Here is a 144179-nt window from a genome sequence, read left to right as displayed (position 1 = left end):
CGACCGGACCCAGAAGATTCAAGACCTCCACCCAGTACCCCACCATTTCCCATTAACAAATCAGACAAAACCCCCAAAGACTCACCCGAAATAGCTGCCGGAGCAATGCCTGAAGGTCCAGGTAAAGGGTCAGGAACAGCAACTGCAGAAGGACGCCGACGTGCCCGACCAGCCGCAGACTCTGGGCCCACACGCGGACGTGAGACTGCCCCACGACAACCAGCAGCACCCAGTCCACGTCGCAAACCCCTGGACGCAGCACAAACAGGCTGGGACGCAGCTACCGGACCAACCGCTCGAGTCCTAACCACAGCATGGCCCCTCCGAGCCCCAGAGCCCCTCCCTCTCCTGAAACCACCAGACGTGTTAGCTGGTGCCATTTGTAAACAAACCCAACCAATACCAAAAACGTAAAACCACCCAATAATCCCCACCAGAAGCCCAACCCTCACCCCTTGTGAGCTCACACCCCCAACCAGGCTCCCACACACCCGTTTCCCCCCCCAGCAGAAAAACCAAATTCCTGCCACAGTCACTGAAAACTTAACACAACCGGATCCAGGGACCCCCACAAACCTACCCGCGTACCTGAGCTGCTTCACAAGGCTCCCGCTGACACTGCCCCACAGTCCAGGAGGCAGCAAAATCCCAGCGGCACGCAAAGCGGCTCGTACACGCCGCCGAAAAAAGGCCCCGCCCGACCTGCAGAACAGCGCCGCAGGAGCGCAAAGCAGCCCAGCACGTCGCCGAAGAGAGGCACCGCCCGACACGCTGAACAGCGCTGCAGGAGCGCAAAGCGGCTCTAGCCGCCGCCGAATAAAGGCCCTTCCCGACACGCTGCACAGTGCAGCAGAAGCGCAAAGCGGCTCAGCACGCCGCCAAAGACAGGCCATACCCGACACGCTGAAAAAACAGCGCTGCTGGAGCCAAAGCACCTCTGAGCTCTACCTGACGCCGAAGAAGGCCCCGACCCGAACGCTGCAGCTAAACACAAATAAGGTAAAACCCAGCTCCCACCAACTCTCCCCAAACTACACACCCCCACTCCACCTAAATCACTAATAGTTCCCACTTTAAACTGGTTATTATGGTATCCTTTATTTTTTTTTTTTTTATAAACCTCGTCGTGGACACAAATTTCCCTCACAACTCTAACCTTCCTACACTCCCTCCCACTTTAATTCTCCCTTGCCCGCCAATTCTTCTCACAAAAAACCCTCCAATCCCAGAGCCCCTTCCTCAGCCAATCCACACTTTCTCTCTCTACCCTATCCTTGCATCTCTTACTTCCATACTCCTCCCTTTTTCTAACTTGCCTAACAACCCACTACCTATTCTCCTAACTTCCTGCTAATATTAATTAACCCTTTTCCCCCCCCAACCCAATCTTCGCTAGCTCATCCAGCGTTATAAGCCCGCAGATTAATCTGCAAGCCACTTTCCACTAAGTCCCCTACACTCTGCATTAATTCGTTCAAATTTGTATATAGTACACACATTCACCCACCAGAAAGTATAATTTATTCTATTTTTAGATAAGTATAAAAGTCGTCTATTTATAATTCTTACAGATATAGCCTACTCAAATTTTTCTCATAGGCACAGGAAAGAAGAAACCCTTTTGTGCCCACAGTTCCACTAAACGCATTTACTAAACAGTGCTTGTCTTTCACACAACAATGGGGATTTATGCTTTTGTCATTTTTAAAGAACAAAAAAGGAACCCTAAAGTAAGGGAGGTGAAAAAATCACAAAAATGCCAAAGACCTCCCAAACCCCAAGAATGCAAATGGATAAGGGGGAGAGACAAAGACAAAACAAAGTATCAACTGGCTTAAACAGAAAATTTTTTGTGAAGACGGGAGAGCCCTCAGTCACACAGCCACCTACTGGGAGATCCCAGAGGAAAGGCTGTCACTGGCTTACACCCAGATGGGTGTTAACTGTGAAACATCCTCGGGCTCTCTCCATACAACTGCATAAATAGAGTGCACCCCAAAAGTGCAAAGTGTGAAAAAATATGTGAAAATCAATAAAAAAAACACACTCTCATAACATGATTTGAATTTGTCTCTGCCCCTTATCCAGGGGGCCAAAAGGAAAAACAAGTGTCCAAAGTTGACCAAGCAAATCACAGTCTGGAAGTACTTAGCTTCTCCTTGTGACAAATAGCCAGCAGATGGTAACTTCGTCCAACGGGACTCCATTTCGGGGGTGCACACCCCCTTCCTCAGGAACAACTGGACTGCGCTGAGTCTCACAATTCCTCCGACACAGCTTAGAAGGCAAAGTAGAAAATGGCACTCAACCGAAATGAACGCCTCCAACTTAAACTGCAGATGCAAGCGTCATTGGTTAAGCGAGTCAGCTGACTCGCCTGATCCGAAAGGGAATGTCCATCAAAAAGTGAGAAGGTAAAACAAGCTGAGAAACTAAAGAACTGCCTAGGGAATGGAGATGAAAAATAGACCCCAAAACCAGCAGCTGTTAATAGGTGTATTGCCATTCAATATAATCGTTATGTCCATTAGGGACCAGTGTTTGGAGTTCAAATATCCAATACTGTTCCCTCCGTTGTAGCCAGGATAGTTTGTCCCCCTGATAATCTTCAAATAATTGTTCAATAATGAACCTACGCAGATCCTGAAAAACGTGCCCTCTTTGAATACAGTGAGGGACCAAGGGAGAACTCATAGATTGAGTGTTGATTCGTGAATGATGTTCTATTAAGCGGGTTCTGACAGTTCTTTGAGTCCGACCCACATATATCATACAGCAAGGGCATGTAATGACGTATACTACCCACATGGACTTGCAGGTAGTAACTGATTTGAAGGTGTAGAATTTGTTAGTTCTAGGATGTTGCCACCTATTGCCTTTAATGGTGGTCTTACAGATGTCACAAGTGTCACTACATTTAGAATGATGTCCCTCGCGAGTAGGAGTCCCCCTGGTCGTAGTATATTTGGAGTGAACCACATGATCTGCTATATTTTTAGTACGGGAATATGCTATGCGTGGAAAATCTTGGAAAATTGAATGCAACTGGAGAATGTGCCAGTGTTTCCTGATACTATAAGCAACGGAAGCAGCATGATCTGAAAAAGTTAAGACACAGATGGTACCGGTATCTTCTTGTGTTGAAACAGTGGAAAGTAACAGATCCCTGTTGGCGTACAGAGATCTATTGTAAGCATTGTGAAGAATTCGGTGGGGGTACCCCCTCTCTTTAAACCTAGCATACAGTTTCCTGGCTTGAATGCGAAACTCATTTGTCATTTTTAAGTCATATATATGACTCAAACACCAAAGCAGAAACACTGCACAATAGTGGACAACTGCCGAGTGCTTTAGCAGTTATTAACTTGTGTAATTTTCCAAGTAAGATCACATTGTGCAATGTGATATTCGAGTGGCCAGATTAAACATTTCTTAGACAAAGATGACAAATTACAGAACAAGTTTCAGAAGATTATCTGCTAAATCCCTGAACAATCTGAAGGTGTCTTAACACCAAATGTGCTGTTGATCTACAGAGGAAGTAGAATAGAACAGGATTGTGGTTAACTAATAAACACAATTTTATTGTTCTGGAGTCTTAGGCAAAAAAAAATAGATTCTGCATACTGTTTTGTCTTGGGTAGTGTGTGTATGCTATGTTTATCAGCAGCAGAAAATTGAATTGACACTAATAATGTGCCATACCAGCTGTTGTGCTGGGCATAAGAGCAAACACAAAACCTAGAAGAAAGGACTACTGTTCCATGATAATTTCGATGAATCCAAAGACACAAAAAGTTGTCTCAAAGTTGGGACATTGGATCATCTATTGTACTATTGTCCTTTGATACTTAAATTTTGGAGATCCATCTGGGATCAAGTGAACAAAATATTGGAAAATACAGTGGCATTGATGTATGATACCATCCTATTTGGTACGTTAATGAGGGCTAAAAGCCAAATCTCTGCTCGGAATAACAAACTTCTCTTTATAATGACAGGGGTTGCCATACAACTTATTTTCAGGAACTGGAAAACCTGGGATTGATTAAATTATACTTTTTGGTGGGAATCTCCATGTCATACTTTTTTTTTTTAATTCTTTATTCATTTTCAAATTTATAATAAGTGTATAATATATCCAAACAAATTAACAATAAATATAACACTTAATAATCATCAATGGTACAAATAATATGCTCTTATCTCCCACCCTTCCCACCCTTTCTTATCATATAATCAATACCTTATACAATATGTAACAATAAATCTACCTTCCCCTCCCCCCTCACAATCAAACTTGTAAATTTAAGGGGGAAAAAAAAATAAAATAAAATGTCATCTAATCAGTACAATACTTTGTAAATGGCTCGCACACATCCTGAAATTTCCTGAAAAAAACCGCGCTGTATTGTAATTGTTTATTAGATAACCCAGTAGCATTATCATATGATACAGTGCTATTTGGTATGGCAATGAGAGCAAAAAGTCAGATTTCTATTTCACACTTTTAAAATGGAACATATGGTGGCCATACAATAGGGACATTATAGGAAGTTTATGGATATTTGGGAGCCATTGCTAAAATTCTGTAAGGAATGATTGTTGATTTTCCTCCTTTGATAATACACATCCTGGGTGGGAAGATTTTTTTAAAAAAAATTTTGAGTGCAAATTTTTGGATAAGTAGAAGGGGAGTGATATATGTATTTGTCATAGAATATAATTCTGAGTGAATTTAAGTGCTGTTAAAGTGTAAATGACTGTATAATATGTTGCACTTATTTTTGGCTTTAAAATGAATAAAGATTTACAAAACAAACAACAACACAAAGACACAAAAAGTGGAACAAAAGTTCCTGGATGCTCAGGAAGCTTCTGGTTCAAATGTTTATTCTCAAAATGTCAAGTAAAAACAACAAAAAACCTCTTGGGTACAAAGAATCTGTGTCAGAGATCATACAGTAATTTCACCATATGCTCTGTGGTTTTATCACGGAACCTGGACCCTACACGGGCCGTGTTTCGGCAGAACTCTGCCTTCATCAGGGGTCCTGATAATGATCCGTGACCTAAGATTAAGCAAAATAGTTTCTGTACAAATTTGTTGGTTTTACTTGACATTTTGAGAACAATAAACATTTGCACCAGAATCTTCCTGAGCGTTCCAGAGTGTTTTGTGCTGGGCATAAGCACGTTTGGTAACGAGTACATGATACTACTCGTAGCACTCTTCATTTGGCACAATTGATATGTTAAAGTATTCAAATTCATGAAAAGCAGCTCATTATTGTGCAAAATGATTACCACAGCTTGAGTTTAATTGTCCAAGCCATGTTCCTCTTGGAATGACGTAGAGCTACCTTTTTTCCTAGCAGCATAGGGCAACCAATGTGCAACTTGATGCTCATGAAATGTAGTCCAAGACCAAGAAAATGTGGCAGAAAGATACAGCACTATTTCCCATTATTTTGGGTGCCACAAGCTTGATGGAAAATAATATCCAAATGCACTTGGATAAATTGCCTATATATGTTACATCTTATGAATGCCTTACAGAAGCGCACTTTGGTTCAGTGCAAATACTATGGTGAGCATTGCCTGTAAATTTGAGAGGCTGAGATCACTCTCCACTCTCCACTCTCCACACATGAGTGAGGCTCATTCCTGTCATGGTATATGCAAAATGACCCATTTGGGGAAATTGGCCCTGAGAGGATCCTCTTAAAGAGGATGATACTTAAAACAACATTATTTCCAAATATCCTTTTCATGCATCCCCATGTCTAGACCCCCCCCCCAAAGCCCCAATCCCCAAAGCTCTATGTATCCTGATCCTCTTGACATACACCCACTACACCTTGTACCCCTGATCTACAATGCAATACCCCTCATTCTAACTCTCCTTAATTCACTTTTCATACATCCTTCTTCCTCTTCCACTCTTAATCTCTTCCTTAAATACTCCTCATCCCCAATCCTAAATCCAAAATCTCCCCAAACACAAAAGTAGGAGCTAACGCTCCCAGAATGAAATGTGCCTCTAAACGCCCCCTGGTCATGCCCTTCAATTGCAAATCACCAAACAACGTTCCTACTCCCACTTCATACCAAGCCACTGGAATCAACTTCCCCCAAAGATCAGATTCCATGAAGGACTCCTCAGCTGTAGGAAAGCAATAAAAACATTCCTTGTCACCTAACTCCCCTGCCCACGACCGATGGGTCACAAAGAAATGCATATGGGTGCTGGATCATCAGTATGTGTTGTGTTAGGATAAAAACTTGTATTGAAAAATCTTGGACTGTAACTATGGCAAATCTAACCTATACACTGCATATTATGTATATTGGTATTAGATCTGTAGTATGAGTCGAGTTAGGATAACAACTTGTATTAAAAAAATTGTACTGTAACTATGGCAAATTGTAACCTGTTAACTGTATATTAAATATGTTCAACCTGTAACCCGTTATGAGCTCTTTGGGGAGAACGGGACAGAAAACAAATTTAATAAATCAATAAAAATCAGTGGACCAATTAACCTTGGGGATTAAAACTAGACAGAAGGCGAATTCCATGGCAAAGTTCTTATTTGAATGGTATATTCCAGCTTTTGGACCCCTAGATAAGACTAATTTAATAGATTATTGTAAAGATTAAAAATATTCTTCCCTGTATAAAATTTTAAGACATTAAGGGGGGAGGGGGTATTTTTGATTATAATTGAAACAAATCATTTTCATAAATAAATAAGGGAGGGGGTAATATTTTATATTATAATGATCAATTATAGGATTTCAAGTGTATTTGAATGCTTAATTAATAAATGTCAATATTGTACTTGATTTAAGATTTGAAATGAATAAAGATTTTAAAAATTTTTTTAAAAAAGACTAAGAGTGAAGTGGTGATAGGCTCAGGAGTAATCTAAGGAAATACTTTTTTCAGAAAGAGTGGTGGATGCGTGAAATAGTCTCTCACAAGCAGGGTTACCAGATTTTTCATTTGGAAAATCTGGACCCCTAGACCCGCATCCAGGCCTGCCCAGTTCTACCCATCCCGGCCCCGTTACGCCCCAGCCCTGCCCCCAACCCCACCCTAGCTCTGCCCCAGCCCCACTGCCTGCTCTTGTTGGGCAGGAGAGCATCCGCGTGAGTGTGGATGCAATGCAATGATGTCACGCACATGCATGTGTGCACATGATGTCATTGCGTGGCAACTGCACATGTGCGGATGCCTTCCTGCCTGACAGTGATTTGTTCCAAGCTTTTCAAAACCCGGACAAAGTGCTGGGTTTTGAAAAGCCGTCCAGATCCATGGACGTCTGGTAACCCTGGTTACGTCTGGTAATGCTTTCTCCCGCAGCAGCAGCGGGAGGAAGCGTTGGGATCTGGAAAGCTTCATACGCTGAGCTGATGTTGGGTGAAGATACAGACCTTCATGGAATGGACAAAAATTCACTTCAACCCCGCAACTACAAAGGGATGAGCCTGTCCAAAATCACCAGCACAGTCAGCCTGAACACACTTTTAGAACTCTGATGAGGCTTCCTGTTTGCTTTTGGCTACACCATGCAAGATATAGTACATTAGTAATAAGGCTTCTGAGGCAGGCCATTTTGGCCAAAACACGTGCATGTCGAGCCATTGCACAGATTTCCATGATTGCAGAATAAAGTTGCACACCAACATTACTGAATTTCTCCACTGTGGTTTGTTTCTGCTCGGACTGTGGAGTTTTTTCCCCCTGGTTTTTCTGATCACTAGCTCACCCCCAGACTACTTAAGACACCTCTGTGCAGCTCTACTAGGCATTCCTATGCCAGGTGTTGTTCTGGAGGCAGGTATGTATGTTTTTATTCCGATTTGTATGATGATGGTGGTGGAGGGGGGGGGGGGCAGTGATCGCTGGGGAAGTGTGTATGTGTGTGTGTGTGGGGAGGTCTGTACTTTGTGTCTGCAGTGGTTATCTGGTCACTTTGGATAACTTCTGGGCACTTAGACCTGTTTTTAGATCACCTAAGTCACAATGTTCCGTCCAGGCAGCCTCGTATCCCTGCAGTACGACTAAGTCTAGGTCGGCCCATGTCTCACCCAAATCCTGCCTTCACCTTTCCTCCTATAATGCCCCTTTCAGCTCTGGGGTACAGCAGCATTCAGAGGCCTCAAAAATCTGTGGATACGTCTAAAAAGCTGCTTCGATTATCGGCACTTGTCTTTTAGATCGTCCAAGTGCCGATTTGGGTGGGTTTTTAGAAGCATTTGTACTTCGATTATGAGCCCTTACTTTCTTACTGTGTGCAGTTATGCAAAATGATATTTAAATCTTTTAGATTATTTCTATATATTAGTGCCTAAAGATAGCACCGATTGTATACATAAGTTACAGAATAATAGCACTTACACATATGGTTGCTGCTACTAACTTCAAAAACCCAAACTGGCTAAGTGTATACACTTTTAAACATGAACACTAAAAAATACACAGGGTGTTAGTCACTGTTATCAGGCAGTAGGAGCAGTGCATGGTGGAGAAATTCTGATTACATTAGTGATTTCTATTCCACCATTACCTTGCAGTTCAAGGCAGATTACATAAGGAGTTTCTTGGACATTTAGGAATACATAAGGAGTTGCTATTGGGGATTGAGATGATTCTTGCTGTGTTAGTTTGTCTTTAAGGATTTCTTGAATAGCAGGGTTTTTATTTCTTTTCTGAAGGATTTTTAGTCTGGGGTCATGATCAGTAAATTGGAGAATTGGTAGTCTAGTTTTGCTGCCTGAGTGGCCAGAAGGCCACCATACATTTTTTTTCATTTGACATTTTTGATTGGAGGGTGCGTGAATAGAGTATGGGTTCTCCTATGTCTGGTTGTTGTTGTTTGGATTAGACGGTTGTTCAAGTAGGCTGGGCAGTCTCCATTTATGGTTTTAAATAGTAGGCAGTAGAATTTGAATAGTATTCTTGCTTGTATTGGGAGCCAGTGTGAATCGAGTTAAGCCGCTGTGATGTGGTTGTGTTTCCTCAGTGAGTAGATAAATCTCAGAGTTGTATTTTGTACTGTTAGTAGTTATTTTAGCATGGTTGTGGAGCAGGGGAGATAGAGGATGTTGCAGTAGTCTAGAAGACCCAGGACTAGGGACTGGGCCAAGAGCTGGAACTGTTTTTTGTCGATGAATTTTTGAATCTGTCTTAGGTTTCTCATGACTGCAAATGATTTCTATATTGTTTTGTTGATTTGTAGCTGAATGGTACAGCCTCTGTCTATCAGCATTCCCAGAAGTTTTAGAATGGGTTGAATGGGGTATGTGATTGCGTTTATTACTAGGTTTGTTATGGTTGGGGTTTTATTATTTTCGAGGAGGATGAATTTTTTTTGTCAGGATTCAGTTTCAGTGTGTGCTCTTTAATCCATGTTGCTACTGTTTCTAGTATTCTGTGTAGTGTGTCTGTCATGAAGGGCGCTGGTTGATCAAAAGGAATGAGAATGGTGATGTTGTCTGCATAGCTATATGAGGTAAGGCCTAATTTGTCTAGGCAGGTGCCGAGGGATGCAATGTAGAGGTTGAAGAGTGTGGGAGATAAAAGCGATCCTTGGGGTACGCCTCAGGGGTTGAACCATGGTTCTGATTTTTCTTTGTTTGACTTTACTCTGTAAGTCATGGATTGTAGGAATCCTTGAAACCATGTGTGTACCTTACCTGTGATTCCTATTGAATCTAGTATTTGTAGTAGGATGTCATGGTCTACCAGGTCAAAAGCTGCGGTGAGATGTAGTTGTATAATCAGCATTTTTCTGCCTGTGCTGAGGTATTGTCTAGCTGTGTCCAGGAGGGATCCCAGTAGAGTCTCTGTGCTGTAATTGGTTCTGAAAACAGATTGTGTAGTGTGGAGTAAGTTGTGGTTTTTTAGGTAGTTGGTGAGGAGTTTAGTTACGAGGTCTTCCATTAGCTTGACATAAAGTGGTATTGAGGCTATGGGTCTGTAGTTGGATAGTTGATCTGTTGCTCCTTTGGGGTCTTTCAGGACCGGGGTGATGATGATTTCACTGAGGTCTTGTGGGAAAAGGCCGTCTGTGAACAAGATCTGTATCCATTGTAAGAGGAGGGCATGGAATAAAGTACTGGAGGTTTTTAACAGGTATGGTGGGCAGTAGTTGAGGTCACAGGCTGTGTGGGTATTTTTTATAGAGCTTGTTAATGTCTGTCCATTATATAGTGGAGAAGTGGGACCAGGTTCTGTCTGCTGCAACTGATTCTTTTTCGGGGGGGGGGGGAGGGGGCAATGTGATCTCTTCTAGGTGACTAGGGGTTCCAGTGAAGGTAATCCTGGCAGTTGTGATTTTGTTTTTGAAGTATTCAGTTATTGGCCAGGTAGGGTTTGGTGGCTGTGAGTTCTTTTAGTAATTGGAATAGTTTTTTAGTGTCTTGGGAATCTCTGCCTATTTGGTTAGTGTGTCTTTCTTTTTTCTTTCAGTTTTAGTTTGTGTTGTTGGTTTAGTTTTCTCCATGCTGTTTTTGTGTGCTCTTGATTACTTTTTATCCATTTTCTTTCTAGTCGTCTGCATTGTCTTTTGAGTAGGAGTAGTACGTTGTCGAACCACTTCTATGATCGTCTGCTGATTCTGGTTTTTGTTTGTATTGGGGTTATCTCATCCAGGGTAGATGTACTTAGACTGCACCATTGTGAGATGAAGTCCTTGGGTTACAATCTTGAATTATTGTGTTGAAAAGCCACTGGAAAACTGCCTGTTTACGGCTTTTAATACCTGGCTTCACAGAAACTCAAAATGCTGTTATAATTAATATATATTTATTTTATTAACAATCAATAACAGGTTACAAGAACAAATCTTTACAGCATATGGAGCTGTAAAGATAGTATGCCTCAAGCGCTTGAGTATACCTGGATGTCTGTCCTCCTTTCGTAATCACAAAGGCTGTCTGTTATACAATTCTTGACAGCCTGAGGCCACGTTGGCACATATTATATTGTTAATTTTTATTGGTCACTTACAGACGTCATTACGTTTATCAGTTTATTTATTGGTTCATAATATCTGTGTTATACCATACACGTGTCCTGTTTACCAGAAAGTCTACTTTTTCCCCGCATATGCCATTTTAATCATCATGTCAGCAATTTCAAGCCATCGGCCAGTAAAAGCCTGCCCATCACAGGATATTCTTGCAAAATAATGTATTTTTATGTTCTTGGTCAAGACATATTCTTAGATTCACTTCCCTGGCATTACAGCAGATCTGGCATCAGTTGCCATGTAAAAGAATAAGTTTCGTTTCACTTGCTCATTTTTAGGATAAGTTTCGCTTGGCTTGCTGATTTCAGCAAGCATGGATTGTGCAAAGGCTTGACAGTTTTAGTCAGAGCATTCTCAGCCATCTTAGGCCTTTAGTTGTGTTTATTGGCCTAAGATGTTAGGGAATTTCAGGGGGGGGTCTTCACCTCTGGTTTCATAGAAGACTTAAATTTCTTCACCTGTACACCTGTACAGGACTCTCTCTCTCTCTTCCCTTCTCAGTGTCTGTTTTATTCCAGAATTTGAAGGGGTCGATGTATTTGCATGAGTTTTAGGTTGTTATTTGAGCCCAGTTGATATTAAAGGAGTATGTGTAGTGATCTGACCAGAGGGATCGGGACCATTTTCCATTTGAGATTTGAATTTCTGGTTGAATGGGCTGTTGGGTCATGAAGGCTTCTATGTCAAGTTGGTGACCTTTCTCATGGATTGTGGGTCTAAGATCTTGTATGTTAAGGCTTTGAGGTATGATAGTAAGTTTTCTACTTGTTTGGAGGATTAGTCTTCGAGATGGAGGTTTATGCTTCCTAGGATTAGGTTAAATGTTGCCGTTAGTGAATTTTGGTATATAAAATCTTCAAATTCTGGTCTTGCTGTGTTCCAGTTCCCTGGTGTTATGTAGCAGAGCATGCAGATTATGGATCCTTTGAGTGTGGTGCCTGAGAGTTGGCAGGCTAGTAGATCTATGTATGGGATGGGCGTTTTGTCTAGTATATATAGGTTTAGGTCGTTTCTAAGATGCTAGACCTCCTCCTCTTTTATTTTCTCTGCAGATCACTGTTATCTTGTATCCCTTTGGGCAGACTTCCGTTATCCTGGGATCTGATTCTGATGTTAGCCAGGTTTCTGTGAGGAAGAGGCAGTCTAGATTCTCATTTTCTACCCAGTCTTTTATGTGTTTTGTCTTAGGGCCTATAGCTCTGATGTTTAGGTAGGCACATGTTAGTGTGGTGTAGTCTTTTTGGGTACTGTAAGATGTTTTTGAGTAGATGAGTGATCTTGGGTGAGGGTGTGGTTTGGTCTTGGAGGGGTTTGTCGGTCTTCTTCCCTCTGTTGGTGTGATGGTGTGATGAATGCAGTTTATGTTTTTGTCCACTGTAATTCTTCTGGCTGGGTGCCGAATTCTATTAGTAGTTGAGATAATTGGTATTGTGGAGATGTTGTTTGCTGCCACCTTCCAGTTGGTTAGGAGCAGAGTGATCAGTAGGATAGCTAGTGTTTGTTTTTTGTGGTATTGTTTTCATTATGAAAGTTGGGAGGTAGGAGTATATGGAAGTGCGGTTGTAGGTGATTTTCTGGGAGTTGAGAAGTTGTTTTTTCTCTTGGAGGGTGTTGAGCCGAAGAGGAGTAAAATGGAGGACTTCTTCCTCCTTCCTTTGCTTGTTGAGGTTCGCTGGTCTCCACTAGGGCTGAATAAGAATCATCTGGAGCGTCAGTGAGGGGCGGAGTGCTCTCCCACTCCCAAGGGGATCCTCAGTCACACCGGTAGCAGGTAGAAAAATGGCAGAGCCATAGGAAAGGGGGAGATTTTCAAACAGGCTTCCCGCTGAACCCTCCAACTGGCTCAGCAGCTGGAGCGTCAGTGAGGGGGGAGTGGGTGGGGGTGAGAGTGTTCTCCCAAGCCCGAGGGGATCCTCAGTCACACCGGTAGCAGGTAGAAAAATGGCAGAGCCATAGGAAAGGGGGAGATTTTTCAAACAGGTTTCCTGCTGAACCCTCCAACTGGCTCAGCAGCTGGAGCGTCAGTGAGGGGGGAGTGGGTGGAGATGAGAGTGTTCTCCCAAGCCCGAGGGGATCCTCAGTCATACTGGTATCAGGTAGACAAATGAAAACGGTCCACTTTACTTATCCCTGGGAACAGCTGTGATGGTACGAGCTTTAAACATAAAACCAGCAAATACTAAACCCACACAAAATTCAACTGCAGGCTCAGGGATCTTCCTGCTCTTACTTTTAGAAAGTTCATGGACACAGCGGTTTCTCATTCCTAATCTTTTCTGTCTCTAAATGCATTTAACAAAGAACTAAGCCATAGACCTCTCAAGGGCTTCTTTAGACATTAGACTGTACAGATACTGCTCTCCATCCCATTCATCCTTGATCCAGCAAACCATAAACTGGAGGTCGGGGATGACTGGGCTGCGCGCGGATCCTTGTTTCTCCAACACTCCGTTCCCAATTAGTCAGCTGTGTCGGCCGCATTCACCGCTTCATGCTCTCTTCCAACACCTCGTGAAACAAATACTCGTTTCTTTCACTGCACGCTCCGACCCTCCCAGCGACAGCCCCGAACAGGCGACGGGAGCCGTGAGGAAGATTTCAACCAGGGCCTAACATGGCAGGCCAGAAGGCACTGCCATGAAACCCACTTGTTTACTCCGGTGTAAGAGCAGCTAGACTCTCCGAGGATTCAAAAACAAGCAATTCGGTCCCCGAAGAAGCAACTCCGCTTTCCTTCAAAATTCAGTCTTCAGGCATCCACAAAATTAAAGTACACAAAGCACACTGTATGCTTCTCAATAGTCATTCCTACCAGAACACAGATAACCCCATGCATATAGGGGCCCAAAAATTAAAAGTACTAATATATACAAACAAACCCTAAGATGTAAGACTCTGCAGGCAGTACAACCCCAGAGGAAAAGAAACAAATGCATTTCTTCCTGAACAGACAGCAGATGTAAATCAATCACTAAATTAAAAAATAAAATAATTCCCCCTACCGTTGTTGTCTCCCTCCCTCCATGCTGTGCCTTGCTGCTCCTGAAGAAGTTTTTGTGACAAAGCCAGTGTTGAGCTTTCTAATGTTTATTATTCGAGTCAATAAAATCTGGTAGAAATTTGAAAAGTTCTTAAGGGTGAAGCAAGGAGCCTAAGGATGTTATGTCTAAAGCAGAGGTTCTTAAACCTGTCCTGGGGGACCCCCATCCAGTCAGGTTTTCAATATATCCCTAATGAATATGCATGAGGCTGATTTGCTTATAGTAGAGATAGTGGCAGGCATGCAAATTTGCTTCATACATATTCATTAAGAATATCTTGAAACCTGACTGGTTGAGGCTGTCCCAGGACGGGTTTAAGAACCACTGTTCTAAGGAGAGGTGGCTGAATGAACAGGTTCAGCTCCCGTGTAAGCCACATTAATTGGACCAGCTGATATTGCTGAAGTCCCTGTGCTTCATTTCTTTTATAGGGGGGTTTAATGACTAACACCCTTTGCATAATAGTGTTAGTGCTGTTACTAATTGGTGATTGTGCGTGGAAATGCTAAGTGTTATTCTGTAACATATTTATATAGTATATCGCCTAGAATCTAGGCGGTTTCCAATATCAAGGACATTCCTAAAAAAAAATTCATAAAATCATCGACTAAACAATATTCATTATCTGCTTATCTATTTTTTTTAAAAACATAAACTTAGGCAATATTCATAATTTACATGTATAGGACAGCCACATGTCCAAAAGGGCACAGGAATTGTTTCTACATCAACAAATAGTTGGGTCTTTAATAATTTCTTAAAAGTTGATACAACTTGCACAGATTGAACACAACTGTTTCCCCTGCAGGAGGCAGAACAAATTGGGGAGAAACTCTGTAAGAAGTACAATTCACTGGGTACAGTCACACCATTATCCAGCTTGGAAACATGCAAGGTGATCATGGAGCTCTGATAGACCTAGAGGAGCTTAGTAGCAGAGCGAATTCATGATTTGGTAGCTGAATCCATGATGAAGACAGACAAATTAATCAGTCACTGATCTGAATATATCCAGTTAAATCCCTAGTAACCACATCTGAATGCACCTTTGAGGGTGCATTCCACCAGAGGTCACATGCACTTAATAAATAATGCGCAGTGTAGGAATAGAAAGTATCACAAGGAGGCTGACATATTAAAAACATACCCCCTAATATTCAGCAGGATTTAGCCGTCCAGGAACAACTCCCGGCTGGCTAAATCCTGTTTGGCTGACTATCTGCTGATATTATGAAATCTGGCTCATTGGCTATGTCACACAACTTAGCTGGTCACCGCCGATTTTCATCGGCTGGCCGGCTAAGGCATATGGCCAGATAGAGCTGCATAAAAAGCAAGTCAGTCTTTGACTGTTAGCCTTAGCTGGCCAGCCAATGAAAGTCAGCTTGGCTGGCTAAGTGTGAGCTGCCGAACTTTGACCCGGATAGTCAATGCCAGTGACTAGATATGGTACTGTCACTGAATATCCCATATCGCCGCGGCCCACTGGAGGTAGCCAGGCTGCCTCCTGCAGGCTAACTATTGGGCCTATATTCGAAACCATTAACTGGGTAGGAAAAGCTAGTTAAATGGTGCTCAGCTAGCTGCTTACCTACAATAACACACTAAATGACAACAGAAAAATATCCACATGGGCCATCCAGTCTGCCCAACAGGTGGCCAGAGCTGCACCTACCTCCCTGCATGGGTCCCTGTCACCAGTGCTTAAATGCTGGCTGTCAAGTCTCCAACTATTCCACCTATATAGGCAGCCAAACATAATGGGAATGATACATGTTAATAGCCAAGAATCCAAGTATTGATGACAGTAGTCAACTTATTTATTTAAAATTATTTATAACCCGCCTATCCACAAATCTAGGCGGGGAACAACTTATCAGTCAAAATGTTATCCTCTCCCCCCCTAAGCTGCTCAGCATTCTCACTCACAGTTTTATTTTTATATCTCTACCCTCCAAGTCCATCAGAACCTCTCTCTTTGCTCCAGGTCTCTCTCTCTCTCTTTTCCTTCTCTTCCCTCTCAAGTCTAGCATCTCACCACCCCCTGCTTCCCCCATCAGCCAGTTTGGCATCTCCCCATTCCCCTTCTTGAGTCTGGCATTACTCTAACTTTCCCCTCCCCACTAGACCTTCATATGCTGCTGCAGATCATGTCATAGGGAGCACTGAAGCTGCCACTCTGGCCGGCAGAGCCTTTTGTTTGCCACATCCTGCTCAAAGAAAGTTGTATTAGAGAGGTGGGATGTGGTAAAAGAAAGACTGTGCTGGCTAGAACGGCAGCTTTCAGTGCTCCCTCTGATCTACTACAATGTGTATGTGTATGGGGGGGGGAGAGGAGATGAAGCAATGCTGGACCTGGGTGTGGAGGAATAGGGGGAGCTGGAGAGATGCTGGAAGGGGGAGGGGATAGATGCACCACTAATGACTTTATGCCAATCTGTAGGCTTTCAAGTTTTTGCCTATGCTGATGATATCCAGCTACTGCATCCATTAAACAATAATGATACTACTGAAATCATAGCGATTAATGAAAAACTTGACCAAATTTATCACTGGCTGGATATAAACAGATTGGCTCTTAACATTAAAAAAACTAATGTTATGCTTTTTCCATGGAAAGATAGTTTTCCTCTTGTTACTCCAATTTCTATTCAAAATGTCCCCCTGCAATCAGTTAATAATATTAAAATTTTAGGGGTGATTTTTGATAATAAACTAAATTTTCATGATCATATTAGTAATATTATGAAAACTACCTTTTACAGATTACGTAAAATTCGATCTATTTCTAAATTTCTATGTCCCAAATCACTAAATATTCTCATTCACTCTTTGGTGATTTCTAAAATCGACTATTGCAATTCTCTTTTCAAAGGAATTGCGTTACATGAAATAAAACGTCTTCAAATTATACAAAATGCCTCAATTAAGCTTATAACCAAATCTAGAAAGTTTGACCATGTAACACCTCTTCTTAAAAATGCACACTGGCTTCCAGTTATTCATAGAATTACGTATAAACTTTGTATAATTACCTTCAAAACCCTCTATAATAAGACTCCTGCTTTCTTATTTAAATTATTAATTCCATATTCTGTAAAGAGAATTTTAAGATCTAATGAACAAAACCTATTGACTATTCCTTCGTTGAAAATTATAAATACAAGACGACAATTTATTTTTTCAGTTACTGCACCTCAGACTTGGAATGCCCTTCCTATATTTTTAAGGGAAGAACAGGAATTCGGAAAATTTAAAAGTAACTTAAAAACATTTCTTTTCAAAGATGCCTTTGAAAACTAATTTTAATATCCTACAACCCCATTAAATTTTATCTTATTATATTTTGTTATTTTGTTAACCTACTGTATTTTCCCTTAATGTTCTCTCTTTACTTTAAAGATTTGTATTTCATTCCTCCTTACCTAATGTTATGAGTATGTTAAATTGATTGTAATTCTGTACTTTTTAAAGTATTTTTATTTATTGTATTATCACCCAACAAATGTAATTTTAAACTGTACATCGCTTAGAAGTATGATTAAGCGATTAATCAAAAAACCTATTAAACTTGAAACTTGAAACATGCATGCACTTTCATGTGGCCCCCTACCATTGGGCGGAACAGGGCATTTTCTGGGCACTCAATGGTAGCTATGCCCCTGTGTGGCAGTCAGGGGAAATTCAATGACACTGCCCTGTTAAGTACCATAGAATATCCCCCTTCTATCCCTTTTTGAATATTGGGCCCATTCATTGTTTGTTTCAAGATGTTCTTTAGAGTTCTTCAGCTTGTCATAATAGAGAACATCTGGACATAACCTTATTTTTTTAAAAGGTTATTAAGAGAATCAGTTCTTTGTTATGAAGCACACCCTAACCTGTTGAAGGTGTGACAACAGGACAGATACTTCCTGATAAAATGGAAAAAAAAATCAGCTGGAAATTGGCCAGGTGTTTGCTAAACAGTCATGGACTCTCCTTTTTCCTCCCTGTGCTGAATAGCAGTCAAAATTCAGGTTTTGCAGAGTATTAATTCTGGTAAAATAATTAATTGGGGGGGTGGGCACAGCTGTCAAAAAATATTTTGCATGGCACGAGAAAAAGGTCATGCAGCAGGTGGCACAAAGGGTTAATTGTCTACGGATTTAAGTATATCTTATTTGTCTGCCTGGGTCCTCTGACACAAATATATTTCTTTCAGCTGAGGACAAGGGTAACATGTTGTGGCACATTTCTGATGATGTTCATTGGGAGAAAAAAAATCTAAGTAATGATGTTAATATCCTTCATTTTCTGTGTCAGGTCCCTTAGAATAAATTACATTGCCACTGGATTTGTGGATGATGGAAATTGATTGTACTTTCACAAATCATTTCAAAAGATCCTACCCATCTGGAGTCATTTCTTCAGGATAAACCTGTTCTCCAGACAGTTGCAGTTGATAAAGCATAATGGTTGATGATAATGTGACTTTAATTGTTATTTTTTACTTGTTTGCTGATATACATGAGTGAAATTATTTCTGTATATATCATTTCTTAAATCCCATAAGACAGTTCCAATAATTTGGGCTAGAATTATATGATTTTACTTAAAGTGTATTTTTTCCCTTGATATATGTTTTGCAATTTTCTTATTATGTTATTCGACATATAAATGAAAAAATGGGAAATTAAAAAAGAAAAGAAAAGATGATTCCTTTTGGCCAGGCATTCTCATGATGAGAGTTTTGGTGACTGATACAGGTCTTGGACATTATCAAAGAGGGTAAAGGAGTGGGTAATTGTGATTATATTGTGTGGGAATCATCCCCTTTTATATATTTTTTGTGTTATGTTTTTATATATTTTATTATATATAATCCCAAATTCTTTATATGGCACCATAAGTTGCATGCCCAAATCAATGTACAATCTAAAACAAATTTATGAACTCCATAAAATCATAGGAAAGTCAAAGTCAATCAAAGTCTCAAACAAACCAAAGTGATTTATAGCTGCCTTCTATTAAACATCCTATTCTAAAGGAAGGGAGATGCTTGGTCTCATATGTCTAAGTCCCTAGTCACTTGCTAAATGCAATATTAAATAAATGAGTTTTAAGCATTGCCCTAAATATGAAAGCTCAGACTGAAGTGATAAGGGTATATTGTTCAAAAGGCTAGGTGCTAAATAGAAAACATTATTATTATTATGATTTCCAGAAGCCTGGGAGGGACTAGAAAGTACCAACTTTTGATCATTCAAAGAATGCAGAAATTGTGTAAGACCATAAGGGATAGTAAGAACAGACTAGAGAGTTGCGCGGGGACAGAAATACCACCCGTCCCCACCAAAATCACACTTAAGCCCTCCCTCTGACGTCAGCGCTGACATTGTGGAAGACTTCTGGTCGGCTGTGTGCTGCGGCAGGGCAGGTAGGGAAAAGAAGATGAGCCTCACGGCTCGAGTGCATCGAACCCCGCAGGATCACCGCGACCCTAGGAGGCGTCCCCTTGGGATCCCCGTGACCCTAGGGGGCGTCCCCACGGGATCCCCGTGACCCTAGGGGGCATCCCCACGGGATCCCCGTGACCCTAGGGGGCGTCCCCATGGGATCCCCATGACCAGAAGGGAGAACCCGCGGGTCCCGCGGGATTCCCGTCATCCCCGTTCCCGTGCAGCTCTCTAGAACAGACAGGTAGCTAGTGATGCCATCATGTAATGCTCTGAATGTCAGTGTTAATATTTTAAAATGGATCCTATATTTAAATGGTAGCCAATATAGTTCCAGAAGCAATGGGATAACATGCTAAAAACCATATTTTTAACATATTTTTTTCACTGTCTAATTAGGAATGATAAATTATTGTAATTCCTACGTGGTCAATGTGAATCAACTAAAGCAGGGGTGTCCAATGTCGGTCCTCGAGGGCCGCAATCCAGTAGGGTTTTCAGGATTTCCCCAATGAATATGCATTGAAAGCAGTGCATGCAAATAGATCTCATGCATATTCATTGGGGAAATCCTGAAAACTCGACTGGACTGCGGCCCTCGAGGACCGACATTGGACACCCCTGAACTAAAGGAACACTCTGCATGATCTTCAGTGCTAATTAACCAGTCAGGAAAGACTCCTGACTGGCTTAGCCATTTAACCACCAATTTTCAGTGGGAGATGATTGGCTATCTCCACTGAATATTTGTGATTATTGGCTATATCACCCAATAACTACTAATATCGAACACTGACATACCTAGTTTAGTGGCCAAATCAGGTGGTGTAAATAGCAAGTCTGTCTTTGGTTGCTATAAACTTATCCAGTCAGTGCTCAACATTGACTTAGTTGGTACCAAATAACTGTGCAGTGTGGTCAGGGCCAGTGCTATCCTGATAGCACCAATAGTAGGCCTGCTATCAAGTTAGCTAATTGGATAGTGTTAGGAAAGCAACTTATCTGTCCTTTCTCCATGTAGTTAACTAGGTACTGGCCCAAACATTGCCACTTTCCAGATAAATCTTTTCCATTCACACACCACACTCACATTATATAAATAGTTCCTGGGGTAGTCTGTAAGGATATCTTAGGACAGGTTAGGATATCTCTATTGTGAATTGTAAAGGGGAGTCTGAGGTCTTTCTACCACACCCCAGCCCCCCGATTTATTTATTAAATGTTTGACAAATTTGTCTGCCTTCACATTTTGTGTTTTTGACATTTTTGCAAAAGTTTATTTAAATAGATTACAAAGACTAGGGGACACTCGATGAAGTTATAGGGAAATACTTTTAAAATCAATAGGAGGAAGTTTTTTTTCACTCAGAGAATAGTTAAGCTCTGGAACGCGTTGCCAGAGTTTGTGGTAAGAGCGGATAGCATAGCTGGTTTTAAGAAAGATGTGGGACCCATTAACAAAATTTTGTTTGACTTGATCATTAATATTACCCTTTTGTTTCTCTATGAACACATCCAGGAAGCGAGGGTGGTCGGGGGAGGGAGGGTGGTAATATATATACTTATTATCATATCTGAATGTAATAAGTGGTGCTTATTGAAATATTTGTTCATTACATGTTGCACTTTATGTTGGCTTTAAAATGAATAAAGAATTTAAAAAAAAAAAAAAAAAAAGATTTGGACAAGTTCCTGGAGGTAAAGTCCATAGTCTGTTATTGAGAAATACATGGGGGAAGCCACTGCTTGCCTTGGATCGGTACCATGCAATGTTGCTACTCTTTGGGTTTTGGCCAGGTACTAGTGACCTGGATTGGCCACCGTGAGAACGGGCTACTGGGCTTGATAGACCATTGGTCTGACCCAGTAAGGCTATTCTTATGTTCTTATGATAATTTTGAAATGAATTAATACCCGCTTCACTTTTTGATGATTATCTGTAAGGATATCCACCAGCACTATCTGTATGGTGCAGTGGCTAAGGGAAATATTTCAAGTTTCAAGTTTATTAGGTTTTTATATGCTGCCTATCAAGATTATCTAAGCGGTTTTACAATCAGGTACTCAATATCACCCTAGGGCAGGGGTAGGGAACTCCGGTCCTCGAGAGCCGTATTCCAGTCGGGTTTTAAGGATTTCCCCAATGAATATGCATGAGATCTATTTGCACGCACTGCTTTCAATGCATATTCATTGAGGAAATCCGGAAAACCCGACTGGAATACGGCTCTCGAGGACCGGAGTTCCCTACCCCTGCCCTAGAGGCTTTCAATAGAAACAATGTTATTGGTAATTGTAAGAAGACCAAATGATTTTCTGTCACAGAGTGGAATAATGTGCCAGATAAGATGAGAAATATGGCAACCATTTAGCTTTGAAATTTTATTTATTTCCTAGAGGAAGTGTTAATTGATATTTTTACATATTTTAACCCTCCTCCCTCCTTTATCAAGCCACGCTGCCTGGTAGCATGGCTTGAAAAAGGTGTGTGTATGTGTGTGTGGGGGGGGGGAATAAATTTGTATGTATGAATTTTGTATTCATTTTTATTTGCTTTATATTTGTAAACCATCTTCAATGGCTTTAAAAATATATATATTCTCATTGACTTCCAAATTTTTCTTACCATACAAGGAGCCACTGAAAAGTTCTCAGCCCATCCAAGAAGAGAATTATGTGGAACCATGAAATCTACAAGCCATTCCATACTTTTCTTGACACTTTTTGTTTCAATGATATGATATGAAATGTGTGGAATAACATATAAGTTTCATGGCTCCACACCATTCTCTTCTTGGTTAGGCTGAGAACTTTTCAGCAGTCCCTCATAGATAAGTATTAATTATCTGTGCTTTCAGTTGCTAGGATGACCAACCTGGTAATATTTTCCTACCCCCCCCCCCTCACTGTTATGAATTTTTTACCCTTTGCTCCTTGAATATAAGCAGACAAATTACACTTTTGGGCAGATCATGTAATCAAATAGAATAAACATGCAAATAAATAGAAATAATAATAATAACCAGCAGTTCATAGCGGTTTACACAATAGGTACTCAGCATACAATATAATAATAACATCATACATAATAAAATTCTAAGTAACTAATACAAGCATTAAAACTAATGAATAAGAAAAACACAATATAAACTATAATAAGTACAGTCAAACCTCGGTTTGCGAGTAATCTGGTTTGCGAGTGTTTTGCAAGACGAGCAAAACATTCTCGCAAAACCTGTCTCGCAAACCGAGTGTTGACTCAATTTGCGAGCACCCCCCCTGATAACCGGTATTGCTCCCCCCCACTCGCAAAGCCCCCCCCCCCCGAGAATCTCGGTGAGAGGGAGAATTAGAAGGCCTTGAGCATGCGCAGATGCATGCTCAAGGCCCGGCAAAGGCAGGAAGATCTAATGGCACCGGCACGTCCTGTGGGCTGCGTGCCGATGCCAGACAGCGGGGAGGGGGGTGCGTAAGTTCAAGTTGTTAGGGCAGGGGGTGCCAGTTTGCGTGGAGGGGGGTCTTTGCGAGCGGGGGGAGAGGGAGCAGCACCGCTGGCCTCGAGGGGGGTGGGAACGTATCAAAGCGAGTTTCCATTATTTCCTATGGGGAAACTCGCTTTGATATACGAGTATTTTGGTTTACGAGCATGCTTCTGGAATGAATTATGCTCATAAACCAAGGTTCCACTGTATAGATAAAAAGATTAAAAGTACATTATAACTACATGATAATATGAAAATCAATAATATTATATTTAAATAAGTGGGTTTTAAGATCTTTTCGAAATTGATTGTAAGTACAAAATGGAGAAACAAGAAGATTCAAACATGAATTCATTAATCCTGCTTGGAATGCTAAGGTCCTATCTAAAAGTTTTTTGTAACAACATGCATTTGCTGAAGGAAAATAAAACCAACCGATCCACAAATATTTTTCTTAGAAATAAAAAAACTAAAATGAGAAACAAGGTAAGCTGGCACTAAGCCAAATAAAACTTTAAAACAAATGTATCCAAATTTAAATAACACTCTAGCCTCAAACGGTAGCCAGTGAAGCTTTTGATAATATACACTGATATGATCGTGTATTTTCAGATTAAAAATCAAACAAATAGCTACATTTTGTATGATTTTTAGTCGGCTAGTAGTTATTTTATACAATCCCAGATAAATAACATTACAATAATCCAATATTGAAAGGATTGAAGATTGAACCAGGATTTTAAATGATATAAAATCAATATATTTCCTAATAGTACACAGTTTCCAGAGGACAATAAAACATCTCTTAACCAGAGAATCTGTATGGTCCTTAAAAGATAAGGACTGATCTAAAATAATCCCTGTTCACTGTAATTTGTTTATTTGTTAACCATTTAAAGCTCTATTTTATAGGGAAAATGTGGCATACAAGAACAAAGCTTAGATTAGATCTAACGCAACATAATGAAATTGCTTTCGGGGTTCTGCAGAAAACAGGTGGGAGGAGTAGAAAGATGCTGCACGAGGGGATGGGTGAGAGATGATCGATGTACACACACACAAAAAGACATCCCCCAAGAATAAGCCCTAGTGTATTTTCTTGGACCTCAAATTAATATAAGACAGCGTCTTATTTTCAGGGAAACACGGTAATAGAATTCCCAAGGTTAGGTTGCATAAGCCCTATTAAATTTGATTCCAAAGGTGTCAAAGTTATAATTCAGATGTTATTGCATAACCTTTTATTGAACCTTGTGAAATCTATATCATTATTTTATTGCTGGTTTATGACTAACCTTTTAGTACACTGGGAAACAATTCAATGTCTAAGCCTAGATTTACCAGCCTAAATCAAATCAGTTTTTATGGTTTGCAAGTTTCTTTGCTATTGTTCATGTGCAGATATCCCATCAATTGTCAACACTCAACTTAAGACATAGAATTATAATGGATTTCTGGTTCTATTTGCTCTTCCTTCACACCTCTTAAGAGGGGTGTTCAATAATTTATCCACCTCAGTAGGAAAGAAAAGAGTTCTAAAAATATGTTTGTTTTATTTTTCAATATAATCCCCTGATAGCTCCATACTTCTATGGGATTTGGACATGCATTACAATAGAATAGCACGTGGCAAGATGTATGCACAAATTCAAATGGGCACCAAGAACTCATAGTGCCAAAACAGCACACAATTATTGGCACTAATAATAGCTTTATTTATATCCCGTCATACCTTTTCAGTTCAAGACAATATACAGTAAGATGAAAGTATAGTGTGGATACCGCAGGTATCGATACCAGAGAGGAGAGCAGGGAGAATTACAGCATAGGTTTAAGGGGGAAGGGGGGGAACTATGCAGGTAGGGGAGGAGAGATTGGAGGAATAGCGGAAGGGATAGTAAGTAGGCTGGACTGGCACCCAGTTTTGGTCATCATATATAGAACCTGTATATTGTCTCTCAAATTCTGTATATGGAGCCTTAGGTTGTGTGCAAATCGGTGCACACAGCTGATTTCCATGTACAATTTAATTAATTGGCCTAATCGGTGCCAATAATGGTCAAGTAACACCTCATAATTGACACATGGTTATTTGCAATTGGAAAAATTGGGTTTTACCTTTTGGTGGGCGAATTTATGTTCATGTTATAAGTATGAGAAAATGAATGCTGATAGGTTGGGGCATAATAATTTATTTAGATTAGTTTGGGGTCCATTAACGACTTTTGTTACTTCGGTACAGTTGTCTTTTAGCTTTAATTTCCTTTAGATCTATACACACAACCAGGGAAGGGTGAGAGGGTGGGATGGGGTTATCTCTTTTGTTTTATTACTTGATTGAAGGTACTGGAAGGGAGGGGGGTGTAATTCATTTTGTATTCTTATTGATTGATTGTAGTACTGATTCTGATTATTAATGTACGTATAATTTTATGCACTTTGATGCCTTGAAAATTTAATAAAGATTAAAAAAGTTACACTCACAACTGGGAAAGCACAATTCTATAAAAAGTATATTCCAGTTGCAGTGTGTGAATTTGAGAAGGGGGCATGGTAGATCATGGGCGTTCCTAAAAGTTATGCGCATTGAAATAGAATATGCCTGATCTGCGCACAACTTGGGTGCAGGCATTTAAGCCCAATTTTAGGTGACCTAAATGGGTGCGTCTAAGTTAGGTGTGTCACAGGTGCTAAGCGCGGCGATTCTATAAAAAGTATGTGCACCTTGTAGAATTGTGCTAAGCACCATTCTAGTTGGCACCAATTTTCGGGGTACTAAGTATAGAATTTGGGGGGTGTATGTCATATTCATTCTCACTATCAAAGTTGCATGTCATTAGCAGCACTTTGCTGTGACAGCTATTAGGTTTCGATGAGTTACTTTTTTAATATGGGAATTTGCATAGTAATAAGGTCGTTCCAGGAAATCACCTGGGTCACAGCTCAGATAGTGGAGTTTCTGAAGTTGGTGGGGTAGGTCATCAACCTTTCCAAGGGCCGGTTGTCTCCATATCAGCGTCTGGAGTATCTAGGAGTTCTGTTTGACACCTCCTTTGGGAAGGTCTTTCTTCTGGAGTTCCGAGTAAGCAAATTGCAATCTCAGATTTGCCTGCTTATGGCATCCCGGTGTCCTCGGGTACAACATTTCCTCCAAGTCATGGGGTCTATGGGGGCTTCCCTCAACATGATGAGGTGGGCTCGGGCCCAAATACGTCCTCTTCAGTATGCTCTTCTTCAGAGGTGGTCGCCTCAGAGACACAGTCTGGATCATCCTGTTCCGCTTCAGGGCTTGGCTCGTTGAAGTCTTCCTTGGTGGCTCCAGACCTCCCATCTTGTACAAAGGGTGAGTCTGGACCAGTCGTAGTGGATGGTGTTGCTCAAGGATACCAGTCTTCCCGGTTGGGGAGCTCAGTGTCTAGGTCACTTAGCTCAGGGCACCTGGTCCACAGAGGAGGCTTCCTGGTCGATAAATGTCTTAGAGACCAGAGCCATCCATCTGGTGTTGTTAGCCTTCCAGTCCTTTCTGTTGGGCAAGTCCATCAGGGCTCTTTTGGACAATGCCACGGCAGTGGCCTATGTCAATCATTAGGGGGGCACCAGGAGCACTTTGGTGGCACAGGAGGCTTTATTTTAAATTTTTTAAGATAGCCTTAGATACTGAGAGATGTCAGCCTACATGCTGCCTCCTGAAGTTACACTTTGCTTCCTATATGTGTTGTGTGGGAACTTTTTAGTGTCCCACTTCACTAGGCACCTTGGTTTGATAGCAGTTTGACAAACACTATTCTATATATCACAAGTGGTATTTTACAATCTTAGCAGTAAGCATCCTCATTAATTAATCAATTATATTAGATTTTTTTCCACATACAGTACTCCTAGGAGTGCTGATAGTTAGATGCTGCACAATGCAGGCCCAAATTAACAAGACTACCCAGAAAGCATTTTTAACCATGAGAAATCTACGAAAAATAAGAAAATTCTTCGACATAGAGCAATATAGGCTCTTAGTCCAATCCCTAGTCCTAGGTCTAGTGGACTATTGCAATATCCTCTATCTACCATGCCCTGTATTCATGATAAAACAACTACAGACTGTACAAAACACAGCTCTCAGATTGATCTACTCGCTGAGTAAATATGACCACATCACCGCTGTCTACTTGGACTCACACTGGTTACCAATACAAGCACGGATTCAATTCAAACTATACTGTCTATTATTCAAAGCCTTAAATGGCACTGCCCCCACTTATCTAACCAACCGCCTAAATCAGAATCCTACTACTAGGCAAAGAAGAACTCAGACCCCATTTACTTACCCCCCATTCAAAGGTACTCAGTACAAGAAGATGCTTGACAACCTCCTAGCGACGCAGGCAGCGAAACTTGACCACTCCATCTCCAACTTACTGACAACAACGAGCGACTTCAAATCATTTCGAAAAGGAATCAAAACTCTGCTATTCAAAAAATGTATCCAGACTTCCTAACTCTTCCCCTTGTCCTTCTCCTCCCTTGTAATCCCCCCCAGTCTCACCCTCTTATAATTTTTTCTCTCCAAAGTATCAACCATGTATACCACTACCTATCTTGCAAATCTTCTGGAAATGTACAGTTAACTTCTTTGTAATCCTATTTCCTAAACTATAATATTCCTGAAAATGTCCAGTTAGCTTCTCTGTAATCCGCCTAGAACTGCAAGGTACGAGCGGAATAGAAGTCACTAATGTAATGTAATGTAATGTACTCCCCCGATATTCGTGGGGGTTCTGTTCCAGAAACCCCTGCGAATGCTGAAAAACCACGAATACGGTTTTTAGCGGGGGAGATAGGAGAGGGCAGCCAGAGCGCCGGCGAGTGAAGGAAATCACTCGCGGTATGCTCCGGCCACCTCTTCCTGTACTAAGGAAGACACACAGCTCCTGATTGGTGAGGCCCGACTTTAGTACAGGAAGAGGTGGTCAGAGCATACGAGTGATTTCCTTCACTCGCCGGTGCTCTGGCTGCCCTCTCCTGCCCAGTCATTTGCGGTCGGAAAATACCGCGAATGACCGGGACCGCGAATCCCAGACCATGAATTCACGGGGGAGCACTGTATACAGTGGTGTACCTAGGGTATTTGGCACCCGGGGCCCATCATTTTTTGACACCCCCCATGTAAAAAAATATTTTTTGTAATGACCATGAAACGGAATAAATGGTCAGAATAGAAACAGGCAGTGAAAATTTTCTTATATTCCAAAGATAACATAACATAAATTATGTCTGAATTGTCATGACATCAGAAGTACATATGGAGTAGTTGCAGGTGATGCTTGGGACAGTTCTGATTGTGTTAGTTCGGTTTTATGTGTTTTTTGAATAGAAGGGTTTTTATTTCTTTTTTGAAGGTTTTGTAGTTTGTGGTCGAGGTCAATAGGTTGTAGAGTTGGGGGTCGAGTGTTGCAGCTCGAATGGCTAGGAGGTTGCCGAACAGTTTTTTTCTTTTGACGTTTTTGGTTGGAGGGTGTGTGAATGGTGCGTGAGTTCTCCTATGTCTGGTTGAGGTGGACTGAATTATTTAGCTGAAGAAATTAGTTACCCCCTCATCCCACACACATTAATTCTCGTCCATTTTTGTTCCCATTATAAAAAACACTGATAAGTTCTCAGAAAAAAAATACATTAAAATAAGAAGTGAAAACAAAGGCCCCTACAGATGAGAACATAACATAAGAATAGCCTAACTGGGTCAGACCAATGGTCCATCATGCCCAGTAGTCCATTCTCATGGTAGCCAATCCAGGACACTAATACCTGGTCAAAACCCAAAGAGTAGCAACATTCCATGCTACCGATCCAGGGCAAGCAGACACTTCCCCCATGTCTTAATAACAGATTATGGACTTTTCCTCCAGGAATTTGTCCAAATCTTTCTTAAAACCAGCTACACTATCTGCTTTTACCATAACTTCTGGCCACTTCAAGTTTAGATCTTTCCTTTCAAACAGAGACCTTGCTAGATGTCAAATACAGCACAAGGTAACTTCACATGGACTTAGTTGTGCAGGAAATGTGAATCTCCTCATACACCCACCATATAGTGCAAAAATGTGCAAAGGTCTGTTTTTTTCTTTCGATCACTACATAGCCTAATGCCACACAAGCAGCGTTGTTAAAAACATATTCTGTAGGTCAATGCTAAGGATAACAAAGTTTCCTTCCTTGGACCAGAAGGAGATACTGATAAACCACTGGAAGAGATCCCAAAACAACACCCAAAGACCCACTCAGTGTGTGAACCAGTTGAGTGGAGTGGAGTGGACTAACTGAGGGGTGGAAATGGGCCCGGAGTTTGCTCAGCAGAATTTCCCAGACCACCTCTTCCTCTCAACACATTGACACGCTGCCACCACCACCACTAGGAACACCTCACTGGGTAGGCCAGCTATGATATGAACTTTATAAAACACATTATTATATTTTCTTATAAAGCACATATTTTAACTGAACTCTCTGACATCCTCAGCCTTTCCATTCACAAAAATAGAAGGAAGAAAAGTTCCCATTTCCTGCTATCTCATGTCCCCGGCCTATACAATATTTTTTTTCTGCAGACCCTTCAAAAGTCTGACCAAATCCTCGTTTCACTTGCATTATAAAGTACTGAGGATGCCATCTCTCCCCAATCCCAGGTCCTAAAGCCTAAGACAGTAGCGCAAACTAGTGCTGCCAGATTCAGGAAAAAAAATTTTGATTCGATTCAGCCTATTGAATTGGTTTATCGATTCGATTTTCCTGCCCAATTGGGTGTTTTTTTCAAACATCCTGGTGGGTTTATTTTATAGCTTTTTCACCCCCCTTTGGCTTCTCCTAACCACACTGGCGCTGTGGTGTAAATAAAATAAAGAAACAAAAAGGACTTTTCCTCTCTCTGTTAAATCCTAGCTCACGTTTGCGGTCTAACACCAGCTCTGGCAGGATACACATTTCAAATCTGACATATTGTAATCACAAAACAGAAAATAAAATTAGTTTTTCTACCTTTTTGTTGTCTGGTTATTTTTCAAATCTTGTTGGTCCAAGGCTCTGGTTTTCTTCTGATAACTTGCTTGCCAGGATCTCCTTCTTTCTTCTTTCTGCATGCTAACCATCCATCTGCCAACTCTGTCCTCCCTTTCCATTTCCCTTCCCTCCCCAGGAAGTCTGGTATCTTTCCTTTTTTCATCTCCCTCCACAGATCTACCTTTTCTTAACTACCCTTTCATCCGGCATCTCTCCCTCCTTCCCCACCACCCCAGAGTCCACCAAATCTCCCTTTCTTTTCCCAATTACCATCCTATCCAGTATCTCTATCCCTCCTCCACACCATCCCTTGTGTCCAATTTCTCTCCCTTTCTGTTCCTTCCCTCCCTCCCTAAATCCCATGCTCCATCATCTCTCTCCCTCTCCTCTATTTTCAGACCCATTATTTCTTCCCCCCCCCAAAGTTTGGCATATGCACGTCTCTTTGAACACCCCTTTCCCTCCGTGTACTTCTAAACCAGGGTCCCCCCCAAAGGCCTGTCCCCCCTTAAAGGTCTGCCTGTCCCCCCTTGAAGGCCTGCACCCCCCTTGAAGGCCTGTCCCACCCCCTTGTAGGCCTGTCCCCCCTTGAAGGCCTGCCTGCCTGTCCCCCCCTTGAAGGCCTATCCCCCCCTTGAAGGCCTGCAACCCCTTGAAGGTCTGCCCCCGAAGGCCTGCACCCCCCCGAAGGCCTGTCCCACCCCCTTGTAGGCCTGTCCCCCCCTTGAAGGCCTGCCTGCCCCCCCTTGAAGGCCTGCACCCCTTGAAGGTCTGCACACCCCCCCCGAAGGCCTGTCCCCCCACTTGAAGGCTGCCTCCCCCCCTTGAAGGCCGGCCTGTCCCCCCCTTGAAGGCCTGCCTCCCCCCTTGAAGGCCTGCCTGCCTTCCCACCCGCCCCACCCTGAAGGCCTGATGCCCCGACCCATCCCGAAGGACCGCTAGCCCCCCTGGCCTCCCCGCACCACCTATGAAGCAGCCGCAGCAGGATCGCGACATCAGCGATCCCTGCGCTGCTTCCTGCGCCGCGGTCCCGCCCCTCCTCTGACATCAGAGGAGGGGCGGGACCGCAGCGCAGGAAGCAGTGCCCAAGCAGTTCAGGGATCGCTGAGGTCGCGATCCTATTGCGGGCTGTTTCATAGGTGGTGCAGGAAGGTCAGTGGGGCGAGCGGTCCTTCGGGGATGGGGGGGTACTGAACGGCAAAGCCGGGAGCACCCCCTTAGAGCTGGCACCTGGGGCGGACCTCCCCCCCCGCCCCCCCTTGTTACGCCATACTTTATTTAATGTAGATATTAGTGTTTCTTCCCAGACTTTATGGCAATTTTCTTTCATAATTGTCCAGCCTGTTCAAATGTGTCTTCTGCAAATAATTTGTCAGATACATTGTACCTCTCTTTTTTCTTGGTGCTTTCATTTATTTATTTAATTCGTTTAAAGGTTCTGATTAGAAAATTAAGTTGCCAACTTTTGACTTATCAAATATGCACAATGATGCTAATAACACAAAGCAACAAAAAAATTTTTTTTCGGAATCATGTGACAACACAGCACATTTTTCTAAATCAGTTTTTTCGTGCTGATTTCAGATCTGTTATTAGTTCTTTTGGTTACTATGGACATCACTGCTCTTTATACCAGCATTCCTCAGTCTCAGGCTATGTGTACTCTTTCCCAATTTTTGTCCTCTTCCCAATCTGTGGGTAATTGGTTACCTTTATTGCTATCTATGGCCAATTTTGTGATTAACAAAAATTACTTCAAATATGGGGATGCCTTTTATTTACAGAAAAAGGGGGTGGCTATGGGGGCCACCATAGCCCCCTCTATTGCTTGCCTTTTTATGGCAGTGTTTGAAGATCTGCATGCATATTCTTCTGTTTTTCCCCCAAAGTCATCTATTGCACAGTTCTTCAACTGCCGGTCCGCGGACCGGTGCCGGTCTGCAGAAAATTTCTGCCGGTCCGCACAGGGCCGGCGAGATCAATTCGGCAGTTAAATTTCCTGCCGACTGCGGTTCCTACTCACTAATGTTCCTCCCAGCCTCAGGCGATTAAGACAGGCTGCCGACGTCGGGGCCTTCCCTCTCTGAGTCTCGCCTGTTCGGAAACATGAAGTTGAAATAAAATAGACGGGACTCAGAGAGTGAAGGTCCCGATGTGGCAGCCTGTCTTGATCGCCTCCCCTGCTGAGTTGCTGAAGAGGGCCGTGGAGAGAGCTGCAGCTTCAGGTGCAGGTAGAGGGAGATGGTCAGCGTGTGCGAGCAAGATCCTGGGGAGCCTTCACAGTGACTTCCTCCCCTCCCACCAGCTCTCCTACTTGCCAGGGCAGTGATTTACCGGCAACGTCCTGCAGGCAAGTACTGAGAGCTGCTGGAAGGGGAGACAGCCACTGTAGGAGGCTGGGAAGCTGCTGGATAAAGGGAGAGCTGTTACTGGACTTGGAGAGAGTTAGAAGGAGAGATGCTGCTGGGAGAGGAGGAGGGAAAAGGATGGGAAGAGAAGAGAGTTAATGTTGGATGGAGGGAAGAGAGAAGAAGGAGAGATGCTGCTGGAAGGGGAGGAGGGAAAGGGATGGGAAAAGAGTTAATGTTGGATAGAGGGAGGAGAGAAGGGAGAAGAAGGAGAGATGCTGCTGGGAGAGGAGGAGGGAAAGGGATGGGAAGAGAGTTAATGTTGGAAAGAGGGAGGAGGGAAGGGAGAAGGAAAAAAAGGAAGGAGGGAAGGGAGAAAGAAAAAAGGAAGGAAACAGCTGGCAGGAAGATTACAGGAGGGGAAGGGGGTCAGGGTGGAATGGAGAGATCAGATGAGGGAAAGGGGAGAGAGAGGAATGAGAAAGTAGAGAGACATTGATGCTGGAAAGGGGGTCAGCAGAAAAATGAGAGAGGGATAAAGATGCTAGATCCAGTGTAGGAGAGATAAAAATGAAGAAGGCAGTGAAGCTGGAATGAATGATGTCAAAAAGGAGAGGAGGAACAGGCTGGATGGACAGGGAAGAGGGGCATAGAAAGAAGTCAGATACATATGGAAGGGGGAGAGGGCAGACATTGGATGGAATGGGCAGATGCTGGAAGGAAAAGAGTAAAAAGAAGATGAAAGCAGAAACCAGAGACAACAAAAGGTAGAAAAAAAATAATTTTATTTCTATTTTGTCATTAGAATATATCAGATTTGAAATATATATCCTGCTAGAGACATAACTGGAGACTGCAGTATTCTGTTAGCATGATATTTCTATGTAGCCTTCTATAATAACTTGGCTTGTTCAGTTTTCTTGATAGTAGAGGGGATATATGTGAAGGGGAGGGGAGACAGGGGTTTTGTTGGTCTGTACTCTGTATATTTGTATTTATAAAATCACAATTGTTCAAAATATTGTTTCTTTTTATACTTTAATAAAATACGTTCAATATAAAATCATAATTGCGGCTTGTGCAGATGGGATCAGATGGTTTGTGGGGACCGAGCTCGCGGAGATGGGGCGTAAACGGGGTTTTTAAATTTTAGTCCTAGTAGTTTGCCGGTCCACAAAATAATTATTTTATTTCTGCCGGTCCATGGGTGTAAAAAGGTTGAAGAACACTGATCTATTGGAAGAGATACATTGATTATATTTTTGTTATTTGGAGAGGCACCCAAACTGAGTTAGATGAGTTTCTTATATATCTCAATTCCTGTAACTCTAATATCTAATTTACTGCTATAAGTCACCATACCTCTGTAAATTTTTTAAATATACAGCTAACATATGATGCAGGTAGGTTTGAAACTTCCAGCTACCAATTCTATGCTGCATTATCGTAGTTATCACCCCAGATCTCTTCGGAATAGTATTCTGACAGGACAGATGTTGAGACTTAAATGTCTCTGTTCCTCTGAGAGGGATTTTAGGGCTCAGATTCATAACATGACCAGGAGGTTTGGTGAGTGTGGGTATACTGCTGGCATCACTAAATGTGCTGCCAAGCGGGCCATTTGTCAATAGTGAGCCTGATCACAGTGTGACCTGTGTTCTGCCCTTTTCTCCCTTATCCGCTCCTCTTCAGAATATTATCATTCATTACTGGCACCTTTTGAGATTTCATTCTGTGTTTAAAGAGAAACCTAGATTCGCCTTTAAACGGGGCAGGAATTGGAGAAAGTTTAAAACACTGCATTGAACTTATAGTCACAAACTCTCAGCGTGATCAGCGTGATCATGCTCCTTGTGGGACATGTAGGTATTGTCAATATTCAATGGACACTAATGTTCTGGAGATTCCTAATGTAAACATCAGTTTTGAACTAAGACATAGCACCAACTGTAATTCAGCTCAGGTAGTTTATGGCATAATGTGCCCTTGTCATAAACTTTATATTGGACAGATTAAGGGACCTATAAAAATCAGAATTGCTGAGCACTTGAGCTGCTTTCATACCAACAAAATCGAATCTCCTTTGGTTGAGCAATGGAGTCAGGCTAACCATGCTCTATCTGATTTAAAGTTTTGTGTTTTGAAACAGTTCCATTCCATTAATGGGGGTGATATTTCCCACCTACTCACTTACCAAGAGCAGCGTTTGATCTTTGAATGGGGCACTGTGATCCCGTAGGGTCTTAATAGAGAGATAGAGTGGTTTGTATTCCACTAATATCAGTTTCCCTTCTATATTTTGTGGATTTCTGTGAAGAAGTCTGTTTTGCTCCCCTCTCCTGCCAGGCTCTCTTGATGATTCCAAGTTATGCAACTGTGGAGTAGAGAATGACACAGTGACAAAATTCATCACCGTTCCCATCTCCGCGGATAACCGCGGGAAATAATCCCATTTCATTTCTTAGTGTCTATTTCAGCCTCATTCCTTCTACACCAGCATTCTTCAAAGCAAAGCTTGAGGGTCAGTGGTTGTGGCCATTCATACTCTGATTCTTCCCTCTCTCCTTAAAGAAGGACATGAAGATTGTTTACCGTGGTTATCCGCGGGGACGGGAACAGTGATGAATTTTGTCACCGTGTCATTCTCTACTGTGGAGCTCACATTACTCTTTAGGCTACTTAAAGCTCTGTGCTTCCTGAATCTTTCACGAGAGTCTGTTTGGTGGGTGTGGTTCCTGCTGTGCTTGGTAGCTGGTAGTGTTCCCCCCCCCCTCCTGGTAACACAAGTCAGCAACTGCTTTTAAGAAATCTTTTTTGCCATTGCTTTTCAAGACTGTTTTATTGAAAATTGGTAAATGATATTTGAGCCTTTTGAGCCCCGTTGGAGGATTGTGCTGACGTTTTTTTCTTGTGTTTTTCCCCATGTTCAGCATTGGATTCTTCCTCTTGAAAAAGAACAGTTGAAACACGATCTGTGTCGAGAAAGTTAAGGGGAGCTTTCTGAAGCATTTGGATTTTACTGTTTTGGATGTGGAGAGTGACTATTTTTTGAATGCAGTTTTGTTTTTGATTTTGGCTTCATTTTCACTGAAGATTTGGGGACTGATATTAATCACCATAAATAATGTCTGTAGCATAAAAAAACAAAGACAACTGTCGTTAACCCTCTTTATATGTTTATCCTATAAATGCCTGATATATCGCCCAATTAACGTTTATAATTATATATAATGAGCCTCATCACAAAAATGTGACGTGCTAGTGAAAAACGAAACACAGTTTTGAAATCGGTATGAAAAATACAAAACCTACCCAACATTAACTCTGATGAAAATGATGTGTTGACCTCTGTAATCATTTCAGCACCCATTATACAAAACACAGATCAGCTTTCAACAGCATCTGTGCCTCGCTTCTAGGCTGTCCAATGCACAATTTTCCTTCTGTAGAAAAAGTGGGGAAGGGGCTGTACACATCACCCTGAGATAATATGTTCTTGTATGTGAAAATGTAAATACAAATTTATTAAAACAATAAAAAGTATTAAAGCAAAATTTAAAAGCTGTGAATGGTCTATATTCCTTATTGGGTCGAAAGTCCTAAAAGTGCTGAGACCAATCTGTTTGATGGATACTGTGTCAAAGGCATGTGTTGTGAACCATGTTTCATCACAAAGGCCCACCTCAAGGGCACAATTAATGTCTAAAGAAATAATTACCAAATAATAAACAGTAAACAAATCGTTATGAACTTCTAGTTAAATCAGGGGTAAAATTATTTGAAAACATGAGTTTTGATTATGAGCCCCTTAGTCCAGTAATTTACTTCATTTTTCATTCCGTTGGAAAATTACTAGACTCGCGTGTATGGCCCTCATTGGAGACTGCCCCAACTTTGTTGGTTGGGCTGAAAACTTTTCAGCGGTCTCTTGTATGGTGGATTATGTGAGCCTTCCAAAACCCATTCAAATCCCTCTGTACCTACATAAAAGTGACACATATTGGTCTGGTATACAGTTGGTCCAGTAGGTTTTGGAAGGTTCAACATACACTATAAGGGGGTTATGGTGAGATGTGTAACTGGGACTTTTCATGTGAGGTTCACTGCAGTGCCCCTTAGGGTGCCCCACTGTTTTGCTGGGATGTCTGTGTGGCCATTCTACTATGAATGCTGGCTCCTCCTAACATAAGAACATAAGAGTTGCTGCTGCTGGGTCAGATCAGTGGTCCATCATGCCCAGCAGTCCGCCCACGTGGCGGCCCTCCGGTCAAAGACCAGCACCCTAACTGAGACTAGCCCTACCAGTGTACGCCCTTATTTAGCAGGAACTTGTCTAACTTTGCCTTGAATCCCTGGAGGGTGTTTTCCTCTATGACAGACTCCGGAAGAGTGTTCCAGTCTTCTACCACTCTCTGGGAGAAGAAGAACTTTCTTACGTTTGTACGGAATCTATCCCTTTCAACTTTAGAGAGTGCCCTCTCGTTCTCTTAACCTTGGAGAGGGTTAACAACCTGTCCTTACCTACTAAGTCTATCCCTTTTAGTACCTTGAATGTTTCGATCATGTCCCCTCTCAATCTCCTCTGTTCAAGGGAGAAGAGGCCCAGTATCTCTAATCTTTCGCTCCTACATCCTGATAGATTATTTTCTGGGTTTTTTGGACATGTTTGTTCAAAACTGGTTCAAAACATTAAGAGGCATTGAAGACACGCACATCTGAGAAATGGCCATTTTCATAACAATAAGATACAGGAGATGTTTTTCTGTTTCAAAAATGGTCATGTTTGCTACTGGATTTTTGTGCATCTTCCTCAAAATGAGCCGTCATATCTAAAATGCCCCGCCACTTGCATACATCAGATATTAAAAACGGAAACCTGGATATAGACAAGCACTGAATATCTGGAAATAATGCTTGTGGTGGGCAGAAAAATGCTCACACCCAACAGCTGAATGTTTAACTCTACATGTATATAAGCCTAGCAAATCTACACAGGAAACTAGGTGCCTATTTTCCTTCTTAGAATAGCTTGTTGCCAGCTCTCCAGCCCCATACTTCTGGGTGGCCAGCAATTCACTGTACATGTGTTAATTCCTAAGTACATCCAATCAATTTGCATGCACTTTAAATGATTAGGCACCCAAACTGAATACATAGTCATGAATGCACAACCCAGTTAGCCAGCTCCAGTCCACTTCCCCAATTCTAAGAGCAGCTCTTAATGAACTTTTGCACAGTTTTTTCACAACTGCTGGGAAAGAAGGCTACATTTTGCTTTAATAATCATTTATTAATCACATTTGTACAGCTGACAGTTTGTCCTTTTGTACAATAAGTTCAGCAATATTTTTAACAATTATTATTTTGTTATGCTAGATTCATAAAGATATACAAATGGGTTGTAACTACAGTACTACCGACCTTGTGAATTCTTCTAAACTTTAACTACAAAGCATATTACTTTTCTGAGAACAAGTTCTAAGCTAATGAAGACACACGCTTAGAAGTGGCAGTAGGAATTTTTCTGATCTAGGCTACTAATATTAAAAAGATTGAGTAGTGACTTGCTAATATTAAAGAATGAGTATTTGAGAATCTTCTCCCTAAAAGATAAAGAAAGACATCATTAGCTAAAAAAAATCATCGACCTTATTCATTCTTATTAATAACACTAATATTTTAGAAAAAGAACTTTCTCCTACATCCCTTTCTCTCCTCCCCTACCTCTGCTTCCAGTGTCTCCCCCCCCCACATACACACACAACCTGGTCCCTAGTATAGACCGCTGCATTTGTAAACTTCAACTGTGGGCTTTGTGTATTCAAATGAAACTGAACGCTGCCAAAACCAAATTGCTTTGGATTGGGCCAAGATTAGAACACCTCCCTTCCTCTATTACATTGAAAACAGGTATCTTACTGCATATAGATTTTTCATCTAGAGTCCTGGGTGTCATCTTGGACCCATCACTTACATTTCTTGAACAGATAAATTCCTTGACAAAAAAAAGTGTTTTTTATAGTCTGCGCATGTTGAGGAAGGTCAGATCACTATTCCATCAAGAACATTTCTCTGTGTTGGTACAATCCACTGTGCTTTCTCAGCTAGATTACTGTAACTCAGTTTATCTGGGCATTAAGCAGAGCAGTCTAAAACGACTTCAGTTAATACAGAATACTGCTCATTTTTGAGAAACAAAAGTATGATCATGTTTCTCCTTTTTTGATAAAGCTTCACTGGCTCCCAGTTCGCTTTAGGGTCCAGTTTAAATGTGCATGCATAATCTTCAAGCTCTCTATGGAATATTTGATCCTTTTGTCCCCTTATGTTGGAATACCCTTAGACTTTGCCATTTGAGAAACACACAAAGATATATTAGCCTTCCCTTTCTTTAAGGCATGGGTAGGAAACTCCGGTCCTCGATAGCCTTATTCCAGATGGGTTTTCAGGATTTCCCCAATGAATATGCATTGAAAACAGTGCATGCAAATAGATCTCATGCATATTCATCGGGGAAATCCTGAAAACCCGACTGGAATACGGCTCTCGAGGACCGGAGTTCCCTATCCCTGCTTTAAGGAAATTCAATCTGCTGGGAAGCTCAGTCGATCTTTAGTTTTCAAGTTTGTAGAGATCTGGAATGAACTTCCTGACTACATTAGGCTTTTAGGCCAGCTGCAATTATTTCGTAAATTCCTGAAAACTTTGTTCTTGCAATTTTTTAATGGTTTAACTACAGTCTCAATGAAATGATAATATTATAGTTATTTTTCTTATGCTTTTCTTATGTATTTAGTTTTTAATTAGTTCTTTCTTCTCCTATGTTTTCTGCTATGTACTCTAGTCTTAATTACATGTGAACCGAGTCAAGCGCCACTGGGAGATGACCCGGAATATAAACCAAAGATTAGATTAGATTTTCTTTTTATCTTACTTGTAAACCTCATAGACACCTTCTAGGCATTTTGTACTATAACCAGCCCAATAAAATTAATTTTAAAAATAAATAATGTATGTGTAAACACAAAAAACAAACAAAGAACAAAAATGTCTAAGTGCTGTTCTGTAAGTATGTCAAAGTTCTGGTACTCTATCCAATAGTAGCACTGGGGTTTTTTTTTCGTGGATGAAGTGGTGTATGAAACTGGCGACTTGAATCTGAGGGACTTCACCTTGAAAAAGCTTATCAGCGAAACATGTAGGTGAATTCTATGTCCCCGATTTAGACCACAGAAATGAAGCATATTATATGAAAGAGTGAAAAATTATTCTATTTATTCAACTATTTAATATTTAACTATTTAATACTATAAAGTGTTTAAAATGAAATAAATCTGCTTAAGTAAATATTCCTATGATCCAATGACGATTTAACATTTAAAGCTTAGAGCAGTGGTTCCCAACCCTGTCCTGGAGGAACACCAGGCCAATTGGGTTTTCAGGCTAGCCCTAATGAATATGCATGAAGCAAATTTGCATGCCTATCACTTCCATCATATGCAAATCTCTCTCATGCATATTCATTAGGGCTAGCCTGAAAACCCGATTGGCCTGGTGTTCCTCCAGGACAGGGTTGGGAATCACTGGCTTAGAGTAATGAAATCAATTGAACTCTACGGGCACTTTTTACGAAGCCGCATTAGCGGCTTTATCGCACCACGACGTTTTATCATGCGCTAATCCCCGCGCTAGCCGAAAAACTACCGCCTGCTCAAGAGGAGGCGGTAGCGTGTAGTGCGGCCGGCGGTTTAGCGCGACTTTGTAAAAGGTGCCCTAAGTGTTGTTGCTGAGGATCATCTAAACTTTATAAGGGTGTTATCCTATAGGGATGCATGAAGTTCGTGCTCCCTATTTTTTGTTCTGTATGAGCATATTTTCAAAAGCATGTATTTTGACAGGTGGGTGTTCATATAAGCTGAGTCTGGGTGAAGCATGGGCAGGACTCACACACCTACAACTTATAAAATGCTATGAGATGTGCGTATCTCCCAATTCCTAGGTTCAAACATTTGCATCAGCTTAATAACTGATATCAATGCTCATATCCAAGTTTCCAAGTTTATTTAAAATTTTCTATCCCTCCCTAGGTAAAACCTTCAGGGCAGCCTACAGTCTAATATCTATCCACATACATGTGTATATGCCCAGTTGTTCTAGTATTCTATACAGAAACTTAGGCATTTCCTTTCTTTTATAAAATAGGCTCAAATTAGGCATGCTCTAGGAGCCTGATTTTATAAACGACACCTACCTTGTAGGCACCTGTCAGCATTGTTGTTAATCAACCACTAGGTACCATTTATAGGGGTCCTTTTATCAAGGCACGGTAGGGGTTTAACGTGCAGAATACCGCACGTTAAACCGCCTGCCGCGCTAGTCGCTAACGCCTCCATTGACAAAGTGTTAGTTTTTTTGCTTGCCGCGGGGGTTGACGCGTGATGAAATGTCCGACGCGCTAACCCCGCTAGCGCGGCTTGATAAAAGGACCCCTTAGTGTCGCCTAAGCAGACTTAGGTGTCACTAGGTGTCCTAGAGGTAGGTGCTGATGTATTAGACCAGGTTGTACAAGTGTACCTGGCCTAATTTTCCAGCACCTACCTCCAATGCCTATGTTAACCTTGTCTATTCTCCGCTCCTAACCTTTCCAGGTAAGCTTCAGAGGGTGCCTCAACTTACGCATCATTCGGCGTCACGCGGATATCATCATGCAAATTACATTGAATATTAAAATGGTGTGGTCCATTATTATGCCATTTAACCCATTAAAAAATGATTGAGTGTGAATTATAATTAGGGATCGCTAGGTGTCCTTGATTAAGGCACTGTTTATAGACTCAGGCCCTAGGTCTTCATATAGAATTACTTTATAGAATTACTCTCATTATGGCTTCAGAGTTCATAGCATTTCTAATGGCTTGTTGAGGAGTATTGAGTAGGGTTTTTACAAGAATACTTACTGGGAGATTGATTTACATGCTTTTGTTTAATTTCTTTTATGGTGCTTTATTGAGATTGGTGTTGATCTAATGCAGACATTTAAAAAGAGAAACACAAAATCATTAATCATGAGCATTGATGCCTTCCTTTATTTTACTTTCAGTTGTCATAATCCTTAATATCATAAAACTAAAAGAGAGTGAATTGTCTTATTTTAGTATGATTTTATTGTTCCTGATAAAGGCAGAATATAAAGATAATTTTGAAGGTGGTGTAATACAGGATATAACTTTAGATAATATTGCACTGACCAAATGCACACGGCAGGCTATCAGGTCTGCTGTATTTGAATTTGAGCTACTCCCAGAAACAAACCCAAGATAAAGACAACATACTTATGCAGAGACATAGCTTTAGGGGGAGGGTGGGGGACATGGGATCCTGGGCCTCTCTCCCTTTGGCTTAGAATTAAAGCTGTATGGAATACCAAATTTTACTATTTGGCCAAATATATATAATTGACATTGAGCTTTAACATAAATAATAAAAGAAGCAATTCGTATTTGAATTCAAGATCACTATTCAGCTGAATACAAATAATGTATTTGGAGCACTGAATCAAACTGAATACAAAATTTAGTATAGCCCTATTCTATAATGGAATCTTGGCATCAAGATTCCATTATAGAATACTAACATAATGCCAGCACCTGTTTTGCTCATATGTTGGTGCATGTCAATGGCAGGCATAAGTTGGTGAGCCTAGGTGTGCCATGTCAATGGCAGACGTAAGTTGGTGAGCCTAGGTGTGCCAAGTAATGTGCATAGTTTATAGCAGGGCTACTCAAATGGTGGACCGCAGTCTGCAATCCAGACCGCCAAGGCTTCCAATGTGGACTTCTGGGGTGTCAGTTTTATTTGGCATCACACTAGCTTCCCCCAATTCTGTGTCTAGGAACTGCATCACTCTTTGTCCCACTGCCAGTCCTTCATATACTGAAGCAGGTTGTGGCAGAGAGAGCACTGAAAGCTGTCTCTCTAGTTGGCAGTGCTTTACCTCTGTTTCATCCTGCCTCACTAATGCAATTACCTGTGGGCAGGACGTGGCAAAGGAAAGGTTCCACTTTCAGTGCTCTCTCTGCCACAATTGTTGCAGAGAATAGAGGACTAGTTGTAGTGTTAGAAGCTGGAGTGATACCATGGGGAGATGCACAGAAGGGAGAGGTTTGAATTTGGGGAGATGCAGATGGAAAAGAGAGAGAGAAGCCTGAAGCAAAAGGGAAAGGGAAGAGAGGAGAGGAGAGAGATGCTTTACCAGGACTGGAAGACTGGGGAGCAGCAAGAGGGACAGACACTAGGCCAATAGAGGGAGGGAAAGATGACTGACCACATATGGTGGGGGTCTCAGGGGTGGGGGTACCAGAAGAAGAGAAGAGAAGCTAGACATGTGGAGGGACCAGGACACAGAAGAGATGTTGGCCATGGAGGGAACACAGGGACAGAGACACAGATGGGCAATACTGGACACAAGAGGAGCAATAGGGACCAAGATACTGAACATGGGAGAGCATAGGGTCAAGGGATACACTGGACACAAAGGGAGGGAAGGACAAAGAGAGGGATGCTGAACAGATAAAAGGTATAAGGGAACTCAGAAAAGACTGTTGTCGGACATAGAGAGAGAAGAAATATCTTAAGGACAGGAGATCCTGAAGAGAGTTAAAAAAAACCCCAGAGAAAAGTAGAAAGGAGACACTATAATCAAAGCAATGTTCAGACAACAGAGTAGAAAAACAGTATTGTTTTTTTCAGAATTTATTAATTGTAATATGTCAGCTTTGGGAAATGTGCATCTTCCCACTCCCTCCTCCCCTCCCCAGGTCCCATAGAAACTGCATAGTATATCCTAGTCCGGCTCTGTGTCCTTGTCTGGTCGGGGTGCATACTGAGGGGTGATCCTTTGCTCCACTTCCTCTGTCACGTTTAACGCAGATCCTGAGGACTCTCTGCAGTTCAAATAGGCATTCCATATAAGGCTTTGTACAGGGGGTCTCAAGGACTCTGGCAAGGAACTCCTGCATGGCCTCCTGGGCTCTGCAGCAACCACGTGAATGCTTAGCAAATGTACCTTTGGAGGGCTCTGGAAAGGGTCTCTTCCCTTAGGATTGCACTTCCTGCAGATCCCCAGCCCTGGAGGACTCAGAGGAGGTTGAGCCCAAAGCTCCCACCCTCCCCCAAGTGCTCCGCTGAGCGTGGAACATGAATGCTCCTTGGCTGTCCATCCTGCGCAAACCTGGCATGATATAGGGGCAGAAAGGCCTGATGGGTCCATCCCTATTGATTTTAAGTAAAATTGAGGGGTTTTGAGGCAGATGGAGGTTTTAGAAAAAAAATATTGTTTAAAATCCAAGATTCCCCCGAAGTACAAAAAATGAAGGGAAAGGGGTTTTGGAGGTGGAGGACCTTGATTCTGGCTACAGAACCATCAAATTTAACTTTTGGAGACACCCCCCCCTCCGAATTTCCACATAGGCTATAATAGCCTTACACACTGCACTATGTGCCTGCCTGTTTCAGCTTAGGAGTAAAACTGCGACAAATGGAGAAGAACTCTGTCTCAAAGATTCGAGGGATGAACATGGTCTTAGGGCTGCAGTTGGGTCAATGTTGGACTGAGCCTCAATCCCCAGAAAACATCACACTGCAAAGAAGAGGACTTGTGGGTTCAGCCAGCCCACTATTAATCTTGACCAAGTTGGGAAAGAAATAAACAGCCTTTGCTCAAACTCCTGATAAATCAGGGATGTAAGTAGCTACGCAAGAGATGGCCTCTGAGCTCCAAAAAATACAAAATCAGGCTGGCTAGCTAGGTATCCCCGAGGGCTGATCCTGCTATCAGCAAACTACCGCAGCGTAAGTCTGTGTCTTTTCCCAGGCAAAGGTCCCAACAAGTGGGAACTCTGGGCACTGAGCCTCCAACTGAACACAGAGAAAAATACCCCAAAATAATAGAACTGCAGAGAATAGCAGAAATACTTCTGAGCAACTTCCTTGCAGAAAAAAAACTGAGGGGGCAGGAGCAACTGCCTGAGAAGGAAGCAGAGTTCAAAGATGATTGACAGCATTTTGCAAGCGACTTGTAGGTTCAGATGCATAACTCTAGCATTCAAGATCACTAGACACATTGCACTAGAATGTGCAATTCCAAACACCAGTTATTTTTTCATATAACAATGCATTTAAATTTATAAATCTCCATATAACAATATTGCACATGCTTTCTGTGAATTTGATATACATGTGTGTCTGAAAAAAACAGGACTCCTTACATAGTTTCAAAATACTTTGCAATTGTTTGTTCCTGACACCATATAGATATTTATAAAGAACTAAATTACCTTTTTTTTGTGAAGAAATGTCTATGGCAGGTTCTGTAGAAGTCAATGTATTAGGAGTTGTGGGTGTTTGAAGGGGCAAGAGAAGTAGGGCCCTAGAATTTGGAAAATATGGAATTACATTTGAAGCTGGCTGTGAAGAAAAGCAAAAACAGCACAAAGTTAATCAAAGCTCTTGATTTTCTTACAAATTTAAAGCAATCAACTGAATTGAACTAGAGAAAGTTTTTGATCAAATGAGGATGAGTCAAAGTTACTCACCTGTAGCAAGTGTTCTCCAAGAACAGCAGACATATTTTCACAAAAGGGTGACGTCACTTTAAATCATACTGCGGGCGTATGGGTGCCTTCTTGCGAGACATCGGCTCATGGGACATGCAGTTCAGTAAAAAAACTAAGAAGCCAACTAGGAGAGGTGAGCAGGTTGTGAGAATATATGTCTGCTGTTCTTGGAAAACATCTGCTAACTTTGCTTTCTCCAAGGAAAAGCAGGCATGATATTCACATGAAGGACTTCCAAGCTGCCAGGATCATGCCTCTAGGACAGGGGTAGGGAACTCCGGTCCTCAAGAGCCGTATTTTCAGGATTTCCCCAATGAATATGCATTGAAAGTAGAGAATGACATGGTGACAAAATTCATTACCGTTCCCGTCCCTGCGGATAACTGCGGGAAACCATCTTCATGTCATTCTTTAAAGAGAGAGGGAAGAATCAGAGTATGAATGGCCACAACCACTGACCCGTAAGCTTTGCTTTGAAGAATGCTGGTGTAGAAGGACTGAGGTTGAAATAGACACTAGAAAATGGCATGGGATTATTTCCCGCGGTTATCCGCAGGGACGGGAACGGTGATGAATTTTGTCACCGTGTCATTCTCCAATTGAAAGCAGTGCATGCAAATAGATATCATGCATATTCATTGGGGAAATCCTGAAAACCCGACTGGAATACGGCCCTCAAGGACCAGAGTTTCCTACCCCTGCTCTAGGAAGAGGGTTATTTGTAACTACCATGAGCCATATCTTGAACTTTATGAGAAGTGACCCAGCCTTCAAGCATCAGTCCAGCCCAAGCATATGTGAAGGAGATATAGTCTACTAGCCAGTTGGAGGTTGATAGGGTTGAAGGACACAAAAAAGACTTTCTGTGAGGCTTGGTTCAATCCAAGAAGTAAGCGAGTGAACGTTTGCAGTTCAAGATATGAAGAGCTGGCTCACCAGAGTGAGATTGCAGTCTTGGAAAGAAGACTGGTAGAACTATGAACTGGTTGAGATGATTAAATTTGCAGATGATATGAAGTTATTCAGAGCAGTGAAGACGCAGGGGGATTGCGAAGACCTGAAAAGTGACATAAACATGCTCAAGAAATGGGCCACGACATGGCAAATGAGGTTTAACGTGAATAAGTGTAAGGTGATGCATGTAGGTAACAAAAATCTTATACATGCCTACAGGATGTCTGGTGCGGTACTTGGAGAGACCTCCCATGAAACAGACTTGTCGATGAAGCCATCTGCGAATGTACGGCGGCGGTGAAAAGGGTGAACAGAATGCTAGGAATGATTAAGAAGGGAATCACGAACAGAACGGAGAAGGTTATCATGCTGCTGTACCGGGCCATGGTACACCCTCACCTGGAATACTGCGTCCAGCACTGGTCGCCTTACATGAAGAAGGATATGGTATTATCTAAAAGAGTCCAAAGATGAGTGACTAAAATAGTTAAGGGGCTGAAGGAGTTGCTGTACAATGAGAGGCTAGAGAAACTGGGCCTCTTCTCCCTTGAAAAGAGGAGACTGAAAGGGAACATGATCGAAACATTCAAGATAATGAAGGGAAAAGACTTAGTAGATAAAGACAGGTTGTTCACTCTCTCCAAGGTAGAGAGAACGAGAGGACACTATCTAACGTTAAAAGGGGATAGATTCCGTACAAATGTAAGGAAGTTCTTCTTCACTCAGAGAGTGGTGGAAAGCTGGAATGCTCTTCCTGAGGCTGTTATAGGGGAAAACACCCTCCAGGGATTCAAGACAAAGTTAGACAAGTCCCTGCTAAACCGGAATGTAAGCAGGTAGGGCTAGTCTCAGTTAGGGCACTGGTCTTTGACCTATGAGCCGCCGTGTGAGCGGACTGCTGGGCATGATGGACCACTGGTCTGACCCAGATGCGGCAATTCTTATGTTCTTATGTAAATTTAGAGACAACTTTTGGGAGGAACTTTGGATGTGTTCAAAAAACAACTGAATCATGGTAGAATCTTATATAAGGAGGGTTACAAGTACTTTAAGTTCACTGACCCAGTGTGCAAATGTAATGACTATGAGGGAGATCACTTTTCATGTAAGATGTTTAAATGAGTAAGTCAAGAAAGGCTCAAAAGGAGACTTCATTAATATGGAGAAACATAGAAAAAAGCAGCAGAAAAGGGCTATAGCACACCAAGTCTGCCCATTCCAAGTATCCCCTCCCCTGAATTTACTCCCTTAAAGATCCCACGTGAGTATCCCATTTTCTCTTAAAATCCGTCACGCCGCTGGCCTTTATCACCTGGAGTGGGAATCTGTTCCAATGATCCACTACTCTTTTGGTGAAGAAGTACTTCCTGGAGTCGCCATGAAACTTACCTCCCCTGATTTTCAGCGGATGCCCTCTGGTGGTCGAGGGTCCCATGAGCCAGAAGATATCATCTTCTGACTCGATGCGTCCCGTGATGTACTTATATGTTTCAATCATATCTCCCCGTTCTCTTCTTTCCTCAAGTGAGTACAGCCGCAATTTTTTTAATCTTTCTTCATATGTGAGATCCTTGAGCCCCAAGACCATCCTGGTGGCCGTTCCTGAACCGACTCGATCCTCAGCACGTCCTTTCGGTAGTGTGGTCTCCAAAACTGAACACAGTACTCCAAGTGAGGCCTCACCATGGCTCTGTAAAATGGCATCATAACTTCAGGTCTCCTGCTGACGAAACCTCTGCAGATACACTCCATCATTTGTCTTGCCCTGGAGGAAGCTTTCTCCACTTGATTGGCAACCTTCATGTCCTCACTAGTGATCACCCCTAGGTAGCGTTCCGCCGTGGTCCTAACCAAGGTCTCACCATTTAGTACATAAGTTCTACGCGGGTTTCTCTTACCCAGGTACATTATCTTGCATTTTTTAGCATTGAAGCCTAGCTGCCAAGTAGTTGACTATTGTTCCAGCAACAGTAGGTCGTGTGTCATATTATCAGGTAATAAGCTTTTGCCTACTATGTTGCAAAGTTTGGCGTTGTAGGCGAACAGTGATACCCTTCCTCTAAGTCCTTGCGGCATATCTCTTATGAATAAGTTAAATAGAATCAGGCCCAGGACCGAGCGCTGCGGCACTCCACTGATCACGTCCGATGCTTCGGATGGGGTACCGTTCACCACCACCTTAGAAACATAGAAACATAGAAAGATGACGGCAGATAAGGGCTACAGCCCATCAAGTCTGCCCATATCATTGACCCCCTTTTAAGTCTACTGGACCCTTAATTCTATTGACCTGCTCTATTAAGTCTATATCCTAGCGACCCTATTCATTGGTATGACCCTCGCAGTGATCCCACATACATATCCCATTTATTCTTGAAGTCTGGGATACTGCGGGCCTCGATCACCTGTACTGGAAGCTTGTTCCAATGCTCTATCACTCGTTCCATGAAGAAGTACTTCCTGACGTCTCCACGAAACTTCCCTCCCCTGAGTTTGAGCGGATGTCCTCTTGTGTTCAAGGGTCCTTTGAGAAGAAAGATATCATCTTCCACCTCGACCCGTCCCGTGATGTACTTAAATGTCTCAATCATGTCTCCCCTCTCCCTACGCTCCTCGAGAGTATAGAGCTGCAATTTGTTCAGTCTTTCTTCGTACGAGAGACCCTTTAGCCCCGAGACCATCCTGGTGGCCATCCGCTGAACCGACTCAATTCTGAGCACATCTTTACGGTAATGTGGCCTCCAAAATTGCACACAGTATTCTAGATGAGGTCTCACCATGGCTCTGTATAATGTCATCATGACCTCAGGCTTCCTGTTGACGAAACTTCTCTTGATACAACCCATCATCTGCCGTGCCTTAGATGAAGCCTTCTCCACTTGAGTAGCAGTCTTCATGTCTGCACTGATGATCACTCCCAAGTCTCGTTCTGCCGTGGTCTTGGTCAAGGTTTCTCCATTCAAGGTGTAAGTTCTGCATGGATTTCCATTTCCGAGATGCATGACCTTACATTTCTTGGCGTTGAAGCCCAGCTGCCAGACAGAGGACCAACTTTCTAAAGTACGGAGGTCCTGTTCCATAGTATCCTGCAGATTGTAGCCGTTTACGATATTGCATAGTTTGGCGTCATCAGCGAATAAGGTTACCTCACCTTGAAGCCCTTGAGTCAAATCCCTAATGAATATGTTGAAGAGGAGTGGACCCAGGACTGAGCCCTGTGGCACTCCGCTGATCACTTTCGACGTTTTGGAGAGGGTACCGTTAACCATCACCCTCTGAAGTCTGCCACTTAGCCAATCTTTAACCCATGTAGTTAGTGTTACTCCTAACCCCATTGATTCCATCTTGTTCAGCAGTCTGCGGTGTGGGACGCTGTCAAAAGCCTTGCTGAAGTCAAGGTATACGATGTCTAAGGACTCTCCCGAGTCCAGCCTTCTTGTTACCCAGTCAAAGAAGCTGATAAGATTGGACTGGCAGGACCTACCCTTGGTGAATCCATGTTGACTGGGGTCCCGGAGATTCCCCTCATTCAAGACCGTATCTAATTTATGCTTAATTAGTGTTTCCATGAGTTTACTCACTATTGAAGTGAGACTCACCGGTCTATAGTTCGCAGTCTCAACCTTGCAACCCTTTTTATGCAGAGGAATGACGTTGGCTGTTTTCCAGTCCAACGGAACTTTCCCCGTGCTTAGTGAGAGATTGAAGAGCACGGCCAACGGTTCCACCAGAACATCTCTCAATTCTCTAAGCACTCTTGGGTGTAAATTGTCCGGTCCTATGGTCTTGTTCTCTTTGAACCTTGTCAGCTCGCTGTAGACGTCTTCAGGTGTGAACTAAAAATTCTGAAACGGGTCTTCCGCAATTTGTTTTGCCTTCAACTGTGGTCCGTGTCCCGATGCCTCACAGGTGAAGACTGAGCAGAAATATTCATTTAGTATTTCGGCTTTTTCAGAATCCGCCTCTGCGTAGTTTCCGTCCGGTCTTCTAAGGCGTACTATGCCGTCTGTGTTCTTTTTCCTATCACTAATATACCTGAAGAAAGATTTGTCCCCTTTTTTAATGTTTTTTGCCAAAGTTTCTTCCACTCGAAGTTTGGCCTCCCTAACTGCTGTTTTGACCGCTGCAGACCTGGTCTTATATTCTACTTTAGTTTCCCTTCTCTGCGTATGTTTATAGGAAAGAAATGCTGTTTTCTTCTCCTTAATGAGGTGCGAGATCTCCTCAGTGAACCATTGGGGTTTATTGTTTCTTTGCCGTTTGTCTACCGATTTTATGTAGCGATTAGTAGCTTCGTGTATGGATGATTTCAGGTACGACCACATAGCTTCCACATTACCGGTCTCTGCTTGGTCCTGCAGTGTCTGATGGACGAAATCTCCCATGCGTGTGAAGTCGGTGCCCCGGAAATTAAGTACCTTTGTTTTTGTGATTGATTTAGGGAATCCTTTCCTAAGGTTGAACCATACCATGTTATGGTCGCTGGAGGCTAGCGTATCTCCTACCGAGACCTCTGAGACGCTTTCCCCATTGATGAGTACCAGCTCAAGGATCGCCTGGGCCCTAGTGGGCTCCGTTACCATCTGTTTTAGTTGTGCACCATTTATGGAGGCCAAAAACCTCTTGCTGCTACTTGTGGTTGCTGAAAATGTGTTCCAGTCTGCATCAGGCATGTTGAAGTCCCTAAGCAGTACAGTGTCACCCCGTAGAGTGATGTTCTCTATGTCTTCAATTAATTCCGTGTCCATGTCTTCCATTTGTCTTGGGGGTCTGTATACCACACCAAGATACAGGCATTTATTGCCACCTCTTGCCAGGTTAACCCAAAGGGACTCCCCGGTGTATTTGACATCTGTGATCCTGGTGGTTTTGATGTCTTCTTTTATGTATAGTGCTACCCCACCACCTAACCTGCCCTCTCTATCACGACAAAGTAGATTGTACCCCGGTATAGCCATATCCCACCCATGTGAGTCCGTAAACCATGTTTTGGTTATTGCCACCACGTCTAGGTTGGCATTCCTTATTTCAGTTTCCAGCTCTAGAATTTTATTGCCTAAACTGTGAGCATTAATGTACATGGCCCTCTACACATTGTGTTTGCTAGGTCGCTGTAAGGCGTTTTCCATCTGAGTCTGTGTGGCTCCTAGAGAACTGTTTGCTATGTGTGCCCTTACCTTGGAAGCAGAGTGTCGACTCATCCCATCAGGATAGTTCCTTTCCGCACCAGTACATGAGTAGGTACCCTCCCCCAACTTACCTAGTTTAAAGCCCTACGAAGCAGGCGGGCTAGTCGGTGTCCGAAGATGTTCTTACCTCTGCTGGTCAAGTGGAGTCCGTCTGGTCCCAGAAGTCCTTGTAACGCCTCTCCATGATTCAGGAATCCAAAGTTCATATCCTGACACCATCCTTGTAGCCATTCGTTGGTTCTTAGGATACATTCATCTCTGGCTCTTCCCTTGCCTCTGACTGGAAGGATTGAAGAGAAGACCACCTGCGCACCCGTCTACTTCAGCCTCACACCCAAGGCTCCGAAGTCTATGGCGATGGTCTCCTGGGTGTTCCTTGCAGTGTCGTTCGTACCTATGTGGATAAGAAGCATAGGAAAATGGTCATGAGGTGTGAGTAGTTTACCCAGGTTGTTGGTGACATCCCGTATCCTGGCTCCAGGTAGACAGCAAACCTCTCTTGAGAGTGTATCTGGTCTGCAGATTGGTCCCTCGGTGCCCCTCAGCATGGAGTCCCCAATGACTATTACTCTGCGCTTCTTTCGTTGTGGGTGGGGGGAGTCGGTCATCAGATGGAGCTGCTTGTTGGGTCAGCTCCTGTTCTTCGTGTTGGGTCTGTTCTTGTTCGTCGTCGGCAGCTTCTTCTTGGAGAATCTGGAATCTGTTCCTCAGGACGAGGTGAGGGGTTGACGTAGGGTTGGCCTGTTGGGGAGAAAAAGAAGAGGATGAAGAGATTGAGAAGGGGGGGGGATCTCCTTTGTTTGCCTTTGCCTGTGGAAGAGGTCACCAGCTGCCAGGTGTCATTGTCGCTGGCCATTGCCTGTATCCCAAATGTTGATTTCAAAGCTGATGATTTGGGCGTCTCGAGAATGGACTTGTCGTGGGCATGTTCTGTGACTTGAGACAACTCCTGAACGACTCCGTCGATGTAGTCTTCATCCTCACGGATGTTCCTCAGGCGTTCCACCTCCTCCCTGAGGCTCTACCTTCTGAAGTCTAACGCTCAGCCAATCCCCAACCCATGTAGTTAGAGTGTCTCCTAATCCTATCGATTTCAGCTTGTTCAGTAATCTTCGATGATGGACGCTATCAAATGCTTTACTGAAGTCCAAATATACCACGTCCAGTGACTCTCCGGCATCCAGTTGTCTAGTAACCCAGTCAAAAAAGCTAATCAGATTAGGTTGGCAGGATCTACCCTGGGTGAACCCGTGTTGGTGTGGATCACACAGTTTTCTTCGTCTAGGATTGTGTCAAGATTCTGTTTGATCAGTGTTTCCATGAGTTTACACACTATAGACGTGAGACTCACTGGTCTGTAGTTTGCTGTCTCTGTCCTGCAGCCCTTTTTGTGGAGTGGGATTACATTGGCGGTTTTCCAGTCCAAGGGGACCCTTCCTGTGCTTAGGGAAAGATTGAAAAGAACAGATAATGGTTCTGCCAGGACTTCCCTTAACTCCCTGAGCATTCTGGGGTATAGGTTATCCGGTCCCATGTCTTTGTTGACTTTGAGTCTTGATAGTTCGTCATAGACGCTACTGGGCGTAAATTCGAAATCTTGAAACGGGTCTTTCTGGTTATCTCCCGTCTGCAGCTGTGGACCAGCTCCCGGCGCTTAGCGGGTGAACACTGAACAGAAGTATTTGTTTAGTAGTTCTGCCTTCTCAGAATCTGATTCCGCAAAGTTACCGTCCGATTGCTTCAGGCGTACTATCCCATCTTTGTTTCTTTTCCTGTCACTAATATAGCTGAAGAAAGATTTATCCCCTTTCTTAATTTTCCGTGCTAGCTCTTCCTCCATTCGGAGTTTGGCTTCTCTGACTGCTGTTTTGACAGCTTTAGATCTGTCTAGATAGTCCTCTTTCGCCCCCTCTCTGCCTAAATGTTTATAGGTGATAAATGCGTCTTTTTTCTGTTTAACTAGGTCTGAAATTTCTTTACTGAACCATTGGGGTCTTTTGTTTCTCCTGCGTTTACTTACTGTCTTTATGTATCGGTCTGTTGCTTCATGTAGGATGGACTTCAGAGACGACCACATATCCTCCACATTGTCAGATATTGCTTGTTTATGTAGCTCCTGATGGACAAAATCTCCCATGCGGTTGAAGTCTGTGCCTCTAAAGTTGAGAACCCTTGTTGCTGTGTTTGTCTTAGGGAAACCTTTCTTGAGGTTGAGCCATACCATATTATGGTCGCTGGAGGCCAGTGTGTCTCCTACTGAGACTTCCGTGACGCTATCTCCGTTGGTGAGAACTAGGTCTAGTAACGCCTGGTCCCTGGTGGGCTCCAATACCAATTGCTTGAGATGTGCACCCTTTATGGAGGTTAATATTCTTTTGCTGCTGCCCGTAGTCGTGGAGAGTGTGTTCCAATCTGCATCTGGCATGTTGAAGTCTCCTAGCATTACTGTGTCCCCGCGCAGTGTGATGTTCTCTATGTCCTCGATTAATTCCATGTCTTTGTCCTCCTGTTGCCTGGTTGGTCTATATATCACCCCAAGGTATAGGTATTTTTCATTCCCTCTGGCCAGGTTCACCCAGAGGGATTCCCCGGTGTATCTAACATCTGTGATTCTGGTGGTTTAGATGCTTTCCTTAGTGTATAGCGCTACTCCTCCTCCCAATTTACCCTCTCGGTCGCAACGAAGTAGGTTGTACCCTGGTATAACCATATCCCACCCATGCGATTCCGTGAACCAGGTTTCGGATATCGCTATCACGTCAAGATCGGCGTTTGTTATCTCAGTCTCTAATGCTAGAATTTTATTGCCCAAGCTGTGTGCATTAACATACATAGCCCTCCATATCTGTGAAGAGATTCCTTTACGAGCTAGTGTGGCTCCTAAATTATCCGTGATATTTCTCCCTGAATTATTGTGGATATCATTGGTACTTACCTTAGACTTGGTAGTGTGAGTGCGACTTGCCACCTCAGGGTGGTTTCTTACTGCTCTGGGATATAAGTATGTACCCTCCCCCAACTTACCTAGTTTAAAGCCCTATGGAGTAGGCGGGCCAATCGAGGTCCCAAGTGATGTCCGGAGGCTTGAGAAGAGGTTTTGCATGGTAAAGGCTCTTCATGAATCTAGAAACCAAAGGATGCACAAATAATGGTTTCTTTTCTAATGGTGAATAAAAGGCATTGATAACACTGAGATGAACCTGTCCTGAAGTAGTCTTTAATTCTGAGTTGGAGAGATGAAGACGATAATCCAGTATTGATGGCAGAGGACAAGAGATTGGATCTAGTAAGTGGAGACTGCACCAGACAGAGAAGCGAGTCCATTTAAAGCAATATTTTCACGGTGTGGCAGGTTTCCTGGAAGCTTCAATGATAGCTGACACTATCACAGATAGAGTGCGAGTGTCTACCATATATAATCGAATATAAACTGATCTGAATATAAACCAAAGTAACCTTCCCCCCACAAAAGGTTGACTTGAATATAAACCGAGATTAGAAATTTGGGTATGAGAGTGTCATAAGTAATCACAAAACTTCAAAATCTTAGGAGGAATTGGAATACAAAGTACAAACATATCAACTGCATTGGTAAAGCACAGCAAGTTGGCTGCACAAAGCACAGCTTGAATTTCCTGAACAGAATGCTGCACAGATAAGCATTTTTTCCACTTTTTTGAAGTTTAATGCAACTGGGGGACACATTTGATAAATAATTTGAGGAGACTTTTGCCATCTGGCCAGTGATAGAAGTGTGTATGGGAGCTAGTTTGTTTGACAGCTCTATCTTCACAGCTCTGGCTAAGCATTGTCTCCCGCAGCTTCTAAGGCCATTTTCCTCCTTAATGGAAACATTAGGAATATTACTCAGTCTCTATTGGAGTTTATAAATTTTGAAGTGTCATAAGTAATGCCATCAGTAATCACTAATTTCTCAGTTGGGGCTGTTTTGAGTCCAAAAAAACTGAAGAAGAGCCAACAAATATCTTCCTACTTGAGGCCACAACACCGACCAAAGTTTCTGAACTTCTATCCCAACCAGAATACCTGGCCTCAATTACACATGCAGAAAACAGAAAAACTCTTTACAAATACAAACCCACAAATTAAAAGTACTATTGGGAGAAACCCTAATAAGCCAGACTCTGCACATAGTACGCCACAAAAGAATAGAAAGAAATACATTTCTTCCTAAACGGTTCAAATTATAAAAACATTTTACTTACCTTTGTTATCTGGCGATTTTATTTTTCTGATCATCTTGCTCCCTCTTTGCTGTTTCTTTCCTCTCCTTCTTCACATCCTTATTTATTTATTTAGCCCGTCCTCCCAAAAGACCCCAGAACAGGTTACAGGAGTACATACACAGTATAGTTAAGACAATCATGGACAAGATGTATATGGAAAGCTAATGGTACAATGACCGAGGAATGGTAGAAATAAACAGCCGAGATACACTAATCAACTATAGTACATATAATCTGAGATACTCATACTCATAGAGAATATCTAAGATACACTAAGTAATACGGTAATACACTAGGGAAGAGGAACCTAGCATTATGGTCTAGTCGGTGAGTTTATCTGTGTTCATTTATGCTTGGTATTTTCACGGACCTGGATTTGTGAAGAGGAAGTTTTTCATGGCCTTCCTAAAGTTCCATAGGTCGTCCAGCTCTCTGATAGATGGGGGGGATGAGGATCCATAGTTTGGGTATGAAATGCGAATATGAAGTGCACTACATCCATCTTTGGCACTGTTTTCATATTCAGTTTTCTGCCTCCATCTCAAATCTATCTTTCCAGCTCTTCCCCTCTCCTCCATCCATGTGCACCATCTCTTCCCTCTTCTTCCCCTTCCCTCCATCCATGTGCCACCATCGCCTTCATCTCCTCTGTGCCCCTTCCATTCAGCATTTCTCCTTTTTTTCTTGGCAGTTGCTGACGCTGCCGGCGCTAAAACCCATGCAGCACTGGCAAGGGGTAAGTTTGTATCTGAGGCAATGGAGGGTTAAGTGACTTGACCAAGATCACAAGAAGCCATAAGATTTGAACAGGATTTCTATAGTTCTTAGTCTGATTCTCTAACCATTATGCTATTCCTCCAAAGTTCTCCAAAATATATTCCTTGATATCTTTCAAGATGAGGTGAAACATTTTGAAAATGTTAGTTGACTGAACCCTCCCCCCCTCCAAAATTACCTGCTCCATTACTGGTGATATTCCATATGGGATAATGTATGACATCATCTGTTGAAAGAGTATGAGGCCATTAGAGGGTGTTATATTCTACATTGCTACAGTAAGTAAGTCATGGTAAACCATTTTCATGTGCAAGACTAGTCCCCATTTTTAAAAAAATGAACTTACACTGCACCAGGTATTTCATATTTTAATTTAGAAACAGGGCAATTGTATAAATTTATACCTCAGTTTAGGCACCCCAATGCTTAGGGCTTAGTGTCTAATGGCATCTTGGTGCCAGTATTCCATCTTAGAATACCAGTGTAAGGTTGGCTTTGGCGAGCTCTTGTGTAGGTGCACTTTTTTACACTAAGACCTGCTGAATTGGCCACGTTTCAATGACTTTCTATATTTAGGACAGCTCAGAAAGAATGTGCATAGGAAGAGCATTCCAGAGGTGTGGGCCAAATAAGACAATACTGAGTCTCTGGAAATGTCCAGAGGTGAAGGAAGGGAAAGAAGAGCAGCTTGAGAGGAGCGCAGTGAAGGACACAGAGAGCTCCTTTTACTAAGGCAGGCTAACTTTTTTAGTGCACGAAAGAAATTACCGTGTGCTACACCGCACGCTGCGCTTTTAAAATACCAGCTCAATGCTGGCATTAAGGTCTAGCACGCGGGGCAATGTAACGCGTGCTATTCCGTGCGTTCAAGCCCTAGCGCACCTTAGTAAAAGGAGCCCAGAGTGTGAGTTCAGATAAGGGTAACCTGATGCGTTGGGGCTTGAGTCGTGGGTTCCATGAATACAGGCTGGCATAATTTACCTATAGTTTTCATTATAACTGTACAATATCCAATCTCCTCTGAAATACATATATTAAGGATTTATTGAGAGGTTTGTCTCAGTTTGGAAGATTCTTGCCCTGCACTTGAAACACAAGCACGCACACACACGTTACAATACCTGATTAGGCTGCTGCTGGTTCTGTTGAGAATTTTGAGACTGCATGGAATCCTGCTGGCCATTCAGGGATCCCTGAGGAAATGGACCAATTGGATTTGGAAGTTGAGAAGAAAATGGTATCCGTACTGCAAATGGACTTTGGGGCAGAGCTGGGTACTGTGGCTGCTGAACAAACTCCAAAACAGGAGGGACGAATGGGTTCAAATTACGTATCTAAAACAATGAAAATGCAAAGATGCTATTTGCAGTATTTCATCTAGGCAAAACGACAGGGATTTATTACACCCCCTGTGGCATTTTCTGTCCTTCAATTGGCCACATACAGTAATGCATATTTTATCTAGATATTTTAAACACAAACTACATATGTAATTACACGAAATCAAGAAGAATTCTATATATGTCGCTGAGTGTTAGGTGCTACTTTGGCACAGAAAACTGTTTTAACAGATGCAACCATTGCACCACAAACTCCTCCAGTTCTTGGAGTATTATGAGTTTGAAGATCCACTCATGAGGATCCAGTTTGCGGCTGAGTGAATCCGTTTTGATATTTGACTGACCTGGAATGTACACTGGTTGGAGGTCCACTATTAGAGAGAGTGTAAAGTGCCAAAGGTGATAGGCCTCCCTGCAGAGGAGTAGGGATTCAGAACCCCCATGTTTGTTGACTTAGATCATTGTTACCTTGTTGTCTGTTTGTATGAGTGCTCTGTGCTCTTTGGGATGATAGGCATGTGCTGTGAAGGTATTTATATGAGTGCTTATGAATGTGAGTGCATAAACAAGAATGAGAGATGACCTATCATTGTTGTGATTGTAGGGTGGATGGTAAGCAGCAAGCAATCCCTGAATGAGCCATGAGGAGTCAGACATCAAGGTATGGAAAAACAAAGTGCAGCTGCTTGCGTAGATGATTTCCTACTACTGCTAGTCACTTTGTGAAGACTCATGGTGCTGAAGAGAGACCAAAAGGAAGCACCTTGTACCGATAGTGACGGTTGAGGAATCTGAAGTGGATAAATTGCCGTTGGGTACAATTAATAGGGATGTGAGTGTAGGCATCCTTGAGATCTAGGATGGCCAGCCAGTCAATGGGTCTCAGAAGTGAAAGTAAAAAACATAGAAACATGATGGCAGATAAAAGTCAAATGGCCCATCTAGTCTGAGAGAGCATTCTAAACTTTTCCCATATGAGGTAGGCATTGAGTGAATGGAGATCCAGAATGAGTTGAAGGCCTGAGTTTACTTGGGGATGAAGAAGAAAATGGAGTAGAAGTCCATGGTTTCTTGGTGTATGGCACTTTTTCTACCACTTTGTTCTGAATATGTTGGGTCAGTTCAGCGGCTAGAAGCAGTACATGATGATGAGGAGTATGTGAGGGTTGGGGCAGCTGGGAAATCTGGACTCTTGAAAGGAAATTGAGTCAACAGCCCTGTGAGATGATATTTAGGACCCATTAAGAACATAAGAACATAAGCAGTGCCTCCGCCGGGTCAGACCATAGGTCCATCACGCCCAGCAGTCCGCTCCCGCGGCGGCCCAAACAGGTCATGACCTGTCTAAATCACCAGAAGGGGCCCCCATGCCACCTTGGTTTCCTGATGAGTCCTATCTTCCCATCGAAGTCCTAGCCCTCTGGTCTTGCACATGCACGACCTGGTTGGGTTTCTATACTTTCTCAGTATCCCACGATCCCTTTATCCCCCAGGAATTTGTCCAGTCTCTGTTTGAATCCCTGTACCGTACTCTGCCCGATCATTTCCTCCGGTAGCGCATTCCAAGTGTCCACGACCCTTTGGGTGAAGAAAAACTTCCTTGCATTTGTTTTGAACCTATCTCCCTTCAGTTTCTCCGAATGCCCCCTCAGCCTGAAGAATCTGTCCCTATCCACCCTCTCTATGCCCCTCATGATCTTGAAGGTCTCTATCATATCACCCCTGAGCCTCCTTTTTTCCAGAGAGAAGAGCCCCAGCCTGTCCAACCTCTCGGCATATGGGCAGTGTTCCAGCCCTCTTACCAGTTTCGTTGCTCTCCTTTGGACTCTCTCAAGTACCGCCATGTCTTTCTTGAGGTACGGCGACCAATATTGAACGCAGTATTCCAGATGAGGACGCACCATAGATCGATACAATGGCATGATGACTTCCCGTGTCCTGGTTGTTATGCCCCTCTTTATGATGCCCAGCATCCTGTTGGCTTTTTTCGAGGCCGCTGCGCACTGTGCAGATGGCTTCAGTGATGCATCCACCAGCACACCCAAGTCTCTCTCAAGACTGCTTTCTCCCAACAATGCCCCCCCCCATTTTGTAGTTGAACAACGGGTTCTTTTTCCCTATATGCATGACCTTGCATTTTTTCACGTTAAAGCGCATTTGCCATTTGTTTGCCCAGTCTTCCAGCTTGTCTAGGTCCCTTTGCAGGTCCTCACACTCCTCCCTGGAGCTAACTCTGCCGCACAGTTTGGTATCGTCTGCAAATTTTATAACCTCGCACTTTGCCTCCTTTTCCAGGTCATTGATAAATATGTTGAAGAGTAACGGCCCCAGCACCGATCCCTGTGGCACACCGCTCGTGACTCCCCGCCAGTCAGAAAATTGGCCCTTTACTCCGACCCTCTGCAGTCTACCCGACAACCAGTGCTCGATCCATCTGTGCACATCCCCTCCCACCCCGTGGTTCCACAGCTTCCTAAGCAGCCTTTCATGTGGAACCTTGTCGAAAGCCTTTTGGAAATCGAGGTAAATGATGTCGACGGGTTCCCCATTGTCCACCCGACTGCTTATTCCCTCAAAGAAGTACAGAAGGTTCGTTAAGCACGACCTTCCCTTACAGAATCCGTGCTGGCTTTTTCTCAGTAGGCCATTTCTCTCAATGTGCTCGCAAATGCTGTCCTTGATCATAGCTTCCACCATCTTCCCTATAATTGAAGTCAGGCTCACCGGCCTGTAGTTCCCGGGGTCACCCCTCGATCCCTTTTTGAAGATAGGTGTGACATTCGCCAATCTCCAGTCCTCTGGTACCTCTCCAGTTCTTAAGGATAGGTTGCAAACATGCTGGATTGTGCCCGCTATTTCTTGTCTTAGTTCCTTCAGAACCCTTGGGTGGATCCCGTCCGGACCCGGTGATTTGCCGCATTTTAACCTATCTGTTTGAGGACATCCTCCTTACTTACCTCTATGTGCTCCAATTTTTCAGCCTGTTCCCCACTCATGAGCTCCTCTGAGTCCGGTATATTAGATATATCTTCTCTCGTGAAAACAGACGAGAAGAATGTGTTCAACCTCTCAGCTATCTCTTTATCCTCCTTAATCACTCCCTTCCTATCCCCATCGTCCAACGGCCCCACCTCATCTCTCGCTGGTCGCTTCCCCTTTACGTAACTGAAGAATGCCTTGAAGTTTTTCGCCTCCCTGGCCAGCCCCTCTTCGTATTTTCCTTTTGCTTTTCTAACCTCTCGGTGGCATTCCTTTTGGCAATTCCTGTGCGCCTGGTGATTTTCCTCCGTTGGGTCCTTTTTCCATCTCCGGAAGGATACTTTTTTGTCATTTATTGCCCTCTTTACTTCTGTTGAGATCCAAACTGGGTCCTTTGACCTTTTGTTCTTGCAGCCTTTCCTGAAACTGGGGACGTACCTTCTTTGTGCTTCCTGCAGGGTGTCCCTGAATAGGGTCCAGGCGCTTTCCACAGTCTCCATCCTAAAGATGTTTTTGAGCTTCCTCCCCACCATTTCCTTCATAGCAACATAGTTCCCTTTCTTGAAGTTGAGCGCAGTTGTTGCGGTCCTCCTTACTGTGGGTGTCCCCCTTTCTAATGTGAATCTGATCGCATTGTGGTCACTGTTGCCTAGTGGTCCTCCCACTTCTACCCCACTTGCAGGCCCCCCTAATCCGTTCAGGATGAGGTCAAGAGTAGCACTCCCTTGCGTCGGTTCCCTGACCAGTTGCTCCATGAAGCAGTCCCTCACAGCTTCTACAAATCCTGTTTCCCTAGTGCAGTTGGAGTGACCCGTACTCCAGTCTATCCCCGGGTAGTTGAAGTCCCCCATCACTGTCACACTTCCAGTCCTGCACTCCTGTCTCAGTTCAGCTTCCAAGTCGTGTCCGACTCCTTCCGGTGTACCAGGTGGGCGATAGTACAGCCCCAGTTTTATGCCTGCACCCTTGTTTTCTGGCAATTTGACCCATAGCGATTCCAGCCCCTCTGCCTTCGTTGCCATATCCATCCCGACCGAGTAGATAGAGTCCTTTATATATAGTGCTATGCCTCCCCCCTTCTTGTGGGTCCTGTCCCTTCTGTAGAGTTTGTACCCCGGCAGCGCTACATCCCAATGATTCTCCTCTATCCACCATGTTTCTGTAATTCCAATTATATCCAGGTCTTCCCCCTTGGCCACGACCTCTAATTCACCCATTTTGGCCGTGAGGCTTCTTGCATTTGCGTAAAAGCATCGCAGGTCCCGTCGTTTTTCCTCCACCTCTGCATTTACCTGGGCCACCTCTCCTGTTCCCTGTATTTCTGCTTTGCCCTCAGCTTTTACCCTCGTAGCTTTCAGTTTCCCCACATTCCCATCACCCCACTTCCCCGCTTTTCCTCCGGGTTTTCTTGCCCCCTCTTGGGCCCTGGCCTCTGTTCGATCCCCCTCGCCTTGTGTCACCCCTATATTGCCCTCCGTTTTCGCCCTTGTGACACCCAGTCCCCCTGTGTCCCCATGCCCCTTAGTCTCCTCCCAGCAAGCTCCCTTTACCTGTTGTTTCCCTCGCTGTCTGATCATAAGATCCATCGGTCTCTCTACTTCCTCTATGCAGTCAGCCCGTTCAGCATCTGTTCTGGATACTGTTGTCCGAAGCGTCAACATCAGATCAGCTGTCGGCTTTCCCCCTCTCCTCAGTTTAAAGCCCTCTCGATCTCCTTCCTCACATTGGTGGCCAGTAGTCTAGTTCCCTCTGTGCTCAGGTGCAGGCCGTCCCGCCGATAGAGCCTACTCTTTTCCCAGAACGACGTCCTGTTCCTCACAAAGTGGAAGCCCTCCTCCTGGCACCATCTTCTCAACCATGTATTCACAGCCTGGAGGTCTGCCTGCCTCTTTGCATCTGCTCTCGGTACAGGCAGGATCTCTGAGAATGCTATCCTCCGGGTATTCCGCTTCAGTTTACGTCCCAGGACCCTGAACTGGTCAGTCAGCGTGGCCATGCTGAAGTTCCTCCGGCTCACATCATTCGTTCCGACGTGGATTATCACCGCAGTCTCCTCTGTCTCTGCTCCGTCCAGGATCCTCTCGATCCTATCAGTGACGTCTCGTATCTTGGCCCCTGGGAGACAAGTCACTAGCCGGTCCTCCCTTCCTCCAGCTATGTGACTATCTACCTCTCTCAAGATCGAGTCTCCCACCACAATAGCAGACTTCCCTTTCCTCAGCAACCTCCTCTGTCTCAGGTCCGTGTCCTCTGTGTAGTGCGGTGTCTCTCCCTCGGGGTCTCGGTGAGTCATGGTCTCCTCCTTTTGTGTGGTTCCTCCGCTAGGTCCTTCCCCGGTGTCGCCTTGTGGATCCTGGGTCTCGTCTGCCGACATCCGTCTGTACAGCTGCAGGTCCTGTCCTTCCTCCTTCCTATAGGCCTCCTCGATGAATCTCTCGAGGTCCCTCACCTGGTCCACAATGAGGCCTGCTCCGTCTGTGTCCTTGTTTGACCAGCTCGTCTCCTCTGTGTTGCGTAGTCCCTCCAGTTCCTGGACCTTGACCCTCAAACTGCCGACCTCCATCCTCAGGCTATCCAGCTCCTGACACCGACTGCATATGTATGCCCGCCTCCCGGAGGGGAGGTAGTCATACATATGACACTCGATGCAGTAAACTGGGTAGCTCTGCTGGGTTCCTGTAGCCTCCATTTCTTTCTCCTTGCTCCTACGGTCCCTCTATGGTTGAGAGTGGTTTCCGGCGTGCAGCTAGCTGAAAGAGTAGAGAGAGAGAGAAGAATGAGAAGCTGAAAGGGTAGAGAGAGAGAGAGAAGAATGAGAAGCCGAAAGGGTAGAGAAGAAGAAAGTGGAGAGAAGAAATTATATATATATATATTTTTTTTTTAGGTTAAAGTTAGGATTGCTGCTGGGCTGCCTGGGCTCCTTCTCAAGGCTCCTTCGCAAAGGCGCTCTCGCTAAGGCGAGCGCCTTTGCCGCTCGCCTTTGCCGAGCGCCGAACGGCCATGCGCCGTTGGCCCCCCTTCTTTTAAAGGGGCGGCCCGGGCTCCGACGCGACCTCTGACGCGGTGGGGGTGGGCGGAGCTACCTCTCGCCGCTACCCCGATCCAGCTATCTCCCCTCTGCTCTCCGGTTTGGCTTCCTCCCCTCTCCGACCTTGCCTTTCCTCTGCGCTGCCCCGGATTCCTCCGATTTAGCTCCTGCTTCTCTCTGCAGCTGCCGAGATCGCCTCATGCTTTGGCCCCCCTTCTTTTAAAGAGGCGGCCCGAGCTCCGACGCGACCTCTGACGCGGTGGGGGTGGGCGGAGCTACCTCTCACCGCTACCCCGATCCAGCTATCTCCCCTCTGCTCTCCGGTTTGGCTTCCTCCCCTCTCCGACCTTGCCTTTCCTCTGCGCTGCCCCGGATTCCTCCGATTTAGCTCCTGCTTCTCTCTGCAGCCGCCAAGATCGCCTCGTGCTCTGGCCCCCCTTCTTTTAAAGGGGCGGCCCGGGCTCCGACGCGACCTCTGACGCGGTGGGGGTGGGCGGAGCTACCTCTCGCCGCTACCCCGATCCAGATATCTCCCCTCTGCTCTCCGGTTTGGCTTCCTCCCCTCTCCGACCTTGCCTTTCCTCTGCGCTGCCCCGGATTCCTCCGATTTAGCTCCTGCTTCTCTCTGCAGCCGCCGAGATCGCCTCGTGCTCTGGCCCCCCTTCTTTTAAAGGGGCGGCCCGGGCTCCGACGCGACCTCTGACGCGGTGGGGGTGGGCGGAGCTACCTCTCGCCACTACCCCGATCCAGCTATCCCCCTCTGCTCTCCGGTTTGGCTTCCTCCCCTCTCCAACCTTGCCTTTCCTCAGCGCTGCCCCGGATTTCTCCATTGTGATAGCCTGCCAGGTAGGAAGGAAAGGATTGAGCTGGCTTCCACATGTAGGTAGTCAAAAAACTAGAGGTGGATTTGAGGGCAGATAGCTGGTTGCTAGAGGGCTGCTTGCAATTGCTTGGATGTTGCCTTTGAGAATAGGAAAAGGGTTGAGAATGCAAAAGGTTGGTCTATTGTAAAGGACAAACCTTCATCTGGGATAATACTGCTCAAAGAAAAACTGGTGAAGATAGATCTGAAATACCATTGAGAGTGTTCTGGAGGATGGGCAGAGCGTTCACGGATTACCATGGAATCCTCTTTGTGCTACAATACTATCTTTTTACCTTCTCACCAACCACACTGTCTTCTAAGGGAGTATCAGCGAGAGGTTCATGGAGGTCATTCCTGAAATCAGAGGCTCTAAGTTATGCTATGCAACAAGCTGCGATGACAGCAGGTGCTGTTCTCAATATCATACCATAAGCATCTTGATAGGAAATGGGTATATTTTCAGAATTAGTAGTGAAAGCATATCAGCAAGTTGAAAACCAAGGAAGCCTGGACCCCGCTCAGAAGAGAACACTGAGATAGCAGGGTTTGTGAAGGGTCAATCTTTAGTTCTCAAAGGGACTCGGTAATGATTTTGAGCAACGCAGTAGACTTAGAGTCAACAAATGGAGAGATCCTCTCCCTGATCAATGGCTGATATAATAATAATAATAATAATAATAACAGCTTATATACCGCAATACCGTGAAGTTCTATGCGGTTTACAAAAGATTAAGCAAAGGTACAAATTGACTGACTTCAAGAAGGGAAGAAGAAAGAGAAGTAATTAGACAGGAAATTCATTGTTGAGGAGAAAAGTGATCAAAAGGACAGTAGTTCGCTATTGAGAAGAAAGAGATAAGTGGATCAGTTGTCAAGATGTTTTAGGAACAGGTGTGTTTTTAGACATTTCCTAAATTCCTCATAAGTAGAGGGTGAAAGTAATTGTTCTAGGTCTTTACCCCATGATGCTGCTTGGTGTGAGAAAAGGAATTCATGGTGCTTTTTCAGTTTGCAACCTCTCACTGGGGGGGAAACGAAGTTGGAATGTGAACTTCTCTTGTGTCTGTTGGTTGAGAAGGAGAAAAGGTCAGTAATGTATTTGGGGGCAAGTCCGTGTAATGCTTTAAAGCAGAAACAGGCAAATTTGAACTTTACGCGTGCCTTTATCGGCAGCTAATGTAGCTGCCGGTAGTAGGGTGTCACGTGGTCAAATTTTTTTAGTCCAAAGATTAGTCTGACTGCCGCATTCGGACATGTAGACGTTGAAGAGCAATGGGGATAGTGGAGAGCCTTGGGGCACACCGGATGGATTGCTCCAGGTGTCAGAAAGCTCATAATTAAAACGAACTTGATAGGTGCGGGATATAAGGAAGCCAAGGAATCAGTTCAGCACCTTATCCCGGATACCAATGGCATCTAGGCATTGCAGCAGTTTCATATGGTCCACTAGATCAAAGGCAGAACTCATATCGAATTGCATTATCAGGGCATTAAGGCCTTTACTAAACTCCTAGTCCTCTATATAAGAGGCCACTTCTCCCTCCAGGGAAGCCTCACTTTGGGACAGTAAAGACATTAAATCTGACCATAATCCCCCAAGTCCCTGTCCGATGGACCATCAGAGTCCAGAATAGCCTCCGTTCTTAGAGAAGAAATGCTCTAAGAATGCAGTGGAGCCTGTGTGCTGGGCTGCTTGCCAGATAACCTCATGGACAGAGTTTGGCCTTGTGCATAAGCCTGCCAGAGGAGATTAATGAACTTTGAGGTAAAGGCTTGGGTGAACAACTTTTTCTCCCCCTTAGTATGGGCTAATCACCTTTTCTTGGGCTGCGAAGCCTCTATACTCTTACGGTGCACAGGACCTCTGTTCCAGGACTCCAGGAGGTGTTTCTTTCCCCCTATTGGGACCGTTTGCTTTTCTCCAGGTTTGGAAGACTGTGGAGGGGAAAAGCCTGAAGCTCCCACCTCTGCATTCAGTGCTGCTTGGCATGTGTTGCAAGGATGTTCTTCAGCTGTTCATCCAGTGCAAATAAGGCATAATATAAGGGTATTAGAGTTTAAGGATTCCATCCCTATCAGTTTTGAGGCAAAACAAAATATTTTGAAGAAGTTGGAGAACTTAGAAAAAAAAATTGGGAAATCCAAGATGGGCACCACAGCAGCATTTTGGCATCAAGAAACAGCTTCAAAACGCTTCAGGGCTGACCAAAAAATACAAAAACTTGAATTTTAGAGAAGAGGGACCAAAGACTTAACTTCAGGAATGGTCATAACACAGTTTAAGACCTCCCTCCTCCCCACGATTTTCCCCATATGTTGTCATCGCCTGTACTCATAGACTATGTGCTGAGGAAATGGTGCTGCAGCCTGCTTCAGCTCCTTTAAAGTGTAGCTGGATCTGGAGGGACTCTCTGCCTGAAGCCGGTTAGCTGCCACCCCGAGATCTTTGGGCTGCCCCTCGGGCTGCGATACATGACGCAGACAGAAAAAGGATAGGGAGGCAGCTGGCACCATGAGTGCCCTGAAGGAACACTATTGATGCTTAACAGCTTGCGCTCAAGCTGTTGACCAAGTCAAGGAAGCGAGCAAGTGCTGATGGCCTGGAACCTGAGCTCTACAAATCTTCAACAGGCTGGCTGTAAAGGTTCCCGAGGGATACACCTGCCAGCTGCATATTTTAAACGTCTGCTCCTCATCAAGCAGTCAAAGCAGTCCTTTTAAGCCGCACAAAAAAATCCATGAATGAACCAAAAAAATCCCCCACCGCAAAACAGTAATAAAACAATGAAGCAGATCAGAGAGACACCTTCATGCTCGTCTGCAAAAGGAAGAACTGGAGAGGGCAGCAGAAACTGGGGAGAAAGAGAAGGAGTCGAAAAGCTGTAATTGACATCTTCTGCAGTATGCTCGTGAACACAGATGGATAACCCTATGGTTCAGCAAACCATCCCTATTGCATTGGAGCACATACATAGTAACATAGTAGATGATGGCAGATAAAGACCCAAATGGTCCATCCAGTCTGCCCAACCTGATTTCATCTAAAAATTTGTTTGTTTGTTTTTCTTAGCTATTTCTGGGCAAGAATCCAAAGCTCTCCCTGGTACTGTTCTTAGGTTCTGAAGTCTCTACTACTGAAGTCTCTGTCAAAACTCACTCCAGCCCATTTACACCATCCTAGCCATTGAAGCCCTCATCAGCCCATCCTCACCCAAACGGCTATATACAAACACAGACCATGCAAGTCTGCCCAGTACTGGCCATAGTTCTTCAATATTTACTATTCATTTCTGATTCTAGATCCTCTGTGTTCAACCCACGCTTTTTTTAACTCCGTCACCATTTTCATCTCTACCACCTCTCTCGGGAGCGCATTCCAGGCATCCACCACCCTCTCCATAAGAAGAATTTCCTTACATTGCTCTTGAGTCTACCACCCCTCAAACTGAAATTGTGTCCTCTGGTTTTACCATTTTCCTTTCTCTGGAAAAGATTTTGTTCTACTTTAATACCTTTCAAATATTTGAACATATGAATCAAATCTCCCCTGTCCCTCCTTTCCTCTAAGGTATACATATTTAGGGCTTCCTGAGTCTAATGCAGAGCATTGAAATAGGACTTCTCGGCTCCGCAGAAAACTGAGGAGACACGTGCCCTGCATCGGCTGGGAAGACACTCGCGCATGCACGGTGTGGCAGTCTCGAATTTTCTAAAGTTCTTCAAGCAAATCTGCTTGCGAAGCTGTCCGCATCTGGGCTCCATGAATGACGTCACCCACATGTTGTCCTGGGATAATCTAAGTAAAATGCTTATGTCTGGTCACCCAATCAAAAAATTCAATCAGGTTAGTTTGGCATGATTTACCTTTTGTAAAGCCATGTTTCCTTGGATCCTTTAACCCATTAGATTCTAGGAAGTTCACTATCCTTTCTTTCAGCAACACTTCCATTATTTTTCCAACAACCAAAGTGAGCCTTACCAGCCTGTAGTTCCCCCATTCATCTCTGTGGCCACTTTTGTGAATAGGGACCATATGCGCTTTTCTCCAATCCCCAGGAACCACTCCCGTCTCCAGAGATTTGTTGAACAAGTCTTTAATAGGACCCGCCAGAACCACTCTGAGCTCCCTCAGTATCCTGGGATTGGTCCCGTCTGGTCCCATCTTTTTGTCTATCTTCAGTTTTTCAAGTTGCTCATAAACACTCTCCTCCGTGAATGGCGCAGAATCTACTCCATTTTCTCGTGTAACTTTGCCAGACAACCTCGTTCCTTCTCCAGGATTTTCTTCCGTGAACACAGAGCAGAAGTATTTGTTTAGCACGTTTGCTTTTTCCTCATCAATCTCCACATATCAGTTCCTAGCATCTTTAAATTTAGCAATTCCATTTTTCATCTTCCTCCTTTCACTGATATATCTGAAAAAATTTGTCTCCCTTTTTTTTTTTAAACATTTTTTGCCATTTGTTCTTCCGCCTGTGCTTTCGCTAGACGTATCTCTTTCTTGGCTTCTTTCAGTTTCACCCGATAATCTTTTCTGTACTCTTCTTGGGTTTTTTATATTTCAGGAACACCAACTCTTTTGCCTTTATTTTCTCCGCCACTAGTTTGGAGAACCATGTTGGTTTCCTTTTTCTCTTGTTTTTATTTATTTTCTTCACATAAAGTTCCGTAGCCATTTTTATTGCTCCTTTCAGCCTAGACCACTGTTTTTCCACATCTTAATGGTAGCCCAGGTTGATAACTTCCTTCCTTAATCTGATATATTTTATTAGTATGGAATGTACTGTTTTAAAACTTAAGTATGTTATTTGCAACTGACTTAGACTTTTAAATAAAGCAAGATGTCAATTTGTAAAATAAAGAAATCGACAAATGACATTACTGAATGAAAACAAGCAGAAAAAAACACAATAATTCATGCTTTTTCATTTGCCAAAACCTGTGCACTCTTTTGAAACAGTACAACAATATGGGATTGATTCAAGAAAGGGCATCTAAAGTTAGGTGCTGGGTGCTCTCAGTGTGGATTCTATAATGGAAATTGTATCTGCAATTGCCATTGTAGACTAAGGAGTAAATTCTATACATGGCACCAAAAAAAATCAGCGCTTAGCGCTATTTTATAAATTACTACTAGAGATAGGTACATTTTATATAATCATGCATAGTGCTCATCCCCCATTCAGGCCTAAATGCCTGTGCCTAAATTGTGTGCGGATTAGGTGCATTTTATAATACTGAGCCTAACTTTTAGGAACTCCCAGAACCAGCCCATGCTTTTCCCCTGGCCATGAACTTTTTTGAGATTTGCGCACTAGAATTTACATGCACCATTTTATAGAATATGCTTAGAAGGTTGTGTGCGCAAATTTTAATTACTGTAAACAATCACTTGTTAATTGGCAATTATCAGCAATTATATACTGCAACCAAAGATGCTGATTTAAGTGTTAATGCCTTAAAATATGCACTTAGTCATGTAAATGCTAATTTTAAGTTAGTGAGCTATCTTAATACTAGTGTATGATAGGTAAATGCAAATTGGGCTAGGTATAGAACTGCATATGCTAAGACCAGATGCTAGATTCTTCCAGAAAACAGAAGTTCTAGATTCTTGGAGTTATGGATAATAGAAGTGAATAGAAGTACACTTCTCCCTCCGTATTTGTGGGGGATACGTTCCAGCTATAGCCGCGAATATGGAAAAACCACGAATATGAATTGTATTTGTTAATCGCGTTTTTTTTGTAAAAAATAGCAGTTTTGTTAATAAAACCGCGAATAACATAAAATTCATATTCGCGGTTTATGGAAGGGACTACAGTACAACTAAATACTATGTTAGTGGAATAACGATACAGTACAGTACTGTATATATTAACTGTATTTATTGAATACTGTAACAATATTTATTGAATACAAGGCCAGCAGCGATTGAGAATTCTTTTGGCAGGCAAGCAGCGATTCAGATTCAGAATTTTTTTGGCAGGCAAGCAGCAATACAGAAAGCTTTAAGCAAGCAAGCGATTTTCTCTATGCATGCTGGGAAGCAGCATTTCACTCTATGGATGCTGGGAAGCAGCATTTTTCCCTATGCACGATGTAAACCAGCGATTTTCAGGGTTAAAGTTTTTGAACTTCGATTTTATAGGAGAAATCATGGAAGCTAAGTGAATATTGTTAAAAGTTTAACTTTTTTTTACATTACAGCAAAAGGAAAGGAGCATTAATCATGACGTAATTTGAGGGCGGAGTCACCGATGAAAAATCGCGATTATGTGAAACCGCGAGTGCAGAAACCGCGAATACGGAGGGAGAAGTGTAAATTTTTTTGGACAATGGAGCTGAATATTAGCACTTAGCAGCAAGCCTGATCACCAACTATGTCATGCAATATAGCCAGTATTGAATTTTGGGGAGGGGGGTTGGCCATTAGAAACAGCCGGTTAAGCCAATATTCATTAGCTGACTGGCCAAGTTTAGCAACCAGAGAGACTCGCATAAATAGCAGATCTATCTTTGGCCTCTATAACTTATCTGACCAGCCAATGAATTCAGTTTAACCAGCTATGTTTCTAATGCCCCCCCTCAAGAAATTCAATGCCAGTCTCCGGATACGGCCCAGCACTGAATTTGTGGGTTTGCTGCCAAGAGAATGCTGGCCTGTATCCTGCAATCTGAATATCAGGACTGAGAGTATATGGATAAAATAACTATATATAAAATTCTTGACAATATAGACAAAAGATTTGGTAATTAGTATAACTGTACCTGTTGCAGTAGTGGCACCAGACCACCAGCAGCACCATTCAATCCTAAGCTTAGGCCTACCTGCAACTGAAAGAGAAATAAAGAAGATTTGAAACAAAGAATAAAATATTTGTTTAAAGGATATGAACTTGTTACAAATTTGTACAGATCCAGTAGCATACCTCCTGTACACAGTTGTGGCACAGTTACACAGTTGTGGCAATACGAGGGCAAATCAAATATTAAAGACAATTTTTAAATTATGTGATAACTAACGTGATCATTAATTTTTTTCTTCAAAACAGGACATCTATTGTCAGTCCTGTCCCTAATTCCGCCCTAGTCCCGCCCCAATTTCTTCCATTCATTTTTCATGTACACATCTTATTAATTCATAATGGTAACCATAAAATTTTTAAAAAACCCACAAAGCACACTATACACAGAGAAAATGTTAATTATCATTTATATTGGGGGGGGTTTCAAAGATGTCAAGGCAGATGACTTTAAAATATGCAATGTCACCTCAGTAACTATAGAAAAATAGACAAATATAGTGAAAAATATAGACAGCAGATATTAATTCTCAAAACTGACACATTTTGATCACTAAATTGAAAATAAAATCATTTTTCCTACCTTTGCTGTCTGGTGAGTTCATGAGTCTCTGGTTGAGTTTCCTTCTGACTGTGCATCCTTTCTTTCATTTCTGTCTTTCTACACTCAGGCCCAACAATTGTGCCTTTCTATTCCCTCCCTCCTTCCTTCCTATGTCCTTAGTGCCCCCAGTGCCTCCTTCCCTTGTCCTTAGTGCCCCCAGTGCCTCCTTCCTATGTCCTTAGTGCCCCTTCCTGTGGCCTTAGTGCCCCTTCCTGTGGCCTTAGTGCCCTCAGTGCCTCCTTCCTATGTCCTTAGTGCCCCTTCCTATGTCCTTAGTGTATTTGATATACTTTAGAATGTAAACCGCTGAGGTTTGTATGTAATATGGTGATGCGGTATAACAAATAATAAACATAAACATAAATGTATTTTGCCTTTACTTTTTGATTTACCCTTGACATATAACCGATGGCACTAAATACGAGGGGAATGGCCTGCTAACCATTAGGCCTAAACTAAGCACTCTCTCCATACAGTACATGAATATGCCTCTATGAAGTAGATATTCAATGCCAGGCCATGTATGAGGAGAGTTCAATAATTTATCTACCTCAGTACAAAAGAAAATAGTGTGTTGAAACAAGTCTGCACATTGTGACGACTCAGAGTTACACATGCACACTTGTGGCTCAGTGCAAGTCTAACATTCCAAGAGACAGGATGTCAGGAGAGTCCTTGTATGAATCAAGTATGAAATTGCTAGATTTGGAGCACCATTCAGTGATAAAAATTCTCACAAAAGAAGAGCAAAAGCCAAAGGAGTGCAATTTATGGTGAGTCTGCCCCATCATCCTACACAGTAAAATTTTGGAGCAAGCAGTTTAAGTGGGGTAGAGAGTCCATTGAAGATGACCCTCACACTGGATGGCCTGTGGAAGCAACTTCCACAGAAATCTGCAAGAAAGTCAAAGATTTAATTTTGTCAGACAGGTTTCCCGAATAGCTGACGAAATAGGCATCTTGGCAGGTACAGTTCAGAAAATAATTTATGAAAAGTTGGACATGTCCAAGGTTAGTGAAAGATAGATTCCAAGAATATGACACTATGTCAGAAGGCCACGAGGTTCCAATGCTGTCAGGAGAACTTGGAGATGCGCCATGAAGACCAAGTGAATTTTTTTCATTTAGTGACTGGAGATGAGACTTCAGTCTATCACAGAGATCCTGAGCCCGAAATGGAGTCAATGCAGTGTAAGCATAAGTCATCTCCACGGTAAAAAAGTTCAAGACAGAAAAATCCGCAGGTAAAGTCATGGCAACTGTCTTCTGGGATGATGAAAGACTTTTGCTTCTGCAGTTCAAGCCACACAAAACAACCATAACTGGGGAGAATAACACCAACACAATGATTGCTTTGTGGGAGTCAATCAAGGAGAAAAGATGAGGAAAACTCACAGCAGGTGTGCTACTTCTTCACAACAATGCGCTGGTGCACATGTCACGACAATCACAGGCTGACATCAAAGAATGTGGGTTTCAGCAACTGAACCATCCAACCTACAGTCCTGACCTGGCTCCCTTAGGTTATTTGCTGTTCTGAGTTTTGAAGAAATCGCTCCATGGACAGCAGTTTTCAAATGATGACGATGCCAAGGAGGCTGTGATGTCCTGGTTTGAAGATCAAAAAGAATTATTTTCAAAGGGGTTAAAGTTATTGCAGGAAAAGTGGATGAAGTGTATGGAGCTATCAGTTGAAAAATAAAACAAATTTTTTTTTAAAAACTCTTCTTTCCTACTGAGGTAGATAAATTATTGAACTCCCCTTGTTTAGGCACCAGTATTGAAAATCTAAGTTTAGGTGGCCAAGTATCTCTTATGCAGTTAAGTGTGATATTCAGTTAACCAGCTAAGCAACACCATATACAGATGGGACTATTTTTTATGTGGCTTAGTTTGGCCATTTAACTGAGGTGGTTAAATGCTGAATATTGACACTTAATGTGTTGACCCCAGTCCTAGACCCCACAGAATAGCTGGTTTTTATTTTAGTGGTTTGTGCTGATAATCAGCAATACTAACTGATTAAATGACACTGAATATCAGTTTATGCTCCAGACAAGCAATTTAAGTGACCAGGTGCTTCTCCTGGATTTTTAAAATTGCTTAAAATATGGAAAGATTAGGTTCTTACCTCAATAATCTTATTTATAGCAGACATACACTCCATTCCTGGACCTTCAGGGTAGTCAATCCCTTCTCGCAAGAACTCTTGTAGGGAGCTTCATTTGCATACTTTTTTGCTCCTCCTCTCTTACCTCCGGGCTGTCCTTCAACTCCTCCATGTATATCAAAGCAGACTGTCAATCCTGGAGAGGAAACACAAGAGGAAGGGGTAGAGGGACACTCCTTGAACAACATATCTGTTCTGCTCATATTATGAAACATAGCAGCAATATACAAACATTTAACATAGAAACATGATGGCAGATAAAGGCCAAATGGCCCATCTAATCTGTCCATCCACAATAACCATTATCCCTTTCTCTCTCCGAGAGATCCCACGTGCCTATCCCAGGCCCTCTTGAATTCAGACACAGTCTCTGTTTCCACCACGTCTTCTGGTGGAAACAGTAAAAAAGTATTTCCTCAGATTACTCCGGAGCCTATCACCTTTTAACTTTATCCTATGCCCTCTCATTGCAGAGTTTCCTTTCAAATGAAAGAGACTCGACTCATGCACATTTATATTACTTAGGTATTTAAATGTCTCTATCATATCTCCCCTCTCTCGCCTTTCGTCCAAAGTATACAGATTGAGATCTTTAAGTCTGAACCCATACGCCTTATCATGAAGACCACAACCCATTTTAGTAGCCTTCCTCTGAACCGACTCCATCCTTTTTATATCTTTTTGAAGATACGGCCTCCAGAATTGTACACAATATTCTAAATGAGGTCTCACCAGAGTCTTATAAAGAGGCATCAATACCTCCTTTTTCCTACTGTCCATACCTCTCCCTATGCAACCTAGCATCCTTCTAGCTTTTGCCATCACCTTTTCAACCTGTGTGGCCACCTTAAGATCATCACATACAATCATTCCCAAGTCCCGCTCTTCCGTTGTGCACATAAGTTCTTTACCTCCTAAACTGTACCAAATGCATGACCTTGCGTTTCTTAGCATTAAATTTTAGCTGCCATTCAGACCATTTTTCAAGCTTTGCCAGGTCTTTCTTCATATTATTCACACCATCCGGGGTGTCTACTTTATTGAAGATTTTGGTATCATCCTCAAAGAAGCAAATCTTACCCAACAACCCTTCAGCAATATCATTTATAAAAATTTTGAAAAGAACAGGCCCAAGAACAGAACCTTGAGGCACACTCCTTTCCTTTCCTCAGAGTGATCTCCATTGATCACTACTCTTCCACAAAACCAGTTCTTGTCACCTTCCACAAAACCAGTTCCTGACTCAGCACATCACTTTGGGACCCATCCCAAGGGTACTCAATTTATTTATCAGACGTCTGTGTAAAACACTGTCAAAGGCTTTGCTAAAATCTAAATACACCACATCAAGTGCACATCCTCTATCCAATTCTCTGGTCACCCAGTCAAAGAAATTGATCAGATTTGTCTGATAAGACCTATCTCTAATGAATCCATGTTGCCTCCAGTCCTGTAATCCATAGGATTCCAGAAACTTGACCATTCTCTGTTTTAAAAGTGTTTCCATTAATTTGCTTACCATAGAAGTCAGACTTACCTGCCTGAAATTCCCTACTTCTTCTTTACTTCCACTTTTGCAACATAACAAATCACCAACTTAAGTGCAACTGCACTAATTGCAACTGCACTAAGAGTGTGAGAGCTATTTACAGAAACCCCCTGGGTACTGTAGACAATGTCTAAGTCCTTGTAGAAGCTAGATCAAAGAACCAAGCTATCCAAATTACCAAGACTCATATAGGTTGACGCTTTCCACTGCTGACATAGGCAGATGAAATGGCCATACAGATCCACATGGAAATAGTGGTTTCAATACTGGCTGACCTTTACAGGCTGCTCCCGCCAGCAAAAACAGATGATCTGACAATCAAAATTTGTTTGTGACTTCTAGATACCATAGTAAGAGCCTGTGCACATCCAAAGATTAACACCCAATCCTGTTTTCTTGAACCAAAAGGTGAGAAGGCAGACAGCCACACTTCCTGGCTGATGTGAAAACTTGAAAGCTTCAGCAGGAATGATGGAAATCACCTTCAGCAGGAATGATGGAACTGTGTGAAAGATCACTCCTGAATCCATAATCCTAAGAAAAGGATCTCTGCAGGACAAAGCCTGAAGTTCTGACACTCGCCAAGTGGAGGTGATCACCATTAAAAGCACTTATCAAGGCCCATCAAGGAAGCTTGGTCCTGAGGCTCATAGGGCAGACTTACTTGTGCCCGGAGAACCAGATTAAAGTTCCACGTTGGAAATTACCAACTTGCTGGGAAGCGGAGCTCTAATACATCCTTAAAAAATTTGGCAATATAAGAATGTGAAGCAAGGATGCACTTTTGACCCTGGGCCTAAAACAGTAGTGCCCATCTATCTGAATTTTCAGGAAGCCATCCGTCAGGCTCTTCTCTATACCTTCCTGGAGAAAGACGAGTATCAATGCGATCGCAGCCAAACTTGAGTCTTCTATGCCTTCACATACACTGTGATAGTTGACTTTCTTACAGCCTAGAATAGTAGAGACCACTATTTCCAAGTAGCCTTTGCGCATTAGTGCTGTGTGCTCAAGAGCCATGCCATAAGACCAAAGCAGTCTACTCGACAAACCTTCAACCAAAGTTCATGTACTCTGATTTAAAAACTTCATGGACCACATCATATCCTCTTGTAAATCACAACGATACACATTGAATCCTAGTTGAAAATCGCGGTATAGAAGAAAATGTATGATATTGATCCTGAGGCGACTGGGCCTTGTGTCAGAAGCTGGGGATAATAGGGAAGCCGGAGACATTGGTCTTGCTACAGACGTACTAGGTCTGTATACCATAGGTATCTTGGCCAATCCGGCTACCAGAATTACCCTTCCCTGGTGCCTCATGATCATGTGCAGAAGTTGGCCTATCATGGGCCATGACGTGAAGGCATAGAGAAGACCTGCCTTTGGCCAGGGCTGAATTAGGACTTCCCACTTCCAGGCTCTCGTCTTCGACTGAAGAATTGACCCCCTTCCTGTTGGCAGCCTTTGCCATCAGGTCAAATGTTGGATGCCCACACCAATGACAATGCATGAGAAGGCTTCCTGGGATAGTGACCATTCTCCAGGATCCAGAGTCCTATGGCTGAGAATGCACATTGTCTGCTACTGTAACTTGCTACTCCTACTATGCACATTGTCTACTCTTGCAAAGTGCGCTGTCGAGAGCACCTGCAGATGGGCCTCCGCCCATCGAAACAGCATTTGAGCTTCCAGGCATAGAGGGGCGCTCTTAGTGTCCCCTTGATGACTGACATAGGCCACTACCATAGCACTGCCTGAGAAAACTTGAACTGCTTTGCCCTGATGCTCTTCAATGTCAGGAGTACTAGGCAGATAGCCCAGAGTTATAAACAGTTGATCGACTACTTCCTCTGGGAAGGGGACAAACAGCCCTGGACTGGATGTCCCTCGCAATGTGCCCTCTAGTCATAAAGGTTGGCGTCCATCATCAGAATCACTCAGGATGAAATGCAGAGGGGAACTCCCCTGTATAGAAACCACCAGACCAGGCTGCGATGGGCCTCCACTGCCCAAGGAAACTACTGGTGCAAGGGATCCTTCTGTGGGCACCATCAGGAAAAAAGTGACTTCTGGAGTGGGTATAAGTACACCCTTGCCCAAGGGATTAAGTTCATGGTTGTTCTGAAACTCCCGTATCTGATGAAGGAGCATTTTCCTGTGGGCTTCTGGGAGGAATGCTTTGTTCTCCCTCATTTCGAACTGGACTCCCAGATATTCCAGACTCTGTGTCAGCTCTAGGTGGCTCTTTTGGAAGTGGATAACCCAGCTGAGCTGCTTCAGCAATTGGGTCGCCTGGCTGACCACTATTTTGCCTTCAGATTTGGACTGGGCTCGGATCAGCCAATCGTCCAGGTATGGATGGACCTGTATATCTATCCTGTGTGTGTGAGCTGAAACCTCTACCATCACCTTGGTGAAAGTCTGTGGTGCCGTGGCTAGCCCAAAGGGCAAAGCAGCAAACTGGAAGTGTTACTCCAGCATATGGAACCTCAAATACTTCCTGTGGTCCAGAAAGATGGAAATGTGCAGATAGGCCTCCTTCAAATCTAAGAAGACCAGGAATTCCCCTGGAGCCACTGCTGTGATCACCGACCTCACCATCTCCATGTGGAAGCACGGTATTGAAAGCCAAATTCACTGCTTTGAGGTCTAGGATTGGCCTCCAGTCTTTGGAGCCTCTCTTTGGCATAATGAAGTATATCAAGAATCTGCCGAAGCATGAGTTTTCCTATAGAATGGGCTTTATGGCTCCCAGAGCTGGTAGTCTTTGCACTTTCACTCTGACCTTGTCTGAACTCACTTCCAGAGATTCTATAAAGAGGTCCAAGTGGGGACAAAAGAACTTGCGTTTGTACCCCTACTGCACAATCTCCAGCACCCTGTGATCTGTGGTAATTCCTGCCCACACCCCCAAATAGGCCGATAACCTCACCTTGATGTGTGGAGGTTTAGCTGATGGCTGATGGCATCATAACTGCATCTTTGGAGTGATGGTGGAGCAAGATCTGGAAAATTAGGGGAGCCAGGCCCAAATCTTTGTCTGGAGGTCTGATACAATTTCTGATCCTCCTGAGAAATGTCAGAATCACCTGAAGTAATGAAAAGTACTTAGATCGAACACCCTAGGAGTCCAAGGCCTGCTATCCAGCAAGGATTTAGGCTTACGGTCTTATGGTCCTGCACACTAGCCATAAGATTACCCAAGCTTTTCCCAAAAAGAGTCCTTGAAATGGCAATTTATACAGGGTTGTCTTAGAGGAGGAATCACCCTCCCATTGTCTGATCCAGAGCATCCTGCAGGCAGAAATGAAATAAACTGACATCTTGCTCACTACCCTGAAAAGGTCATACAGAGCATCAGCTACATAATTCACTCCAGTTATTAAAAACTGGAGATCTTTATCCACGATAATGTCTGGATCATAGAAACATGATGGCAGATAAAGGCCATATGGCTCATCTAGTCTGCCCATCCACAGTAACCATTATCTCTTTCTCTCTCCGAGAGATCCCACTTGGCACAACTTAGAGTGGGAAGCTTGGACGACAAAAGACACCGCTGCAATTGCTTTCAATCCTGAGGCCACGGTCTCAAAGAACCTTTTGTGCACAAAATCCAATCTGTGATCTTGCGTTTCTTTCAGTACCATACCACCTTCACTGGGGAGGGAGGTGCACTTGTTAACCTGCGTTACCAGTAAATCCACCTTGAGTAGGGCCACTATACCCGAAAACTCCATGCAGCCTTTATTTATCATAAAAGCCTCAAATATCATATTAATGAATTCAGAAGGAAAATCCGGCCTCTGATTTTCAGACAGTCCCTGTGGATGCTGTTAAGCCCCTTTTTGGGCTTTCCCCGTCTTAAAGTGGCTATGTTTCACAGAGGACACACGTTTGCTGCCCCTCCCCCCCTCACGCTCAAATCTGGACTTTTTGCCTGTTCCTCGGACTGACTGGGCACCAATACCCCCCCAAGAGACCAGAGGGGGGGCTAAACCAGGGACTCTCGCCACCTCTTTATGTGCTATGTAGCATGTGGAACATGGATGCTCCTCGGACTGCCATCCATCACAAATGGGGCATGAATCCAAAGTATCCTGACCTGAGGAGTCAATCCCACCTGTTTTTAAACAAAAACAAGGTGTTTTGAGGAGATAAAAGGCTTTTAAATTCAAACTGGGAAATCCAAGATGGACACAGTGGCAGCAATTTTAGTTTCAAGTTTATTAGGTTTTTATATACTGCCTATCAAGGCTATCTAAGTGGTTTTACAATCAGGTACTCCCCAAAATTTGCGGGGGTTCCGTTTCAGGAGCACCCGTGAATTTCAAAAAATCGCGAATGCGGTTTAGGAGCAGATCGGAGGCAGGAGAGGGCTGCAGGGGTGGCAGCTGGTGCTGAAAATCGGGTGGGGGGTCATTCTTAATATTTTCTGACCACCTCTTCTGGGAACTAAAGTCAAGCTATACCAATCAGGAGCTGCTTTGACACACTATCTGGCGCGTCAAAGCAGCTCCTGATTGGTGTAGCCTGAATTTAGTTCCCAGAAGAGGCGGTCAGAAAATATCGCAAAAGACTGAGTCCGTGATTTGCGAACCGCGAATTCACAGGTGTTTACTGTACTCACTTTGCCATGCTGTGTTCTGGGAGTTGCAATGGCAGAAGCTGCAAACAGCAACAATGGAAGAAGCTGCAAACAGGAAGAATCTCTGCCTGAACAAGCCTAGAATCCGAACTACTTCTGTGTTTTGATTGCCTCTCAGGCCCAACTCACTGGCCGGGGAGCTCAACCACCAATGCAGCCCATGCAAACCAAAAAACGGGGCAAGGAAACAGTTGGCACCGATCCTGGAAAACAGCCACGAAGCCACGCATTCTATGCTCAAGCCTACTATGGATGAACCTCGGGTGAGGGAACGGTCCTGAGCTCTCAAATTGTTAGTGCAGGCTGTCCAAGTGGGTGCCCATCAAAGCAACATAAGAACATAAGAATAGCCTTACTGGGCCAGACCAATGGTCCATCAAGCTCAGTAGCCCATTCTCACTGTGGCCAATCCAGGTCACTAGAACCTGGCAAAAACCCAAAGAGTAGCAACATTCCATGCTGCTGATCCAGGGCAAGCACTGGCTTCCCCCAAGCTGCGAACTATAGACCGGTAAGCCTCACCTCTATAGTGTGCAAACTCATGGAAACACTAATTAAGTATAAATTAGATACGATCCTGAACGAGGGAAATCTCCGGGATCCCAGCCAACATGGATTCACCAAGGGTAGGTAATGCCAGTCCAACCTAATAAGCTTCTTTGACTGGGTAACAAGAAGACTAGACTCAGGAGAGTCCCTGGACGTCGTGTACCTGGACTTCAGCAAAGTGTTTGACAGCGTCCCACACCGCAGGCTGCTGAACAAGATGAAATCTATGGGATTAGGAGAGACTCTAACTGCATGGGTTAAAGATTGGCTTAGTGGCAGACTTTAGAGGGTGGTGGTCAACGGTACCCTTTCTAAAATGTCAGAGGTGACCAGCGGAGTGCCACAGGGTTCGGTCCTGGGCCCACTCCTCTTCAACATATTCATTAGGGATCTGACTCAAGGGCTCCAAGGCAAGGTAACCTTATTCGCTGATGACGCCAAACTATGCAATGTAGTAAACGGCTATAATCTTCAGGATGCTATGGAGCAAGACCTGCGTACTTTAGAAAGTTGGTCCTTGATCTGGCAGCTGGGCTTCAATGCCAAGAAATGTAAGGTCATGCATCTCGGCAACGGAAATCCTTGCAGAACTTACACCCTGAATGGAGAAACTTTAGCCAGGACTACGGCAGAACGAGACTTAGGAGTAATCATCAGTGCTGACATGAAAGCATCCACTCAAGTGGAGAAGGCTTCATCTAAAGCACGGCAAATGATAGGCTGTATCAAGAGAAGCTTCGTCAACAGGAAACCTGAAGTCATGATGCCACTGTACAGATCCATGGTGAGACCGCATCTGGAATACTGTGTTCAATTCTGGAGGCCACATTACCGTAAGGATGTGCTCAGAGTTGAATCGGTTCAGCGGATGGCCACCAGGATGGTCTCGGGGCTAAAGGGTCTCCCGTACGAAGAAAGACTGAGCAAATTGCAGCTCTACACTCTCGAGGAGCGTAGGGAGAGGGGAGACATGATTGAGACATTTAAGTACATCACGGGACGGGTAGAGGTGGAAGATGATATCTTTCTTCTCAGGGGACCCTCGACCACAAGAGGACATCCGCTCAAGCTCAGGGGAGGGAAGTTCCGTGGAGACACCAGGAAATACTTCTTCACGGAGAGAGTGATTGAGCATTGGAACGAGCTTCCAGTGCAGGTGGTCGAGGCACGCAGCATCTCAGACTTCAAGAACAAATGGGATACCTATGTGGGATCCCTACGAGGTCATGCCAAGGGATAGGGTCACTAGGACTGAATGAGCGGGTCAGTAGAGTAACAGTATAATTACAATTATTCTTTAGGGGGTCAGTAGATTTAAGAGGGTGGGTAAATAGTGTGGGCAGACTTGATGGGCTATGGCCCTTATCTGCCGTCATCTTTCTATGTTTCTCAATAACAGACTATGGACTTTTCCTCCAGGAAATTGTCCAAACATTTCTAAAAAACCAGCTATACTATCCGCCCTTAGCACAACCTCTGGCAACGTGTTCTAGAGCTTAACTAGTCTCTGAGTGAAAAAATATTTCCTCCTATTGGTTTTAAAAGTATTTCCCTGTAACTTCATCAAGTGTCCCCTAGTCTTTGTAATTTTTGACGGAGTGAAAAATCGATCCACTTATACCCCCAATCTACACCACTCAAGATTTTGTAGACGTCAATCATATTTCCCCTCAGCTGTCTCTTTACCAAATTAAAGAGCCCTAAATGTTTTAGCCTTTCCTCATACAAAAGGAGTTCCATCCCCTTTACCATCTTGGTTGTTGTTCTTTGAACCTCTTCTAGTGCCGCTATATCTTTCTTGAGATAAGGCAGCGTTGCAAACTTTTTGGCCAGCGGCATATGCATGACATTATTGCATCGACATCCGCGCATGTGCGGAGGCCCATCTGGCTGCTTCGGTGGAGATATCCGGGAGGAGGGGAGATACGGTGAGAGGAGGAGAAATGCCGGCGAGGAGGCGAGTCATCTGCACCGGCTAGCTGCCTACAGGACGTGCCTCTCGCTGCATATTGTTTTGGGCCCTAAGTAGACTGTGAAATGGACCTAAATTCCTTGCCCAGATGGTGCCAGGGCATCCCAAACCCACAAAAGTGACAGAGATATGGTCAAAAGTAAAAACTCTCAAGCTGACAGGAGAGAGGTTAGCTGTCAATCCAGTCCTGGGATTTCAGTTTCACAAGGGAGGGAAAAGAGAGTAACACCTGAAACCATAGAGGTGACTAGCCAAGCTAAATACACAGCTGAATCCATTCAAAGAAAAGTAAAGCCTTATCAGGTAGTGCCCTCTTACATTCGGGGGAAAGAGGAACTTAAGTACAAGCAGAAGGCATGTAAGGGGGAGGACTTAGAGGAAAGCTCCAGCCTTCAGGAGAAGAGAAATATAGAAATGCTTAACACTACTGAAAGTCTGGGGAGTCCTCACTAGAACAAACCCTTCCCATGGAAGTTGCTTCAGAGTCAGGAAGTAATCTTCAGAATGGGGATGCAGAAGAAGTTCCCATGGAAGTGCTGCTTGCCATGTAAAGGTTGGGAACTGAGAAAACTGCAATATATTATTGTTAACTTTAAAATAAAACTGCTTCTGTAAAGCTTGCTGTAGCTGTTCTCCAGAGAGAAGGAATTGGTTAGAAGCACTGAAACCTATTCGTTATGGGCTAGTGGGAAGTGTTACAACTTTGGGATTAATTCTATCTCCTTTTGCTCTGACCTGGGGTGTTATCTAATTAAGCCAGTAAGAAAGAATGCTGTGCACTAAGCAGAAAGCCCAAAGAAGCGCTTTGGCCAATGAAACTCTGTTTTGAATGGAAAACATTAACTACTGGCTGGGGAAGGAATTTGGAAGATTGATTTATGAAGCACCTGGTGCTAAGCATTGCTATCAGCAGAGAGGAAAGACCTCTTATAACTGTTCCAGTTTGAATTAGTGAAAAATGGGAGTTTTCTCCACAAACTGTTTGGATTTAAAAGTGATTCTTTTGGACTGTTTGAATTTAAAGATGATTCTTTTGGATTGCAAATGAACACTGGCAATCCTTGTGATCAAGTTTTGTTTTTCGCAAAAGAAATTTAAAAACTATCGAATCTAAGCCTTGGACTCTTCTGACCATTATTCTAAGGTTCAGCGAAAGAGTAATCAAATGATTGCTCAGCCATCCTGAAGTTTGCGCAATGGCTGGTAGCACAAATCTAGTGTCACTTGTGGGATCTAGAACTGCCTTAGAGGAGAGATTGTGAGGACCATGAGTCTTGCGGAGTTGGACACCTGGAGGAGTGTCAAATGGTGGAGAGGAGTGCAACCTGACCAAAGGAACCGGAGACAAGCCGAAGTCGAAGTGTGGGGTAGCTGCAGACCCTAATGTGCAGAGAGGCGCAGACTCATTTCTCGCTCTAGTAAGTTACCTAGGCGGAGGGGTGAGATGGGCGGCTGTAGGCCTAGCAGAGGGGTGGGGATGGGGGGGGGAACCCTGGTAAAAGATACACTTGGGTTTCTTCTTCCTTGTGTTTGTCTGTTTCAGATAAAGGATGGATCCACACCAGCTGACCATGGCAATAGCTGCTGGACTTCAACAATCCTCAGAGGATATGAGAATGTTTATGAAGGCCAGCCAAGAGATGTGGCAGGTGGGACATGACGTGGCCACAAGCACTTACCATGGCAGCTAGGCTGTTTGCTGCTGAACACAATAAATGAGCAAGGCTCTCCAAATCCACATAGTAACAGCAACCCCAGCTAAACTGGGTATAGTTCAAGGGGAAAAGAAAATTTAACTGTGACTTTATAAAAATGGCTGTTCAGCCTAATTACTTTTTTTCCCTTAGGATTTTTTCAGGTTTAACTTTGGAAATGATGTCTCAAAATGTAGAGGAGGAGACTGAATTGTATTTCTCCTGTTTTGCTAATAGTGCTTTTGGCTAAATTGAGTCACCTTTAAAATGAAGCTTTTTAGAGGTGGCACTGATGAGCTTCTACCAGCAAGGACGCTTGAAAGCTGTGCTCCCGAGTTTCCTTTGCAAATCCTGGTGATTGATATTATTCTATACATCAAAAAGAACATTTTCTACTTCATTTCTTCATGTCTACCAAGGCATCTAAAATAAATATGAGAAGGCTGCTAATCCAATGCCAGCTTCTAAACAGCAAAAACAAGAAGCTCAATCACCCTCAAAGATGGCTCAGTTAAAAGAGTGTGATATATTGATAAAAATCATTATGGATGAAATACTTTCCATTATAATACTCTCTCCATCCTTGTTTTGAAAATTGCTTTTGTGAACCTTAATTAATCGATATCATGATTTCTGTTGATATTCAGCAAATCCTACAAAATTGGAAATCTGCTTCTTTACTAAATTATAATTTTTGGTGAAATTCACTATGTCTATATAAATGTTATGAGTACGCTGTTGACAACATTTTTTTTCACTCAACAGGTTCTAATCGTAACTTATGGAAGCCCATTGACATTTACTTGACAACTGTCTAAATAATCATCTCTTAATTCACCAGTTCATAGGCAACTTTCCTGATAAGTGTTAATGATTTTGATGACTCTCCTGAACTTTATATATTCTATGATGTTCATGTAAGTTATTGCTAAATTTCAATAAACAGATTGAACTTAAAAAAGTATTCTGCAGGACAATCACAACTCGCTATCAGCACTCCATGAGGATATCAGTGATTTAAAATCTCAGCTTACTGAATTTCAAATAAGAAATAATACTATTGAGACTCAGTGTGGGATCAACTTGGAGAATATTAAAAAACTTCAGAAAAACCCCCCAAAAGAAATAGATATCTTACAAAAAGATCTCGAAGAACAGAATAATAGAGCTAGAAGAAATAATATCAGAATATTGGGTATCAGAGAAGGCTTTGGGGGTACAGATCTGATTAAATATTTTGAAACTCTTACAAAATTGTTAAGCCTAGAATTAGAAAAAACGTTGGAGATACAATGCGCTTACCACACTCCTTCTATAAGATCTTCTCAACATAAATATCCTTGGCCAATTATCTCGAAATTACTCTGGTATCCACAAGCTCTTCAAATACTTCAAAAAGCCAAATTGAAAGCTCTAGTGATACACGATGGTATTAAATTGATGTTCTTTCCGATCTTAATAAACATGCAGTACAAAAAAGGAAATCCTTTCTGGCTTTTCGAGATTGCTTGAAGAAATTAGGAGCACAATATGGAATCCTATCCTGCACGGATGAGAATCACTTTTCATAACTCAACTCATAGCTTTGACGAGCCAACAGACTTGCAGCTGTATCTGGACTCTTTTCAATCATGTTGTCCTTAAATAAGGGGGAGGGGGGTTCCCAGTTTTGCCTCTTTAATATGGTGGCTCTGTGTAGCGGTTCCAGCTTTTGAGTTAGGGGTCCCTAGGCTGGTGGTTTCGGGTTACTGTTGTCAGGCCTGCTGTCTGTGATGGGGTGATGGGGAGTACTTGGACTTTGGGGCCCTCTGTGCGGTTGATCTGCGCTGTTGGACATGTTTTGCTTGTTCTGCTCCTCTAATGCGGTCATAGGTGGGGAACCCACATTTGTAGGTGCTTGCTTTCTTTTTTTCCTTTTTATTTATTTTCTTTCTTCTTGTTTTGGTTGTCTATAGCTTGCTTTTAGGGCTGGGCTCTTGATTGTGGCAGTTCAGGTCTTTTTTGTCATGCAGCCGGGGTGTGTTCAACGACTTTGCAGTGAAGATCGGTTGTGCAGGGGGATCCGGGGTCTGGGGCTTTTTTCCCTGGTTGCAGGCAGATCTGATGTGGTGGGCTTGGTGTCAGTGGTTTGATGTTGTCTGCCATGCAGCTTGGGAGTGTGGGTTGCTATATAGAGTTACTGTTTCTTGGACCACTTGATCAGATAATTTGCACCTCTTTATTACAGTTTATAGCTCTTTATTATTATTTGAGTTGTTGAAGCTCAAATATTTGGGCCGGCTTGTAAGATTAATAGCTGTTGTTGCAATTCTATTCTATTTTACTTTGGTTGGTTTGCTTTGAGGCATGTGCTTCTCGGTTTTAGTTAATTATAATTTATTTGTTGCTTATCTTCTATTCCTGCTAGATACCAATTATTCTATTATGTGTTATATGTTATGGAATAATTTGGTTCTTGTTTCTTTGGCTGTTCTGGTTCCATTATACTCCGTTCACTTGATCCAGATGGGTTGTGTCATCTGAATACTAAATATTTAAAATAAGAAAACTGCTTATTTTTATATATCATAATACACCATTTTCAATATGTTTGATAGTTTGGAGCAATTCTTGTTTCCATGTTGGCGAACTTCCATCACTCGGTGATTTACAGTTGGTGGGTTTTACCGTTGGCTGCTGTGTTTCTTTTATTATGTTTCTACTTTGTTTTATTCTATTATACAACTTTCATATATAAGTTTGGATATTCTATACATGCTGTCAATATTTCAATTACTCTTAAAAGAATGATCATATACCTGTTAAATGCAAAATTGAACAATTTTAAAATGGCACTATATAATTATATTAATACCACTCTGATGAATAGTTACTTTAATTAACTTAGGGATCCTTTTATCAAGCTGCGCTAGCGGTTTAACCGCCGGCCGCACTAGCCGCTACCGCCTCCTCTTGAGCAGGCGGTAGTTTTTGGACAGCGCGGGGGTTAATGCATGATGAAAAGTCATGTGCGTTAACCCCGCTAGCGTGGCTTGATAAAAAGAGCTCTTAATGCAGATATCATTTTTCTACAGGAAACCCATTTAAATTTCTCTGATAGTATGAGGTTATGTAATAATAGTTATACTGTTTCTGGTTTTTCCCCTGCTATCGATAAGCATAATGGAGTTGTTATTTTCACTCATAAATCCTTACAAGTTAGTATTGGAACATAATCAAATGATGTTCAAGGAAGATGGGTTCTACTGGAATTAAAAATTAGCATGATAAATTATGTTCTTTTAAATATATACTGTATGCTCCCAATATAGACTCTCCTAAATTTTTTCAAGATATTGCCTCTGAACTAGGTAGAAAGGAAGGCAAGTTCTGGTAGAGCTTCCCTGTGAGATGGGTTCTAATTGTTCACCTCTTAATAATGAATAAAGAAATTGGACCCTTATGGTCAATAATTGTCTGTGGAAGGAAAATTTTACAGGGACTTTGAAAACCAGTGAACTAATATAAACAAAATATGCAGTTGTGGAAACTCACTCTGCCTCCCCGCACACCCAAATATACAAAATTGTACTCCTTTTCTGGAAGATATTAAGAGAAAACCAAATAATTAAAGTGGTAGTTGAGCTGCCTAAAAAATACTGGCCTTAAAATTTAAAGGTTTGTGTTACAAAAAGTCGATTTTTCCTTCTTCAGCACAGGAAATGGATGATTCTAGTCCTTTTTCATTTAAATTCCAGTAAGGATAGCACAGAATCCTCCATCCATCGAGGTGGAAGAGATGTGTGAGATAAAATGAGCAATATTTTTGTTTTGTTTTGCTTAAATAAATATGCAATTTCACATGCTGACTACTTAAAAAAAAATCAATTAGTCTTCTATAGTGCCAACTAGCTACTGTACTTCTAAACACTATTGGGCTCATACTAAAAAAAAAAAAAAACCCTGTCTAAAGAGTGGCCTAAATGGGTACTTGGACGATCAAAAACCCTGATCGTCGAAGTACCCATAATCAAAGCTGGTTTTACACGTATCTAAAACCAGCTTATGCCTTTCCCCTGCTTCTAAACGCACAGAGAGAAAAGAGGCGTTTTTAGAGGCGGGAAAATGGCGGGGGGTGGGCAGGAGGTGGGCCGACCTACACCTAGGTGTACAACAGGTATAACCAAAACTTTAGGCAGGTTGCCTAGTCGGTACTTATACGTTTTGACTTACACCAAGTCAAAATAGATATAAGTGCCGATCAAGATCGGGCAGGAGGAATCCCAAGCCCTCCTGCCCAGGCGAAACCCCCCCACTCCCACTAAGATACGGGCAGGAGGGATCCCAGGCCCTCCTGCCCTTGACGCAACTCCCCCACGACCGCTCCCCCGAACCCTTGATCGCCCCCCACCAACCTGCAAACCCCCACCCCCAATCCCCCTCACCGTATCTTAAAAATCATTGGTCGGACGGACGGGTGCCAAGCCCATCCATCCGACAAGCCAGCCATCCCCGGAATGGATGGCCTTAGGGCCTGATTGGCCCAGGTGGCTCAAACCCTGCCCACAGGTGGGGGCCTGGGCCAACCGGAATCGGTCCAGTAGCCTTAGGCCCCTTCTGTGGCCCCTCCTGTTTGGCGGCACTTGGTGGTATCACTATTGCGGCAGGGGAGATGAGGCATCTCTCCTGCCCCGATGGTTGTGGTGGGGGGTGGGTAGGTTGCCGGGCTGCTGAACTGATACATAGTCATTGATGCCCCAATGTTTCAAGTTTCAAGTTTCAAGTTTTAAGTTTATTAGGATTTTATATACCGCCTATCAAGGTTATCTAAGCGGTTTTTTACAATCAGGTACTCAAGCATTTTCCCTCTCTGTCCCGGTGGGCTCACAATCTATCTAACGTACCTGGGGCTATGGAGGATTAAGTGACTTGCCCAGGGTCACAAGGAGCAGTGCGGGGTTTGAACCCACAACCCCAGGGTGCTGAGGCTGTAGATCCAACCACTGCGCCACACACACCTCACCTCAATGCACAAAAGGTTTCCTTTCAAGTAAGACTGGTTTTAACCAGTGCAAGGAAACTCTCCTCCTGATGCTCAAAAGAGTTATCTGTAGCTGCCACCGATCATCGTAACAGCCACCAAGAACCTTATGCAAGTGCATTACAAGAAGCTCATTAGTATTATAATGAGCACTCCGTGTAATGCTCTAAACCTTTTGCCCACTTTTTAAGGGGAAAACCTTCCGGCAGGGTCTGAGCAGTCATAGTCTTACTTTCCTGTTAGTGCCTGAGCTCAGATTGGCTTAGGCACAGACGGGAAAGTAAGACAACAGCTCAGAACCCCCCTCCTGCAAATAAAAAAAAAGATCCCAACCCGACCTTTCTCTCTCTATGCATGTCTCCAATCCCCCCAGCTGTCCATGCTCCCACCCCATCCCCTGCACTTAAAAAAAAAAAAAAATTGGCAGGAAGGATGCCTACTTCCTCCTGCCACAGGGCCTGGACATGCCTCCTCCCATGATACCCTATCCCCACCACCATTTTTAAGTTCAGCAGGAGGGATGCCCACTCTCTCCTACCAGCAGGCCCCGCCTCTTAAAAATGGAGAGCCTTTACCTTCCTGGTGCATCCTGGGATGCCTGATCGTCCAAGCCTGATCGTCCAAGTACCCATAATCAAAGCTGGTTTTAGACATATCTAAAACCAGCTTAGGCCTTTCCCCTGCCTCTAAACGCATAGAGCAAAAAGAGGCGTTTTTAGTGGAGGGGAAAGGGCGGGAGGTGGGCTGGCTTACAGCAGGTATAACCAAAAGTTTAGGCAGGTTGTCTAGTCGGCACTTATACGTTTTGACTTAGACCAAGTCAAAACAGGTATAAGTGCTGAAAAAGGGGCCGCTGAGCTGATCGCTGCAGTTCAGTGGCCTCACCAACCTGCCTACTGCCTACTGAAACTATCGCAGCAGGAGAAATGGCTCATCTCTCCTGCTGCGATGGTGATCGCCCACCCCTCCTCCGAACCATGGCACTTCGGTGTGAGCATCGCGGCAGGGCATCTCCCGAAGTGCCGCAGTTCAGAGGGGGGTGGGCGATCACCATCGCGGCAAGAGAGATGAGCCCTCTCTCCTGCAGCGATCAGCCCTCCCCCTCGACTACGATTGGGCAGGAGGGATCCCTCCTGCCCGTATTTTAGTGGGTGTGGGGGATAGGGGGTTTGCCTGGGCAGGAGGAGTTGGGCTCCCTCATGCCCGATCTTGTAGGAGGGGGTCTTGTGGACAGGAAGGCTTAGGCTCCCTCCTGGCCCCATCGTAATTGGGGGTTCGTGGTGTCACCAGGGCAAGAGGGCTTAGGCTCCCTCTTGCCCCAATCATAGTCGGGGTTCGCGGTGTCGCCAGGCAGGAGGGCTTGGATTCTCCTGCCCGGATCGTTGTGAGGGGGGGGGGGGGTGGATTCTGTAACCGGTGTTGTTTTCGACAGACACTGGATACAGAATCCAGCTTTTAGGCAAAGGACTGGCTCCTCCTTCGCCTAAAAGCCCTTGTTTTGGGCGTTTGGTACTTATGCTTTTTTTAGGTTTATGATATGGTGTAAATGTAGACGTAGTGGTGGTCTGAGCATTTAAACAGCTGAACGTAGAGGTAGGCCATTATTTAAAAAAAAAAAAATCCTCCTTTTGGACGTTTTTTTTTTATAACAGACATTTTCCCTGCTTCTATTTTCAATGTTTAAGGCCTTAGGCCAAAAGGGGACTTAAATGTTTTTTTTAATTATGCCCCTCCACACCTTCTGTTGGATAAGCTGATTGATGTACCCATTCTCATATAATTTTATTTCATTTTAGATAAAAGTAAGATGCATAAATATTTCTAAATTTTGAAAATAATAATAAAGATAGAACAAGGAACCTTTCCAATAAACTGGGCTTTGAAGGAAAGATTAGGTTCTTACTTCAATGATCTTCTTTCCAGTATACTCTTAAGGCTTGACATGTGGGTTCCTTCCCTTCACTATCGAGGTTTGTAGAAGGTATCACTTACATTTTTCAACACCACCTCCTTGTGTCACTGGGCAGTGCCTAATCTCAGTTTGTACCAAAGCAATGGAAGTCCTCTAAAAAGGAGAAAGAACAAGGAGGGTGCAGGGAACTCCCTGACATTTCAAGTCTTTTCTGCTTTGCAACAAGAACAATTAACCAATGGATACAGTGACTGGGCATGGCCCTGGCTAGGAGCACACAGGCCTTGGCTGAGCGGTAAGGTGAGGCTTGGAGTGTGTGGCGTGGAGGAGAGTGCAATAAACACACAGGTGTTAAGGTGAAAAAAAAGAAAATGTGCTTTATTTGCATAAACAGTTCAGCACTTGTTATAGTTTCACAAGATTTCAATAATGGTGCAAAAACAAGAACCCCAGAGAAGAGCAACATAAATGGTTAAGGGGCTGGAGGAGTTGCCGTACAATGAGAGGCTAGAGAAACTGGGCCTCTTCTCCCTTGAAAAGAGGAGACTGAGAGGAGACATGATCGAAACATTCAAGATATTGAAGGGAATTGACTTAGTAGAGAAAGAGAGATTGTTTACCCTCTTCAAGGTGGAGAGAATGAGAGGGCACTCTCTAAAGTTAAAAGGGGATAGATTTCGTACAAACATAAGGAAGTTCTTCTTCACCCAGAGTGGTAGAAATCTGGAACGCTCTTCCAGAGGCTGTTATAGGGGAAAATACCCTCCAGGGATTCAAGAGAAAGTTAGACAAGTTCCTGCTGAACCAGAATGTATGCAGGTAAGGCTAGACTCAAATAGGGCACTGGTCTTTGACCTAAAGGCCCCCGCATGAGCGGACTGCTGGGCATGATGGACCACTGGTCTGACCCAGCAGCGGCAAATCTTATGTTCTTAACATAGTTCAATCCATCTTTTCCTTCTGCTGCTTCTGGCTTTTGCCACATAATGTAAACCAGGTAAGTCAAACATTCAAAAACAACAAAACATATGTTGCTTGAAGCTCAGCTTCTGTGCCCAGATTTTAATTGTCAGTGCTTGGGAGGAAATAAGGAAAAAACTCTTCCCCAAGCTTGGGATTTCATCTCCCATAAAGGAACCTGAACTCTAGGTTCCCCACCCACTGAAATCACCAGTAAAAATAAACTGGCTGACTTACAGGTTCCATACAGGCAAAAGAAAACACAGTTCAATACAATATCTGGGACTTAATCAGTCTTAACAGTCAATTCCAGCAGATAATGAAACAATCTTCAAATCCCCAAACTATTCTTCTTTATCAGAAAGCCTTAATTAATGTATGGCAGCTTCTAGTTCAGCTCCATAACTTCAGTATCAGACCCATCCCCAAGGCACCATTTCTATGGTCACTATCATGGACCCCAGCAATTGCAGATAGTGCCAAGCAGTAGGAGCCAGCATCGTCAGGATTTCCAAAATCTGGCATCTTAGCTTCAGTTTGTGTGCTTCTGGAAGGAAAACACATCTTTCTGCTGTGCTAAACAGAATCCCCAGGTACTCTAGGGATTAGAGTAGGTCCAGATGACTTCAGGAATTTGATCCATCCTAGGTCCTGCAGCTGTACTTGTGCCACTGATAATCTTTGGCTTTGGACAGGGCTTTGGCTTTGGATGAACCTGAATCCCTGATTTGCGCAGGTGTACTGCAGCTACCACTATCACCATATAAAGGTGTGAGGCACCTGTGCTAACCTGAAAGGGTGCGCCGAGGATTGGAAATGCCTCTCCAGTACATGGAACCTAAGAAACATTCTGTGTTCTGGGAAAATGGGAATATGTAAGTAAGCATCCATCAAATTCAGCAACGCTAGGAAGTCCCTCAGCACTAAGACCGAATACATGGTCTCCATTTGGAATTCTAGCACTCTTAGTGCCGTATTGACAGGCTTCAGATCCAGGATGGGCCTCCAATCGTCCGAGACTCTCTTAGACACGATAAAGTATACTGAGTATCTGTCTGATCCAGAGACAGAATAAGAAGACACCTTGCTCATGACCCATATAAGATACCTTGCTCATGACCCTAAAAAGGACTTATCTATATAAGGCGATAAGAAGGCATCATTCAAAAAATGGAAAAAGGACCAGACAGAAGACAACCAAAAGGAGCATAAAAGACACCAAAAGGAGTGTCACCAAGTGGTTAGGAAAGCAAAAAGAGAATATGAAGAAAGACTGGCAGGGGAAGCAACAAACTTCAAATCATTCTTCAGGTATGTCAAGGGGAAGCAACCAGCTAGGGAGGAAGTAGGACCCTTGGATGATGGAGACAGAAAGGGAGTGGTAAAAGAGGAAAAGGGGATAGAGGACAGGTTAAATGAGTTCTTCACGTCAGTTTTCACAATGGAGGACACAACCAACATTCCGGAACCTGAGGAGATCGGAAAAGGAGATCAGGATGAGAATCTGGTCCAACTAGAGGTGAGCAAGATGGATGTCCTCAGGCAGATAGACAGGCTAAAGTGCGACAAATCGCCAGGTCCGGACAGCATTCACCCAAGGGTACTCAAGGAACTAAGGAACGAAATAGCTGAGCCACTTCGACAAATATGCAACCTATCCCTAAAAACTGGAGAGATTCCAGAGGACTGGAAAATAGCAAATGTCACACCCATCTTCAAGAAAGGCTCAAGGGGAGACCCAGGAAACTACAGGCCGGTGAGCTTGACCTCGGTCCCGGGAAAGATGATGGAAGCGCTGATTAAAGACAGCATTTGGGAACACATCGAAAACAATGGGCAGCTAAAGTCGAGCCAACATGGCTTCTGCAAGGGCAGGTCATGCCTCACGAACTTATTATACTTCTTTGAGGGGGTAAACAGCCAGGTGGATAGAGGGGAATCCATAGACATCATTTACCTTGACTTCCAAAAAGCCTTCGACAAGGTACCACACGAAAGACTGCTAAGGAAGCTATGGAACCACGGGGTGCAAGGGGAGGTCCACCGATGGATCAAAAACTGGCTGGCGTACAGGAAACAGAGGGTTGGAGTAAAGGGCCATTACTCAGATTAGCAATGGGTCACGAACGGAGTTCCACAGGGATCGGTGCTGGGACCGCTCCTGTTCAATATATTTATTAACGACCTGGAGGCGGGAACAAAATGTGAGGTTATTAAATTTGCGGATGACACTAAACTATACAGCAGGGTCAAAACCATGGAGGACTGCGAAGACCTCCAAAAAGATCTGACAACACTGGAAGAGTGGGCTAAAAAGTGGCAAATGAGCTTCAACATAGGGAAATGCAAGGTCATGCATGTTGGGAAAAAGAACCCGATGTTCACTTACAAGATGGGGGGATCATCGCTAGGGGTGAGCAACCTTGAAAGAGACCTGGGAGTGATGGTGGACACAACATTGAAGGCATCGGCGCAGTGCGCCACAGCCTCAAGGAAAGCGAACAAAATGTTGGGTATCATTAAGGACGGTACTTGAGAGAGTCCAGAGAAGAGCAACTAAGCTAATAAAGGGTATGGGGGACCTCTCATACACTGACAGACTGAAAAAGCTGGGGCTTTTCTCCCTGGAAAAGCGACGACTCAGGGGAGACATGATAGAAACCTTCAAGATCATGAAGGGCATAGAAAAAGTGAACAGGGACAGATTTTTCAAACTAAGGGGAACCACAAGTACAAGGGGGCACTCGGAGAAATTGAAAGGGGAAAGGTTTAGAAAAAACACCAGGAAGTTCTTTTTCACCCAGAAGGTGGTGGATACATGGAACGTGCTGCTGGAGGATGTGATAGGCAGAAGTACGCTACAGAGCTTCAAAGAAGGTCTGGACAGGTACCTAGAGGACAAAGGGATTGAGGGGTACAGATAGGAGTAGAGGTAAGGTTATAGGGACAGGATTAGAGGTAAATTATAAAATTAGTCAGAGACCACTGTTCAGGCAGTTGGCCTGATGGACCGCCGCGGGAGCGGACCGCTGGGCAAGATGGACCTCTGGTCTGCCTCAGCGGAGGCAACTTCTTATGTTCTTATGCTATAAGATCCATCCCCAACAGTAACACATGGGGTATGTATTCTTCTCTGCAGATGGAGTCCAGTACAGCATCTTATGGCAGATGTGCACCACTAAGGAAGCCGCAGTTTTCAGACCCAGAGCTAAAGCCTCAAACTGTCTTTTGAGGACCAAATCCACCCTGCGATTCTATGCATTCTTTAAGATCACTCCTCCTTCACTAGGGAGCAAGTATGCTTAGTTATGTGTGCTACTAACAAATCTACTTTAGGTGGGGTAAAAAAAGCTGCTGGAAATCAGTAGCCATCAGGTATAATTTTGTCATAGCCTTAGCAACCCTCAGAGGGCCCTCTGGCGCAGTGGTCCATCAACATCATGGTTATCTCTGGATGTGCAGGAAAAAATGTAGATTGTGTTTTAGAACTACTCATAAGTGAAATTTGAGCTATGGAAGTCTGCAGGAGTTCCTAATTTAATTCCCACATAGATACTGCAATGACTTTCATCAAGTCTGCCGGTTTGAAAAGTCTGCACACCATCATGTCCTCTCCCTGGTCTAGGGCTGCCACAGACTCTTGGCTGTGAACACCCACCTAAGACCCGGAATCCTATATGAGGATTCACTCTGAGAGAGTAAAGATATTGACCCTGACCTCCAGTCATCCCAGTCCTTTTCCGACTGGATCTCTGGTTCCTGCAGTAAAGCTTTCCACTGGGGAACTATGCTCTGTGAAGGTAAACCACCATGCTGTGTGCCATCAGCTGTGATGCTCCAGACTGTGCAAATGCTTTAAAACATCAAACTTATAAAATCAGAGTCAAATCCTTGACCTGGACCTCCTGGACCTTCTGCAGGGGAACTTCTTGTTCCCTCATAGGTTCTGAGGCATCTCTGCATTTGCGTTTTTGTCACTGATGCAGAGTTGCCATACGAGGACTCTAGAGGGGATTCATGCCCCAACAAATGACCTTCCTGTGATTCTACAACACTATAGGGACCAGAGGGGGCTAAGCTCAGCACTCCTGCTCCCCCTTACATGCTCCACAGCAAATGGCCCATGGATGCTCCTGAGACAGCCATCCAACCCAAAACTGGAATGATACAGGGGTAGAAAGGCCTGGGCAGTCCATAAAATTGTTTATTATCAAAAACAAGGTGTTCTGAGGCAGAGGCTTTTAAAATAAATCAGGAAATCCAAGATGGTGCGGCAGAATTGTTTAGGCACCAGAAAATGGCCCAGGAAAGCTATAATTAAATTTCCAAAAATTATAAAGGGGTTTTTGGAGGAGAGAAGCCCTATAGGAAGCCCCAGAGACCCTCAAAAGTCCAGTTCCTGAACCACCCCAAAGTCTCCCATAAGCAGCAATAGGCTGTACTCACAGAACTGCTTGGTGCTTTGCCTGCATCGGCTCACATTGCAGCTAGACAATGGAGAAGATTTCTGCCTCAAACAAGCCTCTAGAATTCTTCAGCTACTTGTCTCTTTGGGCTGCCTTTTAGACAGGCTCTGAAAGCCCAAAACCCTCCACTGCACTAGCTCCTCATACGTCTTTGGGGGAGGGGGGAATGCAGCCAGCACCCGCTACTGTCCTCTGGACCAACACGAGGCCACTCAGCCTGTGATCAAGTGCCTGAAAAATCAGAGGTGACCAGGAGAAACATGACCTGAGCTATATAAGAATTATTGAGGGCTGGCTAGATAGGTACACTGCAAAAGGGTTGCCCTCCTCAGCGCCAGCCCTCTGATCTAGAGAATGTATCCTCTCCCAGGCAGAGCTGTTCCACTGGGAATCTCTGAAGCATCAGGAAATGTCAAAAGTTGGATAAAAATCCCAAAATAATAAATCAGATGCAAAGTAGATGAAAAGATATTTTCTCATTTGTAGAAGGAAAAAACTGAAGAGATGACAAGGAGATGGTGTTGAAAAATGTAAATGATACCTTTTGTAAACCCTGTGGATAAAGGGGAGGAGCCTACGTCAAGCCTACTGTACCCTTTGCACTGGAAGACAAAGTTTTGAAAGGGAAAATACAGTGTTACCAAATTTTTCTGCTTCAGACAGCTTGAGCATATGTTAACTGTTAAGTAGAATTTTAAATTTTAAAATACTGTACTGTGATTTAAACTTGAAAATGCAATGCTTTAGAAAGATATTAGGCAGACCTCATTGCCGACATGTCCAGATGCAATGCTTTGTGGAATAAGCTGAAAAAAGGAACATCGTAAATGAGGTTTTAGTGTTCAGATTACATATCCAAACCAAAAAGCATGAAATATGCAGTTTATTAGCCTGTCAATGGTACTTACTGGTACTGCATATGCTGCTCCAAATAAGCAAACAAAAAGAGTCACAATCTTCATCTTTCAACTACAATGCTGAAAAAGATTAGCAAATGTTTTTCAGTGTTACTTGTCTTTATTTTTGAAATAAACTGATACTACTGTTCAAGTACACCAGTTAAAGCTTAAGGATAAGAGAGGCTCCTGGCCATTTAAACCACTGTCCAGGGCTAACTGGGCATTTTCAGTGGTACTTAACCTTAAAACAACTGTTTTATGGGCATTCTGGAAGCAGAGTCGGCAGTTAACTGACTAAGATAACCGCATAAATAGGGCCGCGTAAAACGCAGTCCTATCTTTATGCAGAACTTTATAGCTATGTTTTTTCTTTATAGAATAATACTACTGATAACACTGGCCATTTTGGTGCCTCAAATGTTAGATTTGTTTCTGGGTATATTTCACCTGCTGATTCAAAAAATGGCACCAATTTTTGCCTATCAGCTCTAGTTTTTGAGATACAGAACATGTGCCATATATACCACTCTTCACACTCTCGCTCATTAAAAAATCAGGATATTTAAATTAATATATTTTAAGCATGAAGGAAACATATTAAAAAATTAAGGCGAAATCAATTTTTAACAAACAGATAAATTAACAGTGGAAACAACTTAAGGTACAGAAACTGTTCAAGAATTATACATCAACATCCCCTATGACAACACCCCTCCCCTCCCCAATCTACTATAATAAAATGCTAAGCATGCATGTGCACTCCTGCCTGCGTGTTCCGTGATCCGTATGTCCGTGGCAGGCAGGAGTGCGCATGCGCACATAAAACGGTCCCTGCGGTCTTGCCGGCTCCCCCCTCACTCACAGTAAGTAATTTCTTCGTCGGCACCCCTCCCCCCCCCCGGTCGCACCCCTCCTCGAAGCACCCGAACCCCCATTGACCCTCCCATTGCGGTCTGAACCTCTCATCCCTTCCCTTGCTGCCCCCCTTCCCTTCCCTTCCCATGGTCCAGACAAACCTGCCGACTCCAGCAGCATCTGCAGCACTCTACACACGCTGCTTTGGGGCCTTCTACTGCCCTGATTTTCTCTGCTACGTCTCTGATGATGTCATCAGGGACATGCCAGAGTAAATCAGGGCAGTAGAAGGCCCCGAAGCAGCGTGTGCAGAGTGCTGTGGACGCTGCTTGAGTCGGCAGGTTTGTTGGGACCGCAGGAAGGGAAGGGGGGGTGCGGCAAGGGAATAAGGGAGCCGGCCAGACTGCAGGAAGGGAAAGGGGGTAGGGGAAAATGCTGCTGCTGCACAGGAAATGGAGGGGGAGGGAATGCTGCTGTAGCTGCTGTATAAGGAAGGGGGGAGGGAAATGCTGTTGCTGCTGCACAGGGAAGTAGGGTGGTGGTAAGGAAATGCTGCTGCTGCTGCTGCACAGAAAAATGGAGGGGGAGAGATAGAAGGAAAGACAGACAGTGGGAGGGAGGGAGACAGAAAGAAAAGAAGAAAGACACAGGGGCAGGGAGAGACACAGAAAGACAGACAGAAAGAAAGACAGTGGGAGGGAGAGAGACAGAAATAAAGAAAGACAGACAGACATATATTCTAGCACCCATTAATGTAACGGGCTTAAATACTAGTAAAGTATATAAAAATAATAACAGTGATGTACTTGGACACAGACAGCGTAAGACCAATAAAAGTCATATAAAAAAACTCTAGAATGCTATGGTTCCATAAGTGGTCAAAGGAAATATTCTAAAGGTACCAAAACAATACTCTGTCCCCCCTGTCCTTCGCCCTGTAACAGTATTATCAATGGTAGACATATGAATAAAAAGCAGCCAATAAGAGAAAGAATAAAAAACATAATGCGATGACAATAGAAAAATTCTATGATAACAAAGGAAGAACAGCATTCAATAGGTAATACAAAGAAAGAAATATCAAGCATCCCGATGTTACCCAAAAAGAGAAGCCCCAACAGGACCAAAACAAAGAAGTCAGGACCCTGGACTCTGATGGGCCCCGAGAGACACGAAAGAGGACCTGCTCCTTCCCCCCCACACACACACACAGAAATCTACTAGACATCAAACAGAAACTGAAACAAAAATAGAATCAACAAAACCACGAAATCAGAAAAGAAAGAAAAAACAAAAAACTCAGAAGAGATGAGGAATAACCAGGAAATCCATATCAGTAGAAGGGCTGTCCCAGGGTCGCTAGCCCCCCACCGCTCAAGTCAAATCAAACTTTCAGAGTATTAAGTATCAGACTATGGACTCTAGGAGACAAGGAATATATATGACTCCAAACCTGCAGAAAAAACTTAGATTGTCGATAAGAAGCACGCACCCGACCCCTCTCAAGCAACATCAAAACATGCAAATAATTATGCCAAGCCCAATAAGAGGGAGAGTGACTCGATACCCATTCCCCCTAAATAATTTTCTTAGCCACCATCCCTGCTTTTATGTGGCTCGTGGTGACTGTGCTGCATTCAAGTGCCTGACCTTGCAGCCCCAGTCCCAGTGGTACTCCAAGCGCCTGAATGTGCTGCCCCAGTCCAAGCAGCACTCCAAGCGCCTCACCGCACTGCCTCAGTACCCATTTGCAGGCAGAAGGACCCAGTCCCAGTGTAAAAGCTAGGGCGCTCCACACAAGTGCCTGACCGTGCTTGTTGTTTTCAGAACATGATTAATGCACAAGGATTGCATGTAATATGGTGTCTCAGGGTGAGAAAGGATCTATACTTCTACTAAGACTAAGTATCTTAATAAAAAAATTTGGTCCACAACTTAGCCTGTGTTTTAGATTTCGGCCCCTTATGTGATTGAGTTTGACACCCCTGCACTGGAGGTTTGTGGTCTGCTGTGAGGTACAGAAATTGGCTGACGATCTGCCAAGCTGGGTATGCAAGTGTCCAGTCCCATTTGGAACAACATTTGACCCTTGAAAGGAAGTCTGCACAGGATAGCCTTGAAGGAGGAACCTCCAGCCCATTGACTGATCCAGCACTCTGCAGGGTGAGATCGAAGAAGCTGAAATTTGGCTCATGACTCAGATGATGTCCTAGAGAACATCGGCTACATAATCCACTCCATCCAGTCGGAGGTGGGACAAAGGCTGGTCCTCCACCAGCTTAAGACTCGGCAACCTGGTATGACGGGCACATGACATAAAGAAAGCTTATGTAGCTACTTTGATTCACAAGGCCAGTTCTTCGAATTGCCTAATAAGAATCACATCCTGTGATACCTTGCCTCACACACATGTCAGGGATGTGCACCTGGTAAACCTGTGGTACCAAGAAATCTACCTTGGACTGAGTGAACAACTGCTAACACCCTTATGCCATCAGATACCACTGAGGCATTGCCATGGCTACTGTGAGGAACCCTGCAGGAGCATCTCAATGCTCAGGGACAAATACAACTATAATAGGTTGCCAGGAAATGCATGACTAGGCTCTTATTCCACCCATTACAGAGTAGGAAGCATAGGGAACCTCCTGTGAAACCAAAATGAACTCCCGCAAAGAATCAGTGATACATCTAATAAAGCTGAGAGTCTCAACAGTTGGTTGACCGTGAGAGTGTCCCCCAGATCGAGGGCCACCATCGTATCTGGCATACACGTACCTGCCTGCAACCTTGCAGCTTCCAATAGGGAAGGCTTGCTTTGTGATAGTAAAGGTATAACAATAGACCCTTCATCCTCTGAGACTCCCTCGGAAAAACCCATCAGGACAAAGCCAGGACCTGGGAGTCCCAACTCCCTCACACACCTCCTGGTGCCAATCTCTCCTTGTCGATTTTGGGCATGATAGAAGGCTCACCACACCAGATTGAGAAATTCCAGAAAAACTTCCTTATTAGGAGGCACGGAGTCTCCTTTAGAGGACTCCAGCTTGCGTCTCTTAGACTCCACGGTCTCTGCGCTCCTGCGTTTAAATGACTGCCATTATGGGGCTCTTGAAGGAATTCAACCCCAGCCAATGGACTGTCCGACTATTTCTTGGTCCTAGAGAAAAGGGAGGCTAAACTGACCATTCCCACCCCCTTCACGTGCTGCATGGCACATGGTGCAAGAGCACACTTCGGGCACCCATCCAGCACAAACCTGGAATAAATAAGGGTTAAAAGAGCCCGATGACTCCATCTTTGAATGTTTTGAGGCAACACAAGGTGATTTGAAGCTTCTAGAGAATTTTGAAAAAGAAAATTGGGAAATCCAAAATAGCCATCATGGCAGCATTTTGGCACCAAAACACAGCTTCAAAATGCTGAAACAAAAAAAGAAAAAGCTAGTGATTTGAGTATTTTAGAGGTGGGAGAACCTATGGATGCCTAGAAGCCTGCACTCATCTCCCTGCAGTGTGGCAGGTGAGCAATGTCACAAGGGGAATGGACCCCGAGCTCCCAAAAATTTTCTGCTGACTGGCCAACAGGTACCACAGAGGGATTGGCCTGTCAACTGCAGACCTCAGTCTGCTTCTCCTCCACAAGGGCAAAGCTGAACCCTCAACAAGGGGAGCTCTGAAAATTTGCGAAAAGAACAGAAAAGGACCAAAAAAAATTAAAGAAATAAACAGAGCAGATCCAATAGACTCCTTCCAGCTTGTATTCAGAAGGAAAAACTGAAGGGTGCAGCAGAGCCCTCTGGTGAAGGAAGAGGCAGTGGTGTACCTAGCCTATGTGACACCCGGGGCCCATCATTTTTTGACCCCCCCCCCCCATCTGTATGAAAAACATGATTTTTAGTAACAATCCACACGCCACACAAGAGTGTACCTAGGAAAAGGCAGCATCTTACATACTGCAGTGAGCAGCACAACATCAATACACCCATTGTAAAACTAAACAAGCCAGGCACAGATCAATCCTGCACAGTCAATCCTAACAGAAAACCGTGTATTTCGAAAACACAGAATACAGAAAACACCTTCGCCTAGTATGGAATATGTCATCACAAAGTAACTCCTTCCCATTTTACTAAACTGTAGTGTGGATTTTAGCCATGGTGGTAACAGCTCAGACTCTCATAGAATTCTGAGCATCAGAGCTATTACCACCACGGCCGGCGCTAGAAAACGCTCTACAGTTTTGTAAAAGGGGGGATAAAATAGAAATACATAGACAAAGGTTAAATTGAACCACCAAGAAGCTGGACTCTGCATACAATGCAACACCACAGAAACATTTTCCCTAAATCAAAAAAATTAATAAATATAATTTTTTTCTACCTTGTCTTCTCTGGTTTCTGCTTTCCTCATCTTCTTGTCACTCTCTTCCTTTCATCTACTGTCTACCCTCTCTCTGCCCCTTCTATATGGCATCTTCTCTCCTTCTATTCCCCTTCCAGAAAATTTATGGCTCCCCCTTCCATTTTCCCTTCACCCTCATTCCCTCCTCCAATGGTCTGGCATCTCTCCTCTCCTCTTCTTCCCTTCCCTCTCCCACACCCCCATGGTTTGGCATTTCACTCTCTCATCTCCCTTTCCCCCACTTCCATCAGCATCTGCCCCCTTTCTTTCCTTCCACCACCCTTCCATACCACCCTGACCCCCTTTCTCTCCCTCCACCACCCATCTATGCTCCTCTCTCCCTCCAAACCAGCAAAGTCCTGTGATGACTGCTTCTGCTGCCTCTGCTCTGGAAGAGGTAAGTGACGTCGGAGGGGGTGGGCTGGCAGATGCAGGGAGTTGTGGCAAGGTCCCACGATGACTGCGGCTGCCGGTCCACCCCTTCTGACGTCACTTATGTCTTCCGGAGTAGAGGCAGCACATATCTCTGCTGGCACAGAGTTTGGGGAGAGCTTGCTCACACTTACACATGTAACCTACAGAATACTATGCATGAGAATTTAAACTAGTTCTAATGGCTGATATAAGTGCTTGTGCATAATCTTACTACTCATGACTTACCTGCTTATGCTAGTATTCTATAAATAAAATATACACCTTCTTCCTTCCAGCAAGATGCGTCTTTATAGAACTGCCCTCATAAGGGGGTGACCGTAAGTGGGTACCTCCATTTAGATGCCCCAAGATCAATCAGTATGAGCCTCCAATTCTATAATGGAATGTTGGTGCACAGTTTCCATTATAGAATACTAGCGTAACCTGGCTCTGGCACACCTAACATTTAGTCACCTGTATTTAGAACTAGTGTAAGTGCAGGCACCTAAGCGCAGCAAAGATGCATAAGTGGGAGCCCTCCCAATGTCCTGCCTATGCTCTGCCCATGTGCACATCCCTTGACAATATCCATTATTTATTTATTTAGATTTCTATCCCATTCTCCCGGGAGCTCAGAACAGGTTACAATTGACATTCACAGTAAAGTTACAGGACAAAAAAAATTATATGTTAAACAGGTGTTTACAGAATAGCATTTTGGAGCCCTGTTTGTATGTACAGAGAAAATGGACACACACCTGCATAAGTGCTAGGTTCTCAAACCTGTCCTGGGGACCACCAGCCAATTCGGTTTTCAGAATATCTCCAATAATATTATGACGGGGCCAGGGGTAAGCACTGGCAACCTGGCTCCCGCCCCAGGCGCAAGTATTAACGCTCTTTGGAGGACCACTCTGGAATAAGTACAGCAGAAAAAATGAAAAGAAAAAAACCCCACCTTCCACCAATAATTGCCAGTTCCAAATTTTATTATCCAGTTCAATTGCACTGGTTCTAATACAGCCACACTGGCTGATGATGCTTGGAAGGAAATTTATCTTCAAACACTTTATAGCAGCATTCTCTTTTCCAGGCCTTCTCTATTCCCCTCCCATAGCTCCACTCTCAGCCTATGTTCCCATCATCCAGTCCATGTACAGCTCCTGTCTGCCTCTTCTGAACATTCACAGTACCTACAGAGTGGAGGAGTAGCCTAGAGCAGTGTTCTTCAACCACCGGTCCATGGACCGGTGCCGGTCCGCAGAAATTTCCTGCTGGTCCACAGGGCCGGCACGTGCTTCGGGCCCGAGATAGTGTTCTTCAGCCGCCGGTCCGCAGTGCGATCGATGCGGCATTATCTTTGGACTGACTCCCTCTTCCTGACTGCCACAGTGCACAAAGCCGCGGGCAGCAGCTCCTACTTGCGTCCTGCAACTGAACCAGAAGCTTTCTCTCTGACATCGCAATGTCAGAGGTAAGGCTTCCAGATGAGGCATGGAATGTGTGAGGAGCCGCTACCTGCGGCTTTGTGCACTGTGTTAATGAGGAAAAGGGAGCCAGCCCAAAGATAACACCAGGGGCGGCATATAACAGCCAGGCGGGAGCAGGCCAGAAGGTAAGGCACAGCATGGAGGGAGACAACAAAGGTAGGGGGTAAAAAGGTTGAAGAACACTGGCCTATAGGTTAGTACAGTGGCCTGGGGAACTGGTTCAATTCCCAGTGCAGCTCCATGTGGCTCTGAGCAAATCACTTAGCCTTCCATTGCCCCAGGTACAAAATAAATACCTTTATATAATATGCAAGCTGCTTTGACTGTAACCACCACTTCCTAAATTTCATATTCTTCTAGTGTTTGTCTTTTTCACCTGAACCACTAAACACATTACTTTGGCAACACATATAAAATTTTCAGGTCAATACAGTAGTTATCTTACTATCTCACCTTTGTTTTCCTCAGTATCTATTTATTGCTCTTAGCCAGGAAATGTGTGTATCCTAGGTTACAAAAGATCCATCTTCTTACTGCAACCTATGACTCAGAGGTAGCCAGCCAATAGGCTTCAGCAGATCTCTCCTCTCCCTGTAGCCCATTGGTCAGACACAGCCAGCCAATAGGCTACAAGAAAAGACAAGAACAGTATCTAGGATACAGAAACATTTATTCCCACCTTCTTTTGCAGTCCTGCCTCTTGGAGTTTTCTGTTATAAGTTGTAGACATAGGGCAGAGAATACTGAGGGTGTGCCAGCATCTGTTGAGCTAGCACCTGTGATTGCATTTTGTAGGGGTTTTTTGTAATTCATTTTTTGCAACAATTTTATGTTACCATTTTCTTCCTTACCCAGAAACATAGGAACAGAGAAACAGAAAATGACAGCAGATAAAGACCATACAACCTGTTCGGTTCTATAGTCTCCTTCTCCCCTTAGATATCCTTTGTGCCTGTTCCATGCTTTCCTGAATACAGATACAGTTCTTCTCATCACCACTTACATTGTGAGGTTCTTCTACCTATTGTGACTGAGTGCCTCAGTCATAGCTTGCTACAGTGGATAGGATTGTTTTTTTCCCCTGTAATATCCCTGGGATAACCCTACCTACCTGTAGAAGTAGCAAGTAGGTCACAGGAGAGACCCTGAAGAAATACATTCCTGTGATACATAGGATTGCATACAGGGGAGGGTTAGTTGCAAGGAATCCAGGAAGCAAACAACTCCAGCTCTTAGACAGGAGAAAGCCACAGGGAATAGTGGAAAATGTAGTCCCTAGTGCCATTATCTCCTATGTAAGCTGGAGAAATGGTACTAAACAAACAATGCTAGCCTATGGGTGGAGGTCTAGGGAAGGCTAGGAGCCAAGATGGGTTGGTGCCACTCATTCCTCTACAGCAGGGATCTCAAAGTCCCTCCTTGAGGGCCGCAATCCAGTCGGGTTTTCAGAATTTCCCCAATGAATATGCATTGAAAGCAGTGCATGCACATAGATCTCATGCATATTCATTGGGGAAATCCTGAAAACCCGACTGGATTGCGGCCCTCAAGGAGGGACTTTGAGACCCCTGCTCTACATCTAGATAAAAGAATTCACTAGGATGGTGTACCAGTAAACTGCAATTGAAAAGCAGTAAAGATGAGCCTGATGCAAACACTCCTCCACTGTGAATTTTTGCATAACCAGAAAGGAGTTTTACTTTGCTCTGCTTTGTATTTTTTGGGCTGATGGGGGTAATCCTTGTTGGTGTATATTTAGAGTTGAACATGAAACAAAGAATCACAACTGGCAAAAGTCTGTCAAGCTTTTTGAAGCTTTTACAGAAAGCTTGACAGACTATTGCCAGTTGTGATGTTTTGTTTCATGTGAAGTTTATTATTCCATCATGGAAGATGGGAAAGACATTATTGGAACCATACATCCTTCTTCTGAACAGTCATGAATGTGCTGATAGATTATACAGATTGTACAGTTCTGAGCAAAGTATAATTAAGAACCCCTGATGCCGTGCTAGGTTACATCAATAAACTGGTTCCAATAAGAACATAAGAAGTTGCCACCACTGGGTCAGACCATTGGTCCATCGCGCCCAGCGGTCTGCTCCCGCGGCGGCCCTTCAGGTCTATGACCTGTAATGTGGTTCTTGTCCATGTCTGTAACCTACCTCTTCTTTTTATCTGTAACCCTCAATCCCCTTATCTTTTAGGAACTTATCTAAACCTTCCTTGAAACCCTGCAATGTGCTCTGGGCTATCACAACCTCCGGAAGCGCGTTCCATGTGTCCACCACCCTCTGGGTAAAAACGAACCTCCTAGCATTTGTTCTAAACCTGTCCCCTCTCAATTTCTCCGAGTGACCCCTTCTGTTAGTGGTTCCCCACAGTCTGAAAAATCTGTCCCCGTCCACTTTCTCTATGCCCCTCAGGATTTTGAAGGTTTCTATCATGTCTCCTCTAAGTCTCCGCTTTTCCAGGGAGAAGAGCTCCAGCATCTTCAACCTGTCAGCATACGAAAAGTTTTCCATACCTTGTATCATTTTAGTTGCTCTCCTCTGGACTCCCTCAAGTACTGCCATGTGTGGCTTCTCAGATTTCCTTGTCTTCTTTTGGCCATCTCTCCTAAGTGGTACGACAGAGTTCTGGTGTTCTATGGTTTGTTTTTGTAAATGGTGAAAAGGCACTAAGTTTGAAAATAGGCCATATCATACTGGAAGTTTCAGAAAATAAGCTCCCCCCAAATGTTCCAATGTGTTTGTATGGTAGAAACAGGTACTAAAGCATAGAAAGTCTGAGACACTGAAAAACAAAAATTAGGGAATTACTCCTTTCAAATTGCCTTTCTTCTCTCGTCTTCATATAGAAACAAGCACAGATATACACATACTCACAGATATACACACCAAACACACAATTTTGCATTATTTATGTATTGTGACGGGGCCAGGGGTTAGCCTAACGCTGGCAACCCAGCTCCTGCCCCAGGCACAAGTTTAAGCGTTCTTTGGAGAACCACTCTAGAATAAACACAGCAGAGAGAAAAAAAAACTTTCTACCAATAATTGCTAGTTCCAAGTTTTATTCCCCAGTTCAGTTTGCACTGGTTCTAGTACAGCCACACCAGCTGATGATGCTTGGAAAAGGTTTATCACAAACAAAGTTTTCTTTTACAGCAAGTCCTTGCTTCAATCAAGAAAGAAAAAAAAACCCCAAAATATTTTCCCTTAAACCAGGGTTTCTTTCTCACAATTCACCTGCCATGCATTGCACAGTTCTGGGCAGCATTCTGATTTCAAGAACTTATATACAAGAGCCTGAGGACCAGCTGACCTGGGGCTTTAGCTCCACTCTTTTTAGGCTTGGCCAAGGTTATTGTATTGAGCCCACTGTTTCTTCAGGAAGTTCTCCCCACCTGACTGCCTGAATTATAAATACCCCCACTACCCTTACTGTTTCTGAGCAGCGGGCTGGGAACCATCCACCCTTGTTTTAATGGTCTAAGATTCCCCTCCCAAAAGTTCCCACTATCAGGGATGTGCAATGTCAGGTCACTGAATCCATTCCGGGCTTTATTTCTCCTTTTATGGTTAGTTAGCATTACCCATCCCCCTCTTATTATGCTTTGCTTGCATACAGGGATTCTGGTTTAATTTCTGTTGCTAACTAAGCCTCACATTCACACATCAAACTAATTCATATTACAGTCCCACATAAGGACAGAAATATTTCTTTAAGTACTTTAGACCATTGTTATAGAACAAACTTCCATTCCCTTCCCTCACACAGTGCCTTACTGACTCATGCTGCATTCAGACATATAGTCTAAGGCTTCTGGGCTGCAGTCCATTTCATTCCCCTCAGAGATATCTCCCTCTACTTCCATAAGGGACTCCTCACTCTCTGAAGCTGGGTACAAGCTATCCTCTGGAGCAGCATTGGGCCAGCCCTTCCAATTAGTCTCTGCTTACTAAGCAGAGTTTTGTCAGTATGGAAGTGCTGTGGAACAGGGGGTTTCTTAGCAGAAGGCAGTAAGATAGAGCTCCTAGTCTTCAGTTCCCTGTTCTGTGAAGAACTTCCTTCCCTCCAGGTTCCTGATTGCTTGTGTGTGTTCTCAGCTGGCCTTGATTTATTCTGCTGGGTAACTTTCACTCCTGCTCTAGCCACATTCTGCCTGTCAGCTCCACCCCTTTCCTAAACCCTTACTGTATCATATTGCCTGACCAGAGGTTTAGCTAGAGAGTTACCAGATGATTTATAAAAGGGATTATAGTGACTTGGAACAGGTTTTCTGTTCTTCTCTGCCATCCCTTCTCTGTTCTGCCCTGCCTGTCTGATGATAGCACTGGGAACAGGATTAATGGGCAGCTTCTTAGCTTAGGAATAGGCACATTTTCTTTAATGGCAGGGTTTAAAGCAGGTTTTAAACCAGTGACCAGAATATGATAACTCTGGTCAAGAAGCATTTTGCTACTGGAGTTCTTTCACCTATATCTTAAAAAGGGCCACATGCTGACTCTAAATCTGAAAATAGATTTCTTCTATCACATTCTGTTTTTAAGTTATGCATCAGTTTGTGTTTATATCATTTTCATTTCTATAACACAAAATTGCATTTTAGGACAGCTCATAGATCACCATTAATTTGAACAGGGGTGTCCAACCTGCGGCTCAAGGGCCGCATGCGGCCCCGTGAAGTATTTTGTGCGGCCCCAGTCGAGGACGATGCAGTATTTTCCTCTTCTCACATCTCCTCACACTTCCTCAACACAGGCCGTGTTGACAAAGATTTCATTGAAACACGGCCTGTGTTGAGGAAGTGTGAGGAGATGTTAGAAGATTGGTTGCCTGTTATGGCATTTCACCTCTCCTTGTGAAGACTTTGAAAATGCTCTCTGTCCTCTTGGTTTGAGACTTTTTTGATTATATAACTTATTATACTGTTTACTGACAGCACGTTTGCACTTGCACCTGCACTTTGTGATATGGAGGTTGGATTTGAACTGTTTGGGATGTTGGTTTTTTTATTTTTTCCTTTCTGAATGGCCCACAATCATCTTACTTGCTTTATTCCTTGTGGACATTGTTCCAGGAAGACTTCGAACTCTCAAGCTAAGTGATTTATGAACTTTTGAACACAGCTATATTTATATATCATTATATGATTTTTTTGTGTGGCCTTTTCCAGCCTGGTTTGATAGTGTCTGTTATATGTTATATGTTGTTATATCTTATCTGGTTTGTTTGGTTTGTTTGTAGTGTTTGTATGGTTTTCTGTGTATGCTATTCTATGAAAATTTTGTGATATTTTTGCAAATTTTAAATTAATAAATATGTACAATATTTCTAATTTTGCAATTTGAGTACATTGCTCTGATATTATAGTATTTTTCTGTGGTATATACTCTTTAGGGATTTCTTTTTCTTATCTTTGAGATCTATTTTTGAATCCCGTCGTTTATTGGTTGTAGCTCTCTGTTTTATTTTTTAGTATAAGTTAATACAAGTACATTCTTTTGGCAATCCTGAACTGACAGTTTGGAATGCAAATTTCGACACGACTATTGATTCTGACAGTTGGAAAATGATTTAGACACAAGCATTTAAAACCTTAAAATCTGCCTCGCTCCTACAATCCATCTATTTTGTTTTGCACCGCGCTCACTGGACCCCACATAAGTTAGCCAAACTATATGTGGATCAATCTGATAAATGCTGGTCCTGCAATAAAGCTCCAGGCTCACTGCCACATATGCTCTATGATTGTGAACTACTGCAAACATACTGGACATCAGTATGGAAAACGATATGCTCTATACTAGACATTAATGATAAACTGACTTTGAAAATTTTAATAACGGGGTTATGTGAACCTGAGTCGTCACTATCAATGGATGCTCATAAAGCTAAACCACTCCGTATCCTTTTATACCTAGTGATTAAGAATGTATTATCATCATGGAAAGACCTATCTAAGGTTGATTCAAACATGTGGTGGAATTCAGTGTGCATGTCATTTAAATACAAAAGGATATTTGCGGAAAAATTAATGTCCACTAAGAATTTTGATAAGCTATGGGAACCTGTAAGAAATTATTGTAAATGGGAGCCCAAGACCACGTGTCGACGGGCGTGAAGTAACGCGGGGCTGGTAGAGCCCTCGTGTTGCCCGTCGGCTGGGGGTAGGCGGGTTAGTGAAGTTAGGGGGAAGGGCAGAAGTAGACAGGCAGTGATTGGCTGAAGAGCCTGTCAGGGAAGATAGTTTTAAATTCATTGGTGTGGAATGGTGCGGGGCGAGTGCTTAAAGCCGGCACCCTGGAGGACTCGACTCCTCCTCAGGTCCTCCAGGGCGTTTTTTTCCTCCTGCGTCGTTTGTTCAGGGTCTTGTTCGTTCTGCCTCAGTATGGCTGCTCACCGGGAGTCGGATCGGCGTCTGAGGAGGAGGTTGAGGTCTCCCTGTTGGCGGGTTCCTCGTTGGTCGAGGACCCGTCCGAGCAGGTGGGTGGCAGTGGGGTAGGTAGGCCGGAGCGGCGGTCGAAAGCGGAGGCGTTGTCGGCCATCGCGATCGCCGGCTCCGGTTTGGGATTACGTGGGAGGGCTTCCGTTGGGGCTGCGGGGCCATGTCCAGCGTCACAGTTTAAGAAGAGAAAGGGGAAGTTGGGCAGGAGGAGTTCTGCCGGGCCGGCAGGCTGCAGCTCAAGCATTTCTAGTGCTCTGTTTGGGGAGCTTGGCCTGACTGTGGAGGGTGGCTCCGGAGGGGTGTCTGCTGCTCAAGCTGACGTTGGGGGGTTGGACTTGGCTGGTGGGTCTGCTGGGGGTGGTGAGACCTTCCCGGTTGGTGGGATGGGGGAGCGGGGCAGGGCGTTTGGCACTGCAGTAGAAGGGGTGCGGCCTCAGACCCCTTTGGGTGGAGGTCAGGGCCCCTGTCCTCCTGGTTTCCAGGGTCCATGGGGTGCTCCGTGGGGTTTTCCTCAATGGTGGGCGGGTCCGGTCTGTTGGGGGCCGGGTTCCTCTTGTTCCCCTTGGGAGGGCAGTGGCTACCCTGGTGGTCTGGGGGCTTGTGGTTTTGGAGGGCCGGGTTGGCAAATGCCTGTTGGTGGTTTCCTGGGCTCGGCTTCTGGCTCTGCTTTATTTTCACATGGTTCGTCGGCGCCTGAGCACCCCTACAGCACTGAAGCAGCCTGGAGTCATCCGTCCAGCTCGGCTGGTGGCGCATCGGAGATGCAGCGGGGTGCCAGAGCGGTGGCGACAGTGACGTGCGACCCAGAGACGGCGAGGGCAGCTGCTGGTGGTGGCACTACGGGTTCTTCTGCTCCGGTAGGGGCTGCTGGTGGCGGCACCTCTGTGTCTACACCCGGATCTACTTCAGAGGCTGGTCCTGCTGTGAGTGGCGTGTCGGCCGCGGAGATTGTCGCAGGACCATCTACATCGGGTAATGTGGCGCCTGCGGTGGTTGCTGGGGGGAAGAAGGCCAGGAAGCGTGGGAGGGGTAGACGGAGGCGGCATAGGGGGTCGTCTTCTTCTGGGTCTTCCTCTTCTTCTTCATCGTCTTCTTCGTCTTCTTCTTCTTCTGGGTATGTTACTGGCGGTGCGAGTTGTTCGGTGGCTGGCGGTAGCGAGGTGCCGGCTGTGCCGAGTCAGGGCGCTCCGGCGTTAGTCGCATTGACGGAACTTTGGGAGAAGGTACTGCGGGCATTGCGGCGCAAGATTCGGCGTCGTTCCTGTATAGATATATTTCAGCTTATGGAGGGCAGAGTTCATCGACACAGTCGGAAGAAATCGAAGCGTGGGGTTAGCGAGTCTAAGCAGATGCCGGTAGCTCGGTCCATCCTTAATTGGATGCACTCCTTTTTGCGGCCGGCTAGTGTTTGGGGGCGTGCGCGTCCTGGGGACTATGGTCTGTTGTTGGCTTATGCGGACTCAGTGCTTGATTCTTATCAGCGTTTTGGGGGCTGGTCGTGGCCTAACTACGACGAGGCTTTTAGAGACAAGATGGAGGAGAATGCCCACATGTCGTGGGGCACGCAAGATGTTAACTTGTGGCTCACACATATGTCAGCCAAGCCTTTGAGTGCGCCTGTTGTGGGTGGCCGCGTCCCACCGGGGAGTGCAGGGGGTGGTCGGCCCTTTCGGGCAGGGGTGGGGGCGGGGGCAGAAGTTGAAGGGGGTTCGGATTTTTGTTGGAGATTTAACAAATCCAGCTGTCCGTTCCCGGACTGTAGGTTCCGCCATGTATGTTTGCAATGTGGAGAGCCGCATTCCGCCCTCAAGTGCCCCAAACGTCCGGCAGGAGGTCCGGCCGTTGCGAGCAAATGATGGTTTGGCGGGGCGGTTGCCCACTCCTATCCGGGTTGGGGCCTTGCGGCCGTGGTTGCGCCGTTATGGCAGGGTTCGTGCGGCGGGGATATTGGAGCGTGGTTTTTCTTTTGGTTTTGAAATACCTTTTCAGGGTGAGATTTCGGTTACGCGGGTGCGCAATGCGGCTTCTGTTTCTCAATTGTCTGCGGTGGTTCGTGGTAAGTTGAGAGAGGAACTTAGCTTCGGTCGGATTGCAGGGCCTTTCCTTGAGCACCCTTTCCCGGAGATGATGGTATCGCCAATGGCGGTGATCCCTAAAAAAGAGCCGGGCAAGTTTCGCTTGATTCACAACCTTTCGAGACCGGTAGGCGCCTCAGTGAATGATGGTATTCCACGTGACCTGTGTTCTGTGCGTTATTCGTCTGTGGATTGTGCCTTGCAGTTCATTCTAAGGGCTGGTAGGGGTGCTTTGTTGGCGAAGGTAGATATTGAATCTGCTTTTCGCCTGTTACCCATTCATCCGCGGTCTTATCCTCTTCTCGGTTTTCATTTTGATGGCGCTTATTTCTAAGACCGTTGTTTGCCTATGGGCTGTTCCATCTCTTGCGCCTATTTTGAACTCTTCAGTTCTTTTGTGCATTGGGTTGTGGTGCGGCAGGCGGGTTTGGATTCGGTGGTGCATTATTTGGGCGATTTTCTGTTCATTGGTGCTGGGGTTTATTGGTGCTCGGTTTAAGGAGGTTTTTGAGCAACTGGCAGAGGAGTTTGGTATCCCCTTGGCCCGGGAGAAGTCGGAAGGTCCGGTGTCCTCCCTGGTGTTTCTGGGTATTGAGTTGGATACGGAGGCGTTGGTGACGCGCCTGCCGGCGGCCAAGGTTCAACAATTGATTGGTTTTATTGAGCTCTTGTTGGCTTCACACAAGACCACATTGCAGGTGGTCCAGTCGCTGCTGGGTTCTCTTAATTTCGCGTGTAGGGTTTTGCCCATGGGTAGAGCTTTTTCCCGCCGCTTGGTTGCGGCCACAGCAGGGGTGCGAGACAAGAAGCATTTTTTGAGGCTCCCTGCTGGTGTGCGGGCGGACCTCCGTATGTGGGTTTGTTTTTTGTGGGATTTTAACGGCACCTTGCCTATGCAGGCGCCAGCGGTGTCTAATGGAGATTTAGAATTGTACTCTGATGCTGCGGGTGGAGTTGGTTTTGGCCTGTATTGTAGGGATGCTTGGTGTGCTGCACAGTGGCCTGCGGATTGGGTTGAGGGGGGTCTTACCAAAAATATCACACTTTTGGAATTTTTCCCCTTGGTAGTTGCCTGTGAATTGTGGCCTGACCTGTTGCGTGATCGCAAAGTTGTTTTCTGGTGTGATAACATGGGGGTGGTGGAGGTGGTTAACAGACAGGTTGCACGCTGTTTAGCTGTTAATGGGCTGATGCGGGCGTTGTTGTTGCGCTGCTTATGGCTCAACTTGTTTATTAGAGCGCGTCATGTACCTGGGATACAGAATGGAATTGCTGACGCTTTATCCCGTTTCAATTTTCTGCAGTTTCGTCGGCTGGCGCCGGAGGCAGCGGAGGAAGGTACTGCGATGCCGGAGCATTTGTGGCGCCTGGACGTGAAGGAGTTTGGGAGATGCTCCGCCTATCGGTAGCTCCTGCCACATGGTCCCGGTATTCTGCAGGGTTTCGGGTAGTAGCGTTCTTTTTGTCTGGTAGAGGTTGGTCCCCGGGGGATGTGGCCGAGTCCTTCCTTGAGGACTTTGTGCTGGATGCTTTCAGAGCTGGGGTTTCGCGGGGGGTGGTGCGTGGGCATTTGGCGGGTTTTTCCTTTTTCTGCCGGGCTCTGGGTTGGGCCTGCCCTTCGTCCAGTTTCATGCTGTAGCGTTTGATTCGGGCCATGGGTAGAGCAGTGCCGGGGAGGGGGGACACTAGATTGCCGATTCGGCATGAGCTGCTGGTGCGGTTGCTTCAGGTGTTGCCGGAGGTTGCTAGTTCCCCTTTCGAGGCCTGTTTGTTTTGGGCTGCCTATTCTTTGGCCTTTTTTGGTGCGTTTCGAGTGGGCGAGTTGTTGGTCAGTACCGCTGATGGGGCCAGGGGTAGGGGGTTATTAGTGCAGCATGTGCGTTTGGGCTCTCAGTCGGTCCATATTTATGTGGTCAGTTCTAAAACTGACCAAAAGGGTCGGGGTCAGTGGGTTTTGCTGCGGCGTGTTGAGGGGTGTTTCTCTTGCCCCGTTGAGCGGATGGGAGCTTATTTGGCGGTGCGTAGTGGGGAGTCCCTGGTCCTGTTTATACATGCGGATGGAGCTCCTTTGTCTCAGTTCCAATTCCTGGCTGTTTTGCGGCGGGTCTTGGCGAGATGCGGAATGGAGCCTGGGCGGTTCGGGATGCACTCTTTCCGGATCGGGGCGGCGACGAGTGCTAGTGCAGCCGGCTTGCCAGAGGCTAGCATTCAACGGCTCGGGCGCTGGGTTTCTGGAGCTTTTCGGGGTTATATTAGGCCTGGGGGCGAAGTATCGGGGGCGGTGGATGGGAATAGGGGCCAGTGAGTGGGGAGAATTTGGGTGTTGCAGAGTGGGCGGGTGTGTGGTGCTGTACTATGCTGAGCTTGTTGTTTTGCTTTTCAGATGCCAGATGGAGGGGTTATTCCGTTTGGATTGTGGGCCATTCGTTTGTTCATTGGGCTGGTGAACGAGCAACTATCCACCCAGGGGGACGTCATCTTGGCCTTGGTCATTGTGAAGTTCGCGTGTCCTGGTGGGGTCAACGCGGCATGCGATGGCGTCATCTGTTGCCTTTTTTGGCGGATCAGCGCGGTTGTACGCGTCATCCGGACATCATCTTGTTACATTTGGGGGGTAATGATTTCGATGACGTGTCTGGTCGACAGCTCATCAACATGATCAAAGATGACTTGCGGGTAGTGTTTCAGTGGTTCCCGAGGGTTAGGGTGGTTTGGTCGGACGTTATTCCCCGGCCTCGGTGTCTGGCGTCTAGGCGTTGGACCAGGGGGCTGGGGAAGTTTAATCGGCAGGTGGGGAAATGGGTGGTGGAGCTTGGAGATGGTCAGATCCTGCATGACTGGGTGGATGTCACTTATGCGGGTCTATATCATAGGGATAGAGTACACCTATCCGATGTTGGTTGGGATCTCCTGTTGGACGATTTCTCCGTGGGCTGTGAGAGGGTTCTTGGGTTGGGCATGTAGCCTCAGCTCGGTTTATTGGGGGGGGGGGGGACCTGTAAGGTTACAGGCCTGTGGCGGATTCCCGAGCTACAGGGTCAGGAGGCTCATCAGGTGATGAGCGTTGGGACGGCAGGGAGCCATGCCCGGTGGGTCAGGTGACCCAGAAAAAGGGCATGAGGGTCATGCCACCCCTCTGACTCTTGCTGTGGTGGCAGGGTTGAGGGAATAAATTAAGACACTCTGTAGCTCGGGAGGTTTGGTTTATTCAATGTTCATTATGTTAATGAAGTTAAGATTGTTATGTGTTTGGTTAATAAACTGAGCTGCGGCTGATTGTACCAACAAAAATGACTCATTGGTGTCTTTTTGAGAATTAAGAAGGGGGTAAAGAAGGGGGTTGGTGGTTATGTAAATATATATATATGTAGGCAGACAGCAGGGTCTATCCAGATCCCGCTGTTACTATTAGTTTCCTGTTACTCTCTCATGACATTTATATGATATAAAGCTGATTACTACTTTCAGATTACCCTATTTTTGGCGACTGATATATTACTGTTTATGTAGGCATTTAATCCTGTTTCTTTAGAATTGTGAATAGGGCATTGCTATAGCACACCTTCTCCTGCTTGAAGCTATGTCTATGGTATAGCTCTGTTGAATTTAGAATCCTGCTTTTTCCTTGTTGGTGCTTTATACTCGCTATGCTGTATTTGATCATTATTGACACAGAGTTAAACATGTATGTATAAGTATTGTTTTCTTTTTCTGTATTGTTACAATAAAGATTTGAACTAAAAAAAAAAAATGGTTCTGAATTTTGTAATGATTGAATATGCTGTGAAGTTACATAATAATACTTTTAAAGAAATAGGAGAAAATATTACTCTGGATCTCATTGACAGAGGAAATTGTAAAAGCAGTTAGTACAGCTGGGTTTAAAAAAGATTCAAACAAATCTCAGCAGACGAAGTACATCAGCCATTACAGTAGATTTAGGGAAGGCTACTGCTTATTTGTAGAGTTGGTAGCAGGGAACCTTGTTGCTGTTTTTGATTCTGCCAGGTATTTGTAACTTGGAATAGCGAATTTGGAAGCAGGATACTGGGCTAGATGGACCTTTGGTTTCACCCAATATGGCTATTCTTATATTCTTACTTCTCTAACTATTGTAAATAAAATCAGCTAGCTGAGTTTGAATCATAATATGCATATGACTTGCAGTTTTGAAGGATCATAACAAAGATGTGACTGTTCTCTGATGATTGGGTAACAACATTTTAACCATTAGTGATATATGTGGCCCCCCCAAAAAAGTGGGCCTTTGCTCATTTATATTGAATGTTTCTGATTTGTGGCATTTTGTCTTGTTTACTTGTCCTGTTTCTTCTTTTAGGCACATGAGGGCAATTCTATAAAATAAATGCTAACATTTTTACATGCATGTTACACATGTAAATGTTTAGAGTACTGCAAGACAGAGCTTTTTTGGCTGTTTCTATTCTTTGTTCTGTTGCCAAAGTTGCAAATCGTTCACGTATGTTCCAAGTAGCTGGACCTTTACTATGAAACTTGGTTCCAGATTCTATCCATCTGACCTCTGATTTTTTGGCATTTCGGAAAAGTTTGAAAGCCTATTTTTTTTTACTTGCCTTTTCAGATTTGGTTACTTTGTAATCTTGTAATTGCTTGGCTTTTTATTTTAAGGCACATGTATAAGTTGTTTATTGTATGCTGTTATTTTAATAATCTGCTATGTTCTGTTTTATTTGTATGTAATGTTTTGTATTCATTATGTATGTATCGTTATTATCCACATAGATGGTTGATATGGGGGCTACAAGTGTTTTAAATAAATAAATATGTGCCTATATAGTGCACATACACATGTGTATGCCTATATTCCACCTAAGTAATATTCTGTAAATATGGCATATCTTGTGCAAGGAGGCACACACAAATGCAGCCAGGGTAGAGTATGGGCAGGGTCACACCTACACACTGTCATGTACTGGCCTGTATTGGGATGTAGTAGCCTGGCCTATAAGTGTAAATAGTGCCCTCCCTTGGAGGGCGTTATTTCTCTTTCCCTCTCCACCTGAAAACTAGGAAAAGGGCCCGGTCCCTCACATAACCACTTCAAAGAAAGGCCAAGCCAAGAAACAAATTCATTTAAGGAAGAAAAACTACAACATTCTTTCCTTTCTCTTATTTCTTTTATTTAGGCTATATGAGGTTACAAACATTGTTTCCTTTGGGTCCTGACTCACAGTTGAATATCACAAAATTTAGGTGTACAACAAAAGGTTTTTCAGCAAACAAAATCACAGAAGCATACTTCTTTCTCAAACTGTATCAAAATGTTATCTTTCAAGTTGCCCAAAACGAAGTTCCTCTTTTCTTACAGGTAATTGCAAAACTCCAAAACTGGCATAAAATACACATAAAATACTGTTGGGCTCTTCCATCCTTTTCCCAAACTAGCAGGCATAGCTAAGCAACTGATGCAAAACTGCTCCCTTACCCTGCAACTTCATTAATATGAGCAACAGCTGTGTTGCATTCTGCCTCCAACACAAGTTTCAGTTCAGCATTTCCACAACTTGCTAAGGTATAATGCCTGAACTAATCTGTTTTCCCATAAACATCCCAAAGGGTTAAACTTACTCTTTCTTACAGCAGGTTTCAATTCAGCTTCTCTAAACCCCCAAGTACTATCGCAGTCCTGCTGAGGTATAGTGTCAACTGACCTGGCTGTATTCGAGTATGTTTCCCTAAGGGTTCTGCTTACTCTTTTCCTCTCAGAAACCAGGAAAGAGGGACTGAAGTTTCCTTTGTACCCTGTCTCAAACTCCCAGTGTGCGACCCTGGATTTTAACTAGTTCAGGGACTCCACCCCTATCAGGAAGGTTGCTGCCCCCAGTGACATGAGAGCCTAAAATTCTCTAACCCCTTTGGCTCCTGTGTTGCTAGGCAACCAACCCTTTCTTGTTGATCCTGCAAGCCCTTGTTCCCCAATGGTAAAACCAAATATTGAAGTATTATTGGAGCTGCCCCTTTTCCTCTTTCGAGGTCCCAGCCAGTCTAGAGGAGAGGATTTTCCCCTCAAAGTGGGGTAATACAGAAGGAATCCTGCTTTCCCAAAGTAACTGCAACCCACTTAAGAAATCTATAGTAGTTCTTCTCAAGTAGTGGGCAGCTCCTGGGTTACCCATCATAACACATAACTTATAGAATACTCTCAGTTATGTGCGTATGTCCTGCATTTAGTTGTGAGAATTTACACCAGCTCTCTGGCTGATGTAAGTGCTCACGCCTAAATACTTCCTGGTTGATATTCAAAATAATTTAACTGGCCAGAAACAGCCGCTGACTAGCTAAATCACTTGTTCAGGGCTATCACCTAATTTTCAAGGACTTTTAACCTGGTATCACCACTGAAAATTAGCGGTTAGCACCTTCGTGAAAACTGGCCGTGTAATATTTATTTTTCTTTGATATCAATTGATATTAAAATTGTTAAAATTTGCATTAAAAAAAAAAAAAGAGAAAACTGGCTATTTGGGGGGCACTCCAGGATCAGTCAGCAGTTGACTTATTAACTGCTGATATTCAGCACTTACCCGGTCAGGGTAAATGAATAAAACACAGTCCTATCTTTATGTGACTTAACTAGTTATGTGTTAGCCGGTGCTGCATAATTCAGATATTCAATGTAGAAGCATTTATATGGCCCAGCATTGAATATCTGGAAATAACGTTGATGGTCATCAGCAAAGTGATCACTGTGAACAGATAAATGTTTAACTCTACATGTGTGTATACAAGAAGCTTGGTGCCTACTTTCCTCTATAGCAGTGGTCTCAAACTCAAACCCTTTGCAGGGCCACATTTTGGATTTGTAGGTACTTGGAGGTACTCAGAAAAAATAGTTCATGTCTTATTAAAGAAATGACGATTTGCATGAGGTAAAACTCTTTATAGTTTATAAATCTTTCCTTTTGGCTAAGTCTTAATAATAATAAGGACTTCCGTTACAAAAGATATCTAAATAGAACTCTTGCTTTCCAAGCAGGTCATCATAATAACTGGCTGGCCCACATCATCTCACGCTTTTCATCCTACTTAAACTTCAGGAAACTACCGTATTTTCGCGGATATAACGCGCACCATTGTAAAACGCGCACAGGGGTATAGCGCGCAGAAATCACGATGATATGTACAAAAACTTTTCTATACCGCGCTCAGGCATATAACGCGCATGCTGCCCGACTCTCCTCTGGCCACCCCGACTCTCCTTTCGCTCTCCCCGACTCTCCTCTGGCCACCCCGACTCTCCTTTCGCCCTCCCCGACTCTCCTCTGGTTGCCCCGACTCACCCTGACTTTCGGTGCACTGCCCCGACTCTCCTCTGGTTGCCCCGACTCACCGTTCACCCGCCCTGACTTTCGGTGCACTGCCCCGCCTCTCCGTGCCTGTCCCCCTTGAAGTCCTGTCCCCCCTTGAAGGTCTGCCTGTCCCCCCTTGAAGTCCTGTCCCCCTTGAAGGTCTGCCTGTCCCCCTTGAAGATCTGCCTGTCCCCCCTTGAAGTCCTGTCCCCATTCTGAAAGCCTGATGCCCCCCCTCGACGTCCGATTCTTCTCCCCCCTCGGCAGGACCACTCGCACCCCCAACCCGAAGGACCGCCGACTCCCCGACAATATTGGGCCAGGAGGGAGCCCAAATCCTCCTGGCCACGGCGACCCCCTAACCCCACCCCGCACTACATTACGGGCAGGAGGGATCCCAGGCCCTCCTGCCCTCGACGCAAACCCCCTCCCCCCAACGACCGCCCCCCCCCAAGAACCTCCGCCCGTCCCCCAGCCGACCCGCGACCCCCCTGGCCGACCCCCACGACACCCCCACCCGCCTTCCCCGTACTTTGTGTAGTTGGGCCAGAAGGGAGCCCAAACCCTCCTGGCCACGGCGACCCCCTAACCCCACCCCGCACTACATTACGGGCAGGAGGGATCCCAGGCCCTCCTGCCCTCGACGCAAACCCCCCTCCCTCCAACGACCGCCCCCCCCCAAGAACCTCCGACCGACCCGCGACCCCCCTGGCCGACCCCCCTACCCCCCTTCCCCGTACCTTTGGAAGTTGGCCGGACAGACGGGAGCCAAACCCGCCTGTCCGGCAGGCAGCCAACGAAGGAATGAGGCCGGATTGGCCCATCCGTCCTAAAGCTCCGCCTACTGGTGGGGCCTAAGGCGCGTGGGCCAATCAGAATAGGCCCTGGAGCCTTAGGTCCCACCTGGGGGCGCGGCCTGAGACACATGGTCGGGTTTGGCCCATGTGCCTCAGGCCGCGCCCCCAGGTGGGACCTAAGGCTCCAGGGCCTATTCTGATTGGCCCACGCGCCTTAGGCCCCACCAGTAGGCGGAGCTTTAGGACGGATGGGCCAATCCGGCCTCATTCCTTCGTTGGCTGCCTGCCGGACAGGCGGGTTTGGCTCCCGTCTGTCCGGCCAACTTCCAAAGGTACGGGGAAGGGGGGTGGGGGGGTCGGCCAGGGGGGTCGCGGGTCGGTCGGAGGTTCTTGGGGGGGGCGGTCGTTGGAGGGAGGGGGGTTTGCGTCGAGGGCAGGAGGGCCTGGGATCCCTCCTGCCCGTAATGTAGTGCGGGGTGGGGTTAGGGGGTCGCCGTGGCCAGGAGGGTTTGGGCTCCCTTCTGGCCCAACTACACAAAGTACGGGGAAGGCGGGTGGGGGTGTCGTGGGGGTCGGCCAGGGGGGTCGCGGGTCGGCTGGGGGACGGGCGGAGGTTCTTGGGGGGGGCGGTCGTTGGGGGGAGGGGGTTTGCGTCGAGGGCAGGAGGGCCTGGGATCCCTCCTGCCCGTAATGTAGTGCGGGGTGGGGTTAGGGGGTCGCCGTGGCCAGGAGGGTTTGGGCTCCCTCCTGGCCCGATATTTTTGGGGAGTCGGCGGTCCTTCGGGGTGAGGGTGCGAGTGGTCCTGCCGGGGGGGGGATGTATCGGACGTCGGGGAGTCGGCCGGGCAAGAGGGCTTGGGCTCCCTCTTGCTCCGATCGTGGATGCGGGTGCGGGTGGGAGCGCGTGCGAGCGGTCGTTCGGGGTGGGGGTGCGAGCGGTCCTGCTGGGGGGGTGAATCGGGCGTCGGGCGGGGTGGGAACTATGTTTAAAAACTTTTGTATACCGCGCTCAGGCATATAACGCGCGAGGGGTATGCGCGGTACGTAAAATCACGTATAACGCGCGCGTTATATCCGCGAAAATACGGTACTAAAACCTAATCTTTTCACCTGATTCATACCCTAAGACCCTATGCCCACCCTGGCCCTCTATCTCTCTATGTCCTTTACGCAGATTGTCTTGACCTTCTTCACTGTACCATTTCATTGCCATAATTGTACCCATCTTTCTTTCTGTTTGTACCATTTTTTCTCTCAGTTTACCATTTTTTTTTTCTGTTGAACCATTTTTTTTCTCTACCACCTAATTTTATCTGATTGTAACATTGTACCATTTTCGCTGATTATGCAGCTCTTCTTCGTTGTAAACCGCCTCGAACTACTATGGCTTTGGCGGTATATAAGAAATAAAATTATTATTATTATTATTTATAGCTAAAGAGACATATGATCAAGAAACTGTTTTTTATTTTACTTTTGTGATTATGATAAACATGCTGAGGGCCTCAAAATAGTACCTGGCGAGCCACATGTGGCCCCCGGGCCGCATGTTTGAGACCACTGCTCTATAGAATATCCTATTGCCCAGTTCTCTGGACCCCTACTTCTGGGTGGCCTATGCAATTGATTGTGCATGTGTTAATCCCTAAGTACATACAAGCAATAGGCAGGCGCTTTAAATGATTAGGCACCCAAACAATCTAAACATATGGTCATGAATGTATAACCCAGTCAGCCAGTTGCAGTCCACTTCTCCAACTCTAAGATCAGCTCTTATAAAATTTAAAAAGCTTTTTTTTCACAACTGCTGGGAAAGGCGGCTACATTGTGCTTTAATAATCATTTATTAATCACATTTGTACGGCTGACTCAGTTTATCCTTTTGTACAATAAGTTCAGCAATATTTTTAACAATTAATATTTTGTTATGCTAGATTCATAAAGATATACAAATAGGTTGTAACTACAGTACTACTGGACTTTGTGAATTCTTTTAAACTTTAACTACAAAGCATATTACTCTTCTGAGAACAAATTCTAAACTAATGAATGCACATGCTTAGAAGTGGCAGTAGGAATTTTACTGACCTATGCTATTAATATTAAAAAGATTGAATAGCGACTTGTTAATATTAAAGAATAAGTATTTGAGAATCTTCTCCCTAAAAGATAAAGAAAGACATCATTAGCTAAAAAATCATCCACTTTATTCATTCTTATGAATAACACCAATATTTTTGAAAAAGAACTTTCTCCTTCTACCTCCCCTTTCTCTCCTCACCCTCCCCCCCCCCACACACACATACATGTTTTTTCTTTTTGTCACTTGTAAACCTCATAGACACCTTCTAGGCATTTTGTACTATAACCAGCCCAATAAAATTAATTTTAAAAATAAATAAATAAATAAATGTATGTGCAAACACTAAAAACAAAGAACAAAAATGTCTAAGTGTATTCTTCCTCAATGGTTATATGTATATCAAATATTACCATTGTTGTATTCTAAAGTAGTAGAATGTCAGTTAAATAAATTGATACGTGGGTTCCTTTAGATGGGTAAAAGACCACGCATTTCATTAAATCAGGTGACTTTGCCAATAACAAAGGGAGGACTGGGTTTATTACAGTTGAGGAAATTTGTCGAGGCTTGTCATATGTGTCACATACATGATTGGTTTCTTGCAACATCTTATTTTACCTGGACTTCAGTAGAGTTAAAATTATGGAGGCCATATCACTTTAGGTATCTTCAACATGCTTCTAAGATGAAGACTGCTGTTCTGAAAAATCATTTTTATTTTTTAATTGTTCCTTTGAAAACCACTTGGCGAAGGATATATAATTGATTAAAGTTTGATTTTAGAACTACACCACTTTTACCTATTTGTGGAAATGGCTCTTTTTTACCTGGTATAACATCTGCAGGTTTTCAATCTAATAAACGAGGAAATATTTTCTATTTTTACCAGATATTAACTGATGAGGGTAATTTACCAACATTATCACAATTACGTACTGTTTATAATTGGTCTAAATTGGATATATTTTCTTACATGCAGTTGAGGTATTTTGTGAATTCCTTACCTTCATTGTCACTAAATGCTAAAGTATATGATGCTCTTTCAGAATTACTTTGGTTAGATGCCCAGCTGATTGTGTCCCTTAAATATTAGTGAATCTTTCTCCTAATTTAGATTACAACGAAATAGCTCAAGCTTGGAATGAAGAGTTGGGAATTCACCTTCGGGGATTCCATATTCAAAGATTTTTAAAGATTTTATATGGTCTTCTATCTGATATCTCCTATTATGAAATGGGCTATACATTTATTTGTAGAATATATATTGCTCCCTGGCATGCTTATAGGGTGACTTTTGCTACATTAGGCTCTTGTTTGAAATGTGATCACCCTAAAGCTAATTTATCTCACATGTTTTGGACATGTCTTTTGATACGCCAATTTTGGAATGTTGTTTTTTCTAAAGTTGAGCAAATGTGGGGAATTGATTGGCATTGCAATAGTTATAATATATTTTGGATTTTTGATGTTAAGCATCCTATTCCAAAAGCCTAAAAGGCTTTCTTCAAAGAACAATCTTATCAGGTTTGAAAGTCATACTTTATCTTTGGATTGGACCTTTAAGACCAACATATAGTTATTGGCGTTTTAGAATGTTACACATTTTAACAATGGAAAGTATGCAATTATCAGAATGGGACACTAGACAGGGAAGACAATTTTTTACTATTTGGCAACCTTATTTAGATACATTAACACCACACACTCGCAGTCGCATATTATTTAATATGTAATTACAGTTCTAAAATGGGGGAAAATGGGGAGGGAATTGGGTATATTTGCTTTTAGTGATAATGTTTATTATATATGTGGAGGGGCATAATCAAAAAAAGCTTCTAAGTCCCCTTTTGGCCTAAGTCCCTAAACGTTCAACCCAGAAGCAGGGAAAGTGTCCATAACCAAAACAAACGTCCATGTTTTGATTGTGGCCTTCCTCTGCCTAAACGCCCAATCTCCACTATGTCTACAAGTACCCCCACAGCACGTCTACACTTTTTAGCCATAATGAAACAAAAACACGCCTAGGCCACAAACGTCCAACGGAAGGGCTTTTAGGCGAAGGAGGAACCAGTCCTTCGCCTAAAAGCTGGATTCTGTAACCGGTGCCTGTCAAAAACAACACCGGTACAGAATCCCCCCCCCCCAACGATCCAGGCAGGAGGGTGCCCAAGCCCTCCTGCCATGTCAAACTGCAACCCCCCCTCCCGACAACATCGGGGCAAGAGGGAGCTCAAGCCCTCTTGCCCCCCCGACTCCTCGACTCCCCAAAATGATCGGGGCAAGAGGGAGCTCAAGCCCTCTTGCCCCAGCCAACCGCGGCACCCCCGACAACATCAGGCCAGGAGGGAGCCCAAACCCTCCTGGCCCAGCCGATCTTGCCCCCCCCCGACAACATCGGGCCAGGAGGGAGCCCAAACCCTCCTGACCACGGCGACCCCCTACCCCCACCCCGCACTACATTACGGGCAGGAGGGATCCCAGGCCCTCCTGCCCTCGACGCAAACCCCCCTCCCCCCAACGACCGCCCCCCCAAGAACCTCTGACCACCTCCTGGCCGACTCCCACGACACCCCCACCCCCCTTCCCCGTACCTTTGGTTTAGTTGGCCGGACAGACGGGAGCCAAACCCGCTGTCCGGTAGGCAGCCAACGACGGAATGAGGCCGGATTGGCCCATCCGTCCCAAAGCCCCGCCTACTGGTGGGGCCTAAGGCGCCTGGACCAATCAAAATAGGCCCGGGAGCCTTAGGCCCCTCCTGGGGGCGGGGCCTTGGGCACATGGTCGGGTTGCCCCGATGTTGTGTGTGTGTGGGGGGGAGTGATGCATCGCGGCAGGAGAGATGTCTCATCTCCCCTACTGCGATGCCATCACTCCTCTACCCGAACTGCCGCGGGTCGCAGCAGTTCAGGTAGAAGAGTGATGGCATCGCGGTAGGGGAGATGAGGCATCTCTCCTGCCGCGATGGTTAGGTTGCCGGGCCGCTGAACCTAAGTCTACAGATACAAGTGGTAAAATGGCCAAAGGTCAAGTACGGCAGAAGCCGAAGGAGACACTGACCCGAGACTCTCCAGTGGGAGAAAGAACCTAGGAAGTGATGACCAGTAGCCCGATGACTATTCTGGACTACAGAAAAAAGAAGAGATGGGTGTAGCAGGAGCCATGGTGGTAGAGGTGGGGATGCAACCAAGACAGCAGGAAATTCAGAAAGGCCTGGTACCCAGAGTTCCAGGAAGAGTGTGGATGGCCATTGGTGTGACGGGGCCCAATGGCTGCTGAACATACTGTGCCCTGTTCACTTGTATATGCATGAGGAATGGAGTATGATATAGGGGGTTGTGGCCCTGGGGTGGGCTTGGCAATTCTGAATAATGGATAAGGTCCTAAGTGCCCTGGGAATGTCTTGCCCTCCACCCTTGGGGAAGGGGCCCCAGGTAAAAGCAGGCGCTCATCCTATTAAGGATGAGCTAAGGTGGAGGGGTAAGTAAGAGTTTAAGGGATTTTCCCTCCCCTATGCAAATGTTATACCCCCAGGCAGCAGGAGGTGCTAATCAAATAGGGAACTACAGGTCCCAGCATGCACTGGGCTATGAAGTTCAGTGTTGAGTCTTAGGGATGGGACTCACAGGAGAGAAGTATTTCTACCCAGGCTGTATTTATTCTAGAGAGGTCCCAAGGGAGAAAGAGAAACTCTCAAGTTTTCTCTAGAGATAGGTGGAGGCAGGCCTTGGGAAAACAGAATGGTGCTTGTATGTGCTTGGCTGAGGTAAGCCAAATTCATTCTATTTTGTGAGGCAAACAAGCAGCAAAGTATTTTGTTTCTGTGAAAAGTGTTTTGTGCTATTACTCCTAGCAAGCTGGCTAGCCTGCCAGGCCAGGCTAGTCTACCACAGTACCTTTTATAGCATAGCTCTCATTATGGCTACAGAGTTCATAGCATTTCTAATAGCTTGTTAAGGAGTATTAGGTAAGGTTTTTACAAGAATACTTACTAGGAGGCTGATTTACATGCTTCTGTTTAATCTCTTTTATGGTTCATTATTGAGAATTGTGATGACCTAATGAATATATATTTAAAGAGAGAAACACAAAATCATTAATCATGAGCATTGATGCCTTTATTTATTTTACTTTCAGTTGCCATAATCCTTAATATCATAAAACTAAGAGACTGAATATGATTTTATTGTTCCTGATAAATGCAAGATATAAAGTTAAATTTGAAGGTGAAGAGTAACATAGGATACACCTTTACATAATGTGGTGCTGACGAATGTACAAGACAGGCTATCAAGTCTGTTGTATTTGAATTTGAGCTATTCCCAGAAACAAACTCACGATAAAGACAACATACTCATGAAAGACATACCTATTGAGGGGGGGGGGAGGGCTTGGGATCCTGGACCCCTCTCCATTTGGCTTAGAATTACAGCTGTATGGAATATCAAACTTTACTATTTGGCCAAATATGAATAATTGGCATTGAGCTTTAACATAAATAATAAAAGAGGCAATGTGAAATCAGAAATCAAGTGCTTCTTTCAGTAGGATTTAGCACAGTAGAGCCCTGCTCAGCTTGGAGGGAACAGTGGCTGTGAGCAGTCAGTGCTCGTGAGAGCAATTCCTGATGCTGACCTCCTGAACAGTGCTAGCATACCAATATTGAGTTTGCTTGCAGCACCGGAATTAAGGGTCCTGCTGCTCTCCGTACATTCCTCATAACACTAGTGCCATTGTAGCTGCATCTCCAACTCTCAATATCTTGCCTTGGGATCCCTGCCAGATACAGTATAATTCCAGAATGGTGTCATAATATCAAGTATTATTTTAGAATGCTTTTCAGGAAATTCTAATGTGTGTTGAGGCATTTTACCTTTAGAGCTGACCTTTAGAGTTGTTAAAGCTCATAATTGAAGCCAGTTTACTAATTGAGTTAGACGCTAGATGCCTAGCTTTAGGTGCCTATTTTTGTAGGCACATAACTTTAGGCGCCTCTTCATTCTATGGCACTTAGGTGCTACCGTATAAAATAGCACCTAATGTACACGGAGGGCCATTTTCAAAAGGACGACTAAGTCCAACTTTGGATGTTTCCTGCAAAATGTCCAGTCAGAAACATCCAAACAGCCATTTTTGAACGGCGAAACGCTAGGTATCCAAATATATAAATTTTTTTCGATAATCGTCTACTTGGATGTCAAGGCCACCAGGATGGCCAGACAACCAAATGTCCAAAGATATACTCAATTTTCGATCCAAAAAACATCTAAGTTGGAAATGTCCAAATGGTCTGCATTTGGACATAGGAGGAACCAACCTTGTAATGGACTGGCCACCTAGATATGCCAACAGAGTAGTGGGACACTTTAGAGGGCACTACTGTGAACTTCACATAAAGAGTACCAAATATATATCTCACTATAACTCCCTAATAATTTAGGGTGAGCCCTCCTTAAAACTCCCCTAATACCTACTATACCCACCTGTCTACCATCCCAATAGCCCTTATGGCTACAGGTGGCACCTAATAGGGTTTTGGAGGACTCACACTTTCCACCATAAATGAACTGATTAGAGTAGCTTATGAGCCTGGCTCCTCCTCTCTATAGTTCACTATCCCACTCAATAGGCTACCTAAGGTACTCCAGTAGGCTTTCCCATACCTGGTAGTGCTGTTCTAGAGACAGGTATGGACTTTTTCATTCAGAGTTTTGTGGGGTGGGATCATTACTTTGTATGGGATCATTACTTTGTCCCTCCAGTGGTCATCTTGTCAGTTTGGGTACCTTTCTGTCATGCTTCTAAAACAGGTCTAGCCCCAAAATGTCAAAGTTCTGCTAAATGTTTAGAAAACTGGTTTTGAATATTGGAACTTGGATGTTTTGGTTGATTGTACCCCTAATAGGCATTTACCTGCCAATTAATGGCACCTTTGATGCACCACTTTATAGGATTGACCCTTATGTATTTAGCTCAGTTTTAATTCAACTGCTGAGGGCCTGAAATGTGTTGCTATGATACAGAGATACCATTTGATCTCACAAAGGTATAAAAAAATAAGAAATTTGTGGAACTGATGTGCTGGCTTTCCCCACTGACATAGATACCAGGGGAGGAGTTACTGATGTCCCTAAAAGTACAAACTGTGCCCCTCGTCCCTTCCACTGATTAACTGAGAAGACATTAAGATTCAATAACTGCTGAGAAATATAATTATTGTACAAAACAAAACATCATATACGTATATTTATGATGTTAGAAAATCACTGAATGTTGGGTGTAGCAGATGGTAGTGAAAGAATTAGGGCCATGATAGCTAGGAAAAAAAAGGCTCTGTGATGCCCCCTTCCCTTGGTGCCTTAAACTGTGGTGCATATTTTGCTTATTGGTTAATCCAGGGCTGGATGTACTGATTTTGTAGAGTCTAGGAGGAGTTTCCTGCTGTGAAAAAGAAAATAATTTTGACAGAGGATCAATTTTGAACTGATGTGTAGACTTTGAGGCCCCTGCCTAAGAAAGCAGAAGATTGAAGTTTCTAAGTATCTAATTTTGTATCTTTTGCCTACTGAGTCTGTGGTATTAACAGAATATTTATTCTTTCAATCTCTCAGGAAAGAATATGTTTCTATATAATGGAGCCAAAGTGGATAAAAGTTTGAATTTGTTGGATGAGTGGAAGTGACACTGAAAAGAAAGTGAGACCGTGCTTTCCATTTGTGTAGGTCCAAACAAATCTCAGGAGCCTCAAACAGAAGATAAGGACTGGTTTCTGCCTCCACCTCTACAACACTTGGAAGACCAATAGAAGACATTTCTCTGAGGGATTCACTAAATACCCATTAAGATAATTACTCTAATGACTCATATTCCAACTCTAATCTAAGTTATGGGAACAGTTTTCCAAGGAAAATAAATGTAACAATGTTGTTACAATGTTGTCAGCTTAGTCGTGAATCCTGGTATCGCTTCACTAGGAAGTTCAATTAATGTGTCTGCAATATTTCACCAAGTTTTACAAAGATTCAGATGTTCATTGTAGTCAGTTTAATTCAATGGTATTCAAATTCCTTGTGATCTAACATTTATAAACAAATTATTTAGGCAAGCTTGCAAAAATGTACATTTCCAAATCAAGTTATTTTTTTCATATAAAAGTGTATTTAAATCTATAAATCTCCATATAACAATATTGCACATGCTTTCTGTGAATTCCTGTTCCAAAATATACATGATGTCTTGTAAAAAAACAGGACCCCTTACATAGGGCTCCTTTTATCAAGCCGCGCTAGTGGAGTTATCGCGCGTGACTTTTCATCTCGCGCTAACCCCCGCGCTGGCCTAAAAATTACCACCTGCTCAAGAGGAGGCGGTAGCGGCTAGTGCGGCCGGCGGTTTAGTGCGTGGTATTATGTGCATTAAACCGCTAGCGTGCCTATGTAAAAGGAGCCCATAGTTTCAAAATACTTTGCACGGTTTTTCCTGACACTGTGCAGAACTGTAGAAGGAGCTAAATTACCTTGTTTTCTACCTGTGAAGAAGGGTCTACTTCAGGATTTGACGAAGTCAATGCATTAGCAGTTGTGGGCATTTGAGAGGGCATAAGTAGGGCCCCAGAATTTGCATTTCCAAAATTCAACATTTCATTTGGAAAATATGGAACTATATTAGCAGCTGGCTGTGAGGACAAGCAAAAATAGCACAAAGTTAAAAGCAATCCATCTGAGGTACAACAAATAAAGATTTTGATCAAATGAAGATAATTATAGTATTTGTATGAGATAAACATACAGAGCTCATAGGATATTTTTTTTTCCTTTCAACCGATGGATCTCCCAGTAGAATTAATGGGGCATCTCCATGCTCTTCTTTTTGTTAACATTTATTTACAGTAACATTCTTATCACTTACCAGAGGAATGTGTGATTTTAGAAACATCTGTTTTACATTCCGGCACATAAATTTTAACTTTTTGAAAAGTGACTCCCATAGGTCATGCCAGTACAAAATCTGAAGGACCCCAGATCCAAACTTTACAACCACTGGCCAACAATTATTCAGCCTAGAATGCAGCAATTCCCACATTAAAAACCTAACAGGTAAGACGCATGAAATAGTTAGAGAATACGACTTACAGTCAATGTGTGGATGGCTGTCACACATTAACTGTCAATGCAGCAGATATTTCTATGTCTCTGTGGAGAAGGTGATGTTCAAGATGCAGGCTTTATTGAAAGTGCAGTCGATTAATCCACGTGATGAGATACCTGGGTATCTCATCATGTGAATTAATCGACTGTACTTTCAATAAAGCCTGCATCTTGAACATCACCTTCTCCACAGTGTTTTTGTTTTTGTTTGACTTCTGGTTCTGTGGAGTATCAAGGGTCAACCTTTTGCTTGTGATATTTCTATGTCTTACATAATCCCTTCTTGGACAGCAGCTATGCCAAAAAGTGTTAGAGGAAAAGTCAAATACTTTATTAACAGGTTAAAAATACAATACCTATAAATTCCTTTAATGATAAGCATTAATGGATTAAGGGTGAACTTACCATGATTTGGGTCACAGGAGCACCTCCTGGTAAAAGGTCATTTGGCATTGGCTGTTGTTGCCCTCCAGGTATTACCTAATCAATACAGAAAGCAATGATGAATTGTACATAGCTAAGATACATAGAACAGAATTGAGCAGCCTCGATTTTGTCTTTAAAAATCATGTGTCACTAGTAGACCTAAATCTCCAAGGGACAGTCAAATGTTTCCTGATCTTTTTTTTTTTTTTTTTTCACTAGAAAATTGTCTGTTGGCCAAATACTTGGCCATGTATGAAGCTTAGGATTTTTTTTCCCTCGAAGCTATACTGATTTATATCTTTAACATTATGGTTCTTATTTTAGAAGAAACTGAAGAAAAGCCAGAAAGTGACCTCTACGATGGTAGCACCAGACCAACCAAACACAAGAGTTGTGAGGCAGAGATGTCCACAGCCAGAACGAGGGTCATCCAAAGCAAACTTTATTGATGACAGCAAGTACAGATTTGACACTGAGGGCTAGATTCTGTAAAGGATGTCTAAATAGTTAGGCGTCCTTTATAGAATCGGGTCTAGATAGTTAGGAGTCCTTTACAGAATTGCCTTTTAGACATCACAAAGACGTCTACAACATCACGTCTCATTATTAAGATGTCATTAGAATGGCGATTTTATGCTGTTTTTTTCATTAAAATTGTATGCAGTGAAATGCAGGCACCACTATTATATTTTAAACCTTTTTTTTTAAACTTCTGCCACAGGGAGCAGAGGGAGATTTGAACCAACAACATCAGGGTGCTAAGGCTGTAGTTTTAACCATTGCACCACACACACTCAGATAGTAAAGCTTATGCCAGTTCCAAAGCCAAGCTTATATCCTCTTGATTTAGAAGCAGTCATTTCTCTAGGATAAATATCAAACATGTAACTTCAGTACTTGTCCAATTCCTGTTTTAGCCTCAAATTATATGAAAAAATAAATAAATATATATATATTGCATATTAAATCCTGTAAATCATTTTAGGAAGAGGACGGGTTAGAAATTCAGGTCTACTTTTGAGCATGACTTGGGCACTAGTTAGGCTTCACTTAGGTGGACGCAACTTAGGCATCACTTAGGCGTCCTCATATAGGTAAACAGGACCTCTATTTTTATGTTTAATAAGCAAAGCACATGAAAAAAATGTATATATTGCATACCAAAGCTTCTATTTTTTGGACTAAAGAGGACTCCAGGTTGATATTAAGCTCAAAATATGTTTAATAATGCATTACTTAAACAAAGCACATCAAAATATATATATATATATATATATTGCACACTAAACCTCACTTCGAAAAGGTTATGCACACAAAAGAAAATACACTACTCACACAATAGCTATCCTTCAGAGCAAATGAATGTGTCTGATGCACAATCTTGATATCACTGTGACATCATCAATATGCACCTAGATGGCAGATTGTCACTAAAAAAAATTGGAATATGTGCTGTGATATCTGACCATCCTTGGGATTGGAACCTATGACCTTTAGATGATGGAAGATGTGTCTTTAACCACTGAACTATAAGTGCTTCCTTTCAGGTAGGGGTTCCTATCATGATAGCTTAGGAGATCCTAGGCATTTCATGGTAAAAATAAGTTTCCCTCTGGACCCTGGAAAGGGTAGAGTGTTGATGAAAATAGCAATGTCCACCATCCAAAAAGCCTTCGACAAGGTGCCACACGAAAGACTACTAAGGAAGCTATGGAACCATGGGGTGCAAGGGGAGGTCCACCGATGGATCAAAAACTGGCTGGCGGACAGGAAACAGAGGGTTGGAGTAAAGGGACATTACTCAGACTGGCAATGGGTCACGAACGGAGTTCCACAGGGGTCGGTGCTGGGACCGCTCCTATTCAATATATTCATTAACGACCTGGAAGCAGGAACAAAATGTGAGGTTATTAAATTTGCGGATGACACCAAACTATATCGCAAGGTCAATAACATGGAGGACTGCGAAGATCTCCAAAAAGATCTGACAACGCTGGAAAAATGGACCAAAAAGTGGCAAATGAGTTTCAACATAGGGAAATGCAAGGTCATGCATATAGGGAAAAAAAAACCCGATGTTCACTTACAAAATGGGGGGATCAGCGCTAGGGGTGAGCGACCTTGAAAGAGACCTGGGAGTAATGGTAGACATAACATTGAAGGCATCGGCGCAGTGTGCCACGGCCTCAAGGAAAGCAAACAGAATGTTGGGTATCATTAAGAAGGGTATCACGACCAGGACAAAGGAAGTCATCCTGCCACTGTATCGTGCTATGGTGCGCCCGCACCTGGAGTACTGTGTTCATTTCTGGTTGCCGTACCTCAAGAAGGACATGGAGGTACTTGAGAGGGTCCAGAGAAGAGCAACTAAGCTAATAGAGGGCATGGAGAACCTCTCATATACTGACAGACTGAAAAAGCTAGGGCTTTTCTCCCTGGAAAAGCGGAGACTTAGAGGAGACATGATAGAAACCTTCAAGATCATGAAGGGCATAGAAAAAATAGACAGGGACAGATTTTTCAAATTAAGGGGATCAATAAGTACAAGGGGGCACTCAGAGAAATTGAAAGGGGAGAGGTTTAGAACAAACGCCAGGAAGTTCTTTTTCACACAGAGGGTGGTGGATACATGGAACGCGCTATCAGAGGATGTGATAAACAGGAGCACGCTACAGGGGTTCAAAGAAGCTTTGGATAGGTACTTGGAAGACAAAGGGATTGAGGGGTACAGATAAGAGTAAAGGTAGATTAAGGGATGGGATTAGAGGTAAGTTACAAAATTAATCAGGGGCCACTGTTCAGGCACTAGGCCTGATGGGCCGCCACGGGAGCGGACCGCTGAGCAAGATGGACCTCTCGTCTGACTCAGCGGGGGCAACTTCTTATGTTCTTATGTTCTTAGAGAAGGGATGGATTTGAACCCATGACCTTCAGAAGATGTAAAAGGTGCATTTAACCAATGAGCCATAGGTGCTTAGTGAAGGGTTCTTACCATGTGATATGATAACTTAGAAGATCATAGGCATCTCAGGGTAAAAATAAGTTTCCCTCTGGACCCTGGAAAGGGTAGAATGTTGATGAAAATGGCAAAGTCCACAATCCATACTCTCTTATGAGAACAAATAAGAAGCTGTTAACATATTGGGGGGGGGGGGAGAAATTAGGTGGTTTTGAACTGATGACCTTTGGAACATAGAAGAAGTGTTTTTAAACATAGAGCCATGGGCTTCTAAGGTGATTTTTTTTTTTTTTGTGACAGTCTGCCATCTAGGTGCATGTTGATGTCACAATGATGTCACGATTGTGCATCAGACACATCCATTTGCTCTGAAGGATAGCTATTGTGTGAGTAGTGTATTTCCTTTTATGTTCTTAATCTTTTGGAAATGAAGTTTAGTATGCAATATATATTTGATGTGCTTTGCCTGAGTAATGCATTAGTAAACATCTTTTTCTATTATAAAATAGGAGTCCTCTTTAGCACAAAAATAGAAATTTAGTATACAATATAGAAGATCCAAGATGGCCGATGGTCCCAGACGCTGAGCAGCACCCGGAGGAGACTTTCTGAAAAAAGTTTCTGCCGAATAGGTTTACCTACTTAGAATGCCGAAGAGGAGAGGTCGCAGCGCCGCTGGAGCCTCGCGGTCCCCTCGTTCGGCAACATAGAAGAACTCCTGCGACGGATGCAGGATATCCCGGCAGCGTCGGCACCCCCGCTGGAGACGCCTCAGAGGGGCGGAAATGAGGTGATCTCCCTGGGGCTAGACACAACGCTGAACCCCGACGCTAGGGCACCTCCCCCACCTCTTCAGATTACCAGCTCCCCACGAGTGGAGGAGCTGCCGGGAGAAGGCAGGCATCTACCCTCGGAGGCCAGGGAGAACAAAGAGGGGAGCGTGGAGATGGACTCCCTGAGTTTTCAGGTGAGTCCAAGAAACACCGAGGACTTGGAAACATCAGGGTCTACTTCAGGCCAGCAGAAGGATTGCCAGGAACTGCTGAAAACTGGTGAGACTATTCAAACTTTTAATCCTTCATATGTTATTGAAAAACCCAGAGAAGTAACACTGGATTCAATTTGGGATTTAGTGGCTGACCTGGCCAAGTCGGTTAAGCCCCAGCTTTTGCAGCTGGAAAATAAAATTACTCTTCAAGAAACTGAGATAAAAAACATAAAAGTTGAAATTGGTGAATCTAAGAATTCTATTGAGAATATACAACAGGAGTTAAAAGTATCAAAACAGCTTAATGAAGCAATAATAAAAGATAATACAAATATGCGTAGAAAACTGGAATCTTTGGAGAATTTTTCTCGTAATAATAATCTCCGACTGATTAACTTTCCTAGGATAGCCTCGGTGACACCTAGGGATATGTTGAAACGTTATATGTTGGAGATTTTGGGTATTCCAGAGGATACATTACCACCACTTACTCAAGTATATTACCTACCAATGAAAGCTATTAAATCACCATCTAAACAACAGGAGAATAATCAACCACTTAATGTTTCAGCAATCTTGGAACTTTCGGATAGAGAGCTTGCATCTCCGGCAACATTGCTCCTTACTGTGGCTCTTGCTCCAGATAAAAATTGGTTGCTTAGATTGTTCTTTAGAAATAAAATGAAAGAATTTCTTGGACAAAAAATATTAATGTTCCCAGACTTGGCACGGGAAACCCAGAGGAGAAGGCGAGAGTTTCTTTTGATGAAACCAGGTGTTACATCTATTGGTGGGACTTTTTTCCTTCGACACCCTTGTAAATGTGTAATACAATGTATTCTTTGAACCATTCCAGTTGACAGCTTTTTTGGCAGGAACTCGGCTGGATGAAGGAAAATCAAAATCAAAGTGAAGTGCATTTGAATAATGATATCCTTTCTCAGCCAAGGGATCTTGTTTTCCTAATAATTGAATTGATAGTTGTTAGCAGTTTTTAGCATTTGTTAATATGTCCGCCTTATCCTTCTTGGATCTATTGTTGAGGACTTGAGCTGAATTTAAGCTAAACATTTATTTTATTTTATTTGATTATTATGTATTTTACCTTTGAGTATTATTTTCTTGCTTTTCTTCAACTTTCTGTACAAGTGGATACTTGATTTATAACATGTAAAAGTTTGATAAATAAATAAATAATAAAAAAAAAAGTATACAATATATATACGAGGGTCATGTCATAAATAATGCACACTATTTTTTTTTTTAATTTACATGTTTTATTTTTTTTTTCAAGTATTTCTTTATAATCCCTCAATATAGTCCCCCTGTGATGATGATGATGCCTTCATGATCAAAAGCAAAAATCATCATTTCTTTGACTTTTGATTGATTGAGCTCGTTGAAATTTTTTTGGTCATGGGGAAGATGGATCTCTCCACTCGCCACTGAAAAACTGTGCAAATACGGCTGGGAGATGTTACCTCATGCTCCTTACAGTCCAGACATGAGTCCACCAAACAACCTATGCGTGGACATCGTTTTGCATCTCTTCCACCGTCCATCGTTTTGCTTTCTTCCACCGGTACACGAGCCATTTGGCAACTGAACTAAAACGGTGTCTTGGATGGAATAATGAAGCTTCCCGGATGTTGGGACTCGGTCATTGTAAAGCAGGGAGATTATATTGAAGGATTGTAAAGAAATACTTGGAAAAAAAATAATATATGTAAATTTAAAAAAAATAGTGTGCATTATTTATGAAATGACCCTGGATGTGCTTTGCTTAAGTAATGCATTATTAAATATATTTTCAGCTTAATCTCAACCTGGAGTCCTCTAAAACTCAAAAATAAAAGTCCCGATCACCTATAAATGGATGCCTAAGTGACGCCTAACTGATGCATAAGTCATGTCCACCTAACTCACATCTACCTAGCGCTCAGCTCACCCTCAAAAGTAGACCTGGTTTTACAATGCTTACATTTTAGGTGTTAGATAGATGCGTTAGAACACTCAGCGGCATGCGATTCTGTAAATGGACGTCGACATCAAAGCCACTCCCACAACATGCTCACGCCTATTTTTTAGTCGTAGCTTTTTCCAAGGCATAGCTTTTTCCAATGGGCGTCCATGAAATTGTGAACATCTGTTTATAGAATCGCGCCCAGCGTTTGTATGTCTAAATTCCAATTAATGCTTGTTAAAGTCATTAATTAGACTCATTATCCACTTTATTTGGACGCCTAAGTCAATGGACGAATGGACATCCAAATTGTGGACGCCTAAAGTAGGATGTCCTTTACAGAATCTGGGCCTGACAATGTTTCGGTCAGAAACACCTTTGTCAAGAGTTTAATATGAAGTAATCTTCTTATGAAACATCAATGGGTAACTGAAATTAATCCCTTATTATCTTGCAGCCAGTTTCAGGACAGAAAAGTACCAAAGAACAGCCAGCCTCATAAACAGCTGCGAGGGAAAGGTTAGACACCTGCTCATTTCTACTAATTCAAATATAGTACCATTTCCACCCAACCTCCAACCTTTTCCTCACTGCTGTTTGTGAGTCTGGCTGTTCTTTGGTACTTTTCTGTCCTGAAACTGGCTGCACGATAGCAAGGAACCTTTTTACGCAGTACGACAATGCCTCTTCTCAAAGGAGTTTACAATGTAAGTGGCCTGTTTAATAAACCATGTTAGATGTTTAATGCAGCTTTAAACATATCTAGCAGGGTGATGCTGCATTAACTAATGTTGGTCATTAATTGTCATGTTAAATAGCTAACCCCCCTTTTATCAAGCTGTGCTAGAGGTTTTTAGTGTGGGCCGGCGAGGTAAGTGCTCCAACACTCATAGGAATTCTATAAGCTTCGGAGCATTTACCGTGCTGGTTCACACTAAAAACCTCTAGTGCAGCTTGATAAAAGTGGCCCTAAAGTAGATATTCTTATTAGGAACATGAAATGGGGTTAAGAAATAGGTAGCAATGTACCCTGAAATTAATGCTGAATTCAACATAGTAACTTGGAGGGGCATTTAAAAAAATATATTGAAGTTCAGCTTGGACGTTTCCAGCTGTACATCTAAAACTGGAGAAACAGAAATGGCCATTTTTGAATGTCAAACTGCTGCACGTCCAAATATAATTATTTTTTTGAAAATTGTCTACTTTGAAGTTTTGGCCACTAGGGCGTCTAACTTTATACCCCATTTTTGATCAGAAAAACATCCATGTTGAAAATGTCCAAATACAGACCATTTGGACATGGGAGGGGCCAGCTTAGTAATGGGCTGGTCACATAGACATCCCAACAGGGTAATTGAACACCTTAGAGGGCACTACTGTGAACTTCACATAAAGGGTGCCAGATGTATATCTCACCATAACCCCCTTTTCAGGAATTATAATCAGTTTAATTTTTCTCCTAGAAGCATATTTAATCCTCACTTTGTCAGTGCCTGGCTTGCAGTCTATTATTCTATCCATAAGGTCTCTTCTTCTCTTAATTTCCTCTTATATTCATTCTTAGAAAAAGTATAACATTTTTATCAGTATAAACTAAAGAATGAAAAGCAATATTCTTTTGTTTTGTTCTCCACTTACAAAACCTCCTTGCTGAGGAATGAATCCAAACTGAGTGAAAGGTGGCATGTTCTGTCAAAAAAATCAAATATTTATAAATATTTCTATGTTGCTATCACACAAATGTTCTAAAATGTCTAAAAATTATGGGCTTGTTTTTTTAAGGTGCACTAAAGGATTTAGGAATCCTTTTATTAAGGTGTATTAACCAATTTAAAGATTAGCACATGTTAAATGCTAAGGTGCCCATAGAATATAATGGATGCCTTAGCATTTAGCACACGTTAAATAGGTTAGTGCGCCTTCATAAAAGGACACATTAGTGTGCACTAAATGCTAATGCATACTAATTGTTAGCATACGCTAAGCACTTCTTTTACTAAGGTGCGCTAGCATTTTTAGCGCATGCTAACCACGCGCTAAACAAAAAATACTAACGCAAGCTCTATGGAGGCGTTAGCGTTTAGCGTGCGCGACATTGTAGTGGATGCTAAGTGTGAACTAAAACCACTAGCGCACCTTAGTAAAAAGACCCCTAAATTGGTTATTTCCAAATTAACATGGGTCTTCAAGATTATGATTGTTATTATATAAATAGATATTGCACAAGTATAAAAAGAGATTAGGTTCTTATCTTGATAATATCTTTGCTAGTAGGTAAGTGTGTCATTCTGGATAGATGGTAATATCAGAGAAAACTGCAGACAGTATGTACAAGATGCAGGCTGTGTTTATTAAACCAAATATAAAATGCGGTAACTATTGTCACCCTTTTTTTTTATAAACCCTGGGTGACAATAGTTACCGCATTTTATATTTGGTTTAATAAACACAGCCTGCATTTTGTACATACTGTCTGCAGTTTTCTCTTTTGTTTTTTGCTTGCTGTTCTTGAATTACAGACACTGTTGGATTTCCTTGTTGTTTGCCTAGATGGGTAATATCACCATGATCATGAACCGTGCAGAAGGAATCCAGTCCAGCTTGTGAATCCCTCCTCCTTCACTAGAGGGCTCTGTTGCCCCCTTCAGTTTGTACCAAAGCAGGTGATAGCCCCATATAGAACACATGTGAAGGAGGGGTATAGAGAAATTCCTCACACTACAACTCTGTTCTGCTCTGAAATCATAGCAAGCATGTTAAGCATTGCTACTGAACAATCAAACAGTGAAACAAGAATGCCAAACAGAAACATTTATGGAGGTCAAGAATTACCCCAATGTATTATAGCAATAGAATATTCTTTATGCCCTTAAAAACTGACATCCAAATTTCAGATTGGTCTTGAATGATCTAATTCAGACAGTATGCAGGCACAATAGCTAACTGACAGGACAGAGCTCCAGAATGACAAATATATCTGCTAGAAAAGATAGTGCAATAGGTGTGTCATTCTGGATGGACATGGCATACAAAAGCAGTCCCAGAAATCTACAGTGGGGACACTATGCTGGCTTGTAACACTGAAGACCCAAAGATGGAGTCCTCCCTTGCTGCTACATCCACTCTTTAAAACTTGGAAAATGTATGTAGAATGGACCAAGTTGCTGCCCTACAAATTTCCTTTGGAGAGACTGCCTGAGCTTCCACCCACAAAGAAGCCATGTTTCTAGTCGAATGTACCATTATGGAAACAGATGACTGTTTTCCACAGGCAATATATGCTAACAAGATAGCACTACAAATCCATCTGGATATCATGGCCTTGAAAGCCAATATGCCATGTCTAGCTTGACTAGTGAGCACAAACATGGTCAGATAGCCTGTACTTTGTGACCTCAAGATATCGTAGAAACACTCTTCTCACATCCAGATTTTTCAGAATCTGGTCCTTATTCTTAGAACCTGTGGACTGAAACACTGGCAATCTGACTTCTTGATTGACATGGAAAGCCAAAACAACCTTTGGAAGAAGTGATGGAACGATGAACAAAGAAACTCTGGCCTGTGAACTTGAGGAAAGACTCTCTGCAAGAAAGATCCAGTAGCTCTGAGACTCTTCTCACTGAGGTAATAGCTACAAGAAAAAACATCTTGGGTGGAAGATCCATCCATCTTGGGTGTCAGATTCCTGAAACAGCTCTTATGGCGCCAGACTGAGGCCTTGCAAAACCACGTTAAGTTTCCATGAAGGAAACGGGTGTTTTAATGGGGCTTGACTGGCTATGTCCTGGAGGTTGGAATGGAATGAGAACTGGAGGCTTGGCTCTGTCTGGAACCTGAGAATCTCTGTCTGGCTCCCTGGAAGGATCTCAGAGACTTCAATGCAGAATTTTCAGGCTGCCAGTTGGATCAGTGTCTGTCTAAGCCTTGAACCACCATGGTCCCATGAACAAAAAAGGGGGGAAGGTAAAATGCAGCTAGCATCCTGTGGAACCCCACTGAGCCTGCTAAGATTGCCTGACAGCCTGCGTTCAAGCCCCAGTAGGTGAGCAATGCTACAAAGGGAACGGACCCCGAGCTAAAAAAAGTTTCTGCGGGCTGGCCAACAGGTACCACAACTGCAGACATCAGTCTACTTCTCCTCCATGCAGGCAGAGATGCACCCTTGATGAGAGGAGCTCTGAGCAAAAATTCCCAAAAAGAACAACAAAAGACAGAAAAGATTAAATAACAGAGCAGATCAGAAAGACTCCTTTCAGATTGCATGTAGAAGGAAAAACTGAAGGAGGCAGTAGAACCCTCTGGTTAAAGAGGAGTAATTCAAAAGCTGGAGTGGATTCCTTCTACATAGCTTATGAGCATGGGGATATTACCATCTGTCCAGAATGACACACCTAGATACATATTTAGCACACTATCCAAAGAATAAGCAACATATCCTTTCTTCTTCATTGTCTGATGAAGATTATGACTGACTGCTATTAAATAGAACTGCTTTGTCAAGCATTTGCTTTCCCTTAAAGGATCAGCCATTTCCTATTGGCGATCTACACAGGGCAGGAGCGTAGGAAGATTGCTCCTGCCCCGAAATCCCTCTAGACCACCAGTTAAGGCCAAGATACCGGGGGGAAGGCTGGAGAGAGGCGGGAACTTGCTATACTATGGGAGGTTTCCCTCTCCCCCCCAAAATCGCAAATATGTGAAATCGCGAGTGTCAAAACCGCGAATGGGGAGGGGGAAGTGTAGAGGTGGTAGAGACAAAGACTGTGTCTGAATTCAAGAAAACCTTGGACAGGCACATGGGATCTGTTAGGAAGAGAAGGAGACAGTAGATGCTGTAGATGGGTAGACTGGATGGGCCATTTAGCTTTTATGTTTCTGTTTTTTTATAAATGTGGAAAACCCAATTTTAGAAAGCTGGGATTCATGCATGTAAATCTGAATTACACGCATATGGCAAAGAGATGTGGTATAGGCAGTTTGTATATGACCAGAGTAGGACCAAAAAATATACATGTATTGCTCATTTTAGACGGCAAGTGCAGAACTATGATCACAGAATTCAGTGTTGGGATTTATAGCTGCTCCTGGATATTTGTATGTTTTGTAAAAATGATCTTTTTTGGGCATTAGAGGTATTAGAGGAGGTCACCACCTTAATTCCCCAGGGTTTTCCCCTTCAATATTAACTGCTGAAAGAATAGGAGCACTTTTATGTCTTTGTTCTGAAGTATCAAATTACATGTGTAAGTTCCAAAATGTAGCTGTGCACACTGGCTAGTTACCTCTGTTGATGCACACATGACATTTTTGCATGCATTTTAGAAAAAGCTCTACATTGGTAGATTCTTTTCTAAAATACTACTGGAATTGCACACATCCCGACTTGGACAACTCAATTCTGATTTTGATTTTCTATCTAAATTGGGCTGAAATTGGTACAGAAAATCAAAGAGGTAATCTTAAAAGATTTTTTATATGTAACAAATGCCATTTTGGGGTGTAATGATCAGGAAAGAGAGCTAGTTTCCCTGGCTATGCTTTGAAATAAAGCCCACTAAGCCTGCTATTTGGTGTTTGGTTGGTGTTTGCAATTGCCCCTGATGCTTTGGATCTGTTACAGCTGGAGGACTATTTAATGTGGTTTCCACATGGTTATAAACTCAAGGGTTGGTCTACTCTACTCAGCATTTTATAGACTCACAACTGAAAGTCTGATATATCTTGGGTACAGCACAAGATAGGATAGGGGCGCATTGGAGGGCAAGGTAAATGGAGTGTAATTATAGTTTGCTGAGACCCTGACTGCACACAGCAGGCAACTGCCTAGAGGAGGGGAGGGCAAGGGTCAGGGGTAGGGCTGGGGCCATGTGTCCTCTTTTTTGGCTTTACAAATATGGTAACTCTAGGTAAGGGAGGGCGTAAGCATGGCATTATGAGGCAGAGAGGTGCTGGCACCCTCACCAAGACAGTGCCCAGGGTGGACTACCCTCCTCCCCCCTCACTACGCTGCTGCTGTGTTAAGGCACTCTCCTAAGGCTCTCTGATGACTTGTCTCTTGAGAAGGAATTTGACAGTATGTTTCTGAGGAAAATTTGTTTCTGAGAAGTTGCAGTTGTGCTTTAGTTTTGCTACTGTGTCTTGAGTG

General features: G+C 43.7%; 1 protein-coding gene across 5 annotated transcripts; it reads right to left on the bottom strand.

The window, feature by feature from the left end:
• Nucleotides 1-41389: 41389 nt before the first annotated feature.
• On the bottom strand, nt 41390-119112 carry LOC117357580 (DNA translocase FtsK-like). 5 transcript variants are annotated; one of them, XM_033938506.1, is made up of 7 exons: nt 119031-119112; nt 97656-97724; nt 71163-71228; nt 57301-57513; nt 56358-56405; nt 44734-44863; nt 41390-41421 (listed from the first exon to the last, which is right to left on the bottom strand). In XM_033938506.1, the coding sequence occupies exons 2-7, from the start codon at nt 97707-97709 to the stop codon at nt 41402-41404; spliced, it is 531 nt and encodes a 176-aa protein (XP_033794397.1). In that variant the 5' UTR covers nt 97710-97724; nt 119031-119112; the 3' UTR covers nt 41390-41401. The 5 variants fall into 5 exon arrangements, with proteins under 5 accessions (XP_033794397.1, XP_033794315.1, XP_033794575.1 ...); XM_033938424.1 differs by lacking the exon at nt 119031-119112 and adding an exon at nt 105262-105354; XM_033938684.1 differs by lacking the exons at nt 56358-56405; nt 119031-119112 and adding an exon at nt 105262-105354.
• Nucleotides 119113-144179: the final 25067 nt, after the last annotated feature.

The sequence above is a fragment of the Geotrypetes seraphini genome, chromosome 1 (assembly GCF_902459505.1).
Source record: "Geotrypetes seraphini chromosome 1, aGeoSer1.1, whole genome shotgun sequence".
Lineage (NCBI taxonomy): Eukaryota > Metazoa > Chordata > Amphibia > Gymnophiona > Dermophiidae > Geotrypetes > Geotrypetes seraphini.
This window is presented reverse-complemented; position numbering and strand designations above follow the sequence as displayed.

Coding starts and splice junctions, on each gene's coding strand:
- LOC117357580 (XM_033938506.1), bottom strand. CDS start 97,709: ATGAAGATTGTGACTCTTTTTGTTTGCTTATTTGGAGCAGCATATGCA. Junction 57,514..71,162: donor TGGTGCCACTACTGCAACAG/GTACAGTTATAC, acceptor TCATTGTTTTAG/ATACGTAATTTGAACCCATT. Junction 41,422..44,733: donor CATTTCTTCACAAAAAAAAG/GTAATTTAGTTC, acceptor TGTCTGCATTAG/ATCAACACCAATCTCAATAA.